General features: G+C 47.1%; 1 protein-coding gene across 1 annotated transcript; it reads right to left on the bottom strand.

Moving 5' to 3' along the window:
- Positions 1-26,486: 26,486 nt before the first annotated feature.
- LOC142312790 (uncharacterized) lies at positions 26,487-87,330 on the bottom strand. The gene is made up of 8 exons (XM_075351779.1): positions 87,214-87,330; positions 87,095-87,158; positions 84,709-84,787; positions 81,016-81,082; positions 57,444-57,592; positions 43,656-44,410; positions 26,796-26,879; positions 26,487-26,665 (listed from the first exon to the last, which is right to left on the bottom strand). The coding sequence occupies exons 1-8, from the start codon at positions 87,328-87,330 to the stop codon at positions 26,487-26,489; spliced, it is 1,494 nt and encodes a 497-aa protein (XP_075207894.1).
- Between the last annotated feature and the right edge of the window lie 43,662 nt (positions 87,331-130,992).

Raw genomic sequence — 130,992 nt, 5'->3', positions numbered from 1 at the left:
ATATAACCAAACGGTCAACGATCATTTAAAGGGAATCTGTCAGCAGATATTTGCCCTCTAATCTGAGAACAGCATAACATAGGGGCAGAGATCCTGATTCCAGCGATGTATCACTTACTTGACTGCTTAGTGTAGTTTTGATAATCTGCTGCTGATTAATCAGTGATTTTATCATTACAGGACTACTTGGCCTGTTGCCAGGTAGTCCAGCATATTCAAGAGCTTTTATCTGCAGCAGAGAAAACATTGATTTTATCAAAATGACAGCAAACAGTTCAGTAAGTGACACATCGCTGGAATCAGGGTCTCTGTCTCTACATTATGCTGCTCTCACATGAGGGAGCAAATCCTGGTGACAGATTCCCTTTAAAGGAGGTGATTGTCCAGTATAAATGCTCCCTTAGATCCAGGTACCTTATTGGTGACTTGTTCTCAGATTGTAATGGTCTCATAGTATCATCATAGTATCATAGTTTTTAAGGTTGAAGGGAGACTCTAAGTCCATCTAGTTCAACCCGTAGCCTAACATGTTGATCCAGAGGAAGGCAAAAAAAACCCCAATGTGGCAAACAAGTTCCAATGGGGAAAAAATGTCCTTCCTGACTCCACATCCGGCAATCAGACTAGTTCCCTGGATCAATACCCTGTCATAAAATCTAATATACATAACTGGTAATATTAAATTTTTCAAGAAAGGCATCCAGGCTCTGCTTAAATGTTAGTAGTGAATCACTCATTACAACATCATGCGGCAGAGAGTTCCATAGTCTCACTGCTCGTACAGTAAAGAATCCTCGTCTGTGATTATGATTAAACCTTCTTTCCTCAAGACGTAGCGGATGCCCCCGTGTTCCAGTCGCAGGCCTAGGTGTAAAAAGATCTTTGGAAAGGTCTCTGTACTGTCCCCTCATATATTTATACATTGTGATTAGATCCCCCCTAAGCCTTCGTTTTTCCAAACTAAATAACCCCAAGTTTAATAACCTGTCTTGGTATTGCAGCCCACCCATTCCTCTAATAATCTTGGTGGCTCTTCTCTGCACCCTCTCCAGTTCAGCTATGTCCTTCTTATATATCGGTGACCAGAATTGTACACAGTATTCTAAGTGCGGTCGCACTAGTGACTTGTACAGAGGTAGAAGTATATTTTTTTCATGAACACTTATACCTCTTTTAATACATCCCATTATTTTATTAGCCCTGGCAGCAGTTGCCTGACACTGTCCACTAAAGTGAAGTTTACCATCCACCCATACACCCAAGTCTTTTTCTGTGTCTGTTTTACCCAGTGTTCTACAATTAAGTACATAATCATAAATGTTATTTCCTCTACCCAAGTGCATGACCTTACATTTATCTACATTAAACTTCAATTGCCACTTCTCAGCCCAATCCTCCAATTTACATAAATCTCCCTGTAATATAAAATTATCCTCCTCTGTATTGATTACCCTGCAGAGTTTAGTATCATCTGCAAATATTGAAATTCTACTCCGCATGCCCCCAACACGGTCATTTATAAATATGTTGAAAAGAAGCGGGCCCAATACTGACCCCTGTGGTACCCCACTATGAACTGAGACCCAGTCCGAGTACGTACCATTAATAACCACCCTTTGTTTCCTATCACTGAGCCAGTTTTTAACCCAGTTACACATATTTTCCCCTATCCCCATTATTCTCATTTTATGTACCAACCTTTTGTGTGGCACCGTATCAAAAGCTTTTGAAAAGTCCATATACACAACATCCACTGCATTTCCCTGGTCCAGACTTGAACTTACCTCTTCATAGAAGCTGATCAAATTAGTTTGACAGGATCGATCCCTCATAAACCCATGTTGATACTCTGTCATAAGGTTATTTTTCTTGAGATACTCCAGTATAGCATCTCTCAAGAAACCCTCAAGGATTTTACCAACCGTAGAGGTTAAACTTACCGGCCTATAATTTCCCGGCTCAGTTTTTGTCCCCTTTTTGAATATTGGCACCATATTTGCTATGCGCCAGTCCTGCGGTAGTGACCCTGTTATTAAGGAATCTGTGAAGATTAAAAATAATGGTCTATCTATCACAGAACTCAATTCCTGTAGTACTCTGGGGTGTATGCCATCCGGGCCCGGAGATTTGTCAACCTTAGTGATTTCGAGGCGGCGGCGTACTTCCTGCTGGGTTAAGCAGGTAATATTCAAGGGTGAATTTATGGTATCACTGGTCATGACATCTGCCATGGCATTTTCTTGTATAAAAACCGTAGAAAAAAAGTCATTCAGCAGGTTGGCTTTACCCTCATCCCCTTCCACCATTTCACCAAGACTATTTTTAAGGGGGCCAACACTATCGCTTTTCAGTTTTTTACTGTTTATGTAGTTAAAGAATATTTTAGGATTATTTTTACTTTCTCTCGCAATGAGTCTCTCTGTCTCAAACTTAGCTAACTTAATTTGCTTTTTACATATTTTATTTCATTTTCTATAATTATATAATGCCTCATCACTACCTACCCTCTTTAATTCTTTTAAGGCTTTATGTTTTTCTTTTATTGCTTCCCTTACAGCTCTATTTAGCCATAGGGGTTTCCTCCTATTTCTAGCATGTTTGTTCCCATAGGGTATATTTTCTGCACAAGCCCTATTCAGGATGCTCATAAAAGTCTCCCATTTGCTTTGTGTACTTTTATTACTTAGTACATAATCCCAGTTTATTGCACTAAGATCATCTCTCAACCGTTTAAAATTTGCTTTCCTGAAGTTTAGTGTCCTTGTAGCCCCTCTACTAGACATCTTACTAAAGAATACATGAAAACTTATTATTTTGTGATCACTATTCCCCAAGTAACCCCCAACTTGTATATTTGATATGCGGTCTGGCCTATTGGTTAGTACAAGGTCTAGTAGTGCTCCCCCTCTTGTGGGGTCCTGTACCATTTGTGAAAGGTAATTATCTTTCATTGTTATCAAAAATCTATTTCCTTTGCTGGAACTGCAAGTTTCTGTTCCCCAATTTATATCAGGATAGTTAAAGTCCCCCATAATAATTACCTCTCCGAGACTCGCTGCTTTATCAATTTGCTTTATGAGGAGATTCTCTACCTCTTCCATAATATTCGGCGTCTTATAACACACCCCTATCAGTATTTTATTATTCATTCTCCCCCCCCTTATCTCCACCCATAGGGACTCTACATTCTCAGTACCCTCACATATGTTGTCACGCAGGATGGGTTTTAAGGATGATTTTACATATAGACACACACCTCCCCCTCGCTTATTTGTACGGTCATTCCTGAATAGGCTATAACCCTGTAAATTAACAGCCCAGTCATAGCTCTCATCCAGCCATGTCTCTGATATCCCCACTATATCATAATTTTCTTCCAACAATATTAATTCTAATTCCTCCACCTTATTTGTGAGGCTTCGGGCATTAGTGTACATGCACGTTACATATGACTCTGTACCTGTATTCCTGCTTACTGTATTAACTGTCCTAACCCTTCCCCCCGTACCACCCCCAATTTCATTACTTGTGCCCTGGTCACTATCTGCACTACATTCCCCTTCTATAAAGTGAATACCCTCGCCCCCCATTCCTAGTTTAAACACTCCTCCAACCTTCTAGCCATTTTCTGCCCCAGCAGAGCTGCACCTTCCCCATTAAGATGCAGCCCATCCCTAGCATAGAATCTGTAGCCAACTGAAAAGTCAGCCCAATTCTCCAGGAACCCAAAACCCTCTTTCCTACACCAATTCCTGAGCCACCTGTTATCCTCCCTGATCTCTCTTTGCCTCTCTGGTGTGGCTCGTGGCACAGGTAGTATTTCCGAAAATACCACCTTTGAGGTCCATGCTTTAAGCTTACAACCTAATTCCCTGAAATCATCTTTAAGGACCTTCCACCTACCTCAAACTTTGTCATTTGTGCCAATGTGTACAATGACCGCTCATCCCATTCTTCATCTGGTCCAGATGCCATGATGACCTTGGACTTCCACAACTCGTCTCCCCAGACTTCCTTCTTCTCTGGTTTTCCACATGATATCTTAACACGATGCCATAAAAAATTAGTGTCATTATTACAGCTAAATAAAAATATCCATACATACTGTGCACTAAATAACCTGTATACTGTGCACTAAATAACCCTTATACTGTGCACTAAATAACCCGTATACTGTGCACTAAATAACCCTTATACTGTGCACTAAATAACCCTTATACTGTGCACTAAATAACCCTTATACTGTGCACTAAATAACCCGTATACTGTGCACTAAATAACCCGTATACTGTGCACTAAATAACCCGTATACTGTGCACTAAATAACCCGTATACTGTGCACTAAATAACCCTTATACTGTGCACTAAATAACCCGTATACTGTGCACTAAATAACCTATATACTGTGCACTAAATAACCCTTATACTGTGCACTAAATAATCCTTATACTGTGCACTAAATAACCTGTATACTGTACACTAAATAACCCTTATACTGTGCACTAAATAACCCTTATACTGTGCACTAAATAACCCTTATACTGTGCACTAAATAACCTGTATACTGTGCACTAAATAACCCGTATACTGTGCACCTGAAAAAAATAATTCCCCCACTATGTCCGACAAAAAAGTAAGTTACCCCGCATTGTCCCCCTTATGATACATGGCCTCCACACTGTCCCACTCATATACTATGACCACTGCACCATTCCTCCACCATGAATTATGCCCCCCACACTGTCTTTCCTTATGAAAAATATTCGTAAAACCATTCCATCTCATTAACCCCTTCACCCTCGGGCGATTTTCAATTTTTGTTTTTTGCGCCCTTCTTTGAAGAGCCGTAACTTTTTTATTTTTCCGTCAATTTTCCCATAAAAGGGCTTATTTTTTGCGGGACATGTTGTACTTTTAAATGAAACCTTACATTTTATCATATAGTGTGCTGGAAAATGGCAAAAAAATTCCAAGTGCGGAACAATTTTAAAAGAAAGTGTGATTGCACGATATATTTAGGATATTTTATTCACCATGTTCACTATATGGTAAAACTAATGTGTGGGTGTGATGCCTCAGTTCGGTGCGAGTTTGTTGACACCAAACATGTATAGGTTTACTTTTATCTAAGGGGTTAAAAAAATCAGACGTTTGACCAAAAAAAGTTGCACATTTTTTGCGCCATTTTCCAAACACCGTAGCGTTCTCATTTTTCAGGATCTATGGCTGTGATGATTTAATTTTTGCGTCTTGTGTTGATGTTTTTAATCATACCATTTTTGGACAGATGCTATATTTTTATCATCAATTAAATAGGCTGGCAGCACTCACCGAAAAAACGTTGCTTTTATTCATGCTTCATTCGTGCATACAAAAGGCAGGCAAAAGGGGGGAGGGAGCACTCTTGACAACGGCACCGTTTCGCCCCACTAGGGGTGCTTCCACGGGTCCATCACACACACTACACCCCCATATGTCACACATCCTGCTCCCCATACAGCCTGCACCCCCCATATCACACACACTACACCCCCATGTCACACACCCTGCTCCCCATACAGCCTGCACCCCCCATATCACACACACTACACCCCCATATGTCACACACCCTGACCCACATACAGCCTGCACCTCCACACACACTACACCTCCATATCTCACACACCCTGCTCCACATACAGCCTGCACCCCCCATATCACACACACTGCACCCCCATGTCACAAACCCTGCTCCCCACACAGCCTGCAACCCCATATCACACACACACTGCCCCACATACAGCCTGCACCCCCCATATCACACACACCCCATATGTCACACACCCTGCTCCCCATACAGCCTACACCCCCCATATCACACACAGTACACCCCCATATCTCACACACCCTGCCCCACATACAGCCTGCACCTCCCATATCACACACACTACACCCCCATATGTCACACACCCTGCCCCACATATCTCACCCTGCCTGTACTCTAACTTACCCCTCTCAAAAACTCTGCACCCCTTCACATCCTTTTGTCACAGTCTGCGGCCCTCATATGCCACTCACCCTGCAGTCCCCCCCCATGTCCCCTCTTTTCTCATTACCAGTCATGTGTCCCAATCTCCTTCAGGAATCGATATCTTCTGACTCTTTCTGCGGCAAACCTGTGTCTCCTCCCACACAGTCACATGAGCACATGACATCATCGCAGGTCCTGGAAGGATGGCTTCCGTCTTCTGTGCAGGAGCACTTCTGCTCTGCCGCAGCTCAGAAACTCCTGGTGGGCCTCTCCAGATCAGGGGCCCCTCTGCCCCCTGCTGACACCGGGCCCTCATGACTGTAAAATAGTGAGTTTATGGAGATTTGATTCATAGACTGGATTACATGCATTCATATAATGTATGTATATTTCGCCCATGCCTTTAAGGATGCCTGTGAGTTGGAAAATGCTAACCAAGGTTTTTGACATGGTAGAACCAAAGTCATCTGCTAGTTGTTCATCAAAGTTGTCAAAGAAGAGCTATATTCTGTTTGGAATGTTGGGCTAAGAACTGAAATAGCTATGAGGGACTTCTTTCTGTTACACTGAGGTCAAAGTTCAGCGAGCCTCAAAGGAATTATAAATAAGTTGAAGTAGGTTTTGTTACAAGACTCTACTGCGCAGGTACACTTATTTCACGGGTAAAACGTACCACGTGACATGACATAATGTTGAACTAAAATAAGGATAGTTACTTTTTGTATACCATGTAAAGAAATAAGGACAATCAGGAGGAGGGGTTTGGGTTATAAAAGAAGCCCACACTTCAAAGGAAGGCAGAAGGAGGGAGGAGAAAGACGGACTCACCAACCCGACCAGACCATCTACAGACAGAGAGAGACGGCTTACACACTACAGCGATGTAAGATAAATGAACTATTATTTTTTCTCTCTGCTTATCTGTCTATCCATCTATTAACTCAAGCCAAGACAGTTATTTTTCTCTAATGACTGTAACCTTCCAACTCTTAATCTGAATAAATCCATATGTTTTTGCACCAATTCTCGCTCCAATCATTATATACTGGCTTTGCAGTTGTCGCCTTAAACCCAGTTTTTAACAATGACTCACAAGCCGGTCCCCGGCGGTCGCGTGGTCGGCCACTGAAGAGCGCATCTCCTCTCTTACAGAGAGGAGCCGACTCTGCAGAGCGGCTGCCGGGCCCCAATAACCCTGTGGGCCCGGTCGCAGTGGCGACCTCTGCGACCGCGGTCGTTACGCCCCTGGGGACCAGGATGGGACATTGCAGAAGTTGTGGAACTAATTGTCTGAGCTTGCATTATTTCATATGAGAAATTTTGCTTTGCTAGACGAGTAAGTTGGTTTACAAGCACACTCCCAGAACGAATTGTTCTCGTAAATCAAGGTTCCACTGTACTGTGAAGAGATTTGTGTCTCATTCAGAGCACATATGTGTTTGTGCTGATAAAGGCAGAATGAGGTAGGTTTCTGCTGGGCAAGTTCATCGGATTAAGAGGGCAGCTGCTAAAAAGCCATTACAACCCAGCAAACAGATATTTGAAGCTGCTTATGTGGCGCCCCTGACCTGGTCAGGCACCACTAAGTACTGCACCCATGCTGGGGGCAGTACAATACAGGTAATCCAGAAGGCTGACCGAGGTGTGACTACACAGGCGCATAGTAATCAGGTCTCACACATGTACCTTTGGGAGGACTCCTGAGAACTTCCAGGAGGGGGCGTGGACTCCATGTCCACTCAAGGGGTGTGGTGGAGAGCCTGGTTGCTAGTTTGCGTAGGCAAGAACAGGAGAGGAGGAGCAGTGAGTCAGTTTAGTGTGGAGCTCAGGGAGAGCAGACAGAGGGCCCTGGAGCTGCTGCAATCTAACAGCGTACGCGCAGTGACTACTGACGGGGGAGATCGGTCACCTGGTAGTGCCGCCCGAAATCCACCCATGGCTAGAGAGAGCAACGGAGTGGCAAAGTAAGGGGGCTGCCAGGGAGGTACCAGGCCCGCACGGGTAACAGGTCCCAGTGCAGAGATAGATTCACCTTTCTTCTGCAAAACCTGCCTGAGGGGGCACTTCAAACCCCCAAGACAACACCACAGAGTCCGCAGCCACGTAGCAAAGAGAGGGCCCATAGTTCACAAGAGGCAAGCAGCCGGAGTGACCTGGTCCAGGCTACAAGCAAACGGGCCGAAACGAGGGCAGCAGCAACTTCCCTGGGTGACCCCCTTAGTGACTGCAAGTCGGGGTCATCACAAACAACAGAAGGGCTAGAGAAGGGCACTTCAAACCCCCAAGACAACACCACAGAGTCCGCAGCCACGTAGCAAAGAGAGGGCCCATAGTTCACAAGAGGCAAGCAGCCGGAGTGACCTGGTCCAGGCTACAAGCAAACGGGCCGAAACGAGGGGAGCAGCAACTTCCCTGGGTGACCCCCTTAGTGACTGCAAGTCGGGATCATCACAAACAACAGAAGGGCTAGAGAAGTAGCCATCCTCACAAGTCAGCCTGAGGGACACCTGGTTCCAGCCTGGTTCATCCCAGCTACGCCCGGGTTACTCACCCTGCCACCTAATGTGAGTAAAATCCCTGAAAGACTGTTTGGACTGTGCCTGAGTCCTTCTGCGCCTTGTGGTTCCACACACCTACACAGGGTCCTGGGGCTTACCTCACTCTCGGGAGGCCACTACAACTGACTGCACCCACCATCAGCCCCAGGCACCCCTTAATCTGCAGTGGCGGTCCCCACTGACCGCAATACCGAGAGTGGCGTCACGACAATCCTAAGATGACATCTTACCTGTGACCAGACTGTTCCATCCACGTGGAGTCCCTGAAGGTAATGCACCGACACAACAGCACCTGTGGGGCTTCACACGTATGCCCCTGTAGTCCCCCGGACCTCAAGGTGTAGTGTCCTTCAAAGGCTTGCTGTGGTGCATAAACCTACTATTCGGCCACCCCTAACCAGTGCTCACAAGCAGAAGCGGTTGTGTGACGCCCTGGGCAAGCCAGGGGTCACAGGTCATAACACCACCACACCCTACACGCAAGTTAGGAACAACTAGGCTACCAAAATCCTTGTTGCCTTCCTCCAGGGGCTGATGTTCACACCAGGGGGTGGGCCAGGCGGTTGGCTCCACCCACCGAGGAGTTCACAGCCCTGGAGGCGGGAAAACCAGGCAGTTAAGTGTAGGAAGTGAAAGTAGAAGGAAGTAGTAGTGGAGCTAACGAGAAAAGCTGAAGTGACAGAAAAGTGAGAGTAGTAAAGCCTGAAGTTGGTCCGGGTGTGTGCCCCGGACTGAGAGACAGCAAGGTCAGCAGACGGCGGTGACTGTCCGCAGGGGTGACTGCTCGGAGGTTGCTGGAAGGACCGCGGACGGGTGGTGACCCGGCGGTCTGGAGCAGTATACGAAGAACAGTCAGCACCAGGGCAGGGGCCTTTCGGATCCCGGCAAGGCTAGGAGTCGCCGTGAATTTGCCAAATCCGTTAGTGAAGGGGACGATTGTCTCCCAACAACCAAGTCCCGATTGAAGGCAACAGTCCAACCGTTACAGAGAGACACCGCCACCGCCAGGGCACCAGTTTCTCAGGGCCAGCGCCTGCGGGCAAAGTAGGGCTCCTCCGGCCCAGGCCCATATCCAAGTCGGGGAGCGGGTTACCGGTGGGAACCCATCGCAACCATCATCATCTTGGGTGCAGGAAAAGGGACCGTCACCGTCAACAACTGGGGAAAGGCAAGTGCAGCCGTCCGTGGGAACCGTCTTTCCAGCCGTGTGTTTTACCGAGAACTGTGTTATCGTCTCAGGCTGAGTGAGTACCACAGTGCCGCAAGGCACAGTGCTGCCCCCGCGTCCCTGCACCCCACCAAGCCCTGCATCACCCACCTCATCACTGGGCCCCGGGAGCACCACAACCCCTACCCACGGAGGGCACATCAACAACTGGCTGCTCCATACCATCACTCCCGGGCTCCCCATACCGAGCAGCGGTGGTGTTAACAAATCACCACAACCGTGGGTGGCGTCACGGACAATAAACAATCCCCACACCCAAAAACCCCCTTTCACTCACGGGCGAGGAGCGCCGCTCGAGTCCCCGGGATCCGGCCCATCGCTCGAGCCACCGAGCAACAGCAGCAGGCCGCAGCAGCCGCAGAGGCAGCCGGACCCGAGCAGTGGGAGAGCGCGGCGTCCCCTCCTCCGCCCGCGACAACTTGGCGTCACAAACAGGATCTTACTGCTCTGCCGTTGGGTAGAGGTGCGCCTTGTGACCACCGGAGGTATCCGGCTGAAAAATTTCAGAAGTCGCCATCTTTGGCGCGAAAAGTTCCCGCTCGAGCGTCTTCTCGAGTAGCAGAGGCGTGAAGGCCAAAACCCCGCCCCAATAGAGGAGGGGCCGGAAAGAAGCTAAGGGGGATGGAAACAAGATGTCTGCGCCCGACGGAGCCGCTGGAGGAGCGGTGGTCGCAGCCGCAGTGGCACCCGCGGATGGGAATCGGCCTGCCCAGGTCCCGGCCGCACTGGCGGCAGGTGCCGCGGCCCCCGCGCTCGCTCAGGTGATGCCGTTCTCCTTGCCGTATGCGCTTGGAGCTACCTGGCTACCGCAGTATGACGGGAAACCTGATGCTTTACAGGTCTTCCGGAAAAAGCTTAACCCGTTGCTAGAGCTGTACCCCCTGACCGATAAGCAACGTGCGGCGGTAGTGCTGGGCCAGTTAACCAGTGCGGCTGAGCAGGAGGCGGAGACCTGGGCCGAGGGGGACCGGCTCTCTGTAGCCACCATCTTTGAGAAGCTACAGACTGCCTTTGAGACCCGGACTGAAGCTGAGCTGAGGATGCAGTTTTACCAGTGCCGGCAATGGGCTGTGGATAGCATTTGGGACTATGCTTTACGTCTGCAAACCGCCCTCCGCACGCTAAAGCGGGTGAATCCTATCAATGAGGCGGACAGCAACAAGATGTTAGTAGAGCAATTTGTGCAGGGGATGAGATCCCCCGAGGATCGCAAACAACACCGGCTGTGGGCCCTAGAACACCCTGATGTGGACTTTGCTGTGTTAAAGGAACGGGCCATTAAAGCACTACAGCCCCCAGCTTCAGAAGTTCTGGAGCCAGCCCCGTGGCCCATTGAGACGGCCCCCGTTGTGGTGGCCCCTGCCCTACCAACCTCTCCAACACCTGCAGCCCCAAGCAGCACGATGGAGGAACTGGCAGCCCAGGTCCGTCGCATGGACGGAGACCTCGCCAAGATTCTTGCTGCACTCCAACCTTTGACCAGATCTCAGCCTTCAGCACAGATACAGCTTGCCGACAGCCCTGAGGATGTCCCCTGGATGCAGCGGAGAAGTAATAGCAATCCGCGGAGCAGACCTCCAACCTGCTACAAGTGCCGTAAGCCTGGGCATTACTTCCGACAGTGCCCGTTAAACGAGCAACCCCTGGGGCCCCGGGCCAATCCTCAGGAGTAGAACCCCGTGGCCCCCCGGACTGGCGGGACCGGTATATCGGGGCCCGGCCCATCATCCCCGTGGCTGTGGACGGCATACCGGTGATGGCTCTCTTGGACACTGGATCACAGGTAACCACCATACCATACACCTTGTACCAGCGGTATTGGGGAATAGACGAGCTGGCACTCCCAGATACGAGTATAACGCTAATTGCTGCCAATGGACTCCCATTGACCCAAGTGGGGTATAAGCAGGTGGCTATGACAGTAGGGCAAGCTGAACTGCAACACCAGGGTATGATTGTGATCATGAATGAACCCAGTGATCATAACCCGAAGATAGTGCTAGGAACCAATGTGATGGAGCACTGTATGGGTGATCTGTTGGCCCTACTGCAACAGCTGGCCGCCACGGCGGCGGGGAGCTGACAGAGAGCTGTGCAGCGTGAGATCCGAGCCTTGATGTACCTCCAGCATGTAAACTCAACAGGAGGAGAGATTGGTGGAGTGAGAGTGATGGATGTTGCTCCGTTGATTGTGCCCCCTAGGAGTGAGATGATGATTTGGTGTAGGGCAGCAGTAGGGCCTCAGGGGCGTGACTACCCTGCCATGATGGAGCCCATACCCTCCGAGCACTGGCCCACTGTAATGGCCGCCCGAGGGGTGGTAGACGTGAAGAAGGGGAGAGTGCCCGTGAGGGTGCTGAACTGTGGGGAGGAAGAAGTCAGGCTTCCCCGGTATGCCACCATTGCCAAGCTGCTCACCCTGGATCCCCACACCCTCCACGAAGCCAGTCCCTCAGTCTCCCCACCTACTACCAGCACTTCCCCGCCTCAAGGGGAGGTAAATGAGTGGCACCAACAGCTACACGTGGGCACTGATGATACCCCTACACATCACAAAGCAGGGGTATACAGGGTGGTGCGGGAGTATGAACAGGTTTTCAGCAAACATTCACTAGACTTTGGGCAGATCAAAGGGGTCCAACACCATATCCCCACCGGTGAACACCCCCCTATTAAAGAGAGGTACAGGCCTATTCCCCCTGCACATTACCAGTGTGCCAAAGATATGTTGAGGAATATGAAGGAGGTAGGGGTTATTCGGGACAGCTGTAGTCCCTGGGCCGCTCCGTTGGTACTGGTCAAGAAGAAGGATGGTACCATGCAGATGTGTGTGGACTACCGGAAGATTAATCAGATAACCCATAAAGATGCCTACCCACTGCCCCGTATTGAAGAGTCTTTGGCCGCACTGAGAACTGCAAATTACTTCTCTACCCTTTACCTCACCAGTGGGTACTGGCAAGTGGCCGTGGCCCCGGAAGACCGGGAGAAAACCGCCTTCACCACCCCGATGGGGCTCTGTGAATTCAATAGTATGCCGTTCGGGCTGTGCAATGTCCCAGGAACCTTCCAACGGCTGATGGAGTGCTGTCTGGGACACCTAAACTTCGAGACCGTCCTATTGTACTTGGATGATGTGATTGTTTACTCCCAGACGTATGAAGCCCATCTGGAGCACCTGGCCGAGGTGTTCGCGTCCCTTGCCAAATATGGGATGAAATTGAAGCCCTCTAAGTGTCACCTGCTGAAACCCAGAGTACAGTACCTGGGGCACGTGGTAAGTGCAGAAGGTGTTGCCCCCGACCCTGAAGGCCCTGTCACACACAGAGGCAGATCTGTGGCAGATCTGTGGTTGCAGTGAAATTGTGGACAATCAGTGCCAGGTTTGTGGCTGTGTACAAATGGAACAATATGTCCATGATTTCACTGCAACCACAGATCTGCCAAAGATTGATCTCTGTGTGTGACAGGGCCTTAAGAAGATCACTGCCATCCAGGGCTGGCCGAGACCAACCACAGTGAGGGAAGTAAGGCAGTTTCTGGGTCTGGTGGGGTACTACCGGCGCTTTATCAAAGGGTATAAGAAGATGGCTGCCCCCATGCAAGATCTCCTCGTGGGACAGACCAAAAGGTGGTAGACCCATCGGAGCGCCACTGGTGTGGGAAGAAAAGCATGAGGAATCCTTCTGCCAGCTGAAAGCGGCCTTGACCGGAGAAGAGGTCCTAGCGTATCCCGACTATGGCTGCCCGTTCATCCTCTACACAGACGCCAGCAATGTGGGACTAGGAGCAGTCCTTTCCCAGGTCCAGGATGGGAAGTAGAAAGTGATTGCTTATGCTAGCCGGAAGCTTCGGCCAACTGAAAGGAACCCTGAGAACTACAGCTCCTTCAAGCTTGAGCTCCTGGCATTGGTATGGGCTATCACAGAGCGGTTCCGCCACTACTTGGCTGCAGCAAAATTCACCGCTTTCACGGACAACAATCCGTTGACTCACCTGGACACGGCCAAGTTGGGCGCGTTGGAGCAGCGGTGGGTGGCCCGGCTAGCCAACTATGACTTCACCATCAAGTACCGAGCTGGTCGTGTCAACATTAATGCTGATGCACTCTCCCGAATGCCCCATTTGTCACAAGAAGGGTGCGAGGATGAGGACCTCGAGGAGATCGAGTTGCCTGCATTTCACCAGCCACCAACTGAGAAGGTACAGGTACACCAACAACGGGTGGACCTGGACCCACGGCCCAGACAAGAGTGGCAGGAAGCTCAAAACCAGGCGCCGGCTGTCCGCCTCGTCAAGACCCTGGTGGAACAAGGTGCTGTTGGAATGGACCCTGCTGCCCCAGCTGAAGCCCAGCGCTTGTGGAAGGAACGGAAATGGCTGTATCTACATCAAGGGAAGCTGTACCATGAGCTGATCAACCCGAAGACTCATGAGAAAATCTGCCAGTTGGTTATTCCCCAAGCTGATGTGGCTACTGTTTTGCGGGTATACCATGATGGTGCCGGACACTTCGGGTGGAAGAAGCTGGAGATGCTGTTGAGAGAGCGGTTCTACTGGAGTGGGATGCGGGAGTCGGTAGAAGCCTGGTGCCGAGAGTGTGATCCTTGAACGCTGAGGAGGAAGGACGAGACCAGCCAGAGGGCGCCCCTACACCCAATCATCACACATCAGCCGCTGGAACTGGTCACCCTAGACCATGTCAAGCTCATCCCCAGCCGAAGTGGGTACGCCTATGCGTTGACCATCGTAGACCACTATTCAAGATTCATGGTGGTTGTCCCCGTCAAGGACCTAACTGGTCGAACTGCCGCTCGAGCGTTCCAGGCTTATTTCTGCCGACCGCATGGATATCCAGAAAAGGTGCTTACTGACCAAGGCCCGGCTTTTGAAGCGGAGGTGTTCCACGAGTTCTGCCAGTTGTACGGCTGTAAGAAGATCCGGACCACCCCTTACCATGCCCAGACCAACGGCATGTGTGAGAAGATGAACCACTTGGTCCTGGGACTCCTCAAGACGTTACCGCTGGAAATGCGGAACCTGTGGCCAGAAAAGCTACCCGACTTGGTCGATATGTACAACAATATCCCGTCCAGCTCAACAAAGTGCACCCCAGCATATCTGATGAGGGCTCGCCCCGGCCGCCTGCCGGTGGACCTGGAAATGGGGTTGGAGGCCCCAGAAGCACTCCCTTCGACAGCTGAATGGGAAACTCGGCGGAGAGCACAATACCGGCAGATTCAAGAATATGTCGAGAAGAACTTAAGTCGGAGTCGGGAACTGCAGGAGCAGCGCTTTAATCAAAAGGCGTCTGCTGGCCCTTTTCAGCCCGGAGATGTCGTACTGAAGCGGAAGAGGAGATCCCACAAGCTGGATGATCAATGGGAACAGAACCCGTACGTCATACAGCCCACAGGATGGGAAGATGAGAAGGCCTACCAAATCAGCCGTGACCAAGGTGGCACTTTGGCCACAGTTTCCCGGGACCATCTGAAAAGGTGCCCACCAGCCTTAAGAGCGGCGGCAGAAGTAACGGTTCCCCTACCAGCGGAGAAGGCGAAAGAGGTGATCCACACTGCGATGGGAGACTTCCCAGCAGACTGGCCTACACAGAACGGCGCGGTGATTCTTCCAGTGATACTGTTCCCACAACCTGTGGATGAAGAAGTGGTGGAAGCGGTCAACGTGAGCCAGAACCAGTGCCAGTGCCCAGGGATGAACCTGTGCCCAGCTCCCCTATGCCTCCGCCTGCCCCACACGATAGCCGGGAGGAGGAACCGATTGTTCCCTCTGCCCCACTGCCTAGCCCCACTGACACCGGACCCCGGAGGTCCACCCGTCCCAACCTTGGTAGGCCCCCACTTAGGTACAGGGAAACCGTTCTTTAAAGGGGGAGGGGAAAGAAAACAGGTGTGTTAAGTGTGTTTGTTTGACAAAGTTTTGAAAGTTTGGAAAATGATAAGAGAAATTGATTACCGAAGCTTCACCTGATTAACCGTGATTGAGAAAACCGGCCGTTGCCGGCACCGTTGTCCCCGTGGGGACAGTTTAAAAAGCTTTGCATGGAGAACTTTCCATGGACAAGCCCGTGAACTTGCAGGGCAACCACAGACGTTAGTGGCTTGTAAATAAGTTGTTTTACAGTTACCGTTTCCGCAGTTACCGCCTCCGGAGAGGCAGGTTGGAGGGAGGGCCCACAGCAGAGCAGGCTGGGGCCCAGCCACCACAGGAACCGGTGGCTTCCCTCTGGAGGGGAAGGACAGATCCCGCTCGGGTAACTTGTGCTGGACTGGGGTCAAGGGGTGCTGCCTGGGCTTTAGGGGCAGCATCAGGGCCTGGTTACTTGGGTGGGAGAGAGCGGAGACTGTAACCGTAAACCGTTTGCAACGTTTAAGTACCGAACCTCCCGATGTGGGATGATGTTATAAGTTGTGAATATGTTACCGCTTTACCTTTTTATATATTTTTCAGAAAATAAAACCGGTGTTGGACGGGCAACCCGCGGACGGTCTGCATTTTGCTAAGGGGGAATGTGACACCCTGGGCAAGCCAGGGGTCACAGGTCATAACACCACCACACCCTACACCCCAGTTAGGAACAACTAGGCTACCAAAATCCTTGTTGCCTTCCTCCAGGGGCTGATGTTCACACCAGGGGGTGGGCCAGGCGGTTGGCTCCGCCCACCGAGAGTTCACAGCCCTGGAGGCGGGAAAACCAGGCAGTTAAGTGGAGGAAGTGAAAGTAGAAGGAAGTAGTAGTGGAGCTAACGAGAAAAGCTGAAGTGACAGAAAAGTGAGAGTAGTAAAGCCTGAAGTTGGTCCGGGTGTGTGCCCCGGACTGAGAGACAGCAAGGTCAGCAGACGGCGGTGACTGTCCGCAGGGGTGACTGCTCGGAGGTTGCTAAAAGGACCGCGGACGGGTGGTGACCCGGCGGTCTGGAGCAGTATACGAAGAACAGTCAGCACCAGGGCAGGGGCCTTTCGGATCCCGGCAAGGCTAGGAGTCGCCGTGAATTTGCCAAATCCGTTAGTGAAGGGGACGATTGTCTCCCAACAACCAAGTCCCGATTGAAGGCAACAGTCCAACCGTTACAGAGAGACACCGCCACCGCCAGGGCACCAGTTTCTCAGGGCCAGTGCCTGCGGGCAAAGTAGGGCTCCTCCGGCCCATATCCAAGTCGGGGAGCGGGTTACCGGTGGGAACCCATCGCAACCGTCATCATCTTGGGTGCAGGAAAAGGGACCGTCACCGTCAACAACTGGGGAAAAGCAAGTGCAGCCGTCCGTGGGAACCGTCTTTCCAGCCGTGTGTTTTACCGAGAACTGTGTTATCGTCTCAGGCTGAGTGAGTACCACAGTGCCGCAAGGCACAGCGCTGCCCCCGCGTCCCTGCAACCCACCAAGCCCTGCATCACCCACCTCATCACTGGGCCCCGGGAGCACCACAACCCCTACCCACGGAGGGCACATCAACAACTGGCTTCTCCATACCATCACTCCCGGGCTCCCCATACCGAGCAGCGGTGGTGTTAACAAATCACCACAACCGTGGGTGGCGTCACGGACAATAAACAATCCCCACACCCAAAACCCCCCTTTCACTCACGGGCGAGGAGCGCCGCTCGAGTCCCCGGGATCCGGCCCATCGCTCGAGCCACCGAGCAACAGCAGCAGGCCGCAGCAGCCGCAGCCGGACCCGAGCAGTGGGAGAGCGCGGCGTCCCCTCCTCCGCCCGCGACAGTTGCAGTGGGCCCAGACATACATGAAGACTAATTTTCAAACAGTCTTGTTTACTGATGAGTGTTGAGCAACCCTGGATGGTCCAGATGGATGGAGTAGTGGATGGTTGGTGGATGACCACCACAAGGCTGCGACATCAGCAAGGAGGTGGTGGAGTCATGTTTTGGGCCGGAGTCATGGGGACACATCTGGTAGGCCCCGTTAGGGTTCCTGAAGGTGTGAAAATGACCTCTGCAAAGTATATAGAGTTTTTGACTGACAACTTTCTTCCATGGTACAAAAAGCAGAAATGTGCCTTCAGGAGCAAAATCATCTTCATGCATGACAATGTACCATCTCTTGCTGCAAGCAATACCTCTATGTCATTGGCTGCTATGGGCATAAAAGGAGATAAACTCATGGTGTGGCCACCATCTTCCCCTGACCTCAACCCTACAGAGAACCTTTGGTGTATCATCAAACAAAAGATCTATAAGGGTGGAAGGCAGTTCACATCCAAACAGCAGCTCTGGGAGGCTAGTCTGACATCATGCAAAAAAAATTCAAGCAGAAACTCTCCAAACACTCACAAGTTCAATGGATGCAAGAATTGTGAAGGTGATATCAAAGAAGGGTTCCTATGTTAACATGTAACTTGGCCTGTTAGGATGTTTTGGATTTAAATAGATTTGTATTTCAGTGAATGTGACCTCTTAATGCTGCAAATTCCACAAATCAGCATTTTCAGTTCTTTAAAACATATAAAATGTTTAGAAACTCTACTGTGCCTAATAATTTGGAACAATTCATTGAGGTTTTTTTTATTTTGAAGATTATATTATCACTGGGAGGTTTTTTCAATAAAATCCAATGTATAGTCTAACGGGTGATGACTTTTATTAGACTGACTGTCATTTGCACCGACCATTTACGAAAATTACCATGTATTATTATTTTTTATTATTATTTTAGTGCCATTTATTCCATGGCGCTTTAGGCTATGTGCACATGTTGCATTTTTTTTTTTGTGACCACAAAGATGCAACGTTTTTGGCTGCAAAACATGCACAAAAATGCACCCGCGGCAAAACTGCAGTGGTAAAAACGCATGCGTTTTTGCATGTTTTGATAAATTTTTTGCTGTGTTTTTCTTCCTGCGTTTTTTCCAATGCATGGGTGAAAAAATGCAGAGAAAAGGCAGAAAGAATTGACATGCTGCATATTTGTGGTCATAACATAAACACACCTAAAACAAAACTGCACCGTGCAGACTGTAAAAATGAAACTTCATAGACTTTGCTGGGGAAGCAAAGTCATTTTTAGACCAAAAACCATACCTCCCAACCGTCCCGGATACAGCGGGACTGTACCGGATTTCAGCGGGTGTCCCGGTGTCACGATCGTGAGGCTTTTTGTCCCGCCCGTGGCTCCGCCCACCCGCTCTCTCCCCATCTGACTTTCTCCCCCTCCTAATGCACATGAGCAGAGCAGAGCCGAGTGCTGCTTCACTGCTCTGGCTCTGTGTTGCTGCTGTTATGGGTGGGCGGCAGCAGCAGTACTCTGGCTGCTGGCACTTTAAATCTGCAGCTCAGCATGCACTCACTGCTCACTGCTGGCTGTTTGTGTAGGGAAGTGCATCTGTGGGCGGAGCTACCGAGCAACATGCTGAGCTCTGTCCACAGATAAAGAGACTGCAGGAAGAGGAGCTGAACACCAAGGAACGCTGTATGTGACCCCCCACCTACCCAACCCTCTCCTCACCAACCCAACCCTCTCCTCACCAGAGCTACATGCCTCCAGTCACCCCCCTCACCACATCTGTATGGCCGCCTCACCAAATTTGTATACCCCCCCACCAGATCTATGCACCCCAGCACACCCCAGCTCTGTATGCCTCCAGCCCCCTCCCACCAGATATGTATCCCAGCCCCCCCCTCACCAGATATGCATGCCCCAGCAGCCCTCTCCTCACCAGGGCTATATGCCTCCAGCAACCCCCCCCCCTCACCAGATCTGTGTGCCCCCCAGCCTCAACACCAGATTTGTATGCCCCCAGCCCCCACACCAGATTTGTATGCCCCCAGCCCCTCATCGGAGCTGTAAGTGCCCCCAGAGGTGTATAAGCCCCAACACCAGAGCTATATGCCCCTTAGTAATATCTATGCTACCAGTAATTTGTATGCCCCACAGTAAAGTGTATTTCCCCCAGTAATGTGTATACCCCTTAGTAACGTGTATGCCCCTCAGTGAAAAACACAGACGTTCTTCACTGATGTGTTAAACACGCATATGTTCCTTCATACTCCGTGATTCACGGCACACAGTGGTTGTCCATGTGCAATCCATCATACGTGATCCGTACTCCGTGATTGCACATGGACATATACTCACCTGCCCCCGCTCTCCGTGGTGCTGAAGAGTCCCGCGATTCAGCATCCAGCCACCGCTCTCTCACCTCTGCAGCTGCTTCCGGGTCGGCTCTGGCTGCATAAATGAATATGCATGCCATAATGAACCAGCCAGGAAGAAGCAGAGAGCAGCTGCCGAACTCAGCATCGCTGGAGAAGGTGAGTTGAAAAAGATTTTTATTTTAAATGTCCATGTTTTTCTGGTACGTGTTTCACGGATCACACCATAGTGTGGTCCGTGGGACATCAGTGATGCCAGAAAAAAACCAGACATGTTTCTGTGCGGCAATCACGGATACGCACGTACGCCGCACGGAGACACGGTCAGTGAAAAATCACTGATGTGTGTGCAGACCCATTGATTATAATGGGTCTGCATAGGTCAGTGATTCTGGTACGTATAAAAAGTAGCACATACATACCAGAATCACTGACATCTGAAATAGGCCTAATATGTATGTCCCCTCAAGTACTGTCTATGCCCCCAGCCCCTCCTGTGCTGTATATACTGTAGCCCCCAGCCCCTCCTGTGCTGTATATACTGTAGCCCCCAGCCCCTCCTGTGCTGTATATACTGTAGCCCCCAGCCCCTCCTGTGCTGTATATAATGTAGCCCCCAGCCCCTCCTGTGCTGTATATACTGTAGCCCACAGCCCCTCCTGTGCTGTATATACTGTAGCCCCCAGCCCTTCCTGTGCTGTATATACTGTATATATACAGTGTGTGTGTGTGTGTGTGTATATATATATATATATTTTTAAAAAAGAAGGAGCCAGCACAATTTCTATACTGTATTAATAAATGGAAATTTTTAGCAAAACATTGCAATATTTTGAGCCACCCCGCCAACGTCATGGCAAATTCCATTGGGCAGTCCTACACTAAATACTATATTTTATTTGGGGTGCCATACGGCCTCACACCTTCAATGCAGAACTGCCTGAGGCAGCACTTACCTGGTGCTTTTCATTCCTGTACCTGTGACTGAGTCACAGCTGTGGGCAGGACAGGCCCAGGCAAGTGCTGCTAAGATTAAATAGCCTGTGGACAGGAACAGTAGCTGTGTGTGAACAGTCACCAATGGCTAAACCAATATACAGATAGAACAACCAAAATAGGGTGCACGGCCTGGTGGAGGCTAACCACCTGCCAAAAAAATTTTTTGGCACCCCAAATAAAATATAGTATTTAGTGTAGGACTGCCCCATGGAATTTGCCGTGACGTTGGCGGGGTGGCTCAAAATATTGCAATGTTTTGCTAAAAATTTCCATTTATTAATACAGTATAGAAATTGTGCTGGCTCCTTCTTTTTTAAAAAAAATTTTGGCAGGTGATTAGCCTCCACCAGGCCGTGCACCCTATTTTGGTTGTTCTATCTGTATATTGGTTCACTCCTTCACTTCCCTAGCTTAACTCTAACTGTTCTGCCTGGTTTTCCCGCCTCCAGGGCTGTGAACTCCTCGGTGGGCGGAGCCAACCGCCTGGCCCACCCCCTGGTGTGGACATCAGCCTCTGGAGGAAGGCAACAAGGATTTTTGGTGTAGCTTCGGTGTACCTATCCGGGGTGTAGGGTGTGGTGGTGTCATGACCTGTGACCCCTGGCTTGCCCAGGGCGTCACATTCCCCCTTAGCAAAATGCAGACCGTCCGCGGGCTGCCCGTCCAACACCGGTTTTATTTTTCTGTAAAAAGGTAAAAAGAAGCAATACAAGCAGAATAGCATCATCCCACAACGGGAGGCACTTTTCTTAAACGTTACGGTAACATTTCAACGGTTGCTGCTGCCGCTCTCTCCCACCCAAGTAACCTGGCCCTGATGCTGCCCCTAAGAAATAGGCAGCACCCCTTGACCCCAGTCCTGAACCAAGTCACCCGAGCGGGATCTGTCCTTCCCCTCCAGAGGATAGCCACCGGTTACGGTGGTGGCTGGGCCCCAGCCTGCTCCACTGCGGGCCCTCCCTCCAACCTGCCTCTCCGGAAGCGGTAACGGTTAGCTGCAACAAACATTTTTTTTTTATTTACAAGCCACTAACGTTTGTGGTTGCCCTGCAAGTTCTCGGGCCTCTTCATAGAGAGTTCCCTATGCAACGTTTTTGAAGAGTCCCCACTGGGACAACAATGCCGGCAACGGCCGGTTCCAATCACGGTTGACAATCAGCTGAGGCTTCGGTTGATTACTTTCATTTTATCTCAAAACTTTCAAAACTTTTAAACACACACAGTTGGTCCCAACGGGGACGGTGCAATGGTGCTCCGCTGCCATCACTCAGAGTCCTTGACATCACCTGAGGGAGGGGGCTCGGCGCTCACACGGGACTCCTGGCTGCCCCTTAACTTGGCATCCAGCGCGAACCACCCCCTCTCCCCACAGTGCCGGGTGTACTGAACTATGTCGCCCGGCATCAGGTTACGACCGGGGTGCTCCTCTGGCAGGTGAGCATTCACATCCCGCCGGGCTATAAACACTTCGGCCTCCAGGCCCGGTTCATAAATAAATCCATAGCCCCGGCGGACATCAAACCGCCTCACCTGCCCTTCATACAGCGGGCCCCGGACCCGGAAGGTAGCTTGTCTCAGGCTCTCCTTCTCCCGGATCGTGCGGGCCACCATCTCTGCCTTCTTTCTTTCTCTCTCACCGATTTCCAGGCCCAGCGGTACCGGCTCCCTGTCCCAATACGGTGCTGCTGCGAGCTCCGGCGCACGGATCAGGCCCCGCGGGACCTGCTGGACACTGCCCACTGTTGGTGATCTGGGCGGCAGGCCCCGCAGTATCTTGGCCTTGGGCGCCGCCTTGCAGCGGCAACCCGGCGCAACCTCGGCCGAGGTGTGGGGGATGGGCACAGGGGCTTTCTGCTGCTGGGCCTCCGGCACAGAGCGGGCTGTCGGCTCCGGCTCGGGGGACTTCTCGGGGGACGCCTCCGGCTCGGTTTCGGGGCTTTCCATGGCAGCACCTCCGATCGGCTACGGGCTCCGGCTACAGGTCGGCCCGCCGGGGCGGGCATGCTGGGTATCGCTACCGGTTGCGGTGGCAGCGGGCCTAGTGGCGGGGTCACGGCTTCCGAGACGGGTAGCGAGGGAGGCAGCAGGGTGAGAGGGTTTAGACCGGGTCCCGCAGCTGCGATGACCGGCCCTTCAAGAGCATCGGGGTGTGGGTCACTCACCCTCCCTTCCTCAGCTTCCTCCTCGCGTCTCCGCACGCCCGCTATAACCTCCGCCATGTCGGTCTCCCACTCCTCCATGAGGAGCTGCATCTTGACCTGCAGCCTCTGGTAGAGCTGTGCGGTCCGGATCTCCACCCACGCCGCGGTTCCAGGCGCGGGGGCTACGGTGCTACGGGACGGCATCCACATGTTGCTGGCGGCTTATCCCAGGAACGAGATGGCTGCAGAGTCCTGGCGTCCCTGCTTTATAGCCGCGGCTACATGCACTCAGTCGCCATTTTGTCCCCCTTAGCCTCTTTTCGGCCCCTCCTCTATCGGGGCGGAGTTTTGACCTTCGCGCCTCCGCTACTCGAGAAGACACTCGAGCGGGAACTCTTCGCGCCAAAGATGGCGACTTCTGAAATTTTCCGTCCGGACACCTCCGGCGGTCACAAGGCGCACCTCTACCCAACGGCAGAGCGGTAAGATCCTGTTCGTGACGCCAGGTTGTCGCGGGCGGAGGAGGGGGCGCTGCGCTTTCCCACTGCTCGGGTCCGGCTGCCGCTGCTGCTGCGGCCTGCTGCTGCTCGGTGGCTCGAGCGATGGGCCGGATCCCGGGGACTCGAGCGGCGCTCCTCGCCCGTGAGTGAAAGGGGATTGGTTTTTGGGATTGTTTATTGTCCGGGACGCCACCCACGGTTGTGGTGATTGTATGGACACCACCGCTGCTCTGTATGGGGATCCCGGGAGCGGTGACAGGGAGCAGCAAAGTTGTTGGTTCTCCCCTCCGTGGGTAGGGGGTGGTCGTCCCGGGGCCCAGTGATGAGTTGGGGGATGAGGGATGGCGGGGCCGGTGCAGGGCTTGGTGGGGTGCAGGGACGCGGGGGCAGCGCTGTGCCTCACGGCACTGTGGTACTCACTAAGCCTGAGACGGGGACACAGTTCTCGGTAAAACACACGGCTGGAAAGACGGTTCCCACGGACGGCTGCTGTTGCTTTTCCCCAGTAGTTGACGGTGACGGTCCCTTTTCCTGCACCTAAGTCTATGTTGGTAGCGATGGGTTCCCACCGGTAACCCGCTCCCCGGCTTGGATATGTGCCGGAGGAGCCCCTCTTTGCCCGCAGGCGCTGGCCCTGAGAAACTGGTGCCTTGGCGGTGGCGGTGTCTCTCTCTAACGGTTGGACTGTTGCCTTCAATCGGGACTTAGTTGTTGGGAGACCCAGGAGCTCCCCTTCACTGACGGATTTGGCAAATTCACGGCGACTCCTAGCCTTGCCGGGATCCGAAAGGCCCCTGCCAATGGTGCTGGCTTCTCTTCGTATACCGCTCCGGTACCGCCGGGCCACCACCCGTCCACGGTCCTTTCGGCAACCTCCGATCAGTCTCTCCTGCAGACGGTCACTGCCGTCTGCTAACATTGCTGTTCTCAGTCCGGGGCACACACCCGGACCAACTTCAGGCTTTCTCAACTGTCACTTTCTCTTCCACTTTAACTCCTCTCACTTGCTCCTCTACCACTTCACTTCAACTCCTCAACTCTGACTTCATCTCTTCACTCCTTCACTTCCCTAGCTTAACTCTAACTGTTCTGCCTGGTTTTCCCGCCTCCAGGGCTGTGAACTCCTCGGTGGGCGGAGCCAACCGCCTGGCCCACCCCCTGGTGTGGACATCAGCCCCTGGAGGAAGGCAACAAGGATTTTTGGTATACACAAAAACAAATTGAATAACTAGGTACATAATAACCATATAGCATATAGCATGGAGGTTCACCATTAACAACAGAACAACCTACAAAGAAGCTCCATAATCATCATCCATACAATCCTATTTAGATTGAATGCCAAACAATGTTTTCTTTATAGAAATCTATAGAAAATTTATTTAAATGCAATTTTATAAAAAGTTTTTCCAGGGACATAAGAAAGTGCAACACATAGTACAGAAATGTGTTTAAAAACATATACAAAGCCAGTCAGGGAGGTGTGTCAGTACAGACCAAGCTGAAAAATATGCATGACATAGCCCATGGAGACAGCATAACTAAAGTGCATTAGTATGTCAATTAACATAATACAGTCAACAGCACACTGAAGTACATTGAATAACAATTAAGCGAGATGTTGTATCAAAAATGTGCACTGTATATTCAGAGACCCATGCAGGATGTGAGGATCACCATACATAGCTACCATGCATTAGTACATCAATTCCATATAATGCAGTCAAAAGCACACTGGGGTACATTGAATAGCAAACATGTGAAATGTCATATCATATACATGCATAGAGGGCCATGCAAGGTGTAAGGAGCACCATGCATGCTGTCCTAATGAGCATGGAACAAAACTCAAATAGTTATGATAACAGGACTGTCCTGTGAGTTATGTGCCATTGCTCAAATATGTGCAATGCAAAGAAAAAACCCGTCCTTTCAGCAAGAAAGATAGCAAAGTTCCAAAGTATATAAAGGTACTATGACCCACCAGGGACGCTGCTGTGTTCAAGCCTGACACACCCCCCTGCACCTCAACGCGTTTCGCTTATCGCTTCATCGGGAGGTGCAGAGGTGACATCCAGGGCTGCTTATATCTGAAATGACCGGGTCTTACCATCCTATGGTGGCGCGCCCCGGAGATCCGATGCCCATCCTCCACTGTGTCCGGCGTTCAGGAAGCGGGAGTGCGCATTCCATTCCTACAGGGCAATTTCTGCGCGCCCGACGGGTGTGCTCTGATAATGTCTTATTTGAGCAACAATCTGAGGATGTAAAAAGAAGGTTTAGGGCACGGCATTATAGAGAAAAGTCTATACAGGAGGGATATACCAGAGCGAGGGATACTCCACGTGATGCCTTACTAAAAACCCATCCTAAAAAGAATGATGACATCTTTCGTTTCATCACTCCCTATCATGGACAATGGAGGGAGATGTTCTCCATTGTCAAGAAATACTGGTCAGTGCTTCTCACTGATAATGACTTGTCCCTCATACTTACCTCTGGACCTGCAGTGACTCCAAAAAGATCCAAAACACTAAAAGATCAAGTTGTGAAAAGCCTCTATATTCCAGCAGTTAGAAACACCTTTGGGGCAAATAGGGGTCCCAGATGGGGGTCACGCTCCTGTGGGGACTGTGGGGCTTGCCCACAGATGGATCGAACGGGTGAATTTTGGGATTCTTCTAGAGAGAATACCTATAGAATTGTACACTCCATAAACTGTCGATCCACCGGGATTATCTATTGGGCAATATGTCCCTGCGGCCTCATTTATGTGGGCCTGACTACCAGAGAGTTCCGGATACGTGTCTTGGAACACATTCGTGATATTAAGAGTGCGGCTAAGGCCACAAAACCGGAGGAAATTTTGCTTCTAAAGAATATCCCTAAACATTTTAGGGAACGTCATGATTGCAATTGGCGGTTACTCAGATTCAGAGGTATTGATAAAGTTTATCTTGGTCCAAGAGGGTGTGACCTTAGGAATGCTATATTTAAGAAAGAGGCTAAATGGATCATAACTCTTGATACAGTAAAACCGCGGGGGCTGAATGATATGATCAGCTATAAGCCCTTTCTGATTTGAACATTTTGGCTCACGGTCTGCAAATGTGTAGTGGAGGTATTGGTTTGTGTTTGCGTACCAATTGCCGTTTTATGTTTTGACATTCTTTTCTCTTCTTTATCCCCTTTTTTTTATTTTTCCCATTCCCCCTTTATTATTAATTCATACCTTTTAGAGATGGCTGCTTGTACCTGCATATACTGGAGCTACTAGAACAAGAAGATATATCTGGACCGTTTGCATCATCAAGATCTGGAATAATTGCATCTTAAAAGACTTTATGGATATTACTTCATGGATATCGTCTAACTTTTCATATATTTATCTTTGCAATTATTTCCTATGCTCGGTTCTTATTTGCCCTGTTGTTTGCCCTCATGTAATATGGCGGCTATAGACTTCATCCTGTGCGTGCACGGGGCTCTGATCACTCCTCCTCTCTGTGTCTGGTGATCTAATGGGTGTCGGGTTGTGCGCATGCGCACTCCCGCTTCCTGAACGCCGGACACAGTGGAGGATGGGCATCGGATCTCCGGGGCGCGCTACCATAGGATGGTAAGACCCGGTCATTTCAGATATAAGCAGCCCTGGATGTCACCTCTGCACCTCCCGATGAAGCGATAAGCGAAACGCGTTGAGGTGCAGGGGGTGTGTCTGGCTTGAACACAGCAGCGTCCCTGGTGGGTCATAGTACCTTTATATACTTTGGAACTTTGCTATCTTTCTTGCTGAAAGGACGGGTTTTTTCTTTGCATTGCACATATTTGAGCAATGGCACATAACTCACAGGACAGTCCTGTTATCATAACTATTTGAGTTTTGTTCCATGCTCATTAGGACAGCATGCATGGTGCTCCTTACACCTTGCATGGCCCTCTATGCATGTATATGATATGACATTTCACATGTTTGCTATTCAATGTACCCCAGTGTGCTTTTGACTGCATTATATGGAATTGATGTACTAATGCATGGTAGCTATGTATGGTGATCCTCACATCCTGCATGGGTCTCTGAATATACAGTGCACATTTTTGATACAACATCTCGCTTAATTGTTATTCAATGTACTTCAGTGTGCTGTTGACTGTATTATGTTAATTGACATACTAATGCACTTTAGTTATGCTGTCTCCATGGGCTATGTCATGCATATTTTTCAGCTTGGTCTTTACTGACACACCTCCCTGACTGGCTTTGTATATGTTTTTAAACACATTTCTGTACTATGTGTTGCACTTTCTTATGTCCCTGGAAAAACTTTTTATAAAATTGCATTTAAATAAATTTTCTATAGATTTCTATAAAGAAAACATTGTTTGGCATTCAATCTAAATAGGATTGTATGGATGATGATTATGGAGCTTCTTTGTAGGTTGAACAAGGATTTTTGGTGTAGCTTCGGTGTACCTATCCGGGGTGTAGGGTGTGGTGGTGTCATGTCATGACCTGTGACGCCCAGGGCGTCACACATACTTTGTCCCTCTGTTGGGAGGTATGCAAAAACACACCCGAAAAACGTGCAAAAACGCAGCAAAAAAACAAAACGCAACGTGCGCACATAACCATACATGTGAAAAGTGGTATGCATAATAAAAACAAGTGCAATTGTCATGAACAATACTAGGCACACACTGGTACAGGAGGAGAGGACCCTGCCTGTGAGGGCTCACAGTCTACAGGGCAGTGGCGGACATGTAGCATGTAGCAGGTGCAGCTGCACTGGGGCCCAGAGGGGAGAGGGGCCCCTCATAATTAAAGGAGGGCCATGCGCTTTAATAAATATTGTATATTTCCAGGGTCCGACTGACTCACCAGGAAGGTAGTGAATTTAGATGGGCCCACAAGAACCAGTAAGATGTCCTACCTATGAAAAGCTCCCCTGCAGCTCTGCAAACACTCCGCCCTTCCCCTGACTGAGGCAGAACGCGGGGGAGAACATGCACTCACTTCTCAGGAATATGGAGGCTGCAGCCAATGAGGAAGTGAGGGGACAGCAGGAAGATGGAGGCTGCACAGCTCCACATCCACAACAGAAAGATGGAGGCCACACAGCTCCACATCCACAGAAGGAGAGGAAGTGCAGGAAAAACTTTACGGGGTCATCAGCAACTTATGAAGAAACAGAGAGGTGAGTATATACTTGTTCTATCTGTTTGTACCTGTATATATGATGTGTGTGCAATGTGCATATAGTATATGTATCACTCTCTGTGCATAAATAGTATGTGTGTTTGTGGATATATTGGATTGGTGCTTATGTATAAATAGAATATGTGCCCCATGTATATATAGTATATGTGCCTGTTGTAGGATGGTGACCGGCTACTCTGATACTTGTAGTGACACAAAATTGATTAAAGGGAATCTGTCACCACTTTTTTGGCGTATAAGCTGTGGCTATCACCACCGAGCTCTTATATACAGCATTCTAACATGCTGTATATAAGAGCCCAGGCCGCTGTGAGAACATAAACACTTTATAATACTTACCTAACGGTCGCGCGGTGGGCCATATGGGCGTCTCCGGTGCCGGAACAGCCTCTTTTGGCCATCTTTGTTCTCCTTCTCTAGCCGCGGTGCATGATGCGTCCTACGTCATACACACTCAACGGCATTCAGGTCCTGAGCAGGGCAGATAAAAATAAGTATTGTAGTGCACATGCGCAGGACCGGCGAGTGTGTTTGACGTAGACTCGTCATGTACACAGGCTTCAGAAAGAGGACGAAGATGGCTGAAAGAGGAGGCGCCGGCATCGGAGACGCCCATATGGCCAACCGCGCGATACCGTTAGGTAAGTATTATAAAGTGTTTTTTATGTTCTCACTGCGGCCTGGGCTCTTATATACAGCATGTTAGAATGCTGTATATAAGAGCCCGGTGGTGGTGGCCGTAGCTTATACGCCAAAAAAGCGGTGACAGGTTCCCTTTAAATGCATTACCGAGCAGGTTTGAATGTTGCCGGAGATGGGAGTGTCCACATACCTCCACCTGTGGGTGGGGCTCATAGCATATCATGTGAGTGTTTGTTTGATAACATGGTCTGACAGAGAGACACAGTGTCAGGCCAGGGCCACACGGGGATCTACTGCAATCCTCGCATGACACTCAGCTCACACTGGCAGCACAGCGGGAGCCGAGTGTTACTGCGACTGAGATCCGATCATACGGGGCGGCACTCAGGAGGGGAGGGCAGGTGCTGAGGTGGGGAGGGAGGGATTTATCTCTCTCTCCTTCGTTGCCGGCTATTGCCATTCTTGCCATGCACTCGCGGTATAACAATGTACTGAGAGTGCAGTGTGATTTTTCTCTCGCCCTATAGATTTGAATTGGTGCGAGAGTAAAAAGGAATGCATTACAGTTGCAGCATGCTGAGATTGTTTTCTCGGTCCGATTTGGGCTGAGAAAAAAATCGCTCATGGGTGCTGACACACAGGCTAATACTGGTCCGAGTGGAATGCGATGTTTTATCGCCTTCCACTCGCACTGATTTTCATGCCGTGTGTTTTAGGCCGCAGGGAGGATATGGCCCCTGGAGGGGGGCTGTGTGTGCACTGACTGGAGTCAGTGCGTGGGTGCGCCCAGTGGTGCAAGCTGACAGCCTATGACTGGAGAGTCAGGCCCATACGCACCCCTGGTAATGTCAGGCAGAGGTATGTTGTGTTAGCTAGTGCCCAGCCGGGCCAGTCTTTATTGTTCTGTCATATGATGTAACATGAGAACATGGAGTACAAAAGCACACAAAAAATAAATGAGAAATAGTGAAAAATTGCAAAACTTTATTAGTATAAAACAAACAATGGAAATGGATCCAAACTAGAGTGAGGATGGAAGAAGAAGAGGAAAAAGGCCTGTTCCTGCCAAAATAACAGGTAAACTTCCAAGGTGGAAAATTAAACAAGTGTTACATAGTAAATAATCACACCAGGAGAAGTAAGTGTAGCGAAAAAAAATCTGAGGTCATGTTGACAAATGCCCTGAAAACAATGAGATCACAATACAATGTGAGTCACAGAACAATTTTTGATGCATGTAAACAAAGTTATATGTCGAAGCCACAGAAGAGGGGAGACCTAACGTACGTTTCACATATGGCAAATATTACAGCTTCATCAGAGGAGGCAGAAGATCAGACTTTTTTTCGCTACACTTCTCCTGGTGGTGTGATTATTTACTATGTAGCATTTGTTTCATTTTCCACCTTGGAAGTTTACTTGCTATTTTGTCAGAAACAGGCCTCTTTCCTCCTCTTCCATCCTCACATTATTTTGGATCCATTTCCGTTGTTTGTTTTTATCTGTTTTTTTTTTTATATAAAGTTTTGCAATCTTTCATTATTTCTCATTTCCTTTTTTTTTTTTTTTTTTTGGTGTGTGTGATTTTTGTACTACATGTTCTCTTGTATTGATCAGTTTCTGGAGTTTTCCTTGCTTCTTTATGTCCTTACTTATTGTCTTGGTTATATGACCTAAACCTTTATGAGCCATGTTTGTATGGAATTTTGTTTTGCATATGATGTAACGTGTTTGCAATATGATGTGTTATGTGGGATATGGGAGGCTGGAAATAAAATCCTTATGTTCCCTGTATATGGACTGTTTGGGGTCTGTGCTATTGCCATACTGCACTATAACGCCCAGGGCGTCACAACTTAGTGGAGAATTTGGTGCAACAAATGGGATGGTTGCTAGGGGCAATGGCATGATACATATAGACCTGGATGGATGCTGGAGATTCCAGTGTACAGTTTTCTGTGGGTCAGTGGGTCCACGAAGATCCCTCATTTGCAATAAGGAGCATTCCCTGTGGATCGATGAAAATTTTTCCGTTTGCTCAAGAAGCTTTGCGTATGGATCAGTGGGTCCACAAAGACGCATGGAAGCGTGAGAGCGGTTCTCTGGGAGTCACCGGGCTCATGAAGATTTCTCGGCCCTGAAGGCTTGGGGTGTGGACTGTTGGTGTCCAGGACTACAGACTATGCCACAAGTGCATACCTCCCAACTTTTGAAGAATGGAAAGAGGGACAAAGTCTGCAAATTTTGACCACGCCACTGGCCACACCCATTTGGCAGTAAGGGTCATTCAGCAGATACCACGGACATTCATAGTCATAGCAGCCAGAATTTTCTTATATTTATGTCATCTATATGACATTGCTTATTTGTGCCTATAAAGCCATGTTCACACGTTACATAAATTGTGTCTTTTTGTTTCTGCTGCTGTCTGCACCAAACTACACAATCCATTTTTGCTGCATTTTTTCTGGCTTTTCTCCATTATTTAATGTGTTTTTAATTCAGATTTGAATCTGCGTTTTTAAGTGTTTTTATTGTACAGAGAAGCTTTTTCCCGCACTTTTTTTCAGCTGAACCTCCAGAGAAAAAAAATCCCAAAACCGCAGAGTTCAGTGACGTCTTCTCATGGATTCACATTCACTTTGCTTGTATAATTAAACACAGCAGAATATATGTGCAAAAAAAAACAGCAAAAAAAAATGCAGCATTTAGGCTATGTTCGCACGTTGCGTTTTTTCCCGCGTTTCTGCAGCGTTTTTGGCTGCAGCGTTTTTGTGCCAAAACGCATGCGTTTTTGTTTTCCAGCAAAGTCTATGGGAAAAGCTGAAATCCTGTCTGCACTTTGCTTTTTTTTCTGCAGCGTTTAATTTGCATATTTGTGGTCAAAAACCATGCAGAAAAAGAAGCAGCATGTCAGTTGTTTTTGCCATTTCTGCAGCGTTTCCTTAACATTGGAGTCAATGAGAAATGGCAAAACGCAACCAAAACCACAATTCCTGCGTTTTTCATGCTTTTTACCTGCTTTTTCCCAGCGTTTTTGCCTCCAAAAACGCATGCTTTTCTGGTCAAAAATGAAAGGGTTCTAATGTTCCTTTACACACACACAATAACCGAAAATTTAAATGCTAAAAAATAATAAACTTGACTTAGTTTTCTGTTATAATGTGCATAACCGCTATTATTTCATTATAATTGATATTTTCCATATAATTTTATTAAAAGTTAATTTTATACTTTTTTTCACTTTTTTCTTTCTTTTTGACTAATTCAACTTTATTTCTCAGTGTCTTGATCTCAAAAACGCATCTGCAGAAACGCAGGTGAAAACGCAGGTAAAAAGCGCTAAAAACGCACTAAAAACGCGGTAAAAACGCATGCGTTTTTAGCGCTAAAAAATGGTCAAAAGCCATTTGGTCAAAAACCAAGGGAAGGAAAACGTGCAGAATAAACTGCAGGTACACCGACGCAACGTGCGCACATAGCCTTACACTACATGTGAACATGGACTAATTGTCCAAGCAAAGTGGATAAGACGTCATGAAATCTCCGCCCCTGGTGCGTCTAAAGACATTGCTGAACTGTGCGGATTTGTTGGTTGTTTTTTTTCTTTATAAGCTTCAGGATTCACATCTGCACCAAACATGTATCAAATGAACAAAAAATACCGCAAACACACAATAATCAGAGGAGAATGTTATTGTGCTCGTGGTGCGGACACCTGCAGAAAAAACGCAGCCTTTACGCTACGTGTGAACACTACCTCAACAATACATTTTTATTACATTTTTTATGTGTTTTAATAAAGAAAAATGATAAATTGTGCCATTTTTTTTTACGCCATTTACCGATCCCCATCAATAATCTGATTGCTGTGTTGTTTGGGTCATTACGATTACAGGGACACCAAATATGTCCATGTTATTTGCTGATTTGTGATGTTTATTATTTTATAAAGTGCACTAAAATGACATTCTATTTTTTTTTTTATTATTTTTAGTAATTTTACTAGAAGAAAAGAAAAACACTTTTCCTCTCCCTCTAGAATACAGGACACAGAGATGCTGCGCTGTAAGTTGGAGCTCTGTGTCCTATGTAATCTGCTGTGTAATCAGAGGCTGCATTGTAGGTTCATTTATATAAAATCTTCCCTCTGACATCATGAATCCTAGTAGTTCAACAGCTAGAAAAACTAGGAGGGCTGCTGGACACATGTTTGAAAGTTGCTGATTTGAATCCAAGGTGGTGAAAATAAAGAAAACATTTTTATAAATAAATTTGTATTTTTTTTCTCATTTCTTTATAGTAGTTTTATGGGAACAAATAAATCTGACTTTCCTTCACCTACAAAGAGATGCAGTATTTATCTATCTATTATATATCTATCCCTGTGTCTATTATCTATCTGTTATCTATCTATCCATCCCTCTATCATGTATCTATTATATATATCCCTCTATTTTTTTCTATCTATCCCTCAATCTATCTACTGTATCCCTCTATATATTTATCCCTCTATCTATCTATTTGTCATCTTTGTAGCTGAATAATCTGCTTCTGGTTTCTCTACTGCAATACAGAGGTCAAGATTACCAAATCTTCCTATGTTTTTCATAACAGGCAGTAGCTCAGTGGGTAGAGCTGCGGCCTATGGGCAATGAGTTCACGAGTTGGAGTCCCGGTAAAGCAGAGCAGATAAGAGTTTAATTTAATTTATTCACTGCACTGAGGGGAGGAGTAGGGACATCAGTTGTGAGCTGTGGGACTGCGGGAGAGACCCCTTAAATCAGAACAGTCCTGCAGAATCCGGGACAGTTGGGAGGTATGCAAGTGTATGGGTGTCCGTGGTGATGCCTACATGTATCCTGTGACTCTTGTGAAAATAGATATTGCCTGGGATAAATGGTATAAAATGTGCAGGCTCCAGAACCCGAGTGGTGTGTATGGGGATATGTAGGATGGTGACCGGCTACTCTGATACTTGTAGTGCCACAAGATTAACTAAAGTGAGTTGATACACAGGGCACTTCTGATGTGGTGCACAAGTAGGGTCCAAAATCGTCTCAAGCAGATGTAGAAACTTGGCACTCAAGATAAATGTGAACAGTGGTTTTTATTGTGAAGAACTTGTAGGACAAGCACAAGCACAGACATTTTGGTCAAAAGACCTTCTTCATCACTGTGCGTGCAGAGGGTCCTCAAAGTATACAGTAGCTGCCTGGCAAGCGACATTGCTGGGTATTATGCACTGTCCACCGCTGTCTGTGGTGTGCACTGTGCTGCGAATGTAAGCTGAGTGTCATGCTACTGTAATCTTATCCTGCGATCGGATCACAGCTTCTCCATTGCCAGCTGATGCGATTATCGCACTGCAGTCCGGTGTCATCCGAGTGCTTTGTGATGTTGCACTCACACCCATAGACTTGTATGGCTGCGACTGAAAACTGATTGGATTCGACCCAAAGCATGCTGTGACTGTTTTCTCGGTCCAATTAGAACTAAGAAAATAATTTCTAATGGGAACGGCCCCATAAAGTATCATGGGTCCGAATGGATTGCGATTTTTGTGGGTGTTTTTTTTATCTCATTCCACTCGGACCATTTTACTCACCGTGTGTCCTAGCCCTAAAACCTCTCCATGCAGTGGGCAAAAGCTTCCATACTGCCCGTGTCATGTATGCTGCTGCGCTGCTTCCTCCCCCTATCTTTGTCTTTGTCCTATACCTGAGGTTTTCCAGTAAGCCAGGCATTATAATGGCTAACATACTGTTGGGTAGATAAACTCACCACTGTATGTGGGAATGATACCTCTCCATGATACCTCTCCAATCTGTTACAGATCAGACATATTCATTATTTTTGGATGGGGAAAAGCAGGGCAATTTGAATTTTTATCATTTTTAAAACTTTTTTTTTTTTTTTTATCCCTAGAGGTCTTCAAGCAATAATCACTGTTTATTTCCTAAATATATACTACAATACTTTTTTACATCTTGTGCTTGTGCGTCACAGGAGCATCAAGATGGCAGTGACAACAGCAAAGATGGTGAATAAAGAAAACACCAAAGAATAAGGCCTCAATTCATCCTTATCTTAGAACCATTTTTACCCTGGGGAAAAAAAGTACAGGTCCCGTACCCTACCTGTCTCATACTCACTTTCTGAGGTCTTCATTTGCTTTCACTGGTGCTCCCGTCTGTGTCAGACACGTTTTGACCTGCCGGCAGCTTCACTGTTTCATGGAGCACACTGGAAGTAACACAGGAATACAAATCTATGAGAGCCTCGTTCTGGCTCTCATAGAGATGCATTGTGAGCTTGTGATGTAACTTCTGACTTCTGGACAGTCAGAAGTTACGTTCACAAGAAGGCACTGTGCTTTAAAGAGTTACTAAACCTTGTTGTTAATTTTTCATATTCAGCAGGTACTTAAAGGGGTATTCCCATCTCCAATATACTAACCTAGTGTGTAGTAGGTGTAAAAATATTAGCAAATACCTCCAATGGAAATCTTCTGATTCACTATGTCTCGTCTTATGTGCATCGCTTTGCAAGGAAGATATCCATGTCTATGACCACGCATATAGTGACAGTTAAGGCCGCTTTACGCCCTGCGACATTGCTAGCGATCGCACCCGCCCCCGTCGTGCGTGCGTCACGGGCAAATCGCTGCCGGTGGCGAACAATATCGTTAGTACGTGTCACACGCACTTACCTTCCTAATGACGTCGCTGCGGCCAGCAGACAAACTCTTTTTTTTAAGGGGGCGGTAAGTGCGGCGTCACAGCGATGTCAATCAGCGGGCCACCAATAGAAGCGGAGGGGCGAAGAGCAGCCGCATTAACGTCACTCCCACCTCGTTGCCGGAGGACGCAGTAACGCTGTTGTTCGTCGTTCCCTGGGTGTCACACGTAGCGATGTGTGCTGCCTCAGGAATGACGAACAACCTGGGTCCAAAATGAGCAATGATATTTGGCAAAGGAACAACGTGTCAACAATCAACGTTTTTTTTGCCGTTTTTCGGATCGTTAGCGGTCACTCGTAGGTGTCACCCGCAACGACGTCGCTAACTAGGCCGGATGTGCGTCACGATTTCTGTGACCCCAGCGATATCTCGTTAGCGATGTCGTTGCATGTAACGGGGCCTTTAGTTGCTAGTGGTCGTAAATATGGATACCTAAGGCCTTGCACTGCCCTGTACATGATGTAAGCGACATAGTGAATCAGAAGATCTCTATTGGAGGTATTTGCTAATAGTATACATATTGGGATAGACAAATGGCAGACAAAATTGGCACATGTAGAAGTTAAAAGATTTACCATAAAGAGTGCCAGCTTTCTGGTCGCAGCATGATTTCTCTTCTGAAGACTCTAAAGGTGGTGTCACACACAGCGACGGCGACAACGACGTCGCTGCTAAGTCACCATTTTCTGTGACGTAGCAGCGACGTCCTGTCGCTGTTGCTGTTTGTGACATCCAGCAACAAACTGGCCCCTGCTGTGAGGTCGCCGCTCGTTGCTGAATGTCCTGCTTCATTTTTTTGCTCGTCCCTCTCCCGCTGTGAAGCACACATCGCTGTGTGTGACAGCGAGAGAGCGACGAACTGAAGCGAGTAGGGAGCACGGAGACGGCTTCTGGCAGCCTGCGGTAAGCTGTAACCAAGGTAAATATCGGGTAACCAAAGGAAGCCCTTTCCTTGGTTACCCGATATTTACATTAGTTACTAGCACCGCCGCTCTCACTCTGCCAGTGCTGGCTCCCTGCTCCCTGCACACGTAGCTGGAGTACACATCGGGTAAATAAGCAAAGGTTTGCTTATTAACCCGATGTGTACTCTAGCTAGGAGTGCAGGGAGCCAGCGCTAAGCGGTGTGCGCTGGTAACCAAGGTAAATATCAGGTAATGGTTACCCAATATTTACCTTAGTTACCAAGCGCAGCATCGCTTCCACGCGTCGCTGCTGGCTGGGGGCTGGTCGCTGGTGAGATCTGCCTGTTTGACAGCTCACCAGCGACCATGTAACGACGCAGCAGCGATCCTGATAAGGTCAGGTCGCCCGTCGTGATCACTGCTGCGTCGCTATGTGTGAAAGGGGCTTAACATCCTTGGATAAATTAAGATTGTGTACAGTAATATGAATTAAATCCTACAATTAAAATTGTACAAACTCAAAATCCATTCATGATGGTTAAAAAAAGTGTTTTGTTTTTATTTTTTGTTTGTTTTTTTACAATGTGAGCATGCTTTTCATTCATCATCAAATCTGACACATGTAGAGGTAAAAAATCCTGCTCGAAATGTTTGTGCCTGATTATGTTATTCGCCATAAATTAAGATTACGTACATTAATATGTAGTAAATCTTACAAGAAAAACTGTACAAACACAAACAGAAAAATACAGAAAACTTTATTCATTAACAGGTGAAATAAAAGACATTAAAAAATGGGAAACCATCAGTTGGCGCCACACTACAAAGGCTGGTGGCAGGAGGTAAGCTGTGCAGTAATTAAAGGGAACCTGTCACCAGGATTTTCCTCTTTAAGCTACGGCCACCACCAGTGAGCTCTTATTTACAGCATTCCAGAATACGAGTCCAGGCATATGTGTCCGCTCTGTATAACATATAAAAGAGCTTTAATTATACTCACCTGCGGGGCGGTCAGGTCCAATAAGCGTTGTTGGTCTTGGTCCGGAGCCTCCTCTCCTTGCGATCGCTGTCCTCCTTCGTAAAGATGTAGATGACGCATCCTATGTCATTCACAGAGAGGCCTCCATTGCAGTCTTCCGCATGTGGACTTTGATAAGCCCAGCTAAGGGCAGAGCAAACTACTGTAATGCACAGGCGCAGGGAAAGGGAAAATAACGCCTGCACATGCGCACTACAATACTTTGATCTTCCCTGAGCAGGGCAGATCAAAGTGCGCCTGCGCAGGAGAGCAATGGTAGTCTCTGTGTGGATGACGTAGGATGCGTCATCCACATGGAGCTGGGAAGGAGGACGGTGACTGCACGAGATAGATGAGGTGCTGGACCCGACAGCAGTGATGCCCATTGGACCCGAACCGAGCCACAGGTGAGTATAATAAAGGTCTTTTTTATATTATACAGATCGGCCTGGGCTATTATATACTGTATTCTAGAATGCGGTATATAAGAGCTCACTGGTGCTGGCCGCAGTTTATAGGGGAAAATCCTGGTGACAGGTTCCCTTTAAAGATTATATAAATAACTAGCTGTACTACCCTGCTTCGCCCGGGTTAATAACTGCTGTTAGCAAAATATAATGTATTAACATTCCCGGGATAGAATGTATAAATAGAATATATTAACGCCCGGGATAGTAACTGTCTCTCTGTTTCGCTCCCATTCTCTGTCTGTGTCCCCCTCTGTATATATCTTTCTGTCTTTCTCTCTATCTTTGTCTGTCTGTCTCTTTCCCTGTCTGTCTCTGACTGTCTGTCTCTTTCTCCGTCTGTCTATCTATCTCTTTCCTTGTCTGTCTATCTCTGTCACTTTCCCTGTCTGTCTCTTTCCCTCTCTTTCCCTGTCTGTCTGTTTCCCTGTGTCTGTCTCTGTCTCTTTGTCTGTGTCTGTCTCTTTACCTGTCTGTGCTTGTCTCTTAACCTGTCTCTCTCTTTCCCTCTCTTCCCCTGTCTGTCTCTTTCCCTGTCAGTCTGTCTCTTTGTCTGTGTCTGTCTCTTTGTGTCTGTCTCTTACTCTGTCTGTGTCTGCCTCCTTTCCTGGCTGCATTGTGACACACCAACATTCCATATAAGGGCATGGCTGCGCATTCTTCTGAAGTTCTGGCTGCACTGTGGCTGCCAGCTCCATTCGCTTTAATGGAGGCAGTTTATTTGGTGAATAACTGTAAAGAACAGGGTTAAAATTTCCCCTCAAAACATAGCCTATGACGCTCTCGGGGTTCAGAAGTGGGAGTTTGCAAAATTTTGTGGCTGTAGCTGCGACGGTGCGGATGCCAATCCCGGACACACACACACACACACACACACACACACACACACACACACTCAGCTTTATATATTAGATTAAAAAGATTTGTGTCCCTAAAAGTAGCAAAAAAAAAGTACAAAAGTAGCTAAAACTCACAGGCATATAAAAGTATAAAAGTTATATATCATGTGTCATAGTACTAAGGTAAGTACTGTATGTACCCAGGTAACGATAAAGTACAACACTGTTCACATCTAATATATAAAGCTGAGTGTGTGTGTGTGTATGTATGTATGTATGTATGTCCGCTAAAGGAATCCGAACCGTCGCATTTACAATCATGTAATTTTGCACAGACACTCCATGTGACTCAGGGAACGTCATAGACTATGTTTGGGTGGGAAAATTTAACCCCGCCCTTTACAGTTACTTTCCAAAAATCCTGCATCCATTAAACTGAATGGAGCTGGGAGCTACAGCAGTTAATAACAACTGTCAGTGGTTGCTATAGGAACAAAATAAACTGTTAGTATAAGAAGCATATGTGTGAGGCAATAAGATGTGGGTGGTGAGACAGAGAGAGAGAGAGACAGAAAAAGACAGACAGACATAGACAGACGGGGAAAGAGACAGCCCGGGCAAAGAGACAGCCGGGGAAAGAGACAGACACACACAGAGATAGAGAGAGACAGACAGATACAGAGATTGAGATAGACTCATACAAATACAGACAGAGAGATAGAAACAGACAGACAGAGACATAGACACAGACAGGCAAGGAAAGAGACAGACAGATAGTGACACAGACAGAGACTGGGAGAGAGAAAGAGAGATAGTTACTATCCCGGGCAACGCCCGGGTACTACAGCTAGTATTGTATATAACTAAGAATATATAGCTGTGTATAGTGAAAACTCACAGACGGTATAGAGAAGGGATCAAGGTAACATAGGAAAAGTAATTACCTCATGCAGAGCGTAGTGACAAACCCCTGATCAAAAGGTGAAATAAAGAATATTAAAAAGTGGGAGACCAGCAGGTGTCAATACACTACAAATAATGGTGGTCACCCTCAGAAGAAGGTGAGTATGTTGAAAGATATGCCGGGGTTTGGCACTATGCTCTGCAGGAGGTGATTACCTTTACTATGCTATCTTGATCCCTTTTGTATACCTTCTACCTGTGACTTTTCTCTATATACAGATATATATGCTTCATTATATGCACTATGTGAACTGTGTTTTACCTTACTATTACCCTCTACGGTACTTTTTTTTTACTGTGACATAGTTAGACATATACAAGATAATATATACTGTATCTGCACACCACTTTTGTGAACAGTATTTGACTTTATTGTTACTTGAATTTTTAATACTTCTGATGGTGAGAAAAAGACAGTTGCACTCTGCAGTGCTAGGATATGTGTAACAATGAATATGAGAATAAAGACATGCATTACAGCTATGAAAAACATGCAAAAATTGAGATATCAACAATAAGATGTCGCCTTGGCATTGGCTGTTGGGCTCACATAAAACTCGCCATTTTTATGGTGTGCTAAGTATCTAAATTTTTACATGTGTTTTTCCTAACAGTAATGCATGTCTATATTCCTATATTCATTGTTCCACAGGTTCCACATGCAGAGTGCAACTGTCTCTTTTGTTCCTTTGTTTAAAGCTCAGTATGCACCTGTTCACATTAGAAAGTTAGGAAGTGCCATCAGTCCTTTTCTTACTTCTGATGGTGACACCTGCTGCATATGTCGCGGGCGCGGAGGGCGCTGCGCTCACCACGCTCGGGTCCGGCGCTCCTGCTGCTCGGTGGCTCGAGCGGTGGGCCGGATCTGGGGACTCGAGCAGCGCTCCTCGCCTGCGAGTGAAAGGGGTGGTTTGGTTTGGGGATTTGGTCCGTGACGTCACCCACAGTTTGTGGTGAGGTTGGGGCACCACCGCTGCTGGTGACGGGGATCCCGGGAGCGATGGCAGGGAGCAGCTGGGATGTTGTTTCCCCCTCCGTGGGTAGGGGGTTGGTTGTCCCGGGGCCCGGTGAGGTGAGGCACGGTTGGTGAGGTGCAGGGTCGCGGGGGCAGCGCGGTGCCGGATGGCACGGTGGTACTCACTCAGCCAAGAATGGATGCAGAGTCTCTGGTAAAACAAACGGCTGGATGGACGGGTTCCGCAGCCGGCTGCTGTGATTTCTCCCGGACGGTTGGTGGTGGCTGCCTTTCCCTGCACCTTTTGTGTAACTTCGGTCCGATGGCTTTCCACCGGTAACCCGCTCTACAGCGTGGATATATGCCGGAGGAGCCCTTTTGCCCACAGGCTCTGGCCCTGGGAACTCTAGCTGTGGCGGTAGCTGTATTTCCCTTTCGCTGTTTGGACGGTTGCCTTCAATCGGGTCTTGGCTGTTTGGAAACCCCTGGGGTTCCGGTCACTAACGGATTTGACCTGTTTAACACGGCGACTCCAAGCCTGGTCGGGGTCCGCAGGCCCTGCCGATCTGTGCTGGCTTCACTTCGCTCCCCAGTTCGGTACCGGCGGGCCACCGCCCGTCCCCGGTCCTACGGTTCCGCGTTGATCTACCTCTCCTGCAGACGGCCACCACCATCTGCCAACCTTGCTCTTGGTGCCCGGGCCACGTACCCGGACACGGTCAGTCTGCTCCTTTACTACCACTTTACTCCTCACTCTTTTGGCTATGTGCGCACTTTCCGTTGTCCTACATGCAGTTGTAAACGCACGTTTTAGCCTTAATTGATTTAGCCAAAGTTGCCTTTTTCAGAAATTTAACGCAGAAAACGCATGCGTATTTACTGCGTTTTAGATGCGTTTTTAGCGCTTTTTCCATGCGTTTCGACATGCGTTTTCACAGATGCGTTTTGAACATCAAAACACTGCTAAATAAAGATTAAATAATCAAACAGAATGAAAAAAGAGAAAAAAAAGGGACAAATCTATATTAATGGGAAAAATAATGGAAAAAGATATATTTAATAAAATTATAGCGTTAATATACATTTTATCGGTAAAATAGCAATAAATGCATATTATTCTTAAATTTAATTGTCGGATTATGTGTGTGTGTAAAGGGACATATCAAATAATTATTTTGATGTTCAAAAAGCATGCGTTTTGGTAGTCCAAAACGCATGTTTTCTGCAATGAAAAAGCAGGTAAAACGCAGGAATTTTGATATTTCTTGCTTTTTGCTACTTCTCATTGACTTCAATGTTAACAAAACGCACCACAAATGGCAAAAACAATTGACAGGGTCCTTTTCTGAACGCATGGTTTTTGACCAAACTTATGCAAATTTTGAGATGCGTTTGGAAACGCAAAGTGCGGACAAGAAATCATGAATTCTCATTTTCTTTAATGGAAAACCAAAACGCATGCATTTGGGCACAAAAAACGCTGCAGTTCAAAACTGATCCTAAACGCACCTGAAACGCAGGTGAAAATTGAAAGTGCGCACATAGCCTTTGACCTCCCTTACTGAACTGCCTTCCTTTCCCGCCTCCAGGACTGTGAACTCCTCAGTGGGTGGGGCCAACCACCTGGCTCCACCCCACCTGGTGTGGACATCAGCCCCTGGAGGGAGGCAACAAGGATTTGGTGTCTGGCTGATGTGCCTATCTCGGGGTGTGGGGTGTGTTGTTGCAGTACCTGTGACGACCTGGCTAGTCCAGGGCGCCACACATATAGCTGGCTGCATATATTCATTATTTCCCACTATATGAACTTTATTCTACTGGGGTCCAGTCATTGTACTTTTTTTAATTGACACTTAAATATTTCTGCTGATTATTTATAATTTTTAATTATTGCATAACTTGCCTCCTGCCACCAGCGTTTCCAGTGTGGCGCCACCTGCTGGTCTCCCACTTTTTAATGTTTATTTCACCTGTTGTTCAATAGTTTTCTTCATTTTTCTAGATTTGTGTTTGTACAGTTTTTCTTGTAGGATTTAAATGATTTTTTTGTACAGTTGTACTCCAGTATACTAAAAAATCGAGTTACAGTAATTTTTGTTTTTGCTCCGTTGAACACGAAGATGCATCATTTAAAAGAATTTTGTAACTTTTTGCACTGAAAAGGTGTAAAAGCATTAATAAGGCAAGAAAAAACAGCATCTTTGATTTTGCTCAATAGTCATCAATCTGTGTGCATAATAAAAAAATGTAGTGAAAAAATGGCAAAAAACACAAGACAAAAAATAAAAGTCACTTTAAAAATATTTTTGCCCTTAGCTCTGATCCCTGAGAACAAATTCGGACCTTCCTCATTTTCAGGGCTTTCAGCTTTAAACATCCCAGTTTTTTTGGATTTCGTCTTATTTTCTTGATTGGTACTCCTTGTTGTCTTGTTCTTATTAACAAAGCTAGTTTTCACTGTTGTCAGCCCCTCATTTCGTTTCCAAGTCTCCTGTGTTAACAGCTTTTTATGGTGTACGAGGCTAATGCTTTCTGTAACCTCCTTCTTATTCCTTGAGCTATTAATCTCTATTATCAGCTTACTGTTTCTGGAACTATTGTCCTGTATTGTCTGTTTGTCATTTCTTGAGCTAGTCATGCCATCTTTATGTTCTGAAGCTTGATAGTCCCTTGTGCAGCCCACACCAGGTGTGCCATAGTCTTCCATGTCCCCAACAGTCCTGGTCTTCTGCTGGTGATACTGGTGTAGATCATTACTGGGAGGGTTTGTTTTTTCATCTTCCATTTCTTCGGTTGTCCTTTCATTTTCCTTCCATCTCTTAAGTGTGTAATTTCGGAGCTTCTCCCCTGGCCTACAGATAAGCAATTCCTGGGATTTGTTATTCTCCCAGGCGAAGTGCACTAGCTTTCTGCGCTGCTGCTTGTCCTTCACAGCGAACATGAAATAGTCCAGGACACTTCTTTTTACGTTGGGTAGCTGGTTATTACACAAGGTCTCCTCCAAGAAAAACTGGACCAGAGGGGCCTGGAAATGATCGTATCCCATCTCCCCCAAACACTTCAGGATCCGGGTGATCCGCAGGTTGTTGTGGCTGCGACTGTAAAAGAAAATAAGAGGTTAAAATATTATACCGTAGTTTTATCTGTGTTACTTGGTTTTCTGGGGCCCCTGAATGCTAAGAGTATCTCATTATATAGTAGAGGGGTGATGTTTCTGCATATCTGGTCATCCCGTGAGAGTTGGGTGATAAGCCATAAAGCTAAGGTTGTGTTCACAATTCCCTTCACAGTAAGAAATACAAGTGCATCTCAATAAATTAGAATATCATCAAAAAGTTACATTTATTTCAGTAATTGAATACAAAAGGATACGCATATATTATATAGAGTCATTACAGAATGATCCATTCCAAAGGTTTATTTCTGTTAATGTTGATCATTATGGCTTACAGCCAATGAAAACCCAAAAGTCATTATCTCAGAAAATTAGAATATTAGATAAGACCAACTGAAAAAATGGTTAAACTCAGAAATGTGGGTCTACTGAAAAGTCTGTACAGTAAATGCCTCAATATTTGGTTGATAACAGAGAGCACAAGAGAGTGGTGTTTTAATGCCGCGCCAATAGATCACTTCAGATGATGTTCAGACCAGTGTTACTTTATTGTTTTCCAGGTCAACGCGTTTCTGGGAGAATTGAGATTGGATGTTATCTGTTTCTTTGGTGGTCCTGATGAAGGGGGCAGATGCCCCAGAAACGCGTTGACCTGGAAAACAATAAAGTAACACTGGTCTGAACATCATCTGAAGTGATCTATTGGCGCGGCATTAAAACACCACTCTCTTGTGCTCTCTGTTATCTACCGTTTTGGTGGCTGCAGCCTTGGATTGTGTGATACATGCGATTACAGTAGTTGTGGCTTCTCACAACTACATCTGGTGAGTAGTTTCACTCCCCCACCCCCACCCCTCACATATTGGGGTAAGACCCTATGCGCTTGTTTTTCCACAGCTTTTTCTCCGTGTCAATATTTGGTTGAGGCTCCTTTTGCATGAATTACTGCATCAATGTGGCGTGGCATGGAGCGATCAGCCTGTGGCACTGCTGAGGTGTTATGGGTGCCCAGGTTGATTTGATAGCAGCCTTCAGCTCATCTGCATTGTTGGGTCTGGTGTCTCTCATCTTCCTCTTGACAATACCGCATAGATTCTCTATGGGCTTTAGGTCAGGCGAGTTTGCTGGCCAATCAAGCACAGTGATACTGTGGTTATTAAACCAGGTATTGGTACTTTTGGCAGTGTGGACAGGTGCCAAGTCCTGCTGGAAAATGAAATTTCCATCTCTAAAAAGCTTGTCAGCAAAGGGAGGCATGAAGTGCTCTAAAATGTCCTAGTAAGCGGCTGAGGTGACTTTGGTCTTGATAAAACACAGTGGACCTACACCAGCAGATGACATGGCTCCCCAAACCATCACTGATTGTGGAAACTTCACACTAGACCTCAAGCAGCTTGGTTTGTGGCCTCTCCACTCTTCCTCCAGACTCTGGGACCGCGATTTCCAAATGAAATGCAAAATTTACTTTCATCTGGAAATAACACCTTGGACCACTGAGCAACAGTCCAGTTCTTTTTTTTCTCCTTGGCCCAGGTAAGACGCTTCTGGCATTGTCAATTTGTCATGAGTGGCTTGACAAAATGAATGTGACAGTTGTAGCCCATGTTTAGGATATGTCTGTGTGTGGTGGCTCTTGAAGCACTGACTCTAGCAGCAGTCCTCTCCTTGTGAATCTCCCCCAAACTTTTGAATGGCCTTTTCTTAACAATCCTATCAAGGCTGCGGATATCCCAGTTGCTTGTGCACCTTTTTATACCAAACTTTTTCCTTCCACTCAACTTTCCAATAATATGCTAGCATACAGCACTCTTTGAACAGCCGACTTCTTTAGCAATGACCTTTTGTGGCTTACCCCCCTTGTACAGAAGGCATTCATTGACACACTCCACATCTGTCAAGTCAGCAGTCTTCCCCATGATTGTGTAGCCTACTGAACCAGACTAAGGGACCATTTTAAACGCTTAGGAAGCTTTTGCAGGTGTTTTGTGTAATTATTCTAATTTTCTGAGATAACAACTTTTGGGTTTTCATTTGCTGTAAGCCATAATCATCAACGTTAACAGAAATAAACACTTGAAATAGATCACTGTTTGTAATGACTCAATATATATGTGTTTCCCTTTTTTGTATTGAATTAGTGAAATTTAACTTTTTGGTATTCTAATTTATTGAGATGTAGTATATAAGGCAGACATAGCATGCTTCGGACAATTGGCCACATGTGTTATGCAGATGGCGTCTGCTTCTAACTGGCGGCTCAGGCTGCTAATTACTGCTGCTGTGTGACTAATTAAATGCCACTTTCAATTTCTGACAGTGTTGTGTTCCTAGTAGGGTTACCAATTGGGCAGCCATCGTCTTCCTGCGATGTGCCAACAGCATACTTGTAGAGATGAGCGGACCCAGATGTCCGGATTCGGTAGGATTAGTTAAGTTTGTTTTGGGACCCAGACTTGACCTGAACTTATTCTCAATCCCCATATTAGTCAATAGGTGTGTAAAATGTCGATCAGGGGTTAATATTCTTGACCAGACATGGATCCCTGTGGTGTGTTAACTTGTGTTTGTTGAGTCATTGTGATCCCCAAAGGACTGTGGAGTCGGTAAGCCACAGTTGCGACTCCGACTCCTGGATTTTATCAGGCTCCGGCTCCGACTCCGGCTCCGACTCCTTCATAAATGGCCAATTCATAACAACAAATTTACTGTTGTAAAATATTAACATCGTGCTTATTCAGTTTCTCACCATCATATAAGTAATCAGACCACTTAGAGCAAAAACTACATTTATAATAATACAATTAGAATATAGCAAATAACTTTTCTAAACTTTTCTAAACTGTAAGTAAATATGCAATAAACACTTTTATGCAGTTAATAAGAATAAATCTATAAATTTGTCCTCAGAAAAAGTATTGCCTCTGTCAGATCCTCCTTCATGGATGCCCTCAAATCTGATCTAATTATTTTGAGAGCAGAGAACAACCTCTCTACAGTAACTTGTGTTGGTGGCAAAGCAGTAACCACTCGGGCAACATCTCTGACAATGTCAGGATACAGGGGAATCGCTTGTTGCACTGTTATTTTTGATGAACGGTCACATTTCTCAATTTCTTTTAGTGCACATGAAAAATTCTGCTGAAATGTACTGGCTGTGTTCCTTGATGGGGATGACTCTTCTATGCGGGAACGCTTTGCACGGTCCTTGTGATCCAAATATTTTTCGAAATTAAATTCTTCATCAGTTGATGATGAGGGTGAAGATGTGGCAGGACGACCAAATTCTTCTTGTTCCTCCTGACTGTTCTGCAACCCTTTCATCCTTACTTCTATTTCAAACAGAGCTTCTTTTCCTTTACTTAGCTGTTGATCATCTAGAAGAATCCGATGCATAGGCTCTACATAAACAGCTGCCAAAAGAATCTTATTTTGTAATAGTAGCTCCTCTCTCCGTTTCATTGATGAAGCAATGCCACTTGCAATTAACCCTCCTCCAAGCGAAACATCAGGTTCTTCCACTCCTTTAAGAAAATACCTGGAGTTAAGTCCTCTGCTTGTAATTTTTTAGTCACTGTAAATGGGTGGTCAAGCAATTTTTCCAGCTCAGTCACCTGATTCCACTGACTTTCATTTAGCGTCAGTTGAGGGTTAGCCATGTCTACAAGAAAGGTTTTCAGTTCAACCAAGCGCTGAATCATTAAGTAAGTACTGCCCCATCGTGTAGCTTGATCAATAATTGCCCCTTTTCCAGCACGTCTCTTCAAAATTGAGTCAACTTTAGGGGTTCTGGCAACAGTAGCCAATTTTCTCACCTTGCCAATCAGTGCAGCAGCATGTCCTTCTTGCAGACTGTCTCTTATAGCCAGCTGTAGCGTATGCACAACACAGCGCATGTGATGAATGAAAGAACATATTGACACAGTTTCAACAAGATCATAACAAGATCATAAACTATCATGTTGCTGTTCATCTGAAGCAGGGCCGGCGTCAGCACGCGGCATACCCGGGCAAATGCCGGGGCCCTGGAGAGCTGGGGGGGGCCACTCGGCCTTGTCAGTTCTGCTGCCCCCGAGCCGAGTTCCGGGGACCGCAGTCCTTGGCACTGGAAACTGTGGCTGCCGGCCCTTTAAGGCTCGCAGACCACAGTGTTCACTGTGTTCTCCTGCATTGAGCATCTGTGGGCGGAGCTACCGGCCGGCGTCCTGCTCGGTCGCACAGATGAAGGAGTCACAGTGCCAGCCTCCGACCCCCAGCACATCGCTTCCCTCCAGCGCTGTGTGGGCCCGATCTGCACCGTGACCTGATCGGTATGTGGGACATCACTCCCTCCCCGCCCCTCCCTGTCCCCCCGTGCATGTGTGGGCCCCGCAGAGCCGCATGTGTGGGCCCCGCAGAGCCGCGTGTGTGGGCCCTGCAGAGTCGCTTGTGTGAGCCCCGCAGAACCGCGTGTGTGGGCCCCGCAGAGCCGCGTGTGTGGGCCCCGCAGAGCCGCGTGTGTGGGCCCCGCAGAGCCGCGTGTGTGGGCCCCGCAGAGCCGCGTGTGTGGGCCCCGCAGAGCCGCGTGTGTGGGCCCCGCAGAGCCGCGTGTGTGGGCCCCGCAGAGCCGCTTGTGTGGGCCCCGCAGAGCCGCGTGTGTGGGCCCCGCAGAGCCGCTTGTGTGGGCCCCGCAGAGCCGCTTGTGTGGGCCCCGCAGAGCCGCGTGTGTGCGCCCCGCAGAGCCGCGTGTGTGGGCCCCGCAGAGCCGCGTGTGTGGGCCCCGCAGAGCCGCGTGTGTGCGCCCCGCAGAGCCGCGTGTGTGGGCCCCGCAGAGCCGCGTGTGTGGGCCCCGCAGAGCCGCGTGTGTGGGCCCCGCAGAGTCGCTTGTGTGGGCCCCGCAGAGCCGCTTGTGTGGGCCCTGCAGAGCCGCGTGTGTGGGCCCCGCAGAGCCGCGTGTGTGGGCCCTGCAGAGTCGCTTGTGTGGGCCCCGCAGAGCCGCGTGTGTAGGCCCCGCAGAGCCGCATGTGTGGGCCCCGCAGAGCAAGGTGTGTGTTTGTATGTATGTATATATGCAGCAGAGCAGTATGCGTGTCTGTATGTATGTATGTATATATGCAGCAGAGCAGTATGCGTGTCTGTATGTATGTATGTATATATGCAGCAGTGCAGTATGCGTGTCTGTATGTATGTATGTATGTATGCAGCAGAGCAGTATGCGTGTCTGTATGTATGTATGTATGTATGCAGCAGAGCAGTATGCGTGTCTGTATGTATGTATATATGCAGCAGAGCAGTATGCGTGTCTGTATGTATGTATGTATATATGCAGCAGAGCAGTATGCGTGTCTGTATGTATGTATATATGCAGCAGAGCAGTATGCGTGTCTGTATGTATGTATGTATATATGCAGCAGAGCAGTATGCGTGTCATGTATGTATGTATATATATATGCAGCAGAGCAGTATGCGTGTCTGTATGTGTGTATATATGCAGCAGAGCAGTATGCGTGTCTGTATGTGTGTATATATGCAGCAGAGCAGTATGCGTGTCTGTATGTATGTATATATGCAGCAGAGCAGTATGCGTGTCTGTATGTATGTATGTATATATGCAGCAGAGCAGTATGCGTGTATGTATGTATGTATATATGCAGCAGAGCAGTATGCGTGTCTGTATGTATGTATATATGCAGCAGAGCAGTATGCGTGTCTGTATGTATGTATGTATATATGTAGCAGAGTAGTATGCGTGTCTGTATGTATGTATGTATATATGCAGCAGAGCAATATGCGTGTCTGTCTGTATGTATGCATGTATGTATGCAGCAGAGCAGTATGCGTGTCTGTATGCATGCAGAGCAGTATGCGTGTCTGTATGTATGTATGTATGCAGAAGAGCAGTATGCGTCTGTCTGTATGTATGCATGCAGAGCAGTATGCGTGTCTGTCTGTATGTATGTATGTATGCAGAAGAGCAGTATGCGTGTCTGTCTGTATGTATGTATGCATGTATGTATGCAGCAGAGCAGTATACGTCTGTCTGTATCTATGTATGCATGCAGAGCAGTATGTGTCTGTCTGTCTATATGTATGTATGCAGCAGAGCAGTATATGTGTGTCTGTCTGTATGTATGTATGCAGCAGAGCAGTGTGTGTGTGTGTCTGTATGTATGTATGTATATATGTAGCAGAGTAGTATGCGTGTCTGTATGTATGTATATATGTATGCAGCAGAGCAATATGCGTGTCTGTCTGTATGTATGCATGTATGTATGCAGCAGAGCAGTATGCGTGTCTGTATGCATGCAGAGCAGTATGCGTGTCTGTCTGTATGTATGTATGCAGAAGAGCAGTATGCGTCTGTCTGTATGTATGCATGCAGAGCAGTATGCGTGTCTGTCTGTATGTATGTATGTATGCAGAAGAGCAGTATGCGTGTCTGTCTGTATGTATGTATGTATGCATGCAGAGCAGTATGTGTCTGTCTGTCTATATGTATGTATGCAGCAGAGCAGTATATGTGTGTCTGTCTGTATGTATGTATGCAGCAGAGCAGTGTGTGTGTGTGTCTGTATGTATGTATGCATGCAGCAGAGCAGTATGTGTGTGTCTATATGTATGTATGTAGCAGAGCAGTGTGTGTGTGTCTGTCTATATGTATGTATGCATGCAGTGCAGTATGTGTGTGTCTGTATGTATGTATGTAGCAGAGCAGTGTGTGTGTGTCTGTCTATATGTATGTATGCATGCAGTGCAGTATGTGTGTGTCTGTATGTATGTATGTATGCAGCATAGCAGTGTGTGTCTCTGTATGTATGCATGTATGATGTGTATCTATGTATGTCAGTGTATAAGACTGTATAGATTTGTCTGTTTATATGTATTTTACATACAGTACCTGCCCTTACAGTGCCTGCCTGTTGGCCGCTTTGGGTCTGTACAGTGCCTGCCCTTACAGTGCCTGCCCGTTGGCCGCTTTGGGTCTGTACAGTGCCTGCCCTTACAGTGCCTGCCCGCTGGCCGCTTTGGGTTTGTACAGTGCCTGCCCGTACAGTGCCTGCCCGTTGGCCGCTTTGGGTCTGTACAGTGCCTGCCCGTACAGTGCCTGCCCGTTGGCCGCTTTGGGTCTGTACAGTGCCTGCCCGTTCAGTGCCTGCCCGTTGGCCGCTTTGGGTCTGTACAGTGCCTGCCCGTACATGTGTATGTGTATGTATTTTTGTGAGTTTGTCTTTAAATATGTATATGTGCGTGTATGTATCTGTGTATGTGTGTGTGTCTGCGTGTTTATGGGGCCCACTGGGACTCTTCCGCCCGGGGCCCACAAAAACCTGGAGCCGGCCCTGATCTGAAGCAACTTCAGTTTGCTCCTCAGTTACAATACTGTGTTCCTCTATTTCAAACATTTCTGTGTCTGTGGACCCAGAATGTTCTTCTAGCTGCTGGTCACCATCATTACTCTCATTCATTAGCTTAATAGTACTTATCATATTTGAAGCATTGTCAGTTACGACAGAAAGAACTTGCTCTTTTTTAAGTTCATAGTCTTGCAGAACCTTTTCCACCAAGACCTGGAGAAACTCACTGATGTGATGAGCTTTGGTGTCTTTTACTGCCAATGTCTTGGGAACTATCTCATTTTTGTCACAAACAAATCAGACATTGATGGCAAAATAGTTCACTCTGTGACGTGTGCAGGCATCCATTTTAACACCTTCAGCCCCGGGGCACTTTCCGTTTTTGCGTTTTTGTTTTTTCTCCCCTTCTTCCAAGAGCTGTAACTTTTTTATTTTTCCGTCAATCTTGCCATACGAGGGCTTGTTTTTTGCGGGACAAGTTTTACTTTTAAATGAAACCATACCAAATTGCAAAAAAAGTGTGATGGCACAATAGTTTTTGGGATATCTTATTCACGGTGTTCACTATATGGTAAAACTGATGTGTGGGTATGATGCCTGAGGTCGGTGCAAGTTTGTAGACACCAAACATGTATAGGTTTACTTGTATCTAAGGGGTTAAAAAAAATCACAAGTTTGTCCAATAAAAGTGGCGCACGTTTTGCGCCATTTTCCGAAACACGTAGCGTTCTTATTTTTTGGGATCTATGGCTCAGTGACAGCTTATTTTTTGCGTCTCGAGCTGACGTTTCTAATGGTACCATTTTTGCGCAGATGCTACGTTTTGATCGCCTGTTATTGCATTTTGCGTAAAACTTGCGGCGACCAAAAAACGTAATTTTGGCGTTTGGAAATTTTTTGCCACTACGCTGTTTACCAATCAGATTAATTGATTTTATATTTTGATAGATCGGGCATTTCTGAACACGGCGATACCAAATATGTGTATACTTATTTATTTTTTAACCCTTTAATTTTCAATGGGTGGAAAGAGGGGTGATTTGAACTTTTAGGTGTTTTTTTTTTTACTTTTTTTTTTAATTTTACTAGTTCACCTAGGGGGCTATAGCGATCAGCAATCCGATTGCTATTATTTATCTGCTGATCACAGCTATACAGCTGTAAACAGCAGATACAGTCACTTTCTTTTTCCCTCTGCTCTCGGCCGAGGGAAAACGAAAGTGAAACATCATAGCTGCAGGCGTCATCACATGACCCTGTGCTACGATGGCAACCACCGATAGTCACGTGATCACGCACGTGACTTCCGGTGGGGACGGCGGTAAGTAAAAAAACATGGCCGCTCACATTTAGATCTTGCTGCCAGACTTTGGCAGCAAGATTTAAGGGGTTAATGGCCGCGGGTGGAAACGATTCCACCCGCGGCTAGCAGGCACACATCAGCTGTTGAAAACAGCTGATATGTGTGCCGACCGCTGCCTGCCCGCGACAGGGGGCGGGGCTTAACTGGACACGCTCCATGAAGGATATATCCGTCCATGGTCGTGAAGGGGTTAAGAAGCAGAAAGCGTCCCTTGAGAGTTTTTTTAAGTTCTTCCTTTTGTTTAAAAGCTTCTTCGATTACTAATTTTCTAATACTCTCTCTCTCTCCAGAGAAACACCAAGCTTGCGGGCTATTTCCCCATTCAGACACACAAAAGCTGGTTGTGAAAATAATGAAATAGGCACACTACCCTTTACAACAAGCTCTATGATCTGTTTTTTAAATGTATCTACTGTTATTGTCACAGTAACTTTGTCACTGACAAAATATCTTGCAACTGATGGCTGCAAAGTTCTCTGCTCCTTTGTTTGGCTGGAAGAGCTGGGCACTGGTTCATTGGTTTGGATGCAGTCTTTCTCATCCACTGCTTTCAGTACTTCTGGATGAAAGCGCTGTAAGGCTATGTGTCCACGGTAGAATGTACCTGCGGATTTTTCTGCCTGAAAATCCGCGACTTTCGCGGCAAATCCGCACCCGCGGATTTGCCGCGGATTTTGATGCGGATTTTTTTTTTTTTTTCCCCATTCAAAACCAAAAATCCGCACCAAATCTGCACCAAACAATTGACATGCTGCAGATTTTTCCGGATCAAAATCCGCGGCAAATCCGCAGCGGAAAAAGCCGCAGCATGGACACAGCATTTCCAAAATGCCATTGAAATGGCTTGGAAGTGCCGCTGCTGCAGATTTTCCGGAAATCCGCGGCAAATCCGCGGCAAAATCCGCGCAAAATCCGCAGCGTGGGCACATAGCCTTAATGTCTCTTTAGATTAGAAGCTCTGGTGATCTACCCACGGGGAAGGCATTCGAGCTTTCAGTTGGGATGAGCCTTGGTTCATGTGGTCTTTCTAAAGGCAGTCGGGCCAGCGGACGAGAGCACCCACTGACCCCAGTCTCTCCACAATAGGGACCTGAACTAATGAGCTTGACTCGAGTGACAAGTAAAATGGAAGTAAATGATTGGGGGTTTAGTTCTCCGCCCACATACAGGCAGCTATAAACAGCATTTCCTGGGAAGGATGGGTAGGGTTTTGGGGCTGTTTTTTTTTTTTTATACACAGCATCCGAAAGTGGTGTTGTTACCCCCAGTGAGAGCTATTCAGAGACTGCAAGCGGCTTTCACTGGTCCGAGCACCAAGCGTACCCGAGCACCCCAATACTCGATCAAGCAGTTAGCACTTGAACAGCACCCGAACTTGGACACTGACTTTTTTTTTTTTTTTTTTTAAAAAGACTGTGTTTGGATTTGAGGTCTAGGCACTCGGTGTTCGGTACGAACCCCAAACTTTACAAGTTGGGTTCGCTCATCTCTACATACCTTTCAACTTTTGAAAAACAGAAAGAAGCGACAAATTTTGAACACACTCCAAGCCACACCTGTATACCAGCTTTTTTGGGGGTTTTTTTCTACCATGGCAATAGGAGATGTCAGAAGGGCAGTGGTAGTGAGGGACATTCAGCAGACATCTGAGACTGCAGGGCGTAGACCCAAATCCGGGACTGTGTGCTGTACATAGTAGGCCAGCAAGACAAAACAATCACTGATCTCAGGGAGACCAGCCAGAGAAAACACTGCTTGCAGCCAGCGAAGGCGCTCAACACAGTGAAGTCTTAGGTGCATTGCCCCCTGGGAAGTATGCAAATCAAAAAGGTCCGTGGGGCCTCTGTTAGAAGTCTCGACACAAAATAGCTAGATATCCCCCCGGGAAGGACCTAGCCAAGGAGTGGCTCTTTTTAGGAGACCACCATAACCACCATATTAAGTGGCCCTTTTAGTCAATATCCAACTCTTTTCAAGTTTAAAGATATGACTAGGGTAATACCAAGGCCAGGTATCCATCCACAGACAGCTGTTTCGGGGTATTGACCCTCATCAGTGTGGAGTAGGATTCTAGCTAGGTGGGAGCAATGCCTAGTACACCAGCAAGACAAAACAATCACTGATCTCGGGGAGACCAGCCAGAGAAAACACTGCCGGCAGCCAGTTTACAATTTTTTTTTGGTTTTTTGTTTTTTTTCTTACCCTGGCAATAGGAGATGACAGAAGGGTGGTGGTAGTGAAGGACATTCAGCAGACATCTGAGACTGCAGGGCATAGACCCAAATCCGGGACTGTCTGCTGTACATAGTAGGGTTGGGAATAGAGAAGAGCGGATCAATTCTCGGAACTTCAACCCAGCGTCCAGGTCACTGGTGCCCGGCGGCTGGATGGGAAGCCTCAAGTCTCTAAGTATCTGAATTTTGATTCTCCAGGACTGGTGAAATGTCATCTATGCGTCCTGCTCATCTCTAGTTTGTACCTGTGGATTTATTTTTTGTTCATTCATGGTTGTAGCAGCCAAAACATTCTCATCTTGATGTACCTCTAGAAAAAAAAAAAATCACCAAAACCACAGAGTTCAGCAGTTTTTAGATGTACGGTAGCTGAAGTTTTGATTAAATCATAGCCGCTTTGCTTGCACAATTAAACACAACAGAATTTCTGCACAAAAAACAGCATAAAAAAGCAGCATTTACACTACATGTGAACATAGCCTAATTGCCCAACCAAAGTGAATGTGATTTCATGAAAACTCCACCCTCAGTGCGTCTAAAGACGATGCTAACTGTCCAGTTTTAATGCTTTTTTTTTTCTTTTCTCTAGAGGCTTCCATGTGCATAATCAAAGCTTTTCTGTAGTAATGAAAAAAAGCATTAAAATTCGGCTTCACATTTGCACCATAAACGCATCAAACAAGAAAGAACACACATTAGAAAAAGCAACAAAGACACAATAACCAGATAATATTGATATGTGATGCGGACACCTGCAGAAAAAAGTGCAAAAAACTCAGCATTTAAATCTACATCTGAATGTAGTGCCCCTGAAGCCATCAGGGAGCTACAAGGTACTGCATCCCTACCAGGATACAGGGCCTACCCCCTAGGGACCCAGAAGACCAGTGCTGGTAACAACCAAACACTCCAGATATTCCTTGTTTTTCCCCAATATCCCCTATAGAATGGTACCAGGCTAGGGTCGGACCAATGGATGGCCGCCTAGAGGTGGAGCCAATCCAGTCCACTAGCCGACCAGGTGGGAGGGGCAAACAGTGGACAGACAGTGTGCGAGACAAGTAGTGTGTCGGTGACAGTGAAAGAGAGAGGAAGCAAGCAGACGCGCTGACAGGAGTGAAACAGTGACCTGTGGGCCCAGGCGGTTAGTTGCCAGTGGAGTACGGTGGAGTACTGTCAGAACTACGCCCCAACGGGGTACAGAATCCTAGGTCAGGAAAACGCTCCAGGCAGACCTGATAAAATCTGCACAGTGAGAGGACCATCAAGGACCTCACTGACCTTTAAGTTCGGGACACAGTAGCTACAGGAGAACCGGGGACAGGACCAGAGACTCCAACCCCACAGGGTTCACGCTACCGTCATATGGACTGCTGTAGAAGACAACCAGGAGGGGACCCCCAGCTGCTCCAAGCCACGGGGACCCACCAACCAAAGGCAGGTGCAGGGGAAAGAAGCCACCAGGTCACTAAACTGGCATTGGGACTAAGGGGACCTACGGTTGAGACCAGCCGGCCTTAGGTGACCAGTTATCAGCTTACTGTGAGTAAAGGAACCAGTTACACTGCATCCCCTTGTGTGGCCTACCTTCTTTCAACACCCGTCTACCTCACCTATCCTCTGGGGCCTGGCCCTGCTTGCGGAGGGCCTAACATCCAGGCTACCTCTAACACCAGCCCCAGTAGTGAAAACAGTGCAGCGGCGGCTCCATCTACATAGTCGCAAAACTGGAAGTGGCGTCACGATATAAACTTTATTCAACAATCCCCTGTAAATATTCCCTTTTTCAGAAAGCACCCAGGGCATGGAACCGGTCAACAGCCACCAAAGTGACATTCCACAGTTATACACCGCCCGGGACCGCGTATCCCATAACCCTGGGCAACACATGAACAGGGCTTCAGCATTCCATTTTTATGGATTTAATAGAGAAAAATAATCAACAAATATGGTCGCATTGCAGTATATACAGGAGTAGTGTCGCCACATGTCTGGGAAAGCTGAGTGACAGCCATGTTATTACATGTATCTTTCTTGTCATTCAGTTGTCTGGAAAAGCTGGATGACACTTGCTTGAATCTCACTCACCGGTTTAGATTGTGATATCTCTCCTTCCAGTTCTCGGCCCGGGATACCTCTCCGGTATTCTCATCCAGCAGAAGAATGCCATAAAACCCGAGCATGAGCTTGTAAGACTCGAGGAGTCTCCACCTGACATCTTCATCTGCCTTCATCCTCTAGATATTATATATACCGTCAATATATTATATACAGCAGTCCATACATAATATACATGATCCACACATTATACACCTGGTCTGAACAATCCAAACACAGCCTAGAACATAGAGATGTGACACATTAGTGATAGGGACTTTCTGTACTAAAAGTACCCCTTGGTGTTATATGGCGTTTGCACGTTTTGATCAAAAAAATGTTATCTAAGAACCTCATGTTTTTAGTGTGTGTAGTAGTAGTGGAGTTCATGTACTCATTAATCCCAGTGTGCTGACACACTGTACAATATGTATATATAATTGTATATTGGTCACAGCATACCTGTACACCTGAATATTAATTTGATACTAAAGGCCCTTTTTATTTATAAACATAGTCCATACATTATATAAAAGGCCAATCAATATATTATAAACCCACTCTATAGATTACATATACAGACCATACACTATATGCAAGGCCTATATATTATAAAGATATCCCATACATTATAAATACACCTGTAAATTGGAAACAACCTATACGTTTTGTAAATGTGTACAGTTTTACACAGTTAGTACATTACATACAGGCCAAAATATTAACACTATAAATAGGACAGCAAATTATATAAAAGCTCCGCGTATCATATACACATGTGGACAAAATTGTTGCTACCCCTCTGTTAAAGTAACAAAAACACCAAACTGGTCACTGAAATCACTTGAAACCGAGAAAAGTAATTTTCAATCTAAATTTACTGAATCCCAACAATGAGAATCCGACATTTTGGTTTGAATTTTCGTTCAACAGACAACATGCATTTTTCTTGCAGATTTTAATGAAAGGGAACCAATCATCAAGATTTTTGTATATAGGCTAAAGCCAGTGCTATACTGGCACTATCAGGCTGATTCTCTACATACAGTGCCTACAAGTAGTATTCAACCCCCTGCAGATTTAGCAGGTTTACACATTCGGAATTAACTTGGCATTGTGACATTTGGACTGTAGATCAGCCTGGAAGTGTGAAATGCACTGCAGCAAAAAAGAATGTTATTTCTTTTTTTTTTTTTTTTTTTTTTAAATTGTGAAAAGTTTATTCAGAGGGTCATTTATAAATTCAACCCCTCAAACCACAAGAATTCTGTTTGGTTCCCCTAAAGTATTAAGAAGTATTTCAGGCACAAAGAACAATGAGCTTCACATGTTTGGATTAATTATCTCTTTTTCCAGCCTTTTTTGACTAATTAAGACCCTCCCCAAACTTGAGAACAGCACTCATACTTGGTCAACATGGGAAAGACAAAGGAGCATTCCAAGGCCATCAGAGACAAGATCGTGGAGGGTCACAAGGCTGGCAAGGGGTACAAAACCCTTTCCAAGGAGTTGGGCCTACCTGTCTCCACTGTTGGGAGCATCATCCGGAAGTGGATGGCTTATGGAACTACTGTTAGCCTTCCACGGCCTGGACAGCCTTTGAAAGTTTCCACCCGTGCCAAGGCCAGGCTTGTCCGAAGAGTCAAGGCTAACCCAAGGACAACAAGGAAGGAGCTCCGGGAAGATCTCATGGCAGTGGGGACATTGGTTTCAGTCAATACCATAAGTAACGTACTCCACCGCAATGGTCTCCGTTCCAGACGAGCCCGTAAGGTACCTTTACTTTCAAAGCGTCATGTCAAGGCTCGTCTACAGTTTGCTCATGATCACTTGGAGGACTCTGAGACAGACTGGTTCAAGGTTCTCTGGACTGATGAGACCAAGATCGAGATCTTTGGTGCCAACCACACACGTGACGTTTGGAGACTGGATGGCACTGCATACGACCCCAAGAATACCATCCCTACAGTCAAGCATGGTGGTGGCAGCATCATGCTGTGGGGCTGTTTCTCAGCCAAGGGGCCTGGCCATCTGGTCCGCATCCATGGGAAGATGGATAGCACGGCCTACCTGGAGATTTTGGCCAAGAACCTCTGCTCCTCCCTCAAGGATCTTAAGATGGGTCGTCATTTCATCTTCCAACAAGACAACGACCCAAAGCACACAGCCAAGAAAACCAAGGCCTGGTTCAAGAGGGAAAAAATCAAGGTGTTGCAGTGGCCTAGTCAGTCTCCTGACCTTAACCCAATTGAAAACTTGATGGAAGGAGCTCAAGATTAAAGTCCACATGAGACACCCGAAGAACCTAGATAACTTGGAGAAGATCTGCATGGAGACGTGGGCCAAGATAACTCCAGAGACCTGTGCCGGCCTGATCAGGTCTTATAAAAGACGATTATTAGCTGTAATTGCAAACAAGGGTTATTTTACAAAATATTAAACCTAGGGGTTGAATAATAATTGACCCACACTTTTATGTTGAAAATTTATTAAAATTTAACTGAGCAACATAACTTGTTGGTTTGTAAGATTTATGCATCTGTTAATAAATCCTGCTCTTGTTTGAAGTTTGCAGGCTCTAACCTATTTGCATCTTATCAAACCTGCTAAATCTGCAGGGGGTTGAAGACTACTTGTAGGCACTGTACCTTATCTACACACCAGGCCGCCGGGTTCTTCTGCAGCTAATGGCTACGATCAGCTGTTCTCCACTCCTGTTGTGACCGCGCTCGCTCCCGTGGTCACAACGAGAGCTGAAGAAGCGAGGGCACATGCGCCGCCCTCTCAGCCGCAAGACTAGAATAACAGGGCCTTCACAAAGATGGTGCCTGAGTTAAGCGCTATGCGCAGGCGCCAAATCCGACGCCATCTTAGTGACGAAACATGAAAAAGATGAATAGTACATTAGCATAGAGAACAGAGGGAGGAACATCAGACAGGTGGGCGAGAATCCATATGAATACCCACCCAGATATTATCTGTTCTGTTGCAGTTTGCCACTCAAAAAGCTGACAAATCTTTAAACTTCACTTTCTTGGATTTAAAATCCGAGCTGACCACAGACTAAGCCTGATAGTGCCAATATATCACTGGCTTTAGCTTATATACAAAAATCCTGATGATTGGTTCCCTTTAATACTGTAAGGAAAAACACATTCCAGCAAAGTATATGAGTATTCTGACTTGCTGTGCACATGTTGCATATTTTTACCTTGCAGATTTTGGTGCAGAAAAAATATGCAACATGTCAATTCTTCCTGCATTTTTTTTTTTCCTGCGGATTTAATCCACTGCAGTGCTCGCGCTCGATCACTGTAGTGGATTATCTGTCACTGCTGCACTCACAGGATGCATGCATACAGGATGGTGTGTGAGGCGATCTGTAGCTCAGTAAACCAGGGTTGTCATGGTGACGACCCAGGGTTGCCATGACAGCAATCATGTCCCTGTGATCGCATTACAAGGACCCAATTGCCAGGGAGAGGTAATCGATCCTTGTCCCTGCCTCCTGAATGCTGCGATTGCATTGCATTCAGGGGGTTAAACTGCCAGGAGCAGCGCGGTCACTGCTCCGGGCAGTGAGAGCCAAGTCCCAGCTGTAAAATCAACTGAAAACTTGGCAGTGATCACTAGGGTACAGCGCTTGAACCCGCGCAATCGCCATTACCTAGAAACTCAGGAAAAAACGCAAGAAAATTGCATAAAAAGCCTACGATAAAATGATAAAGTGTGGCTTTTTTTGGCTGTTTTTTTTCCTGCCAAAACAGACAGTTTTGTGTGCAGAAAATCTGCACACAAATCTGCTATGTGGGCACATACCCTAATTTAATAATTTGCTGCACAACCTTTTGAGGCAATAAACGCAAACTAACAGTTTCTGTAACTCTTGTGCACACATTAAGTATTTGTTGAGGGCTTTTTTTTACCTCAGTATGTGTAATGCCATGTGCACACATTGAGTATTTGGTGAGTTTTTACCTCAGTATTTGTAGACAAAACCAGGAGTGGAACAATTAGAGGAAAAGTGTAATAGAAACACGTCACCACTTCTGTATTTATCACCCACTCCTGGTTTTAGCTTACAAATACTGAACATGGCCTGAGAGCAGAGTCACACTTGCATATGACTCGCACGAGTGCAAAGAGAAACTCTTGCATTGCACTCGGCCCCATTTATGATAATGCTGCAGATCAGATCTGCAAGTTTTTGCTCAGCCCTAAACGGATGGAGCATGCTGTGATTGTCTGCGAGAGCCGTGTCACTTGCACCCATACAAGTCTATGGGTGCGAGAGAATCATCGGACTGCACTCAGATGACATCCAGGTGCAATGCAATATACGCACAGGCTGAAAATGGAGGAGATCAGGGGATTAATCCCTCCCTCTCCTCCGCAGCTTTGATCCGATATCAGGAATGGACCACAGTTGCATGACACTCGGCTCACGCTCGCAGCAGAGCCTGAGCCGAGGGTCATTAGTATATCACACCCGATGCTCTCGCTTTAGAAGCGATATGCAAGTGTGACTCTACCCTTAATGAGGCTTCTACACTGTCACCTTGTGAGAAAACTGCTCCTTGTGTCTCAGATGTGAAGACGCCTTCTCCAGACTGCAGGTTTCAGCTCCTTCCACAAACGTTCAGTAGTATTTAGATCAGGACTCATAGAGACTACTGCAGAATAGTCCAATGCTTTGCTCTTAGCCATTCTTGCATGTTTATAGCTCTCTATTTTGAGTCTATATCCTGTCGGGAGACCAATGACCTGCGGCTCAGACCAAGCTTTCTGACACTGGGCAGCACACTTGGCTCCAGAGTGGCTCGATTGTCTTGAGATTTCATTTTACCCTGCACAGATTCAACCTGTGCCAGATACAGCAAAGCCCCAAAACATAACTGAGCCCAGGGATGCCAACCATGCAGAAACTTCTGGATAGTCAGTAAATATAGGGAATTTTTTTTACACTGAAACCTTTAAAGAATATTGTCTGTAATTATTATAATCTTACAGCTCACAGTGAATGCAATTGATGCCTTCATATAAGAATAATTCGATACCAACATGTATCACGTATAATTTAATCGATTTTATTATGGGTTTTTTTGTGCTCATAAAAATGTTGGCTGTTCGTGATTTTTTTTTGATAAGCTGTCTATAAAAAATGCAATATCAAGTTGGCAACCCTGACTGACTCTCCTCCATGTATCACAGTAAGGACAATGTTTTCTTTGCTTCATTTTTGAACATTCTGTGAACATAGAGCTGATGTGACTTGCCAAAAAGCTCCAGTATTCTCATCTGTCCAAAGGACATTATCCAAGAGCCTTTGTGGCTTGTTAACATGCAATTTAACAAAGACCAGTCTTACTTTTTTATGATCTGCTTCTAGCAGTGGTTTCTTTCTCGGTAGTCTTCCATTAAGCCCACTTTGTCAAAGACAGCGATGGATGGAGAACTGTCTGTCACTGATGTACCTTGATCTTGGAGTTCACCTCTAATCTTGCTCAAAGTTGTTCTGGGCTCTTTGGTTACCATTCGTATTATCAATTTACCTCTTGCGGCCACTCCCGGGAAGGTTGGCTAAAGTGCTATAGACAAACTTCTGAACAATATGTGCAACTGCATGAACAGAAACATCAAGCTGCTTGGAGATGGTCTTATAGACTTTCCTTTTAACATGTTTATCTATAATTTTCTTTCAAATCTCCTGAGACAACCATCTCCTTAGCGTTCTTTAGTCCATGTAGAGTGTACTACACACCATCATGCCAAACAGCACAGTGACTACTTTTCACCATTTAAGTAGACAGACTGACTGATTAAAAGTTTGTAGACACCTTTTGATGCTTACTACAGGTCTCGCCTTAGTTTCACATGTCACTATGGTCAAAATATTTCAATCTATTCTACAGGCATCATCTTTTTCATTCATTCCATTTTCATTTCTTATTTTTTTTTTCAATTCAACCACAATACAGCCCCTACCTCTCCACCCTCATCTCTGTCTATCACCCTGCCTGTTCCCAACACTCTGCAAACAATTTTTGACTAAAGGCCGCTTTACATGCAGCAACATCGCTAAAGCGATGTCGTTGGGGTCACGGAATTCGTGACGCACATCCGGCCGCGTTAGCGATGTCGTTGCGTGTGACACCTACGTGCGATCAAAAAAGGACGCAAAATAGTTCAAAATTGTTAATCATTGACATGCTCCCCTATTCCCAAATATCGTTACAGCTGCAGGTACGATGTTCTTCGTCGTTCCTGCGGCAGCACACATCGCTATGTGTAACACCGCAGGAACCTCACCTTACCTGCGGCCGCCGGCAATAAGGAAGGAAGGAGGTGGGTGGGATGTTCATCCTGCTCATCTCCGCCCCTCCGCTTCAGTTGGGTGGCTGCTTAATGACGTCGCTGTGACGCTGAACAAACCGCCCCCTTAGAAAGGAGGCGGTTCGCCGGTCACAGCGACGTCGCTAGGCAGGTAAGTAGTGTGACGGGTCCGAGCGATTTTGTGCGCCATGGGCAGTGATGTGCCCGTGACGCACAAACGATGGGGGCGGGTACGCACGCTAGCGATCTCGCTAGCGAGATCGCAGCGTGTAAAGCGGCCTTAACATCCACACTAATCTAAACCTCCTACTCCCGGCTCCAATACTTCTCCCGAGCTGCACCAATCCTCTGGAATACTCTACCCGAAGAAACTAGGAAGATCCACAACTTGCACAGCTTCAGACACTCCTAAGGGCTCATGCGCACGTACCTGCTGAATATTCTGCAGCGATTTGACAGCACATGTACGCTTCAAATCTCTGCAGAAACACTGCATAATGAATGTAGTGTTTTTGTAGAAAAAAGCCAATTTAATGCGCTATGGATGCTGCTTCCACCATAGACAGAGTGGGAGCTGCATCCAGAACGCACAAATAATTGACATGCTGCTTTTATGAATGCACGGATTTGGGTCAAAATTTTAGCACCCAAATCGCTGCGTTCAAGAAAGCAACGTGCGCACGTGTCATGCACAACCTTCATAGATTGTGCAGGAGACGTAGGACGCATGCATTTATGCTGCAGTGCTATACGCCGCGTAAATGCATGTAATTACGCAACGTGCGCACGAGCCCTTAAAAAGACATCTTCTTAGGATGGCCTATCACCCTCCATAATCAAAGTCAATTCATATATAGCCCCTACTCTATTTCTCAGAACATTAATTCTACCTCAAAATCCACTGTACCAAAAGCATTAGGAAGATTGGCTGATGTCTGGTTTATGCAGCCTTTTGTCTATGCCACCTGTTTTTTGGAAATAAGCACTTTAAACTTGTTTAACCACCATCTCACTCCATTGTAGATTTTAACTAGAGTTGAGCCAGTACCTAACTATTCGTACTTGCTATACTCATAGTATCATAGTACCATAGTTTTTTAAGGTTGAAGGGAGACTCTAAAGGCCGCTTTACACACTGCGATATCGGTCCCGATATCGCTAGTGTGGGTACCCGCCCCCATCTGTTGTGCGACACGGGCAAATCGCTGCCCGTGCCACACATCGCCCAGACCCGTCACACATACTTACCTGCCCGGCGACGTCGCTGTGACCGGCGAACCGCCTCCTTTCTAAGGGGGCGGTCCGTGCAGCGTCACAGTGACGTCACTGAGCGGCCGGCCAATAGAAGCGGAGGGGCCGCCCACCTCCTTCCTTCCGCATAGCGGCCAGGAGGCAGGTAAGGTGAGGTTCCTCGTTCCTGCGGTGTCACACGGAACGATGTGTGCTGCCGCAGCAACGACGAACAACTTCGTTACTGCTGCAGTAACGATAATTGAGAATGGACCCCCATGTCACCGATGAGCGATTTTGCACGTTTTTGCGACGATGCAAAATCGCTCATCGGTGTCACACGCAACAATATCGCTAATGCGGCCGGATGTGCGTCACAAATTCCGTGACCCCAATGACTCCGCATTAGCGATATCGTAGCGTGTAAAGCCCCCTTTAGTCAATCTAGTTCAACCCGTAGCCTAACATGTTGATCCAGAGGAAGGCAAAAAAAACAAAAACAATGTGGCAAACAAGCTCCAATGGGGAAAAAAATTCCTTCCTGACTCCACATATGGCAATCAGACTAGTTCCCTGGATCAACACCCTGTCATAAAATCTAATATACATAACTGGTAATATTACATTTTTCAAGAAAGGCGTCCAGGCTCTGCTTAAATGTTAGTAGTGAATCACTCATTACAACATCATGCGGAAGAGAGTTCTATAGTCTCACTGCTCGTACAGTAAAGAATCCTCGTCTGTGATTATGATTAAACCTTCTTTCCTCAAGACGTAGCGGATGCCCCCGTGTTCCAGTCGCAGGCCTAGGTGTAAAAAGATCTTTGGAAAGGTCTCTGTGCTGTCCCCTCATATATTTATACATTGTGATTAGATCCCCCCTAAGCCTTCGTTTTTCCAAACTAAATAACCCCAAGTTTAATAACCTGTCTTGGTATTGCAGCCCACCCATTCCTCTAATAATCTTGGTCGCTCTTCTCTGCACCCTCTCCAGTTCAGCTATGTCCTTCTTATATATCGGTGACCAGAATTGTACACAGTATTCTAAGTGCGGTCGCACTAGTGACTTGTACAGAGGTAGAACTATATTTTTTTCATGAACACTTATACCTCTTTTAATACATCCCATTATTTTATTAGCCCTGGCAGCAGCTGCCTGACACTGGCCACTAAAGTGAAGTTTACCATCCACCCATACACCCAAGTCTTTTTCTGTGTCTGTTTTACCCAGTGTTCTACAATTAAGTACATAATCATAAATGTTATTTCCTCTACCCAAGTGCATGACTTTACATTTATCTACATTAACCCCATTACGACCGCGTTACGTTTTAAAACGGCACTAAAAAAGGGTACTTATTCCTTTCTGCCGTTTTAAAACGGCGGTCGGAAAAAAGGGTCTAGCGCCCCCCAGAGTCAGAAAATTTCCGGGGTCTCAGCTGCCGGGGGTAGCTGAGACCCTGGAGATCATGATTCGGGCCGGTTTTTCCGGTCCCCGCTCACCTGATGACCGGTATACACCGTATACCGATCATCAAGTTATAGTAAATGACCGCGCCGGTAAAAAATCATTTATCTCCCATCTGGCATGATCAAACATGCCAGATGGGAGATAAATCTTTTTCCCGGTTCCCTCCGGTCCCCTCGGTATCCCCAAAGTGCCCCCCCGACCCCCAACCCCCTCCCGAAAATCCAAGATGGCCGCGCGCATCGGAGAGCACAGCAGCGCGCCGGCCGCATTTACAGTGTTCCTATGGTTTCTGTCGTATGTGCCATAACACATACGACAGAAACCTGCTCCCTAGGCCCTGCCGGGTCCCCCCCTACCCCCCCCATGGTGTCCCCCGGTGTCCCCCGGTGTCATACATACCGGAGCGCTGATCCCCCGCGGCCCCCTCCTCCGGCTCCTTCCCTGCAGACTCCGGTCACATGTGCCGAGCAGATAACAGCTTCCTGTGTTCAGGACGCTGGCTGCTGCTGCTGCTCAGCACTGTGCAGCTGTGACCCGGGGAGGGTGGGTGCAGATTCTTTGCACCCACTCTCCTCAAATGGAGGGTCTGCCCTCCTAGAAAATGGGGGATACGTTCCCTGAACGTGTCCCCCATATTCTAGAAGGTCCAGAGTCGACGTGGGACGTCCAAATGGATTATAGTGGATTTTTTTTTTCTTTTCAATAAATTGGTCAATCAGGGAATGTTTTGGGGAGTGTTTTTTCAAATAAATTTTTTTTTGTTGTCAATTTTTTTTCTTATTACTGTCAATTAGTTATGTCGGGTATCTGATAGACGCCGTGACATAACTAATTGCTGGGCTTGATGCCAGGTGACATTACACACCTGGTATCAACCCCATTCATTACCCCGTTAGCCAACGCACCAGGGCGCGGGATGAGCTGGGGCGAAGCGCCAGAATTGGCGCATCTAATGGATGTGCCACTTCTGGGGCGGCTGCGGCCTGCTATTTTTAGGCTGGGAAGAGTCCAATAACCATGGCTCTTCCCATCCTGAAAATACCAGACCCCAGCTGTCAGCTTCACCTTGGCTGGTGATCTATTTTGGGGGGACCCCACGTTTGTTTGTTTTTTTTAATTATTTATTTATAAATAATTAAAAAAAAAAAAACAGCTTGGGGAGCCCTCCAAATTGATCACCAGACAAGATGAAGCTGTCAGCTGTGGCTTGCAGGCTACAGCTGTCTGCTTTACCCTAGCTGGCTATCAAAAATAGGGGGGACCCCACGTCATTTATTTTAATTATTTTTTTTTTTTTTGGGCTAAATACAAGGCTAGGCATCCTTTAGTGTCACATGAAAGGCACTAAAGGGCGCCAGCTTAGAATATGCAGGGGGGTGGGACGTTATATATGTTTGACATCTATCCATTCATCCACTGTAGCATTTTACGCTGTGTGCCCACAATCAGGGTTTGCAGCGTTTTGGGCGCAGAGTGTTTTCCCTGCGTCCATAACGCTGCGTTGTGCAGTAGAAGCACAGTGGCAGGATTTTTAGAAATCCCGTGCCCACTGTGTTTCTTTTCTCCGCAGCATAAACCGACCTGTGGCGCAGCTTCCCGAGCCTCAGCATGTCAATTTATGCTGCGGAGATGAGTGTTCTTTGCAGGTAGAATAGAACTAAAGTCCACAGCAGCCTGAACCCAAATCGTGGGCATGGGCAGCTGCGTTCTCCCGTGGACAACACTCACATTTCTGCAGGAGACTGACACTGGGTACTAGACGCCGTGTCGCTGGATCATGGCCACATAGCCTAAAGGCTACTTTACACGCTGCGATATCGGTCCCGATATCGCTAGTGTGGGTACCCGCCCCCATCTGTTGTGCGACACGGGCAAATCGCTGCCCGTGCCGCACAACATCGCGCAGACGCATCACACATACTTACCTGCCCGGCGACGTCGCTGTGACCGGCGAACCGCCTCCTTTCTAAGGGGGCGGTCCGTGTGGCGTCACAGTGACGTCACTGAGCGGCCGCCCAATAGAAGCGGAGGGGCGGAGATGAGTGGCCGGAACATCCCGCCCACCTCCTTCCTTCCTCATAGCGGCCGGGAGGCAGGTAAGGAAAGGTTCCTCGTTCCTGCGGCGTCACACGGAGCGATGTGTGCTGCCGCAGGAGCGACGAACTACATCGTTACTGCTGCAGTAACGATAATCGAGAATGGACCCCCATGTCACTACAGCAACATTTTTGTGAAGTACCTGTGGATTCAAAATGCTTACTATACTCCTGAATAAAATCCTTGAGGGGTCCAGTTTCCAAAATGAGGTCACTTGTGGGGGGTTTCTGATGTCTAGGTACCCAAGGGGCCCTGCTAATGTGACATGGTGCGCACAATTTATTTCAACTTTTCCAAAATTCAAATGGTGCTCCTTCCATTCCAAGCCCTCCCATTTATCCAAACAAAGGTTTTTGGCCACATGTGGGGTATCCCTGCGCTCACAAGAAATTAGATAACAACCTGTGGGGTACACGTTTTGTTGTTGCCTCTTGAAAAAGTAAAAAATGTGTCGCTAAATCAACATTTTTGTGAAAAAAATGAAAATTTCAATATGGCAACCTAAGCTTATCAAATTCTGTGAAGTATTCGTGGATTCAAAATGCTCAATATACACCTAGATTAAAGCCTTGAGGGGTCTTATTTCCAGAATGGGGTCACTTGTGGGGGACCTCCACTGCTTAGGCACCTCAGGGGCTCTCCTAATGCAACATGGCGTCCGCTATTGATTCCAGCCAATTTTGCAGTCAAACTGCACTCCTTCTCTTCCGAGCCCTGCCGTGTGCCCAAACAGTTGATTTCCACCACATACAAGATATCAACAAACTCAGGAGAAATTGCGCAATAAATTTCATGGTGATTTATTTCCTGTTACCCTTGTGAAAAAAAAAGCTACCTGGTTGAAGTAACAATTTTGTGGTAACATTTTATTTTTTTATTTTCATGGCTCAACGTTATAAACTTCTGTAAAGCACCTGGAGGTTCAGGGTACTCACCAAACATCTAGATAAATTCCTTGAGGGGCCTAGTTTCCAATATGGGGTCACTTGTGGTGTTTTTTTTGCTGTTTACGTACCTTAGGGGTCCTCCAAATGCGACATGGTGCCTGCAATCTTTTTCAGCCAAATTTCCTTTCCAAAATTCAAATATTGCTCCTTCCGTTCCAAGCCCTCCCATTTCTCCAAACAAAGGTTTCAGACCACAAGTGAGGTATCACCGCGCTCATAAAAAAGTGGGTAACAAACGTTGGGGTAAAATTTTTGGAATTACCTCTTGAAAAAGTGAAAAAATTGATGCTAAAGCAACATTTTTGAGAAAAAAATGAAAATTTTCAATGTGACAACGTAACGTTATCAAAATCTGTGAAGTACTTGTGGATCCAAAATGCTCACTATACCCCTAGATAGAAGCCTTAAGGGGTCTAGTTTCCAAAATGGTGTCACTTGTGAGGGGTTTCTGCTGTTTAGGTACCTTAGCGGACATGTAAATGCAACATGGTGCCCGCAATCTATTTCAGCCAAATTTGCTTTCCAAAATTCAAATATTGCTCCTTCTGTTCCGAGCCCTCCCATTTGTCCAAACAAAGGTTTCTGACCACATGTGGGGTATTGGCGCGTTCATAAGAAAGTGGGTAACAAGTTTTGGGGTTCATTTTGTTGTGTTATTTCTTCTAAAAGTGAATAAATTTGGGGTACAGCAACATTTTAGGTAAAATTTTATTTTTTGCTTTTTTCATTCCACTTTGCTTTAGTTCCTGTGAAGCACCTGAAGGGTTAATAAACTTCTTGGATATGGTTTTGAGTACTTTGAGGGGTGCTGTTTTGAGAATGGTGTCACTTTTAGGTATTTTCTGTCACTTAGGCCTCTCAAAGTCACTTCAAATGTGATATGGTCCCTAAAAAAATGGTTTTGTGAATTTTGTTGAAAAAATGGGAAATTGCAGATGAACTTTGACCCCTTCTAACTTCCTAACCCCAAAACATTTTGTTTCAGAAATTGCGCTAATGTAAAGTAGACATGTGGGAAATGTTATTTATTAACTGTTTTGTGTGACATAACTCTCTGGGTTAAGGGCATAAAAATTAAAAGTTTGAAAATTGCAAAATTTTCAAAATTTTCATCAAATTTCCGATTTTTTCACAAATAAAAGCAAAAAATATCGTTCTAAATTTATAACTATCATGAAGTACAATATGTCACGAAAAAACAATGTCAGAATCACCGGGATCCGTTGAAGCGTTCCAGAGTTATGACCTCATAAAGTGACACTGGTCAGAATTGCAAAAAATGGCCTGGGCATTAAGGACAAAACTGGCTTCGTCCTTAAGGGGTTAAACTTCAATTGCCACTTCTCAGCCCAATCCTCCAATTTACATAAATCTCCCTGTAATATAAAATTATCCTCCTCTGTATTGATTACCCTGCAGAGTATTCATAACGAGTACTGTCTAATACTCGTGTATTCATTCTGAATAGCGTTTGCAATGCAAGTCAATGGGGAATACTCGCAATGTAATGAGTAACCCGAATGCCGTACTATTCGTGCGAGTTGCAGTAGTGCAGAATTCGGGTTACTTGTTACATTGCGAGTTTTTCCCCATTGACTTGCATTGCACATGCTATTCGGAATGAATACACGAGTATTAGACAGTACTCGTTATGAGTATAGCACACATGAATAGTTAGGTACTCGCTCAACTCTAATGTTAAGCTCTTACGACCAGGGGTGTCTTTATTCTTTCTTTAATTATTGTATCTTCTATAACTGTTACCTATGTTTGTTTGTATATGAACTTCTGAATTGTAAAGCGCTGCGGAAGATGTTGGCGCTATAGAAATAAAGATTATTATTATTATATTAATTCAAAAGCAATGTCCGATTTCCATAAGTTGATATTCCATCAATTGAAATTTAAATTACTTTTGTCAATTTCAAGTTATTTCACAATCCATTGTGGTTTTTCTTATTTTAACAAAAGGGTACAAACTATTTTGTCCATGCATGTAGATACTTTCTACAATATAAAAAGTGCCTTGTACATAATATACATACAGTGGGGGGAAAAAAGTATTTAGTCAGCCACCAATTGTGCAAGTTCTCCTACTTAAAAAGATGAGAGGCCTGTAATTGAAATCATAGGTAGACTCCTACTAAGAGAAACAAATGAGAAAACAGATCCCGAAAATCACCTTGTCTGATTTTGCAGTTCTGACAGTGTGTCCATTCCTTGTGCAGACCATCTTGCCTTTGGGGATACCCTGCGGCACTTACAGATCTGGCAGTGTGTCATCTGTATGCGCCGCAGAGCATCTCCAGGTTTGTGAGATGCTCTGCACAGAGAATCGTGATAGTGAGCTTTTACATGCAAAGGTCTTGGTCATTTTAAACACGGTATCTGGCAACATAGCTCTCTATACCTAATCTGGTATAGAGGCAACCTACAAGACTTACAGGGTCCATAGTTTCCAGACCTAACTCTAGGTCCTCCTCAACTCGCAGAGATGTTTTGAGATCTGCACAATTTTGTTGACAAGGAACAGATCCTACAAAGGGCTTGGTTGGCCGGACCAGTAAACCTGGACATGGCTGAGGTGAAGTTATTACCAGATGTCTCAAATAGAGTTGAGCGAGTTTCAAAATATTTGTAATCGCTATACTCGTAACGAGTACTGTGTAATACTCGCTGGGAAATGCGAGTAATTTTCTGCTGGAGTCCAGCAGAAACTTACTTGCATATCTCATTAACTTGCATTGTACTCGCTATTCGGGAACAAATACGCGAGTATTACACAGTACTCGTTACGAGCATCGCGAATACGAATATTTCGAAACTCGCTCAACTCTAGTCTCAAGCCATTCTCTATCTATGCATTGCTTCTGGTTAAAATAAAGGAGTCTAATTTCTCTTATAGGTGGGGACAACCTTTCCAGCTTATGGTATGTAAAGGAGGACTACTCCTTTTTTCTGAACATGAGGATTTTTCTGGCCTGTTCGATTTCCTGGGATCAATTCACGTGTCTGCTCCTGATTGACTTAGAGTCCCAGAGGGAAAGAGGACGAAGATCATACATCTCTTCTGTTAAGACTGCTTCACCTACTTTGCTGAATTTGCCTCTGAACGCTCCAAATCCTTCAATGGAAACCTTACTTGATTTATTTTTTATAGTTTTTCCAATCTGGTTCTGCTATGGCTTCTTTCACAAGTGGATCGGCCCGAGTTCTATCCTGTCATAACTCTCTAAATGTGAACTCACAGGCGCCTATGAATTCAATTCAGTTAAAGGGGTGGTTCACCCATTTTTTTTATTTTGTCTATGGATGTAACTTACCATTTTGGGAGTCTTCTTAATTGGTCTCTATTTCCAGTTCTGGCACTGAGCGGCGCTATCCTGCACACTCAGTGCCTGTCACATGACCCCTGGAGCTGTGGCCGCCAGCATCCTCTGATGTCCCGACCAAGTTCCGGGCTCTCAAACTTGACGCTTACGTCAGAGGAGGCTGGCACCACTCACACTGATTGACTGGGCTGTGGGCGGTGACTACCGCACGTCACAGCCCAGCATCGAGGGGAGGATCCAGAGAGCTTTAGTGTGGAGCGGTGAATGCAGAGCGGCGCCGCTTACCATCGGTCAGTTGTGGGAGGTGCGGGCTCCAGTGTGGAGTACAGGGGGGGTTTCCTCAGCTGAAATCCCCCCTGCCACGCAAGTGAATGATCACACTATCCACCCGCCCGCTGTGCTCAGCTGTCAGGAGAGCCTGCGGTATCGGCAGTGTGATCATATACTCCCACCAGCAGCACAGGTCCCAGAGTGGAGACAGTGACATGCTCTGCTCTTACACATAGTGTGCTATATGTCACTATCTTGCTCCACTCTGGGACTTGTTGTGCAGGTGACCAAATAATAAAAGCTCTATTACCATGATTAGGCAGTGCACACAGGAAGGAGGGGAGGGAACTGTTGTGGTGGAGATCTGAGGGGAGGGAACAGTCAGAATGGGTTGGGAGATAGATTGCTAGTTACTGCAAAGGATTATGGAAGTTGTAGTAACTGAACCCAGGAAGTCAAGAGAGCGATTAACCCCATCAGAGCTGGAGCCAGAAATGAGGATGTTCTGCTAGAGCACAATAAAAGGTAATATTCGTAAAATAACATGATAGCTGTGTGGAGAGGCACATATTAGCAAGATTTATGAGGAAAAAAAAATCAGTTTTGGTAACTGGACAACTTCTTTAACCCCATAGCGACGGCCTAACGTCTCAAGACGTCGGAAAAACAGGGTACTTATTCTGTTCCGACGTCTTGAGACGTCAGGCCGGAAAAAGCTTGTAGCGCCCCCCAGTGACGAAAAATCTCGGGGGTTTCAGCTACCGGAGGTAGCTGAGACCCCCAAGATTATGAATCGGGGTGTTTTTTTTGGACCCCGTTAATGCGATCGCCGGTATACACCGTATACCGGCGACAACATTAAAAAAAAAAAAATGGCCGGTAAAATTGATTTATTTCTCATCTGACGTGATCAAACATGTCAGATGAGAAATAAATATAATCCTCTAGTGCCCCCAAAGCCCCCGGGACCGGAGAGTCCCCCCACCACCCCTACCCCCCCTCCGGAAAATCCAAGATGGCGCCGACGCGCGCTGAAAACTGCCGCCGCCGCCGGCTCTGTATTCATTTCCCTCCGATCTGAAATGATCAAACATTTCAGATCGGAGGGAAATGTCCTCCCCCTGACCCCTCCTCCGGTACACCGGAGATCTCTGGTCCCCGGAGCCCCCTCCGGTTCTCCAGAGCCGCCTCCCCCCTCCCCCCTCCGGAGCGTGGAAAATGGCGGCCGCATTCATCCTACTCTTTCTGCCGCATGTGACACGTCACATGCGGCAGAAAGTTGTCCCCAGGTCCCCCCGTCACCCTCCGTCACCCCACCCCCAGCCCCCGGTCATACGTTACCTGTCTGCTGGTGCTCCGGCCCCGCGATCACGCCGCCTCCTTCTCTTGAATGCTGGCGGCGCATGCGCAGACAGCGGCTGTCAGCTGGATCCCTGCAAGCAGGGATCCTGCTGACGTCGCTGATGCACAGGCTCCACTGTGGACCGGGGGAGGGTGAGTGCAGTGATCTGCAGCCACACTCCTCACATGGAGAGGCTGCTGTTCCAGAAAATGGGGGGTACGTTCTGTGAGCGTGCCCCTCATATTCTGGAATGAGGTTACTGCAGGTCACTCTGCCCTAGGTTGGACCGGGGCAGTGTGAGTGCAGTATTCTCAGATTACTGCACCCACACTGCTCATGGAGAGCTTGCTCTTCCAGAAAATGGGGGATACGTTCCCTGAACGTGCCCCCCATATTCTAGAAGATCCAGAGACGGCGTAGGACCTCAAAAATGGATTACAGCGACCGAAATTTATTTATTTACAATAAATTGGTAAAAGAGGAATGTTTCGGGGAGTTTTTTTTCAAATAAATTTTTTTTTTGTCTTTATTTTTTTCTATTTCTTGACTGGGTTAGTGATGTCGGGTATCTGTTCAGATGCCGTGACATCACTAACCCCAGGGCTTGATGCCAGGTGACATTACAGCTGGTATCAACCCCATATATTACCCCGTCTGCCACCGCACCAGGGCGCGGGATGAGCTGGAGCAAAGCGCCAGGATTGGCGCATCTAATGGATGCGCCACTTCTGGGGCGGCTGCGGCCTGCTATTTTTAGGCTGGGAAGAGTCCAATAACCATGGCTCTTCCCACCCTGAGAATACCAGACCCCAGCTGTCTGCTTCACCTTGGCTGGTGATCTAATTTGGGGGGACCCCACGTTTTTTTTTTTTTTTTAAAAAACGCCTGGGGAGCCCTCCAAATTGATCACCAGCCAAGGTGAAGCTGTCAGCTGTGGTTTGCAGGCTACAGCTGTCTGCTTTACCCTAGCTGGCTATCAAAAATAGGGGGGACCCCACGTCGTTTATTTTAATTAATTTTTTGGGGGGCTAAATACAAGGCTAGGCACCCTTTAGTGCCACATGAAAGGCACTAAAGGGCGCCAGCTTAGAATATGCAGGGGGTGGGACGTTATATTTGTTTGACATCTATCCATTCATCCATTGTAGCATTTTAGGCTGTGCGCCCACAATCGGGATTTGCAGCGTTTTGGGCGCAGAGTGTTTTCCCTGCGTCCATAACGCTGCATTGTGCAGTAGAAGCACAGTGGAAGGATTTTTAGAAATCCCATGCCCAATGTGCTTGCCCAATGTACTTCTCTTCTCCGCAGCATAAACCGACCTGTGGCGCAGCTTCCCGAGCCTCAGCATGTCAATTTATGCTGCGGAGATGAGTGTTCTCTGCAGGTAGCATAGAGCTCCACAGCGGCCTGAACCAAAATCGTGGGCATGGGCAGCTGCGTTCTCCCGTGGACAACACTCACATCTCTGCAGGAGGCTGACACTGTGTACTAGACGCCGTGTCGCTGGATCATGGCCACATAGCCTAAAAGTGAGACATTTGTTGCTACAGCAACATTTTTGTGAAGTACCTGTGGATTCAAAATGCTACTATACTCCTGAATAAAATCCAGTTTCCAAAATGGAGTCACTTGTGGGGGGTTTCGAATGTATAGGTACCCAAGGGGCCCTGCAAATGTGACATGGTGCCCGCAATTTATCTCAACTTTTCCAGAATTCAAATGGTGCTCCTTCCATTCCAAGCCCTCCCATTTATCCAAACAGAGGTTTTTGGCCACATGTGGGGTATCCCTGTGCTCATAAGACATTGGATAACAACCTGTTGGGTCCACGGTTTGTTGTTGTCTCTTGAAAAAGTGAGAAATTTGATGCTGAAGCAACATTTTTGTGAAAAAAATGAAAATTTTCAATATGGCAACCTAAGCTTATCAAAATCTGTGAAGTATTCGTGGATTCAAACTGCTCACTATACACCTAGATAAAAGCCTTGAGGTGTCTTGTTTCCAGAATGGAGTCACTTGTGGGGGACAGCCACTGTTTAGGCACCTCAGGGGCTCTCCAAATGCAACCTGGCGTCCGCTATTGATTCCAGCCAATTTTGCAGTCAAATGGCACTCCTTCCCTTCCGAGCCCTGCTGTGCACCCAAACAGTTGATTTCCACCACATATAAGGTATCGCCAAACTCAGGAGAAATTGCACAATAAATGTTATGCTGAATATTTTCCTTTTACTCTTGTAAAAAAAAAAGCTACCTGGTTGAAATAACAATTTTGTGGTAAAATTTTATTTTTTTTTTTCATGGCTCAACGTTATAAAATTCTGTGAAGCACCTGGGGGTTCAGGGTACTCACCAAACATCTAGATAAATTCCTTGAGGGGCCTAGTTTCCAAAATGGGGTCACTTGTGCGGGGTTTCTGCTGTTTAGGTACCTTAGGGGTCCTCCAAATGTGACATGGTGCCCGCAATCTTTTTCAGCCAAATTTCCTTTCCAAAATTCAAATATTGCCCCTTTCGTTCCAAGCCCTCCCATTTGTCCAAACAAAGGTTTCAGACCACATGTGAGGTATCACCGCGCTCATAAAAAAGTGGTTAACAAACCTTGAGGTCAAATTTTTGGAATTACCTCTTGAAAAAGTGAGAAAATTGATGCTAAAGCAACATTTTTGAGAAAATTATTAAAATTTTCAATATGACAACGTAACATTAACAAAATCTGTGAAGTACCTGTGGATCTAAAATGCTCACTATACCCCTAGATAGAATCCTTGAGGGGTCTAGTTTCCAAAATGGTGTCACTTGTGAGGGATTTCTTCTGTTTAGGTACCTTAGCGGACCTGTAAATGCAACATGGTGCCCGCAATCTATTTCAGCCAAATTTGCTTTCCAAAATTCAAATATTGCTCCTTCTGTTCCGAGCCCTCCCATTTGTCCAAACAGAGGTTTCTGATCACATGTGGGGTATTGACGCGTTCATAAGAAAGTGGGGAACAAGTTTTGGGGTCCATTTTGTTGTGTTATTTCTTCTAAAAGTGAATAAATTTGGGGTACAGCAACATTTTTAGGTAAAATTTAATTTTTGCTTTTTTTTCATTCCACATTGCTTTTGTTCATGTGAAGCACCTGAAGGGTTAATAAACTTCTTGAACGTGGTTTTGAGTACTTTGGGGGTGCAGTTTTTAGAATGGTGTCACTTTTGGGTATTTTCTATCATCTAGGCCTCTCAAAGTCACTTCAAATGTGATGTGGTCCCTAAAAAAATGGTTTTGTAAATTTTGATGTAAAAATGAGAAATCGCTGATAAACTTTGAACCCCTCTAACTTCCTAACAAAAAAAAATTTTGTTTCCAAAATTGGTCTGATGTAAAGTAGATAAGTGGGAAATGTTATTTATTAACTATTTTGTGTCACAGAAATCTCTGGTTTAACGGTATAAAAATTCAAAAGTTGAAAATTGCAAAATTTTCAAAATTTTTGCCAATATTCAATTTTTTTCATAAATAAACGCAAAAAATATTGTCCTAAATTTGGTACTAACACGAAGTCCAATATGTGACGAAAAAACAATCTCAGAATCACCGGGATCCGTTGAAGCGTTCTAGAGTTATAACCTCATAAAGTGACACTGGTCAGAATTGCAAAATTTGGTCTGGTCATTAAGGTGAAAATTAGCTCCGTCACTAAGGGGTTAACCACTGGTGGTGTTCTACTGCCACTTACTGGTGTTTCTTGCAAATGCAATCACTATCTGATACTGTAGTCATATCACATTGGATATACAGTACCTTCCCAAAAATATCAGAGTTCAACCCGGTCATTGAATGATCACACTTATATCGATATTAAATCACAATGACCACTGATGCATATTTGTAGACTGTGCCTGATGGCTAACTAAAAAATCTTTCCTAACCTTGCCATCCAAAGAGAAAAAAATCCTCTGACACATTGAGAAAACTGGCAAGGAATTTAGAGAGAAGTGCTCAGTCACCTCATACAGCAGAGAAATTAATAAAACATACAAAACCCCATAATAGGTATTTTGTGAGGAGGGCCTGAACCCCCATATTCAGCAGAGGTCGCCACCATTCTGTGCTGCTGCAATCTGTGCCCAGTATGCCCTATCTCTTACTGGACTGTGGTGTGGAAGAGGCTCAACGGGGTCCTGAACCTACAGGTCAACACTTGGTGGGACATTTGCCATATGGGGGTTTGGAGGTCCACAACAAGGGTGTGGCGCCCCTGAGGCTTCCGTATCCACAGGAACATTGCACCCCAGCCAGAGGTGTGATGTCCCAAAATTAAAGTAAACTAATTTCCGTAATAGGTGCAGAACATCTGCAGCATGAAAAACTCATCAAACACTCATGGTGGAATGTAGCGTAAAACTATGAAAAGTCTTCTGTAAATAGCAGGAAGTTATAAGTCTACAGTAGACTTGTCCCAGAGGCCAAAGTGTAAACTACAAGATTAGTCGATTTGCAAGATTAGTCAATTTGTTGTTTTTTTTCCCCCAGCATTGAAGTGGCGCTTTAAATGTAAGTCCCCTTCACCCTCTCATATACTCACTTTCCGGCAGCTTCACCTTTTACCGACACTGTTCTGGTCACTCGGCGCTAGCTGTAAGTCAGGAATTATATCATAACGAAGCCAGAACAAGGCTCTCATAGACTTGTATTGAGTTGTGACCAATATCGCCGGAGCCCGACCAGAGTAGTGGTGAGAAATGGTAAATCTGCTGGAGGGTGACTATATTGCAGGGGTCAGGGGACTAAGGGGTACTTTACACGCTGCGATATCACCAGCATTTGCTGGCGATGTCGAGCGCGATTGCACCCGCCCCCGTCGTACGGCCGATATGTGAAGATCGCTGCCGTAGCGAATATTAGCGCTACGACAGCGTCACACGCACATACCTGCTCTGCGACGTCGCTGTGACAGGCGAACCGCCTCCTTTCTAAGGGGGCAGTTCGTTCAGCGTCACAGCGATGTCACAGCAGCGTCACTGAACCGCCGCCCAATAGAAAAGGAGGGGAGGAGATGAGCGGTCGGAACATGCCGCCCACCTGTTTCTCTTCAGTTAACCATGGTTATCTCTAAAGAAACACGTGCAGCCATCATTGTTCTGCACAAAAATGGCCTAACAGGGAAGAGTATCGCAGCTACAAAGATTGCACCTCAGTCAACAATCACATCATCAAGAACTTCAAGGAGAGAGCTTCCATTGTTGCCAAAAAGGCTCCAGGGCGTCCAAGAAGGACCAGCAAACGCCAGGACCGTATCTTAAAACTGTTTCAGCTGCGGGATCGGACTACCAGCAGTGCCGAGCTAGCTCAGCAATGGCAGCAGGCTGGTGTGAGTGCTTCTGCACGCACTGTGAGGCGGAGACTGCTTGAGCAAGGCCTGGTTTCAAGGAGGGCAGCAAAGAAGCCACTTCTCTCCAGAAAAAACATCAGGGACCGATTGATATTCTGCAAAAGGTACAGGGAGTGTACTGCTGAGGACTGGGGTAAAGTCATTTTCTCAGATGAATCCCCTTTTCGATTGTTTGGGACATCTGGAAAACAGCTTATTAGGAGAAGAAGAGGTGAGCGCTACCACCAGTCTTGTCTCATGCCAACTGTTAAGCATCCTGAAGCGATTCATGTGTGGGGTTGCTTCTCAGCCAAGGGAATCGGCTCACTCACAGTCTTGCCTAAAAACACAGCCATGAATAAAGAATGGTACCAGAATGTCCTCCAAGAGCAACTTCTCCCAACTGTCCAAGAGCAGTTTGGCGCCCAACAATGCCTTTTCCAGCATGATGGAGCACCTTGCCATAAAGCAAAGGTGATCGCTAAATGGCTCATGGAACAAAACATAGAGATTTTGGGGCCATGGCCTGGAAACTCCCCAGATCTTAATCCCATTGAGAACTTGTGGGCAATCATCAAGAGACGGGTGGACAAACAAAAACCAACAAATTCTGGCAAAATGCAAGCATTGCTTATGCAAGAATGGACAGCTATCAGTCAGAATTTGCTCCAGAAGTTGATTGAGAGCATGAGGGAGAATTGCAGAGGTCCTGAAGAAGAAGGGTCAACACTGCAAATATTGACTTCCTGCATTAACTCATTCTAACTGTCAATATAACCTTTTGGTACTCATAATATGATTGCAATTATATTTCTGTATGTGATGTAAACATCAGACAACCACAATTAAAAACCAGAGGGCAACAGATCATGTGAAAATATCATTTTGGTTTCATTCTCAAAACTTTTGGCCATGACTGTAAAGTACCCCTTACTTTAACGCATTATTGCAGCAGTGAAATAAAGAAAAATCGCTGGAGGGGTGTCTTAATATAGACCATTATATGCAAGGGAGAAAAAAAGCATTTTTAATACATAGAACACAAAAATCTGATTTAAAGAAGCCCGTTCCCAATTACACATTCCCTTTAAATACACACTCTGTACATTATATACACTGCCCATATGTTATATACACCCTATACATTATATGGTGTCTGGCAGTGATTGACTTTACATCGTGCTTTACCGTAATCTCTGCCGGGGTCAGCGGTCTGGCGTACGGGTTCACACCGGGCTCTCGCAGCGGAAATAACCTGTAACAATATTCTGGATTATAGTGTATGAAGATAGAAACTGATGGCTCCCATCCAGGATTATCACTGGATAGAAACGTCCAAAAGAGAGGATCCAGCAGCACTTCTAAAAGGGTAGACTTTACTCCATCAGTTAAAAAAAATGACAAAAATTGGAAACAGACAATGCAGAGATCCCCCTTTATGTTGGTTTACGCGTTTCAAGGCTGAATGCCTGACTAACGTGAAAATATATGGCGTTCCCTTGATTTAAGACTCGGCAGAGAGGCAGGGGCGGACATATCATTGGTGCAGCCGCACAGGTGCCCATGAGGTAAGGGGGTCCCATTTCTACCTCCAAAGTCGGGGGAGCTGTAAGTGGGCAGTTTTGATGAGTTATTGGACTGCAAAGGGCCCATTTACTCTTTTTGCACCGGGCTCCTTTTCCATCTGTGTAGAGTCACACACCCCATTACATGATCCCAAAGAAAAATACCTAAACAAAATGAAATATAACCACCAAATGACTTAATTCAAAGACACATTTCACACATTAATAAATCCTTCCGTTAAAGGGAACCTGTTACGAGATTTGGGGCCTATAAGCTGCGGCCACCACCACTGAGCTCTTATATACAGCAATGCATTTTAACATGCTGTATATAAGAGCCCAGGCCACTGTGTAGAACGTAAACACTTTATAATACTCACCTAGAAGATGACTTCAGTGCAGACCAGTTGTATAGGTGTCTCCGTTCTCTGGGACCGTTGCCTCCTCTTTCGGCCATCTTTGCTCTCCTTCTTCTGAAGCCGGCGTGCATGTGTGCCGCCCCTGCAGCGGTTGAACCGCTTGGATGCGGGGTGTTGCTGTGGCTCGAGGGTCTCCGGACCCGGGGGCTCGCAGCCACTTCAAATACAAAGGGCGTATTTACAGGGGATAAGAGTTCGTGATGCCACCCGTGGTTCGCGGTAAGGGGAGTACCGCCACTGTTGATGGGAGTACCCAGGGGAGATGGAGTGGGGCAGCCAAATGACGTTCCCTCCACGGATAGTGGAGGCTCCGGGACTCTGGATGGTGAAAGTGGTGTATGGGAGCGTGGTGCAGGTTGGAAGCAGGGGAGGACAGTGTACTCACTCAGGCAGTGTTGGTAGTGATGCGACCGCAAAGCAGACACAAAGGTAAACCAAGTCTCTGGGTGCCGCTGCCACTTCAGGGGAGCTCGTCCGGGAGTCCGCTCCCTTTCGTATTGCTGATGATCTGTACCTTGCCTCCATGCACTGTATTTTAGTGTTCTTTTTGACCCCTATGCTTGAAGCTGTCGGGGTCCCACTCCCCACTGTTAAGTAGTGAAGCTGTGCTCTCGATGGCTGACACTTGGAATTTCAGTGGGCCGCATAAGCTGGAAAGCCCTATCCCCCTCTTTGTTTTGATGCCTTCGATCTCTGAGCTCTTGGGGAAAGTTCATAAAGAGACTATCCACCACAGGGTAATTATCAGGTTGCGTGAAGCTACTCCCTGATCTAGAGTCCTAGTACCCCGCCGTGCTCGGTACCGGTTCAGTTACTAGGTACTCCAGTGCCGACCGTTCCCCCAAAACTAAGCCTGGCACCTTTCACCAATACCCTGCGACCGAGTCTCCAACTCCTTCGGTCCCAGACCACCGTTCGCGACCTAGACAAAAGTCCCCAGGGAGCTCCAACTCCCAGCTCCTCACTCTTTGGGAGCTACTACTACACTGACTAAGCTTTACTCTCCACTTCCTCTCACTGACTTCCTCCCTCCCACCAGTCTGCCTGCCCCTTAGGCGGATGGCCCTGTTCCAGCTAGACCGCCCACTGGTGTGCCTGACAGGGTGTGGTGTGAGGTGTGACTAGGATTTGCATGCTGATGGAGCAATACCAAAAGTTAGAATCCCACAACTCTGGGGGGTTGAGTCCTGCACCAGACAAGAAAGGGGTGCAGTACCCTGTGATGCCCTGACTAGTCCAGGGGCGTCTCACATGATTCGTCCTACGTCATGCACACAGGCCGGTATTGAGGTCCTGCGCAGGCGTGCTACAATACTTTGATCTGCCCTGCACAGGACCTCAGCACCAGCGAGTGTGTATGACCTAGGACACGTCATGCACACCGGCTTCAGAAGAAGGAGAACAAAGATGGCCGAAAGAGGAGGCACTGGTCCCGGAGAACGGAGACACCTATCCGACCGGTCTGCACCGGAGTGATCTTCTAGGTGAGTATTATAAAGTGTTTTTACGTTCTACAGAGCGGCCTGGGCTCTTATATACAGCATGTTAGAATGCTGTATATAAAAGCCCACTGGTGGTGGCTGCAGCTTATAGGCCCCAAATCTGGTGACAGGTTCCTTTTAATACAATATTAGATTAGGACGTTTGTTCAGACCTTTCGGATAAGAGGTGTCCAGCAGTAAAATTCAATAAGCATCATGTATTGAGGAGGGTTCATCTGATCTCCACCTCTTAATGATAAATTAACCCTTTCTTTCCTCCCAAAACTCAAAACCACTAAAATTTACTCCATAGTCCTGCAAAAAATATGGTGATACAATGACCGGATTGGCAGCTTCTCTATTGTGAGAATCCCTTAGATGTTCATTAATCTTCTGTTTCAACTTCCTTGTGGTGCAGCCAACAGATTTCATATGGCACGAGTTACAACAACTTGTGATTTTTGTGACCATGTGATGGCAGGAGGGGTTCGTCTCTGGTTTTACTCAAGGGAACACCATATGTTTTCAAGTTGTGATTAAGAGGCATTCAGCCTCAAAACGCGTAAACCAACATCATGGTGGATCTCTGCTTTGACTGTTTACAGTCTTTGTAATATTTTTTAACTGATGGAGGAAAGCCTGCCCTTTTAGGAGTACTGGATCCTCTTTTCTTTACGTATCTAAGTTGTTGGAACGTTTGATGCCGGGCACACGGGGGACAGGCGAGCTGGATATTTCTTGTGTTTCTCTATACTATCACCACGGGATAGTTAGCCCTCCGACAACAAGACTGTGCTACTGCCTACAGTAATAGGAATACAAACCGTCAGCTGGGACAAGTATTGGGGATTTAACTTCTGGGTGTAAGGTCTTGTTCACACACTGCGTTTTTACCCGCGTTTGTTTTGCGTTTTTGCTGCAGAAATCTTTTGAGAAAATCGTTGTAACATTTCTGAAGACATTCCCCAGCAAAACCTATGGAAAAAAAATAGCTGTTCGCACAACTGCGTTTTCTTCTCAAGAAAATTCTTTCTGTAGAATTTCTTGAGAAAAAGAATGTGCATGTCACTTCTTTCTGCAGGTACCTGCGTTTTTTGCCATAGATAATGGTAAAAAAATCGCCGAGACTAACTTTAAGGAAAAAAGCACCAAAAATGCACCAAAAACACGTAAAAAACGCATGCGTTATTGGTGCGTTTTTTTAATGCAAGTGCGCTAATCTTTTAGACTCTCGAGAAATTTCTTGAGAAAAATCCTTTTTCCAGTGTGAACAGAGCCTAAACAATGATCCCATTCATTGACAGTAAACAGGTCTTAAAAATGATGGAAAATTAAAATTCAAAATCTATTAGTTGCAGAAACATATGTAGCAATATGGACACTGGAAGTAATACCATCCCCTACCCTTAGACTCACCACTGGATGTAGGAGTGATTGGCTTCAAGTTCTTGATAATCGTTCCACCAAAACTGATGAATAGTCTCTATTGTTACCCCTGATTTTTGGAAGAGAATCTATCAGTCAGTGTGATACCATAAATGTATTTATTACTAACCATTAATGATAAGTGAGCACTAAAATGCTTCAGTGCTCAGTACTCAATTCGAGCAGGTTGGACGCTCGTGTACAAAATGTAATGGAAGTCAATGAGGAACGCAAGCATTTTTAGGGAAGCCCCTAACAGGAGGGCAGGGGACGCAATCTCTCTCTCTTATCACTATTAAAGGGGTGGTTTACCCATATTTTTTATTTTCTAGATCGATATGTTGAGAAACAATGTTTCTCTCAAATACCTCATGTTGGCAATAGTGCCTGTGAGAGGCGCTATTGCGGACCGCTGTTCCCCATGGCCTGAACCCCGGATCCGTGACCTCGGGGATCCAGTGATGTCACGTTAAGTTCTAGTTGACCTCACATCACCGCAGATGGCCGCAGTCTTCCTGAGCTCACTGGGCTGTGGGCGGTGTTTCACCGCTTGTCACAGTCCAGCATGTCTCCTGCTTGCAGCGCTCTGCTGTGAGAGAGGAGGGAGCTAATGGGTTGTACTGAGCGGTGATGAGCCGTGAAACACCGCCCACAGCCAATCACTCACGGACACTGCGGCCAGCAGCTGTGATATCAGGTTAACAGGAACTTGACGTGACATCACCGGATCCCTGAGGTCACGGACCCCAGGGGTCAGGCATGGGGAACAGAGGTCCGCAATAGCGCCACTCACAGGCACTATTGCCAACATAAATGTGGCGCCCTGGACAAGCCAGGTCGTCACAGGTACTACACCAACACACCCCACACTCCCGGTCAGGCACACCAAAGTCAGACAAAAACCCTTGTTGCCTTCCTCCAGGGGCTGATGTCCACACCAGGGGGTGGGCCAGGCGGTTGGTCCCGCCCACCGAGGAGTTCACAGTCCTGGAGGCGAGAAAAAGAGTCAGTGAGAGTTGGAGAGTGAAGTGGAAAAGGAGCAGACAGAAAGTGGTCCGGGTGTGTGGCCTGGACAGAATAGCAAGGTTGGCAGACGGTGGTGACCGTCTGCAGGAGTGGCCTATTGGAGCTAGCCGTAAGGACCGTGGACGGGCGGTGGCCCGGCGGTACCGGACCAGTACGCAAAGAGAAGCCAGCACCATCCGGCAGGGGCTTACGGACCCCGACAAGGCTAGGAGTCGCTGTGAATTTGTCAAATCCGTTAGCGAAGGGAACCTCCTGGGTTTCCCAGCAGCAAAGTCCCGACAGAAGGCAACAGTCCAACCGAGAGAGGGAAACACAGTCACCGCCAAGGCTAAAGTTCCCAGGGCCAGAGCCTGCGGGTAAAAGGGGCTCCTTCAGCATCCTTCAAGCTGGGGAGCGGGTTACCGGTGGGAACCCATCGGAACCGTACACACTACACAGGTGCAGGGAAAGGCAGTCACCATCAACCTGCCGGGAGAAGAAACACCGCAGTCGTCTGTGAGACCCGTCCATCCAGCCGTTTGTTTTACCGGAGACTTTGTGTACATCATTGGCTGAGTGAGTACCACCGTGCCGTGCGGCACAGCGCTGCCCCCGCGACCCTGCACCTGGCCAGGCCCCGTAACCCGCCTGCAATCCATCCCTACCCCATCACCGGGCCTCGGGACAACCAACCCCCTACCCACGGAGGGGAGAATTAACATCCAGGCTGCTCTCTGTCATCGCTCCCGGGATCCCTGTCCAGAGCAGCGGTGGTGTCACCAATCTCACCACAATCGTGGGTGGCGTCACGGACAATATCAAATCCCCACAATCAAATCCCCTTTTCACTCACGGGCGAGGAACGCCGCTCGAGTCCCCGGGATCCGGCCCACCGCTCGAGCCACCACTGAGCAGCAGCAGCAGCAGCCGGACCCGAGCAGTGGGAGAGCGCAGCGTCCCCTCCTCCGCCCGCGACATAAGGTATTTGAGAGAAACATTATTTCTCAATATAATATCGATCTAGAAAATAACCATCTGAAAATAAGTTTAAACAAACAGAGATGCACTGTAAAGCATGGTGGAAAGGGAACAGCCAATGCCACCAGATAGTGGATTCCGACTTACTAGGGACCATAAGTAACAATAGAATAAAGATAGACCAGATACTTTTTGATTATTGTGTTTCTGGGAAAGCTGTGCGACCACCAACATTTGGGCTTGTCACTCAGCTTTCCCAGTGTCCTGAATGGCAAATCTGCTTCAGTATACAATAATACAGAGAAGGAGTAGGAGATATATCACTATGTACATGTTGTTGTTGAGGAGTCTGGGAAAGTATGAGAAAATAGATAAGACCACAGATTTTACTGACCGTGAGGCTGAAACTCTATCTGGTTCTGGTAGAACCGCAGGTTTGGCATGTCTTCTGGAGAATCCTATGGAGAAACTGTGTAAGTCGGATGCAGGGACAGAATCATTAGAGGCACGCACCGATCTGACTGGAATTGGTGATAAAATAACTGGTTCCAGGCAATATAAATGTATACAATCAGGATCATACGTCATTGCTGCTATCTTTAGGATTTTGCCTCTAGTTTGTGTTGCCATATTGCAAGACCCAGAACTTTTTTATATTTCAGTCAGTGGCGCTGTGCGACGGCTTGTTGGATTTTGTGCAGAGCTGTACATTTTATTAATACATTTTTGGGGTACATACAAAGTTTTGCTCGCTTCATATTGATTTTTATGTGGCAGGTGAAGCAACTGAAAAACTGCAATTTTAGAGTTTTGATTTTTTTTTTTCCTTTATGACATTTCCCTTTTGAAAATTAATCTTTAATGAACAAAATATCATTTTTTAATGGTGGAAAAAAATGGGTGATTGATACTTTTATTTATTTTAAATTTATTTTTTTACTTTACTTTTTATTTTTTAGTCCTCATAGAGGGACTTGATCCTATGATCACGTGTTATGACAACAATATGGCAACAACAGGGGTCCCAGCTACCACAGCCATCCACCCTGGGAACACACATGAACAGATAGATTCCCAGATACAGCTGCATTTAAGGGGTTGACGACAGTGAACGGTGTCGGATCCAATTGCTATTCTTAGGCGTCATTCACACATTGAGTGTTTGGTGAATTTTTTTACCTCAGTATTTGTAAGACAAAACCAGGAGTGGAACAACTAGGAAAAGTATAATAAAAACCACTTCTGTATTTATTACCTACTCCTGAGTGTAGCTAAAAATACTGAGGTAAAAACTCACAAAAAACTGAATGTGTGAACATGGCCTTAGAGGCAGAGACCAGCCTGTGACCCAGCAGGCTTCTGCCTTGTTTGGTGCAGGTTCAGGTCCTGACTAGGGATTAGCAGATCCGTACTGCGTAGTTTCAAAGGTACTCTGGTGCTGGGCCCATGATTCTGGGTGTTTGATCCGGATCCGGCACTCGAGAAATAAAAAAATAAATAATACAGTAATAATACTAATAAAAAAAAATATGACTGAATCAAGAGCTTCATACTTACCGAGGCTCCGTCATGGCGGCAAACTGCTTCAAGGTAGTGCATTCACTTCCGGCGCCACTCATTATATCATCGGATATGCACTGCTTTCCTCACCCACCGGCTGCCCTTCCATCTGTGGTTAGTTGCAGTCAGACGTTCCCCCAGCCTGTGTGACAGCGTCTGACTGCAACCACTCATAGGCACAGTCTGTGGGTCAGTATCAAGGTCTAAAAATAAATAAAATAATTGGTGTAGAGTCCCCCCATATTATGATACCTAACATAGATAAAGCCCATGGCTACAGGCTGCAGCCTCAGCCGTGCAATTATCTTGGCTGTGTATCAAAATAAGAGGAACCGCATGCAGCTTTTTTTTTATTTTTTAATTTAAATAAATAATTTAAAACAACGGCATGCGGTCCCTCCCAATTTTGATACAGCCATGATAAAGCCCGACAGCTGGTACTGGCATTCTCAGGCTGAGGAGGTCAATACTTATTGTACCACCCCTAGCCTAAAAATGGCAACCTGTAGCCACCCACGATTGTCGCATCCATTAGATGCGACAAGCTCGGAGCTTTACCCTGCTCTTCCTGATTGCCCTGATGTGGTGGCAATCGGAGTAATGAGGGGTTAATAACAGCCCACAGTTGCTACTAAGCCCTAGATTAGTGATGGCAGCATCTATGAGACCCCCCCATTACTAATCTGTAAGTGAAAGTAAAGAAACACAAACACAGAAAAAATCCTTTATTTGGAGTGAAATAGAAAAAAAACACCCTCTTTCACCACTTTATTAACCCCAAAATACCCCTGCAGGTGCGGCATAATCCACATGAGGTCCCACGACGATTCAGCCCTGCTATATCCAAGTCACAGCAAGCGGCCATAGAGCATGACTGCCTGCTGTGACTGAAGACAGAGACTGAGCCACGTGATCAGCGGTGACGTCACTCAGGTTATTTGCAGTCACAGCTGAAAGTTCCCACAGTCCTCCACCTGGGACAGCAAGTAACCTGACCTAAGGTGATCTCAGTAAAGACAGTGAACTCACCTGCATCTCCTTGCAGAAAACACATCACATTTTTTTGCCAAGAGATGCAGATTCAGTGCTAAAATTTTAACACTATATTCATGCACCCAATTTACACCTGGAAAAAAACTGCCTCAATACCACGGCAAAAAAAAACAACCAAAAAAAATGTTGTTTTTTTTCTGCTAGGAGGTGCAAATTTGGTGCTGAAATCTGGCACAGACCATTTCAGCACCAAATCTGCACTTCCTGGCAGAAAACCGTGGCAAATCACCTGAGTGATGTCACCACTGATCGTGTGGAGCAGTCAGTCTGTCTGCAGTCACAGCGGGCATTCATGCTCTATAGCCGCTCGCTGTGAATGAGATGTAGCAGAGCCAGGATCGTTGTGGGACCTTGTGTGGATTATGTTGGACCTGCAGGGGTGTTTTGGAGTTAATAAAGTGGTGAAATAGGGTGTTTTTTGTATTTTATTCCAAATAAAGGATTTTTTTGGTGTTTGGTTTATTTACTTTCACTTACAGATTAATGATGGGGGTGTCTCATAGACGTTGCGATTACTAAAATAGGGCTTAGTGGCAGCTGTGGGATGTTATTAACCCCTCATTACCCCAATCGCCACCACATCAGGGCAATCGGGAAGAGCTGGGTAAAGCACCGAGCTTGTCGCATCTAATAAATGTGACAACCTCGGGCATCTACAGGTTGCTATTTTTAGGCTGTGGGGCAGCCTAATATCCATAGGCCTCCCCAGTCTGAGAATACCAGCGCCAGGTGTCGGCCTTTATCGTGGCATGGTATCAAAACTGGGGGGACCGCACATCGTTTATTAAAATAATAATTAAAAAAAAGCCGCATGCAGTTCCTCTTATTTTGCAACACAGCAAAGATAAATGCAGGCTTGGGGCTGCAGCCTGTAGCCATGGTTTTATCTGTGCTGGGTATCATAATATGAGGGGTCTGTACGCCAATTGTTTTATTTATTTTTAGACCTCGATACTGACCCACAGACCGTGCCTATGAGTGGTTGCAGGCAGACGTTGTCACACAGCATGGGGTAGCGTACCTGACTGCAACCAATCACAGACACCAGGACAGCCAGGGGCAGGGAAAGCAGTGCATATGCGAGGAGATAATGCGCAGTACCGGAAGTGAATGCGCGACCTGGAAACAGCTTGACGCCATGACACACAGCCTCGGTGAATACACCGCGCATGCTCCTACCCCCCCTATCCATTCCACCACCATTTTTAATCGCCGGATTCTGGACTCCATAGACTTATATGGGAAGTGGTTTCCGGATTGGAGATGGATTTAAAAAAAAAAATTAACAGGGACCCGCTGGTCCAGGTTATCTGTGAGTCCACCCATCTCTAGTCCTTACCCATCTCCACACAAACCCCAACCTGTTCCTTTACATATACATCTGTCATGGAGTGTTAAGGGGTTAATTATCTTGCAATAGGGCCAATAATAGCCAGCAAAGTGAGATTAGCTACTCCTGGGGGTAGTCATATCCATGACTGTAGATCTGCATGTCCGTTGCTGTTCTGCTCCCAAAGTTGCTCTGAACAGAAAAATATATATTATGCCAAATGTAACATGTGAGCTGTCAAGTCTTTAAAGGGAATCTGTCACCACTTTGACCTTTTTAAACTGTTAATATTTGCATGCAGGTTATAGAATGCTGACAATAGTCATACTTATTATGATCCGGAACCATGGAAGACCACAACAAATCATTGGCAAAAGGTGACAAGAGCATTGGCAACTAATCTGGCCGCCATCCCCTTACTAACCATCACAACTAGAAGTAGCCGAGGGGTGAACTAACATCCTGTGCACCGCGAACCCAGCCGGAGAACTAACTATCCTAAAGGTAGGAAAGATGAATAACTCTCTGCCTCAGAAAATAGACAAGAATAGCTAGCCCCCCACATTCAAAGACTGCGGTGATATAGGAAAAACACAATACACAGGTAGATGACAGGATTAGCAAAAGGTGAGGCCCCCGCTGATTAAAATAGGAAAGGACAGGAAAGGGACTGATGGTGGCCAGAGAAAAACCCTGCAAAATACCAACTTCCTGATAGTACAAAAAGGCCCTCAGATCGCACGATCTGAACTCCGTCCTATACCAGGTGCCCTTGTCATACCAATGAACAGAAAACAAGAATCATAACAAAGTCAACAAGCCACAAACACATGGACCCAAAGGAGCTATTCCCCACACAGAACTGCAGGGAGTTCCTCAACAATCCACTGAGGGGGGAAATCCCTGCAAGCAAATAAACTGAAACCAACCACAGCAAATGACAAACCCAGATGAACAAAAGAACCAGACAATAAATAAAGAGCAAGCACTTATCTGGGGAAGATGTGGTGTAGAGCAGGATTAAGCAGGCTGGAGATACAAAGAACAACTGACATCCGGCAACAGCCTACAATCAGACCAGGATTTAAATAAGCAGAGAGTTAGCAAAGGAAACACCCACTGCACAACACACCTGGTCCAAGTCCAAACCACTCCTGGCCACCAGAGGGAGCCTCCCAGCAGCCAAAACATAACTAACATTCACAACACATACTATTATGGCTCATATCAGATGCCTTGTTGTGGATAAATAATCATTTTATGTAAATGAGCTCTTTTAAGTAAAAAAGGTGTTATCAGTGTGAGACAAGTAAATGGCACAGAAAAGGAGAAATTAAATTTTTCTTCTTTCAAACACATTTTTTGCAGCTCCCTGAGCTCTGCGTCATTGCAACAAGGTTGCAACACTTCACGTAAAAAGAAAGGAGATCCGGATCCTCTGAATAAAATATAAATTCTTTATTTAATGCATTTAAAATCCATGTTGGACAGGATACAATTCAAACATGTTTCAGGTAAACGCCCTTGTTTACTGAATCTACTTCTACATGGTGAGACAAACATTGAAAACCACATAGAATGGCCCACATTGAAAACCAATTAATGATAAATTCGTTACACATGATTATCTACAAAGAAAATTTACTGCGTTCAAAATCTCCTTTAGGTAACAAAATACATTTGTAAAAACCATGGAAATATATTTTAAATATTATTTAAATATTAAATATTTTAAATAATATAAGAACGAAAACAACCAATATAAATCAAATATTATATGACATTAAACAAAAATGTTTCTGGACATTTTTTAATACAGCTCTGGCAAAAATTATGAGAGCACTGCAAAATTGTCAGTTTTTCTGATTTTTCTCTTTATAGGTATATTTTAGAGTGAAATGTAAATTGTTCTTTTATTCTATAAACTACTCACAACGTCTCCGAATTTCCAAGCAATACATTTTGTATTTATTTTCTAAAAATGAGAAATGGTCAAAATAACAAAACAATGCATTGCTTTCAAACCTCAAATAATGCAAAGAAAACAAGTTGATAATCATTTAGAAACAACAATACTAATAATGTTTTAACTCAGGAAGAGTTCAGAAATCAATATTGTGTGGAATAACCATGATTTTTAATCACAGCTTTCATGCGTCTTGGGCCTCTTGGCATGCTTTCCACCAGTCTTTCACACTGCTTTTGAGTGACCTTATGCCACTCCTGGTGCAAAAATTTAAGCAGTTCTACTTTGTAAGATAGCTTGTGACTATCTATCTTCTTCTTGGTTACATTCCAGAGGTTTTCAATGGGGTTCAGGTCTGGAGATTGGGCTGGCCATGACAGGGTTTTGATGTGGTGGTCCTTCATCCACACATTGATTGACCTAGCTGTGTGGCATGGCGCATTGTCCTGCTGGGAAAAAACAGTCCTAAGAGTTGGGGAACATTACCTGAGCAGAAGGAAGCAACTGTTTTTACAGGATAACCTTGTATGCAGTTTGATTCATACATCCTACGCAAAGTTTAATCTGCCCAATTCCAGCCTTGCTGAAGTATCCCCAGATCATCACCGATCCTCCACCAAATTTCACAGTGGGTGCAAGACACTGTGGCTTGTACACCTCTCCAGGTCTCCGTGTAACCATTAGACGACCAGGTGTTGGTCAAAGCTGAAAATTAGACTCATTAGAGAAAATTACCTTACTCAAGAATTTGGGCAGAGTAAACTTTGCATAGGACGTATGAATCAAGCCACATACATGGTTATCCTGGAAAAACAGTAAAGGCTGCTTTACACGTTACAATTTATTGTGCGATCATATTTGCGATCGCACCCGCCCCCATCGTTTGTGCGGCACAGGCAATTTGTTGCCCATGTCGCACAATCCTGTAACCCCCCGTCACACGTACTTACCTTCCAAACGACCTCGCTGTGGGCGGCGAACATCCACTTCCTGAAGGGGGAGGGACGTTCGGCGTCACAGCGACGTCACACAGTGGCTGGCCAATAGAAGCGGAGGGGCGGAGATGACCGGGACGTAAACATCCCGCCCACCTCCTTCCTTCCGCATTGCCGGCGGGACGCAGGTAAGCTGTGTTCATCGTTCCCGGGGTGTCACACGGAGTGATGTGTGCTGCCTCGGGAACAATGAACAACTGGACACTCGATTTTTAGAAAATGAACGACGTGTCAGCGATGAACAAGAAGGTGAGTATTTCTGCTCGTTCATAGCTGTTACATGCTATGATATAACTAACGATGCCGGATGTGCATCACTTACGACGTGACCCCGCCGACATCTCGTTAGATATATCGTAACGTGTAAAGCCCGCTTTACTTCCTTCTGCTCAGGCAATGTTCCCCAACTCTGAGGACTGGTTAGGCTGGATTCACACAATCGTATGGCATTCGATGCGAGTACATTGGATGCAATATGCTAATGACCCTTGGCTCCTGCTGTGCTGCCAGCGTGAGCTGAGTATTATGCAACTATGATCCAATCCTGCGATCAGATGACAGCTGCAGAGGAGAGGGATGGATTAATCTCCCCATCTACTCCATAGTCAGCTGATGCGATTATATCATTCGAGTGCAGTCCGATGTTTCACTCGCACCCATAGACGTGTATGGGTGCGAGTGACACGGCTCTCGCTGACAATCACACCATGCTGCGACTTTTCACTCATCCAGAATCTGGATGAGAAAAAAGCTTATAAGAATAGCTACTGGAAAATTATTAGTTATATGTATCAATTACAATCAGCAATGTTTCAAAGCAGTATATCAACACTGCAAAAAATAGTCATAAAATTTAACTTTTACTTCAATCACTAAAATGTGGTCAGAATCACAATTACAGGACAAACAACCAACATGAATTAAAATAATTTTTGCCCTTCCTTATTTCTGGGATATATAATGGCCCAAATTAACACACCGCAAGTAGAAATTGGATTTGTCTCACCAACTTTTTCTTTTCAGTGAAGTTTATAGGGTCCATTCATTAGTAGAACCCCAAAACAATGGATCTGAAGTATCTCCCGACACGTTTCAATCAACTCTGCAGGGGAGTATTAAATGCATCCTAGGTCCCATAAAGACATGGACCTTGCATTCATATAATATGCATTTTATAACTTTGTTCAATAAAATTGCGGTGATTCCAATACAGGTACTAATTATAGAGAGCCTGTGACCTCTACAAGCGTGCACATGGTACGGACGCCTGTGCTTCTCGCAGGGCCGTATTTACCATTAGGCACCCGTGGTCCCGTGCCTAGGGCGGCAGGATGCAGGGGGCGGCACCTTCTAGCAGTAAAAAAAAAAATAAATTTTTTTTTTACACATTCATTAAATCCGCTGTATTTTTGGAGGGGGGAGGGGGAGAGGCGCACCTTTTATTTATTTGTATCCGCGTCAATTAAGACGCGAATGCAGACAAACCGGCACAGAGAGCTGATTGACCCCGGAACTGCCGGCGCCTGCACTTCCGGGGTCACAGGCGCGCCAATCAGCTCCTTCCTCTGTGCTGCGTCCAATGCTGTGTGGATTTCCCATGCAGAGCTCAGAGCAGGACGCCGCAGAGGACGCCGCGATGGAAGCCGCTGTCAGAAGAGGATACTCACGTGAGCCAGGAAGATGACGGCGGGCCCTGGAGCAGGTAAGTGCTCGCAGAGCTGAAGATTCATAAGGAGCGTGGGGGTGTCTCTAATGCAGACTGGAGATCTGCGTATGGGGTGGGAGGAGAGAAGCTGATACTGAGGGAGGCTGGGAGGAGAGAGTATGATGCTGGGGGAGGCTGGGAGGGGGGAGGCTGATGTTGCGGAATGCTGGGATGGGGGGAGGCCTACACTGGGGGAGGCTGGGAGGAGGGAGGCTGATGCTGAGGGAGGCTGATGCTGGGGGAGGCTGGGAGGAGAGAGGCTGATGCTGGGGGAGGCTGGGAGGAGAGAGGCTGATGCTGTGGGAGGCTGATGCTGGGGGAGGCTGGGAGGAGGGAGGCTGATGCTGAGGGAGGCTGATGCTGGGGGAGGCTGGGAGGAGAGAGGGGGAGGCTGGGAGGAGAGAGGCTGATGCTGGGGGAGGCTGATGCTGGGAGAGTTTGGGAGGAGAGAGGCTGATGCTGGGGGAGGCTGGGAGGAGAGAGGCTGGTGCTGGGGGAGGCTGATGCTGGGGGAGGCTGGGAGGAGGGAGGCTGATTCTGGGGGAGGCTGGGAGGAGGAAGGCTGATGCTGGGAGAAGAGAGGCTGATGCTGGGGGCAGAGAGGCTGATGCTGGGGGAAGCTGGGGAAGAGAGGCTGATGCTGGGGGAGAGAGGCTGATGCTGGGGGAAGCTGGGGGAGAGAGGCTGATGCTGGGGGAAGCTGGGGGAGAGAGGCTGATGCTGGGGGAAGCTGGGGGAGAGAGGCTGAAGCTGGGGGAGGCTGGGGGGAGAGAGGCTGAAGCTGGGGGACGCTGGGGGGAGAGAGGTTGATGCTGGGGGGGCTGGGGGGAGAGAGGCTGATGCTGGGGGAGGCTGATACTGGGAGAAGCTGTGAGGGGAAGGCTGGGAGGGGGGAAGCTGATGCTGGGGGAGGCTGGGAGGGTGGAGGCTGATGCTGGGGGGGCTGATGCTGGGGGAGGCTGGGAGGAGTGAGGCTGATGCTGGGGGAGGCTGGGAGAAGAGAGGCTGATGCTGGGGGAGGCTGGGAGAAGAGAGTCTGATGCTGGGGGAGGCTGGGAGGAGAGAGGCTGATGCTGGGGGAGACTGGGAGGAGAGAGGCTGATGCTGGGGGAGGCTGGGAGGAGAGAGGCTGATGCTGGGGGAGGCTGATGCTGGGGGAGGCTGGGAGGAGGGAGGCTGATGCTGAGGGAGGCTGATGCTGGAGGAGGCTGGGAGGAGAGAGGCTGATGCTGAGGGAGGCTGATGCTGGGGGAGGCTGGGAGGAGAGAGAGGGAGGCTGGGAGGAGAGAGGCTGATGCTGGGGGAAGCTGATGCTGGGAGAGTTTGGGAGGAGAGAGGCTGATGCTGGGGGAGGCTGGGAGGAGAGAGGCTGGTGCTGGGGGAGGCTGATGCTGGGGGAGGCTGGGAGGAGGGAGGCTGATGCTGGGGGAGGCTGGGAGGAGGGAGGCTGATGCTGGGAGAAGAGAGGCTGATGCTGGGGGCAGAGAGGCTGATGCTGGGGGAAGCTGGGGGAGAGAGGCTGATGCTGGGGGAAGCTGGGGGAGAGAGGCTGAAGCTGGGGGAGGCTGGGGGGAGAGAGGCTGAAGCTGGGGGACGCTGGGGGGAGAGAGGTTGATGCTGGGGGGGCTGGGGGGAGAGAGGCTGATGCTGGGGGAGGCTGATACTCGGAGAAGCTGTGAGGGGGGAGGCTGGGAGGGGGGAGGCTGATGCTGGGGGAGGCTGGGAGGGTGGAGGCTGATGCTGGGGGGGCTGATGCTGGGGGAGGCTGGGAGGAGTGAGGCTGATGCTGGGGGAGGCTGGGAGAAGAGAGGCTGCTGCTGGGGGAGGCTGGGAGGAGAGAGGCTGATGCTGGGGGAGGCTGGGAGGAGAGAGGCTGATGCTGGGGGAGGCTGGGAGGAGAGAGGCTGATGCTGGAGGAGGCTGGGAGGAGAGAGGCTGATGCTGGGGGAGGCTGATGCTGGGGGAGGCTGGGAGGAGGGAGGCTGATGCTGAGGGAGGCTGATGCTGGGGGAGGCTGGGAGGAGAGAGGCTGATGCTGAGGGAGGCTGATGCTGGGGGAGGCTGGGAGGAGAGAGGGGGAGGCTGGGAGGAGAGAGGCTGATGCTGGGGGAGGCTGATGCTGGGAGAGTTTGGGAGGAGAGAGACTGATGCTGGGGGAGGCTGGGAGGAGAGAGGCTGGTGCTGGGGGAGGCTGATGCTGGGGGAGGCTGGGAGAAGGGAGGCTGATGCGGGGGGAGGCTGGGAGGAGGGAGGCTGATGCTGAGGGAGGCTGGGAGAAGAGAGGCTGATGCTGGGGGCAGAGAGACTGATGCTGGGGGCAGAGAGGCTGATGCTGGGGGCAGAGAGGCTGATGCTGGGGGAAGCTGGGGGAGAGAGGCTGATGCTGGGGGAAGCTGGGGGAGAGAGGCTGATGCTGGGAAAAGCTGGGGGAGAGAGGCTGATGCTGGGGGAAGCTGGGGGAGAGAGGCTGATGCTGGGGGAGAGAGGCTGAAGCTGGGGGAGGCTGGGGGGAGAGAGGTTGATGCTGGGGGGGCTGGGGGAGAGAGGCTGATGCTGGGGGAGGCTGATACTGGGAGAGGCTGTGAGAGGGGAGGCTGATGCTGGGGGAGGCTGGGAGGAGAGAGGCTGGTGCTGGGGGAGGCTGATGCTGGGGGAGGCTGGAAGGAGAGAGGCTGGTGCTGGGGGAGGCTGATGCTGGGGGAGGCTGGGAGGAGGGAGGCTGATGCTGGGGGAGGCTGGGAGGAGGGAGGCTGATGCTGAGGGAGGCTGGGGGCAGAGAGGCTGATGCTGGGGGCAGAGAGGCTGATGCTGGGGGAAGCTGGGGGAGAGAGGTTGATGCTGGGGGGGCTGGGGGGAGAGAGGCTGATGCTGGGGGAGAGGCTGCTGGTGAAGGCGGGGGAGAGCGGCTGCTGCTGGGGGAATGGGAGAGTGGGGCCAATCCTAGAGACAGAGGACAAGGGTTGAGGGATAGTGCAATGACAAAATCGATGGCGGGGGAGTGTAAGGACTCAGAATGAGAGGGGGGCAGCATTGGGAGCTCATTATGGAGAAGGAAGAGTTCTACCCAGTGCAAGAAGGAGAATTACGTCAGTAAATTTCCAGGTGCTTTATTCTGCTTGGCTTCCAATAAAAACGGTCATATAAACATAGGAACAGTTAAGACATAGTCCTCCATGGATAATGACACAACAGCAACGCGTTTCGGCTACTGGAGTGTAGCCTTTGTCAAGTGGCTTGACAAAGGCTACACTCCAGTAGCCGAAACGCGTCGCTGTTGTGTCAACTTGACAAAGGCTACACTTCAGTAGCCGAAACGCGTCGCTGTTGTGTCACTTGACAAAGGCTACACTCCAGTAGCCGAAACGCGTCGCTGTTGTGTCATTATCCATGGAGGACTATGTCTTAACTGTTCATATGTTTATATGACCGTTTTTATTGGAAACCAAGCAGAATAAAGCACCTGGAAATTTACTGACGTAATTCTCCTTCTTGCGCTGGGCAGAACTCTTCCCTCTTCATTATACACAGGTAACAGCACCTGCAGCCCGAGCAGCAGAAGGAAATCTGAGCACATGGAATGGGTGAGCTGAAAGTTTCTCTTTTTGTCATTATGGAGAAGGGGCAGCATGTGTGGGCTCAGTATGGAGTGGAGCAATGTAGGGGAGTCAATATCAAGAGTGGGGTAGTGTGTGTGTGTGTGTGTGTGTGTGTGTGTGTGTGTGTGTGTCTCAGCATAAGCGCTAGTGTGGTGGTCTTAGTATGATGAGTGGGGCAGCATGGAGATGTCATTATGAAAAAGAGGAAGGCAGCATTAGGAGCTCATGGAGAGGGGCAGCATGCATGGGACATTGTGAGGAGGGAACTGCATGCATGGGAAACTGTGAGGAGGGAGCAGCATGCATGGGACATTGTGAGGAGGGGGCAGCATGCATGGGACATTGTGAGGACGGGGAAGCATGCATGGGACATTGTGAGGAGGGGGAAGCATGCATGGGACATTGTGAGGAGGGGGCAGCATGCATGGGACATTGTGAGGAGGGGGCAGCACGCATGGGACATTGTGAGGAGGGGGCAGCACGCATGGGACATTGTGAGGAGGGGGCAGCATGCATGGGACATTGTGAGGAGGGGGCAGCATGCATGGGAAACTGTGAGGAGGGAGCAGCATGCATGGGACATTGTGAGGGGGGACAGCATGCATGGGACATTGTGAGGAGGGAGCAGCACGCATGGGACATTGTGAGGAGGGGGCAGCATGCATGGGACATTGTGAGGAGGGGGCAGCATGCATGGGAAACTGTGAGGAGGGAGCAGCATGCATGGGACATTGTGAGGGGGGATAGCATGCATGGGACATTGTGAGGAGGGAGCAGCATGCTTGGGACACTGTGAGGAGGGGGCAGCATGCATGGGACATTGTGAGGAGGGGGCAGCATGCATGGGACATTGTGAGGAGGGAGCAGCATGCATGGGACACTGTGAGGAGGGGGCAGCATGCATGGGACATTGTGAGGAGGGAACAGCATGCATTGGAAACTGTGAGGAGGGAGCAGCATGCATGGGACATTGTGAGGAGGGGGCAGCATGCATGGGACATTGTGAGGACGGGGAAGCATGCATGGGACATTGTGAAGAGGGGGAAGCATGCATGGGACATTGTGAGGAGGGGGCAGCATGCATGGGACATTGTGAGGAGGGGGTCGCACGCATGGGACATTGTGAGGAGGGGGCAGCACGCATGGGACATTGTGAGGAGGGGGCAGCATGCATGGGACATTGTGAGGAGGGGGCAGCATGCATGGGAAACTGTGAGGAGGGGGCAGCATGTATGGGACATTGTGAGGGGGGACAGCATGCATGGGACATTGTGAGGAGGGAGCAGCATGCTTGGGACACTGTGAGGAGGGGGCAGCATGCATGGGACATTGTGAGGAGGGGGCAGCATGCATGGGACATTGTGAGGAGGGAGCAGCATGCATGGGGCACTGTGAGGAGGGGGCAGCATGCATGGGACATTGTGAGGAGGGGGCAGCATGCATGGGACATTGTGAGGAGGGAACAGCATGCATTGGAAACTGAGGAGGGAGCAGCATGCATGGGACATTGTGAGGAGGGGGCAGCATGCATGGGACATTGTGAGGACGGGGAAGCATGCATGGGACATTGTGAAGAGGGGGAAGCATGCATGGGACATTGTGAGGAGGGGGCAGCATGCATGGGACATTGTGAGGAGGGGGCCGCACGCATGGGACATTGTGAGGAGGGGGCAGCACGCATGGGACATTGTGAGGAGGGGGCAGCATGCATGGGACATTGTGAGGAGGGGGCAGCATGCATGGGAAACTGTGAGGAGGGAGCAGCATGTATGGGACATTGTGAGGGGGGACAGCATGCATGGGACATTGTGAGGAGGGAGCAGCATGCTTGGGACACTGTGAGGAGGGGGCAGCATGCATGGGACATTGTGAGGAGGGGGCAGCATGCATGGGACATTGTGAGGAGGGAGCAGCATGCATGGGGAACTGTGAGGAGGGGGCAGCATGCATGGGACATTGTGAGGAGGGGGCAGCATGCATGGGACATTGTGAGGAGGGAGCAGCATGCATGGGACACTGTGAGGAGGGGGCAGCATGCATGGGACATTGGGAGGTGGGGGCAGAATGCATGGAACATTGTGAGGAGGGGGCAGCATGCATGGGACATTGTGAGGAGGGGGCAACATGCATGGGACACTGTGAGGAGGGGGCAGCATGCATGGGACATTGTGAGGAGGGGGCAGCATGCATGGGACACTGTGAGGAAGGGGCAGCATGCATGGGACATTGGGAGGAGGGGGCAGCATGCATGGGACATTGTGAGGAGGGGGCAGCATGCATGGGACATTGTGAGGAGGGGGCAGCATGCATGGGACATTGTGAGGAGGGGGCAGCAAGCATGGGACATTGTGAGGAGGGAGCAGCATGCATGGGGCACTGTGAGGAGGGGGCAGCATGCATGGGACATTGTGAGGAGGGGGCAGCATGCATGGGACATTGTGAGGAGGGAGCAGCATGCATGGGACACTGTGAGGAGGGGGCAGCATGCATGGGACATTGGGAGGTGGGGGCAGAATGCATGGAACATTGTGAGGAGGGGGCAGCATGCATGGGACATTGTGAGGAGGGGGCAACATGCATGGGACACTGTGAGGAGGGGGCAGCATGCATGGGACATTGTGAGGAGGGGGCAGCATGCATGGGACACTGTGAGGAAGGGGCAGCATGCATGGGACATTGGGAGGAGGGGGCAGCATGCATGGGACATTGTGAGGAGGGGGCAGCATGCATGGGACATTGTGAGGAGGGGGCAGCATGCATGGGACATTGTGAGGAGGGGACAGCAAGCATGGGACATTGTGAGGAGGGGGCAGCATGCATGGGACATTGTGAGGAGGGGGCAACATGATGTGAGGTCAATGTGCAGATCATATTTCATAATTGAGGAAGGTGTGGTGGATATAATTTATAAGGGAGGACAGTGTGTAGTTTATTAGGGGCAGTGTGACAGTCACAGTATATAAGTGGGGACGGTGTGGTGGGAATATTTTATACTCATGCTATGTTTTGATGTGAAGGGAAAAAGGTGATCCAGCTCAACTGGGGCAAAGTCCGGCATGCAAGGATAACACTCTGGCAGTGCAAGGGTCCAATAGAAGAAAGAAAAATCCAAGCCTTGACAAAGAACGCAGGCAGCGTTCGAAACGCGTAGCCTCACGCCGCATATGGGCTCCCTATTTTTGTCATCACATTAATTTTTACGTCCTTTAATAAAATTTTGCATCAGTTTTACTACTACTCCGGAAGCTGGATTTTTCTTTCTTCTATGTTTTGATGTGCCCGTGGTGATCCCCATTGGGGGGGGGGGTTAGTGCCCTTCGTTTCTCATTGATACTTTTTCAAGTGTTTTACAGAGTAGATCTGCCTTAAACAGATGTCGTGTGCGAAAACTCAGTGTTACGTTGTCACTAAGGGGCGCGACCACTTAAAGTGCCTAGGGCAGCACGAAGGCAAAATACAGCCCTGCTTCTCGCCCTATTCATATAGGATATGGGCGAGATAGGGCGAGAAGCACAGGCGTCCGTACCATGTGCACACTTGTAGAGGTCACAGGCTCTCTATAATTAGTACCTGTATTGGAATCACCGCAATTTTATTGAACAAAGTTATAAAATGCATATTATAAGAATGCAAGGTCCATGTCTTTATGGGACCTAGGATGCATTTAATACTCCCCTAAAGAGTTGATTGAAACGCGTCGGGAGATACTTCAGATCCATTGTTTTGGGGTTCTTTTTTTTTTTTAAATCAGGTTCATTTTTATTTAACAGCAAAATTATACAACACAAAATAATTCCCTCCATAGAAATATCACAGAAAGGAAAAAAACCTTTAGTCAATAAGAAAAACCACACAAATAACATAATAAACAATGCACCCGCAGTCCACGTCTCATTTCAATATGGGTCTCAAAGTGCATATTATTTCCCAATATATTCTCCATAGTATAGCTTACCCAGCATCATTATGACATTATATATATATACACATATACATACACGCACGCACACACATATACATGCACACACATATACATGCACACACATATACATGCACACACATACATGCACACACATTCCAGCAGTACGCATATCACCCTATTTGAGGAAATTTGTTAACCGGTCAGAAGGAGAAGGACCTGGTCGCTCGCACTGTCCTGCAGTAACGCCGAGGAGGGAAGGCCTGGGGTATCCAACCATGCCCCCCAGATCTTATAGAACTTTTTCAATGCATTTCTTTTAAGGTATACTCCTCTCTCCAGTCGAAGTATAGCGTTTACTCTTTCCCTAAAATCGCCGATGACCGGAGGCGCTGGGTCCAACCAGTGGTAGGCCAACAGTTTCCTAGCCTGGTACAAGAGATACTCTATGTAACAGGAATAGCTGTGACAGTCGTTGGCCTTCAGATACAGCAAGGCTTGGAGTCTGAGACAGGACCTCACCCCACTGTTCCTCTGTCATAGGGCCTAGGTCCCTCTCCCACTTCTCTCTAGCCTGCAAAGGGAATTTGTCGAGGTGTCTAGATAACATCGCTGTATACAACCTAGAAATAATACCATAGGAGCGATCAGATGTCAACAAATCAGTAAGAGTGTGATTCCGCTCTATCCTAATGTCCATACGACGTGTCTGTGTCTCATAGGCATGACGGAGCTGCAGGTATTGGTAAAAGGAACTGTGCGGTATCCCAAACTCAGCTTGAAGCTGGTCAAATCTTTTAAGTATATGATTCTGAAGAATCTGAGACACCTGATGCACCCCCCTGCTCACCCACATTCTCCAACCCGGGAGTCTCTGCAGCTCCGCCAGTCCACGATTATGCCATAAGGGCCAGTACTCAGTCATTCCTGATATTCCCAGCAACTGCTTCCCTCTATCCCACACCTTGTACATCAATGATAATGTTGGATATAATGTTCCTCCTCTGGGTGAGTATCCTGCGTCCAAAAACGCCACTGGGATCCCCATTCTGCAAGGCCCCTCACCAATTTTCCCCCAGCGTCATATGCCTCATCTTTTCCCCACCCCCTGAAGTGCTGCATCTGTGCCGCAACATAATAAACCCACGGGTTGGGGACTGCCAGACCCCCATCCTCCTTCCCTCTCTGCAGGGTCTCAAGGCGGATTCTAGCCTGCTGCTTTTTCCACAAGAGTTCCCGAAACAAAGTGCTGATTTTACGGAAAAATTTCCAGTGGATCCATATTGGGGCGTTGTGGAGAAGATACAGAAGTTTGGGCATCAGTACCATTTTTAGTAGATTAGCACGGCCAATAAGGGACAGTGGGAGTCGACACCAGGCATCTATCTTGTTCCTAAACTGAGCCAACACTGGTTCCAGATTTTGAGAGTAGTAATCACGCGGTCGGGCACTAACCACAATCCCCAGGTATTTAAATGTATCCACCGTCGGAATTGGCAGCCCCAGAGTACTAAAATTAGATGGGAGTGGATCTATAGGGAGCAGGGCCGATTTCTTCCAGTTTATTAGGAGTCCCGAGCGCCTACCAAATTCTTTAATAATATTCATTGCTGGGCCCACCGATGTCCCCACCTCCCTGAGATACAGCAACAAATCGTCCGCATAGAGGGAAACCTTATGCTCCAGACCGCCTATCTCAAACCCCTTTACGCCAGCGGATGCACGAAGCATAGCCGCCAATGGTTCGATTGCCGCTGCAAATAGTAATGGAGAGAGAGGACAGCCCTGTCTCGTGCCCCTGGCCAAATTAAAAGACGAGGAGGTACAACGATTAACTCGAATCCTGGCCCTCGGAGAGGCATATAACAATTTGACCCAGCCAATAAATCTGGAGCCAAGACCCAATTTCTCCAAAACTACCCATAGGAAATTCCATTCAATACTGTCAAAGGCTTTGGCTGCATCTAATGACAGGACTGCTCTCTCCTTGTTTCTCCCCTCAGAACTTAGCTGTATTCCCAGGAATAAACGTCGCAAATTAATGGAAGTAGATTTATTGGGGATGAATCCAGTCTGATCCTCGTGGATCACTGACGTGATCACCCGGGACAATCTGTTAGCTAGAATTTTAGCGATTAATTTAATATCTAATGTAAGCAGCGAGATTGGGCGATAGGAGTCAGGCGCGGTCGGATCTTTCCCGGGTTTTAAAATCAGAACAATAATAGCCTCCCTCATGGATGCAGGGAGGGATCCCTTCTCCTCAGCATCTCTGAACACATCCAAGAGTCTTGGCAGCAGCAGATGGGTATATAATTTGTAGAATTCACCCGGGAGTCCGTCCGTCGGAGTCAACACAGTACACATAGGTGCAGGGAAAGACAGCCACCATCACCTGTCCAGGGAGAGACACTGCAGCCGGCTGCGGGACCCGTCCATCCAGCCGTTTGGTTTACCGGAGACTTTGTGACTTTCTGTCTGAGTGAGTACCACTGTGCCATCCGGCACCGCGCCGCGCTGTCCCTGCAACCCTGCACCTCACTAACCCTGCCTCGCCGTTACACCACCGGGCCCCGGGACCACCAACCCCTACCCACGGAGGGGTAAAACAACATCCCTGCTGCTCCCTACCATCGCTCCCGTGATCCACGTTACCAGCAGCGGTGGTGCCTATCTTCACCACAACCCGTGGGTGGCATCACGGACTAAATCCCCAAACAAACCCCCTTTCACTCACGGGCGAGGAGCGCCGCTCGAGTCCCTGGCTCCGGCCCACCGCTCGAGCCACCGAGCAGCAGCGCCAGACCCGAGCGTTGGCGAGCGCAGCGCCCCGCCGCCCGCGACAGTTACGAGTGTCTGCAGCTCTCAGACGGGGGAGAGAGAGAGGAGAGGGATGGGGAGAGAGAGAGAGGGAGGGGGAGAGAGACAGAGAGGGAGAGGGAGAGAGACAGAGAGGGATGGGGAGGGAGGGAGGGGGAGAGAGACAGAGGAGGGAGGGGGAGAGAGGGACTGATCACCCGAGGCTGGTTTCTGTGCATGCTCAGTAGAGCAGGCAGGATCCAGTCTATCAGCATGCCAGCGTTCACATGCGTTTGTGTGCTGTTTAGTCAGGATCCAGCAATTTGCAGTATTTGGACGCAGCTCAAAAACGCTACAAGTAGCGTTTTTGAAACATGTTAAAAAACTGCAAGTCGCTGGATCCTGACTATAACGCACGCAAACGCATGTGAACGCATGTTGACGCAAGTCCATTGCAAATGCTTGAAATGAAAACGCATTTGCACTGGATCCGTTTTTGCGTTAAACAAACGTTCAGGACGAATGTTAAAAAAACGTAGTGTGAAAGCAGCCTAACCTGCGTCAAAATACTGCATGTCACTGGATCCTGACTGTACCGCACTCAACCACATGTGAACGGTGGTATGCTGATAGAAAGGATCCTGTTTCCTCCACTGAGCATGCCCAGAAACCAGCCTGGCGTGATGAAAGTCTCTCTCTCTCTCTTTCTCTCTCCTCTATTGTCTCTCGTCTCTCTCCTCTCTCGTCAGTGCCGCAGCCAATACCAGCTTTATGAACAGTGGCTGAGATTTACAGGTGTACCTGGGGATGGTGAGTCAACGGTAGGGTTTTTTTTAAAAACCATGCTGCAGTGGGGAATAGTAAGCTCCATAGCAGGAGCAAAGGACTGTGAGGGGTTAAACCAATGGAAAGTTGCTAAATGACCACGAGGTAAATATATGGATTTACAGGAGTTGTGATTGGTCAGGGATGAAAGGGAGGGGTAATAAGGGGTTTATAAAATAGTGCAGTACAGTCTCCCTCCCTCTTAGACCGCACTCATATCAGCAGTATTTTGCCACAGGGCCGGATCCGATACAAATGCGTTTCAGCTCCATTCATTTCCTATGGAATCGTGGCAACATGCGGTCACATCCAGTTGCATGCATTGCACGCAACCACATGTGACCACATCCCGCCGCGACTCCATTGGAGGTAAATTGAGCTGAAATGCATTTGTACTGGATCCAGCCCTGCAGCAAAATACCACTGAAGTGAGTGGCGCCTTACCCCTTGGATCGTGGATCAACACTCACCCTCCCTCCCCCTGTTTTGGTATTTGGTCTCGAGGTATGTTGCAGCCACAGCTGGCGGGTTGTTTGGACCCTGAGAGAATCACTTGCTCATTGCCTTGGGGGCAGTGACCAGCCATGGGGAATTAAGCTGTGGTTGGTGGCGGTCAGGGCCCAAAATGGTGATATAAAAGGTTTGGAAATATCGATTACCAATAATAAAGCTGTGGCCATTTGCCTGCCCAACATCGGTCTGTGGTGTGATTTATTCTGTTATGGTTGGTTAAAGTTAAAGGTCATCAAAATGCTTACGTGGTAAGGAAGGTCAAAGCAGTCCCAATATTTCTTCAAAGAAGGAGACCCCTTTTATGGAAGCCATATTAGTTTTACCCTGCTATCTTAGGCCTTGTAATGACAAATCAGCCTACTTATCCAACAATATAAGCAGAGGGGTTAAAGTTGTAACAATCAAGTCTATACATATTAACCACTCAGGAGTCAGGGAAAGCTGGGTGACAACAATAAAGAAAACTTAGACTCGTAAATGGCAAATCTGTCTACTAGTGTATGAACACGAGATGAGGGAGTGGAGTTAAATAATTAATACACAGACATGTTAGTTTTTCAGGAGCCAGGGAAAGCTGGATGACAGCTCTTTAATAGCTACATGCCCATTTTTTGCTGATGCACACTTTTTCTAAAAGCAGATTTAGCGGATACAGCGATGTATGTGGAGCTTTCAGGCTATGTGTCCACGGGACTATGTATTTGCGGATTTTTCTACATCAAAATCCGCAGCTTTCCCGCAAAATCCGCACCTTTTCATAGGTGCGGATTTACCGCGGATTTACCGCGGATTTTGATGCAGATTTTTTTTTTCCAACTTTATAGCCAAAATCCGGACGAAAATCCGCAACAATAATTGACATGTTGCAGATTTTTCCGGACGAAAATCCGCATGATTTCCGCTGCGGAAAAATCCGCAGCGTGGACACAGCATTTCCCAAATGCCATAGAAATGGCTGGGGAGTAGCTGTGCTGCAGATTTTCGGGAAATCCGCGGCTTTTCCGCGAGAAATCCGCGGCAAAATCCGCGCATTTTCCGCAGCGTGAGCACATAGCCTTAATGTTGTAGCTTGATGATATCTACAAGCTAGAATGAGCACCAGACCCACCCGGCCTTCCTTTATTTCAAATCTGTTTTATTGATGAAACTGTTGTCAACATACAAACATATCATTTGTGCAATTACAATACATAAACATCATTTTCTCAATGCCGGGATAACATCCAGAAATTGTTACATTACTAAATTTCTTGGAATTCTTCAAATGATCTTTGTGCTATTACCATACAACCACTTATAAATTATAGGTCAGAATTCCCACTTCTTTTGACTTCCCGTATCCTAATATACTCATTCTCCTTGTGTGTCTATTGTCTTATGAATTATTGATAAATCTTTTCATATAAAAAATGAAACTAGAAAAATGCAGATTAATGTTCAGAAATGAAAGAAAGAAGAGGAAAGATACAAGCATAAAGAAGAGGAAATTAGAGAGAAGGGTGGAGAGGGGGGAAAGCAAGAAAAGCAAAGAAAAAAGGGGGGGGGGAGGAATGAGACTCCCCACCGTTTCTCAGTTCAAAAAGCTCGCCAAACTCTCCACAAACTCTGGGGACTCCATGAACATAATCCATGGTCTCCAAACTGTAGTAAATTTTTCTGTGTTCCCATTTAGTTCTGCTGTCAGCTCCTCCATTCTCTGGAGGTTTGTCATTTCCTCCAACCAATCCAGCACCGTAGGGCATCTAGTCTGTTTCCAAAATCGTGGGATAATCATACGGGCAGCCGCCAGGCAAAATCGCAACATGTCCCTTTTTTGTGTTTTAATAGCTCCTGGGAGCATAGAAAGAAGAGCAACCTGGGGGGATTTTTCTACTTCACCTCCGCTCATCTTTTTGTACAGGTAGAACACTGAGTCCCAAAAGGGTTGCAGCTTAGTACAGCTCCACCATATGTGTAGCATTGTACCTGTGTCTGTGCCACACCTCCAGCACACATCAGACACAGAGGGAAATATAGCATGTAATTTAGTCGGGTAATGGTACCACCTTGTGAGAATTTTATAACTTTTCTCTTGAGCGGCGCACGCCAAGGAAAGCTTGTGGGTCCACAGGTACGCTCTGCTCCAATCGTCCTCTGGAATATCCTCTCCCAGTTCCTCTCCCCACCTACAGACAAAGTGAGGTTTATCCACCCTATTTCTCTGGTTCAGCATTTTATAAATGAGTGAGATGCCATGTCCAGGTGATGAGCCCTGTAAAAATATTTTCTCAAAAGGAGTAGGGGGTGTCCTCATCCTTCTCTCCCTGTCCTGGTACGAGAGGAAAGATTTCAACTGCATATATTCCATCCAGGAAATCTCTTTCCCTGTGGCCTGCATGGAAATATAAGTTGGTAGGGTGTGTCCCTGGAGCACGTGACAAAAACGAGTATCATCCGCCCGAGTAAATCCCCCGAATCTATGGGAGTGGAGTCCTGGGGGGAACTTCTTATTACCGAATACGGGGGTAAGTGGGCCCTGCTCCTGAGAGAGAGATCCCTTTTTTATCTCTCCATCCCACATCCCCATCGCTGTCCGCGTGAACTCCATTCCTTTCGCTATCTGGATCCTACTTTCTTTCTCTAACCATGGAAGTAAATGTAAGGGAGTTCCCAGCACATCCTGTTCAATCACCACCCATTGTTTCGAATTACCATGAAAATGCCAGTCCAGTAATCTCGTTAGGATAGCTGCCTTGTAATATAATTGAAAATTTGGGAGCCCCGCCCCCCCGTCACTTTTGTGTCTGGTCAGAGTTTTAATTCCTGTTCGGGGTCTCCTGTTCCCCCAGACAAACCCAGACAAGGCTGTCCGGATCTTGGAGAAGTAACTTAGCGGTAGCTGTATGGGTATTGTCTGAAACAGGAACAGGAACCTCGGTAACACATCCATTTTTATCGCGTTTATACGCCCAAACCACGTCAATCTCTTTTTGTCATATTTCTTTAAGTCCCTGATTGTCCTTTCTAATAAGGGGAAAAAATTGTGATGTACAATTTTTGCTGGATCCCTAGGTACCATAACTCCCAGATATTTTAAAACTGACGGTTGCCACTTAAAAGGGAAGTTTTGTGATATTCTCGCAAGGTCTTCTGCCGATAAAGTCACGTTCATGGCCTCTGATTTGGAAAAATTTACTTTGAAGTTGCTTAAGTTGCCAAACTCTTCGAACTCCTTGAGCAAGGACGGGAAGGATATGTGTGGTTGGGAAATGAACATGAGAAGGTCATCCGCGAATAGAGCCAGCTTACGGTTCTCCCCACCCGCCTCTATCCCGTGGATGCTTGTGTTGTTTCTCAGGGCGACCGCAAGGTGCTCCATGACTATGACGTATAAGAGGGGCGACAGTGGACATCCCTGTCTCGTTCCATTGTGGACCAGAAAGGATGATGATAGAAACCCATTTGTCCTCACTTTTGCTGAGGGTCTCGTATACAGGGACGCAATTCTGCCCAAAAATTTCTGACCCAAACCCACCTGTCTCAAGGCTGCCATCATAAAGCTCCAACTGACCCGGTCGAAGGCCTTCTCCGCGTCCACTGAAAGTAAACACATGGGGAGAGACTGAGCCCTCGACCGAGCCATCAGGAGGAACAATTTGTTGGTGTTGTCCCGTGCCTCCCGGCCTTTTACAAATCCCACCTGGTCCGTATGTATTATCCCAGGCAGGGACAGGGCAAGTCTGTTGGCAAGTGCTTTAGAGAAAAATTTCAAATCTAAATTAATCAGTGAGATGGGTCTGTAATTTGTAACCAGCAAGTGGTCCTTTCCCGGTTTGGGGATAACACATATGTGTGCTTCAAGAGACTGCGCTACCCACTGGGAGTTTTCAGATATGGAGTTAAATACTTTGGTCATGAACGGGGATAACTGAGTCTGAAAAATTTTATAGAACTTGGGGGTAAACCCGTCCGGACCTGGGCTTTTGCCTGAGGGAGAATCCCTGATAATAGATGCCACTTCTGTCTCTGTAAAGTCTGCTTCTAGGTTTTCGACCTCAGTATTGGGTATAGTCGGCAGGGCTGTTTTAAGTATGTAATCATTTATTTTAGTCTCCAAAGCTTCTTGTGGCATATCCCCAAATTTGCCCCTTATGTTGTAAAGGTCACTATAATATTTTTGAAACTGGTCCGCTATGTGGATTGGGTTCTGAGTCAAAAGGCCGTCCGATTTTTTGATCTTAGGGATGCGACTGGGGTCCCCCCTCGGATGTAATAACCTAGCTAGTGGTCTGCCACATTTGTCCGCATATTCATACATAAATCTTTTTAGTCTATTCCTGTGGCGCTCGTATTGTCGGTCCAGAATGGATTTAAGTTCCTCTCTGTTTTTAACTAGCTCTGTCAGTGTCACCGGGGATAATGTCTGCTTATGGATCTTCTCTAGGTCTGAAATATTCTGAAGTAGAGACAGAATAGTTTGGGTTCTCTCCCTCTTAATCCTAGCCCCATGTTTGATCAGAATCCCTCTCAACACACACTTTAGTGTCTCCCATTGAACAGGTAGGGTAGTAGTGTCTCCTGAGTGTATCTCCAAGAATTCATCTATTGTGTTCTGCAGGTCTTTCAAGCATCCCTGGTCCCTCAGCAGACTATCATTCAACCGCCAAGACCATGGCCTCCCAGGCCCATCCGGCATAGTGAGGCTCAAAAATATGGGGGCATGATCTGACCAAGAGATACTGCCTATAGAGGCCTGTATCTGCCATGTCAGGGCCTTCTGACTTACAAGGAATAGGTCTATGCGGCTGTACGAAGAGTGAGCCGGGGAAAAATATGTGTAGTCACGGTCTACTGGGTGTAGTGTTCTCCATGCATCCACTAATCTGAGTTCCTGTATACAACGTTTAACCTTCGTTAGTTTCCTTATTGAGAGAAAGTTATGTCCCGACGTTGTGTCTACCTTAGGGTCCAAAGTGAAGTTTAAATCACCGCCTACGATCACAGTCCCTTCTGCGAATTCATCCAGTGATGACAGGAGAGAGGAGCAGGTCGTCGCCGGATCTCTATTCGGTAGATACCAATTGACAATGGTAAAGATGGATGAGTTAACATTAATTTTCAGGAATATAAATCTTCCCTCCGTGTCCACCCGTGTATCTAGAACTGTGTGCACTAGGGACTTATGGATGCCTATGGACACTCCCTTGGATTTTGACTCTGGGTTGGAACTGTGGACCCAGTTAGTGTAATATCTGTCTCTAAAGATGGGGAGGTGGCCCGTTTTAAAATGTGTTTCTTGGATCAATAGTATATGGACTCTTTTTTTGTGCATGTCAAAAAATATCTGGGAGCGTTTTTGCGGGACATTAAGTCCCCTCACATTTAGTGAACCCCAATTAATCTGCGTCATTCCAATGCGGAGGAACGGTGGGGACTCTAGGGATAGGTTCGGGGATTAGGGAGAGAGAGATGTGCAGGCAAGTAGGATAGGAAGAACAGGGAAAGAGAAGAGGAAATAAAAGAGAAGAGGTAAGAAGGTCGAGAATACAAAAGAAACTACCAACAAAGCAGTAGAAACCAAAGGCAAGGAGGTCAGAGTGCCTCCCACCTGCAAGGTCACAACAAGACCCTAACGTCGGGTCTAAAAAGACTAAAAGTAACTGTATAGGTATGAGAATACCAAACTGTCTAACCTAGGGATGGTGAGACTACGCCACTCCGGCCTTCCTTTATAACCACAGCTGAGTGGGTCAGAGGCAGTAGAACCAGTTTTATGCTTTTTTTTTTTTTTTACAGCCTATCTGTATTTGTACATAGGACTGCAGGTAAATATACTATAGTGTAATGTGTTACCTGTGGTCTTACATAGGACTGCGCGTAAATCTGCTACAATGTAATAAAACAGTATTCACTGTAAGCTAATAGTCATCTCTGCAACATCTGCACAAAGTTAATACTTACCCCAGTTCTAGGACAATCAGGGATCAATGGTCGTTCAAGAGTAAATAAGAAAGTGATTGATATTAATCCTGCACCCTTATTGCGACAAGCACAAATGTCAGCCTTCAGTTTCACTTCTATTTCTGAGAAATCCTTATTCTCCACCTATTACTGACAGCACTGCCTACACATGATATAGGAGGGACGTGCAGTGTGTGATTGCTGCTCCTTACACTGTAACTGACCACGGCAGTAATGTATACAAGCAGGGACAGGGATAAAAACTGATCAAAAAAATCAAAGAACCCAAGAAAACTATTTTTGGCATCTGTAAAAGAACAAAGACAAAGAGTGCAATGATGTTTGTATACAAATCAGCGTAAATTGGAGACCAGCTGCTAAATGTATATAAGATCAGTAAATGCTCACATACGAGGGGCGATCCAAAAGTAATGATAATCAATAATAAACACAATGATTATATTAAAAAAAATATATATTTTTCTACATAGTCTTCTAACAAGTCTATACATTTAGTCCATCTCTTTTCTAAACTTAGAATTCCCTTCGAAAAAAAATTCTCGATCTTGACCCTCAAAAAAATCCCCAACAGCGGTTATCACATCACTATTGTCGTCAAATTTCTTGCCCCGGAGGTGTTCCTTGAAGCGAGGCAAGAGAAAGAAGTCACTGGGGGCTAGATCTGGCGAATGGGGGGGGGGTTCAAAGATCCGCTTCTTGAATGGTTGCCATGGCAACTGCAGCTTTGTGAGCCGGCACGTTATCTTGGTGAAACAGCACTCCAGCCCACAGTTTGCCGCACCTTTTCTCCTTGATAGCCTCCCGCAATCTTCTTATTTGTTCTGCGTAGTAGGAGCCCGTAATAGTGGCTCCCTTCTCCAAATAGTCCACCATAATAATTCCTTCAGCGTCCCAAAAAACGGATGCCATAACCTTCCCAGCTGAGCTTGACACTTTGAATTTCTTCGGCGTCGGTTCGTCGGCTCGTTTCCATGTCATCGATTGTTGCTTAGTTTTGGGATCAAAGTGGTGGATCCAGGTCTCGTCCATGGTCAAAAAACGTGTCAAAAAATTCTCCTTGTCTGGTTGGAACTTTTCGAGATTTGCTATTGAAATGTCAACTCGTTTCTTGTTTTGCTCGTTGGTTAACATTTTTAGGACCCAACGCGTGGAGACCTTTCTCATATGCAATTCTTTTGCAAGGATTCTTTGAATACTGCCATATGAGATCCCTGTGACCTCAGCTACATGCCTGATAGTCACTCTTCGATCTGCCAATACAACTTCTTCAACTTTTTTCACATTTTCTTCATTGAGGGACGTGGATGGACGTCCTTCATGATGTTCATCTTCCGTCGATGTTCTTCCCAGCTTAAGTTCCTTGGCCCAGGGTGCAACTGTGGAATATGGAGGAGATGAGTCCCCCAATGTTTACACCAAGTCGATGTGTATGTCTTTGGTAGTCATTTTTTTCAAGCAGAGGTATTTGATGACAGCTCTGAGCTCGTTTTTTTCCAATTTGATGTTCACTCCTCGGCAGTTCATATTCAAATGAATGAAGCTCTCGGGAATCGTGGCCTATTTAAGTGATTTTTTTTCCTGGACTAGTGGGTAGTGGGTACCTAAGAGAGAAGAAAACATTTTATTTTAATTTCTGTGTGCAATAGAAATAACCAATTATCATTACTTTTGGATCGACCCTCGTATATTACTCACAAAGAGTTAGTATTTGGGTTTTGGGTGAAATTTAAGGATGATCCTAAAATTCACTCTTTGACCTTGTCTAATCTTTTGGATGCACATGTCCAACTGTTCAATGTTTCAATATTTTTTGCACAATTTGCTGTTCTCTAACAAGGAGCATCATAGTAAAATTCACAACAGGTATTTGATCCATGAATCGCCCATTACATTTTGGGGTTCAATTAGAATTAGTATGAACAATCCTTATCATGCTGGTAACATTTTAACATCATGAGACCAAGATGAAACCTAACAATTAATCAGCAGTATCTCGCCATTGTGAAGCTTCAAGCAGCATGTTCTCAGACAGAAGTGGCCACTGAGCTTAGAGTGTCACAGAGTATCATCATCAGGTTGCAACATAGATACAGAGAGACTGAAAGAGTCACAGAAAGGCAGGGAAGTGGTTGGCCTTTGGCCATATCACACACTGAGGACCGCTTCATTGTGAACAATGCCCTCCAGAAACGGATGATGAATGCCACACAACTCCAGGCACATTTAAGAGAGCTCATAGGCATCCAAGTGTCACATCAAACTATTTGAAACCATTTACATCAGCGTGGTCTGCATGATAGACAACCTGCAAGCGTACCTGACCACACCACCAGACACAGGCATCATCTACATTGGATGAGGGTCCAGTTGGCCTCAGTGCTGTTTATTGATGAACGTCAATTCACAATATTGGCCGACAATGATATCCGACACTTCAAGAAGAGCGCTATGCATCATCAACTGTTTTCACCAGACGAGCCTTTGGTGGTGGTGGTGTTACAGTGTGAGCAGGTGTGTCTAGTTGGTAAAGAACTGTCCTACACTATGTGCATGGTACAGTGAAAAGCCCCTACTACTTGAATAACATCATTAATCCAGTCATTGCGCCTCTGCATGAACAGCGCAGGCCTAATTTCATCTTCATGGACGGCAAAGCTCCAGCTCATCCAGGTTACATCATTAGAGAATGTCTGCTGGATACTGAGATAGCTCAAATGGAGTGGCCGGCACTGTCCCCAGATCTGAATCCCATAGAAAACCTATTTAATCAGCTGAGTTCCCGTGTACAGGGTCGTAACTCTTTACCACAGAACCTCCCTGACTGGAGGGCCGCCCTTCACTTGTGAACAACATGAGACATTGTTGTAAAGCTGTAATTGATGCCCAAGGCCAGATAATAATAATATAATATTTATTCACTTATATAGTGCCATTAATTCCACAGCTCTTTACATATATCATTATCACCATCACCATTGGGGCTCACAATCTAAACTCCCTATCATTATGTCTTTTATAGTGTGGGAGGAATCCGGAGTACCCAGAGGAAACCCACGCAAACATGGTGAGAACATACAAACTGCTTCCGCATGTTGTCCTTGGTGGGATTTGAACCTAGGACCCCAGTGCTGCAAGACTGCCTCAGTTGATAAGTTACTGAGACACTGACATCTTTTGGGGGTATACATACCGCTGTTTTTGGCTTTTATTTCAATAAATTGTATGTGATAATGAAATCCTCATTGTATGCTTCTGCTTAAATGTCCTACTTAGTGATAAAATATTGTAGCATGACCATTTTACATAAAGTTCACCTGAAAGCCAAATATCTAAATATCTTTTTGTAAGTAGTGCAAATGCTAGGAAAAATTGAGTATGAATTAATGTGAAACAGGTATACCAGATTAATCCGTATATTAATACCAACACTTATACTGGCTACATAATGTGTGTGTATGTATATGTATATATATATATATATATATATCTAGATATATATATGTATATAGATATATAGATATATATATATATATATATATATATAGATATATATATATACACATAAAAGCGTTATTACCAACTGGAAAATATATATAGGGGTATCATTAAATTTTAAGTCGCTCTTTGTTAAGGAATTTCCATCTGAATTATTCATTTGCCAATAATGGAGTTGCTAAACATTTGGGATCCACTGCAGGTATTTATAGCTGCTTGGCACAGCGTGATCACAGTCTCCTCTGCTGAAGGAAACACTGATTTCTGAAACACGTAAGGCGGTGCAGCCTCTATCAGCCTCCTTACCTTGACTGTGTGACGTCACACACTGTCTGCAGCTCAGTGCCTTGCTTCCATCACCAAGGACGCCACCGGCCGGGGCCCCCTGGTTGCTGCATCCTCTTTGTGCATGCTGAATGCTTGATCCAGTTCACTCTATGATCTCTGTTGTGAATGTCATCCGAGGGGGTAATGGTTTGGAGCTCCCTCTGGTGGTCAGGACTGGGGGTGAAGCTGACTGCATCAACAGCTGTAGGAGTTAATTGGGAGTTTGGGAAGCCCAATTTCAGATCAGCCCAGGAGAGAAGAGAAGAGCAGTGTCTGCTGGCTGTGGCCAGTTATAGATGTTGCTCCTCTGTCTCTGAATTGGCTTGGCGTTGTCCTTCCATTTGTTCTGTGCCTGTCCTATTCTAGATAAGTTGCAAGTTATTTTGCTTTATTGCCTGATCCACACCTAAGGGTGTTTGTTTTTCTTTTTGTTTTTCTTAAAGTCTGTTTTCTTGCAGGAGAGGAACTGTCTTTCTGTTTTGATGAGCATGGGGGTTCCCCCTCTGCAGGTCTCACTGCAAGAAATGGGAGATTCTCCCTGTTCTATTTGATTATTTGCACTTTTGTATTTCTTGTGTTTTTTTTGGTATTTTTTTTCTCTCATTATTTACAGGAGTACCTGATATAGTGGGGAAGAGTCCGTGTGGTCTCAGTATTTTTCTTTTCAGGAGATTGGTATTTTTCCTGTTCTATCTAGGAAGTCGGGCCTCGCCTTTGCTAATCTATATTTCCTATCTGTGTATTGTGTTTTCTTACATCACCGTTGGCTTTATATGTTGGGGGCTTGCTATTCCTTTGGGGACTTATCTGAGGCAAGATAGGTTTACATTTCTATCTGTGAGGTATAGTAAGTTTCTCCGGCTGTGATGTGGCGTCTAGGTGTGTTTATGAACGCTCTAAGGCTACTTCTAGTGTGGTCTGACAGGGGATTGCGGTCAGCTCAGATTCTAACTACTCTTGTGTTTTTTCTGCTGATGGGATTTTTGTGATCATCCACGGTGATCAGATCATAACAGATCTCACTTCCTTTGAATGTCCCACTATCTTTTGGAAATGACAGTTTCTGCTCATGCTCACGATTCCAATACCAGACATTATTACTATTTTATACAGGGGTGTGTGTGCCTCTCTTTCCTTTTTTCCAATTGGTTAATACACAATATATGCAGACAGTATAATCGTTGCTATCTATATATATAATTGCCTTATTCTGTCTGTCTGTCTGTCATGCTCCAAAATTGTGTCACGGTGACATTGTGTCACCGTGACATGTCCTTACGGTGACACAAAGCTGATTGGCCGCTGGGTTCGCCATGGCCCCGCCCCCCCACACGGATTGGCCTCTCGCCCCGGCTGCGCCCCCACACGGATTGGCCATCCGCTCGCCCAGGCTCTGCCCCCCCCCCACAGATTGGAATCTCGCCCCGGCACCCTGCAGGCATTGGCAACTCGCCCACGCCACGCCCCGCCCCCCTCACGCAATAGACGTTAGCTCTCGCCCCCCCCCCCCCCGCATTGCCCGAACTGACACGGTCACGGAGCCACCAATTCCCAGGTGAGTACTGTACTCCCCCCCCCCTTTCCACCCTCACCAACGGGAGCCCACATCAGCGTACGCCGCCGCCGTATGCTGGTGTGGGCTCCCGTGCGAGCGGGGGACGTGTTGCGCTGGTAACCATGCTTGCATAGTTACCAGTAAATCAAGGTCCTGCAGCGGCGGGACTTCCACACGCACAAACATAACAGCACACACACACGCATACACACACACATCAGATCGCACTCACTCTCACAAACACCTCACACACACCTCACACACACCTCACACACACCTCACACACACCTCACACACACCTCACACACACATCGCATCCACACACTCACAGCATCCGGCGATATCGCTTGCTTCTCGGCCTCGATACTGTGCTGTGAGCTTCCAGGACCTGCCGGAGGATCACATGGCCAGAAGCATGTGGTATCTCCGGATGTTGTGACTGTGAGCGCGTATGTGCGATATCGTCAGTGTCTGTGTGTGTGAGTGTATGCGATCGGGTGTGTGTGAGTGTATGCGATCGGGTGTGTGTGAGTGTATGCGATCGGGTGTGTGTGAGTGTATGCGATCGGGTGTGTGTGAGTGGATGCGATCGGGTGTGTGTGAGTGGATGCGATCGGGTGTGTGAGTGTCGGCAGAGGAGCACGGCGTGCTGGAGGAGGCTGGGAGCAGAGAGGCTGATCATGGGGAAGGCTGGGAGGGGGAGGCTGATGCTGGGGGAGGCTGGGAGGAAGGAGGCTGGGAGGAGAGAGGCTGATCCTGGGGAAGGCTGGGAAGGGGAGGCTGATGCTGAGGGAGGCTGGAAGGAGAGAGGCTGATGCTGGGGGAGGCTGAAAGGAGAGAGGCTGAGGCTGGGAGGAGAGAGGCTGATGCTGGGGAAGGCTGATGCTGAGGGAGGCTTGGAGGAGAAAGCTGATGCTGGGGAAGGCTGGGAGGACGGAGGCTGGGAGGAGAGAGGCTGATCCTGGGGAAGGCTGGGAGAGGGAGGCTGATGCTGGGGGAGGCTGGAAGGAGAGAGGCTGATGCTGGGGGAGGCTGGAAGAAGAGAGGCTGATGCTGGGGGAGGCTGATGCTGGGGGAGGCTGGGAGGAGAGAGGCTGATGCTGGGGAAGGCTGGGAGGAGAGAGGCTGATGCTGGGGACAGAGAGGAGAGAGGCTGATGCTGGGATGAGAGAGGCTGATGCTGGGATGAGAGAGGCTGATGCTGGGAGGAGAGAGGCTGATGCTGGGGGAGGCTGGGACGAGGGAGGCTGATGCTGGTGGAGGCTGATGCTTGGGGAGGCTGATGCTGGGGGAGGCTGGAAGGAGAGAGGCTGATGCTGGTGGAGGCTGATGCTTGGGGAGGCTGATGCTGGGGGAGACTGGGAGGGGAAGGCTGATGCTGAGGAAGGCTGGGAGGGGGAGGCTGGGAGGAAGGAGGCTGGGAGGAGAGAGGCTGATCCTGGGGAAGGCTGGGAATGGGAGGCTGATGCTGAGGGAGGCTGGAAGGAGAGAGGCTGATGCTGGGGGAGGCTGGAAGGAGAGAGGCTGATGCTGGTGGAGGCTGATGCTTGGGGAGGCTGATGCTGGGGGAGACTGGGAGCGGAAGGCTGATGCTGAGGGAGGCTGGGAGGGGGAGGCTGGGAGGAAGGAGGCTGGGAGGAGAGAGGCTGATGCTGAGGGAGGCTGGAAGGAGAGAGGCTGATGCTGGGGGAGGCTGGAAGGAGAGAGGCTGAGGCTGGGAGGAGAGAGGCTGATGCTGGGGAAGGCTGATGCTGAGGGAGGCTGGGAGGGGAAAGCTGATGCTGGGGAAGGCTGGGAGGACGGAGGCTGGGAGGAGAGAGGCTGATCCTGGGGAAGGCTGGGAGAGGGAGGCTGATGCTGGAGGAGGCTGGAAGGAGAGAGGCTGATGCTGGCGGAGGCTGATGCTGGGGGAGGCTGGAAGGAGAGAGTCTGATGCTGGTGGAGGCTGATGCTTGGGGAGGCTGGGAGAGGGAGGCTGATGCTGAGGGAGGCTGGGAGGAGGGAGGCTGGGAGAGGTAAGCTGAGAGAAAAGAGGCTGATGCTGGGGGAGGCTGATGCTGGGGGAGGCTGGGAGAGGGAGGCTGATGCTGGGGGAGGGTGGGAGGAGGGAGGCTGGGAGGAGAGAGGCTGATGCTGGGGAAGGCTGGGAGGAGAGAGGCTGATGCTGGGGACAGAGAGGAGAGGCTGATGCTGGGAGGAGAGAGGCTGATGCTGGGAGGAGAGAGGCTGATGCTGGGAGGAGAGAGGCTGATGCTGGGAGGAGAGAGGCTGATGCTGGGGGCAGAGAAGCTGATGCTGGGGGCAGAGAGGCTGATGCTGGTGCAGCATGGGGGATGGAGCACGATGGGGGTGTGCGCAGCATCGGGGATGGAGCATGATGGGGGGTGCGCAGCATCGGGGATGGAGCACGATGGGGAGTTCACAGCATGGGGGATGGAGCACGTTTGGGAGTGCGCAGCATGGCGGGTGGAGCACGTTTGGGAGTGCGCAGCATGGGAGATGGAGCACGATGGGGGGTGCGCAGCATAGGGGATGGAGCACGATGGGGAGTGCGCTGCATGGGGGATGGAGCACGATGGGGAGTGCGGAGTATGGCGGATGGAGCACGTTTGGGAGTGCGCAGCATGGCGGATGGAGCACGTTTGGGAGTGCGCAGCATGGCGGATGGAGCACGTTTGGGAGTGCGCAGCATGGGAGATGGAGCACGATGGGGGGTGCGCAGCATAGGGGATGGAGCACGATGGGGAGTGCGCTGCATGGGGGATGGAGCACGATGGGGAGTGCGCTGCATGGGGGATGGAGCACGTTTGGGAGTGCGCACCTCCCCCCAACACACACACACACACACACACACGCGCACTGCACAACACACTACACACCACACACCACACACACACACACACTGGGAACCACAAACAACTGCCCTACACAGACACCCACACACACAGACAACGCTGCACACACACAACACCCAACACACAAACACTGCGGCACACACAAATATACGCACATACCGCACAACACACACATTGCACAAAACATACCTCCCCCCAAAACACACCACACACACACAAACCGCGCAACACACACACAACGCTACAGACACACAGCGCTCCACAAACAACGCAACACACGCAACACACATACAACACCGCTCTCACCCCCCGTCACACCCAGACAACACCCAGAACATGTACAGCCCCTACACAAACACTTGGTAACTACACACAACAACATCTATATATATATATATATATATATATATATATATATATATAACAAAATTCATACATGAACTACACAATACGTAAATTCTAGAATACCCGATGCGTAGAATCGGGCCACCTTCTAGTTTATAAATATATTAACTTGGTATACATGTTTCCCATTACATCATACCCAATTTTTCCTAACATATATGTATAGATTTACTGATATTACCGTGTTTCCCCTGATAATAAGACATTCTCTTATGTTATTTTTTGCACCGCTAAATGCGCTAGGGCTTATTTTTGAGGTTGGCTTATTTTTAGAGAAACATGGGTTAGGGGTAGGTTTACTTACAGAAGAAGGCAAACACGCCACAGGATAATCGCACTTACCAGACCCTGGACATTTGTGTCAGTCCCAGGTCCTCCTGTGGTCCACAGCGGGCACTCCCAGCAGGTCCTTGTGTGTTCCAAAGGGGTCATTGTTGCGTTTTACCACAGGTCCTCGATGCGTTCCACTGCAGGTCCTCTTGGAAGCAGTACGGTATCACTGAATGTGTGCGTGAGCTTACTGCGATTGGATGTGTGTGATGTGTGATGTTACAGAGATCAGATGTGTGTGTGTATGTGAGAGTGGAGGGATCGTGTACCCAATGTGTGCATGAGCGTACCTGCCAGCAACGCTGATCAGTGTGGGGTAGTCCATCCACCATCGGCACTACTGTCACGCTTCCCGGTCCCCGTGCCCCGCTCTCCGGTCCCTGTGGTCCGCCCCCCGGTTCCCGGCAGCGTTCCCTGCTCACCACCCCGGTCCCGGCCTCTTCTTCCTCATCTGCGCCCCCCATGTGTCCTGCTTCCTCTGCACCGCTCCCTGGACTGGCTTCTGGCACACGGGCCTCGCGCATGCGCATTAGGGCGCGCGCGGTCATTGACCCTCTCTTAAAGGGCCAGCACCTAGAAACAGGAAATTGCATAGACAGGTACAGGGTATATTAGGATTCTCTTTCCTGGTGGGCGGGGCCTGTTCTACGTGTTTAGTAAGCTAGGAGTTCAGGTCCCCGTATTGCTGTGTCCAGTATTAACCCCTGTCTGTCTCGCAGAGCCTGTCCTGCCACGCCAGCCGGTCCTGACCACGTCTGTTCCAGTCCTACTGACGGTGACTTCGGCGGAACTTCCACCACCTCTGCAGCTCCGCCAGTCTCCAGTCCCTGGCTCCGTTTGGTGACCCGTCCCCTCGCTCAGCAGGTTCCGGATTCCATCTGACCCTTCAACCCAGCCTCGGACCCTGAGCCTCGTCACCCGGACTGCCTTCTGGAACTCAGTGTTCTCAGCGACAGCTACTTTCCCGCTTCCTACGGACTGTCTTGCTACCAGTAGTGCTTCGGCTGCCGTGCATCAAGACCCTCTGGCGGGGTGACCGGCCTGGCTGCCTCACCAAGGGAACCCGGTGTACTGTCCAGTGTTTCCACCCGGACGTAACAACTACGATGGTGTGATATTGTGGGTTGTGTATTATTTTGTGTAGGTTCATATTTTAGGCATGGTGCTCTGTCCATTCTATGTATTATTTGTCCTGTCTGCAGGTTAACCCCCTGCAGTGCTTCTGTCCCTAGGTGTGGGTGATGGGGCTTGGAATCCACCCAAACTCTCTGCTTACCTGGGGGATTATTGAGTCAGGCTGGGAATGACAAGAGACAAGCAGAAAAATTCATCCTCTGGGGAAGAAGCTGCGGCTACAGGCTGCTAAGAAACCCAGATTTCCCTAGAAAAAGACTGCTGGAGAATTGTGACTGATCCCTGGGACATTTATCCCATTACTGGACTACTTTACCCTCTGTGTGGTGGATTATTTGATGACCTTCTGACCTGCTTGGAATAAATATTCCTTGGATTGTTCAATCATCTTTCGATCTGTTGATTGTGTGATATGGGAGATGGGAGAAGGACCCCGTGACAGGCACCTCTCAGCTGTAGCTGTTCGGAGTCTGATGAGTGCGATTGCGGGCTCTGTCTTCTCTCATTTGGGGCTGTCTTCTCTCTTGGGTGTGTTGCCTTTTTTAATGAAATATCCTGCTGTATTCTTTCACCTTTTTAGCTGCATGGACACTTCATTATTGAACAGCAACTAGGGCTTATTTTCAAGGTGGGCTTATATTTAAGGCATACTGTGAAGAGGCCAAAAATTCCTGCTAGGGCTTATTTTTGAGGCAGGGCTTATTTTCGGAGGAAACACGGTATATACATTTAGCAGCTGGTCTCCAATTTGATCTCATTTGTATACAAACATCATTACACTATTTGTCATTATTCTTTCACCGATGTAAAACATTTTTTTTTTGGGTGATCTGATATTTTGATCAGTGTTTTATCCCTGTACTATTGTTTGTATACAATATATGTTTACACATGGGTTGCTTTTACCGCAGATGTGTAACTCGTGTATTCACTGACATAGTGTTGACAGGTGTGGAGTATACTGTCTGCCGCTTTCAATTCCTATACCTCCTCCCATACATTTATTCAGTGCAGAGGCGCAGGTATATTCCCCTACAATTTCTATCTACTTCTTACCTGTCTCATGTACGATAGCCACAAAATACATATACTTGCTCTTTAGAATGCTAACAGTGAATAAAGGAACACTGGTATTGCATTACTGCTATAGGAATATTTGAAAAAAAAAAAAAAAAGAAAGAGATACTTCGCTTATGTAGTGGCCAATGCATGTGAGCCCGATAACCAACAGCAAGGTGATCTCAATATACTGGGACCCTAACTTAAATGCCTCTATCTGGGTTAAAAACCTACATGTCTGGGCAGAAATGATCCAGCTATAAAGGAGGATGCACACAGCCTGGTTATAGGGCGGAGTGCTCAGTCGGAAAGGAATGCACTACAAATATATAAAAAAGATTGACCTGAACATCGAACAGGTGTGAACAGGTGCTATCTGAAAACACAATATAACTACAAAATACATACAAATTTTGTTGAAATATTCCTATAGCAGTAATGCAATACCAGAGTTCCATTATTCACTGTTAGCATTTTAGAGTGCACCTGTATATGTTTTGTAGTTATAATGTGTTTTCAGCTAGCACCTGTTCACACCTGTTGGATGTGCGGGTCAATCTTTTTGATATATCTGTAGGGCATTCTTTTCTGACTGAGCACTGTGCGCAATAACCCGGCTGTGTCCATCCTCTTTTATAACTGGCTTGTTTCTGCCCAGACATGTAGTTTTTTTAACCCAGATAGAGACATTTAAGTTAGGGTCCTGATATATTGAGATCACCTTGTGGTTGGTATCGGACTCACATGAATTGGCCAATACCTAAGCGAAGTATCTCATTTTTTTTCCCCAAATATTCCTACAGAAGTAATGCAATATCAGAGTTCCCTTATTCATTGTTATCATTCTAGAGTGCAGCTGTATGTATTTTGTAGTTATTTTGTATTTTCAGCTAGCACCTGTTTACACCTGTTGGATGTGCGGGCCAGTCTTTTTGATATATTCATGTACCCTAGCGACCTATTATTGTTTTTGGTATTTAATTACTCAGCTGTTTTTTGCGCCCGTGTGTATTTCCCACTCCTACCAATCAATGACCCTCTCACCATTATGGAACAATTATTATTATTATTCCTTTCCCAAGAAGCTGCAAAAACCCTAGTACATGCCCTTATTATCTCCCGCCTGGATTATTGCAACCTCCTGCTCTGTGGCCTCCCTTCTAACAGTCTCGCACCTCTACAATCTATTCTAAACTATGCTGCCTGGCTAATCCACCTGTCCCCCCGCTACTCCCCGACCTCTCCCCTCTGCCAATCTCTTCACTGGCTTCCCATTGCCCAACGACTCCAGTTCAAAACCCTAACCATGACCTACAAGGCCATCCACAACCTGTCTCCTCCCTACATCTGTGACCTAGTCTCCTGCTACTTACCTGCACGTAACCTTCGATCCTCACAAGATCTCCTTCTCTACTCCCCTCTCATCTCCTCTTCCCACCATCGCATCCAAGATTTCTCCCGTGCCTCCCCCATACTCTGGAATGCTCTGCCACAACACATCAGACTCTCACCTACTTTGACAAGATTCAAAAGGAACCTGAAGACCCACCTCTTCCGAAAAGCCTACAACCTGCCGTAACCCTCAGTCTGATACAGCGCCGCACAATCAGCTGTAACCTCACCTACTGTATCCTCACCTATCCCTTGTAGACTGTGAGCCCTCACGGGCAGGGACCTCTATCCTCCTGTACCAGTCTGTGCCTTGTATTGTTTATGATTATTGTACTTGTCCCTATTATGTATACCCTTTTCACATGTAAAGCGCCATGGAATTGATGGCGCTTTAATAATAAATAATAATAATAACGATCTCGGTGACTGTAGTCAACCAATACATACATGTTGTTTATTTATTGAAGATCAATAAAAAAACACCTTGGGGCAATGTGCAATATGGCAGAAACTTCTTGAAGAAATTGCAAAAACTCCTAGTTGGAAATGAAGGATTTATGGCAGCCAGCCTTCCTTAACCATTACCTAAAGTTTTGATGGTTTTCAAAAGTTTGGCAGGTTATTTTGGGAATAAAAATATTCAGCAGTAATGAAATGATATGTTTTTTGATTTTCCTAAAAAAAACAAAATGTTTTATTTATTGTTTTGAAAAGACGTAAGAATATATTAAGGGTTGATCAATCTATTAGGGAGTTGTTTGAGAAACGTAAACCCTATAAATATAATGAAGAGATGTTCACTATGTCTAATAATATTTTAAAACGTGTCAACGCTAAAGAAAGAGAACTCCTTTAAAAAGAAATAAAAATATAAATGAGATAATATTCCCTTTGATTTTCAGCCTTTTGGAGAAAATATTTTAGATTGCTCCCCTCTGTCATCACAATTCATCGCCCTTGATGAATACCACCGTCTCTTGGGAGAGGATGCAGTTGACATTGCTTTGTTGGAGTTTTCTGATTATGATAGTGGTGAGTAAATTGATACCTCTACACCGAATCTTTTGTCTCTCGCTACATATTATTGTGTCCAACAAGACAAATGAGGATAAACCCAAATTCGCCAATGACAACTTGCCTGATGAGACAACATCTGCTAAGACAAGTGAGACTTATGAGAACATGGTTGGTCCCAGGTCTCCAGTTATGGCGCCTGTTGATAACAGAAATAGACAACAACGAGCCTACCTCTATGGTTAGGAAAACTAACTGAATTAATGGTAATATGAATAGGGTTACTATTAATAACCGGAAGGGATTAAACCTTAGACTTAAGTATACTAAAAATAAGAGCAAAAATAAGCCATAGTAAAATAAGTATGGTTGGTCCTAATGCTACAAGCTCTATCTTTCGGGATTTTTTCAGTTACCGAAAAACTCCCAACAGAAAACGAAAGGAGGCAGTAGGAGTTGTGGACTCACAGGAAAAAAGTATACTTAGGCTACTTTCACACATCAGTTTTTTGGCATCAGGCACAATCCGTGCCTGATGCAACGGATCCGTCGCAGATTGTGTAAAAACTGATACGACGGATCCAGCAAAAAACAGATTTTTTTTTTTGTTCATTTTCATGCCAAGAGAGAGAGAGAGATCCCATCATCACCGCACACCGGTACTACCGCCCCCATTATCACCGCACATATGCAGGCACTACCACCCCATTCATCCCCGCACACACCGGCACTACCACCCCCTTTATCCCCGCACACACCCAGGCACTACCGCACACATTATCCCCGCACAAACCATGGAACTACTGCACCCATCATCCCCGCGCACACCCAGGCTCTACCGCCCCTATCACCGCACACACGCAGGCACTACCACCCCTATTATCACCGCACACACATCGGCATTACCTGAGTGACGTCCCCGCTGATAGCGCGACTCACTTCAGTTGCTGCATGGAGCTTACAGGAGCGGCTGTGTTCTACTGCCGCTGATATCAGCTTCCGATGTAGCAGAGCTGAAAGTGTCGTTGGACCTCGTGTGGATTACGTCGGACCTGGAGGGGTATTTGTGGGTTAATAAAGTGGTGAATGAGGGTGTTTTTTGTCTTTTATTTCAAATAAAGGGTTTTTCGGTGTTTGTGTTTATTTACTTTCACTATAGATTAATCATGGGGGGTGTCTCATAGACACCTGCCATGATTAACCTAGGACTTAGTGGCAGCTATGGGCTGCCATTAACTCCTTATTACCGCGATTGCCACTGCACCAGGGCAATTCGGGATGAACCGGGTAGAGTCCCGGGACTGTCGCATGTAATGGATGCGGCAATTCCGGGCGGCTGCTGGCTGATATTGTTAGGCTGGTGGGCTCCCCATAATGTGGAGCTCCCCATCCTGAGAATACCAGCCATCAGCTGTGTGGCTTTGCCTTGGCTATATCAAAATTGGGGGGGACCGCACGTTGTTTTTTTTTTAAATTATTTATCTATTTTACTACACTATATAGACCAGCCCACCGGCGACTGTGATTGGTTGCATTGAGACAGCTGTCACTCAGCGTGGGGGCGTGTCTGACTGCAACCAATCATAGGCGCCGGTGGGCTGGGGAAGCAGGGAATACGAGATGGAATAATGAGCGGACGGCATTTTCAAAAGCAGGAGAAGCCGCCAGAGCAGTGTGACAGCCGTGCAGAACTGTGCCTGTGATCGGTGAGTATAAAGGAGAGAGAGACCGACCATCAGAGAGAGAGACCGACGGACCGACCAACACATCGACAGAGAGAGGGAGACTATTTACACAACGTCTGGGCATGTCCCAAAAAAAAAAAACGGAAACTGGCGCCGGTTTCCGGCATATGACGGATGACGATGAATCCGGCGCCCATAGGCTTCCATTATAAAAAAAAGCCATATGGCACCGGATTCGGCGCGATCCGTTTTTTCGCCAGAGACAAAAAAATGTTCCTTTAAACGTTCCATCCAGCCGCAGGACAAGCAAATTTTGCAGGATGGAACTTGCCGGATGGAACGCAAGGCCATCTGGCACAATCCGGCGCTAATACAAGTCTATGGGGGAAAAAATGCATCCGCCGGCAACAGATGCCGGATCCGTTTTATCCGTTTTTTGCTGGATTGGGCCTGATGCCAAAAAACTGATGTGTGCAAGTAGCTTTAGATGCCCTAAATAATGATCGATCAACAAACGTATAATTTGTGCAAGAGGAGTCTCACCTCAGAAAAGGGGTCCTTATTATGTTAAGGTTTGAAATTTGCGCCCTCCACCAAATGTAATCAATGTGATGCTTATATCGGAATTAAACAATACAGTCTGAAATTAGCCTTAAAGAAATATTAAAAAAAAAAGTAAGTTAGGGTCTGATGATGCCAATGATAATCCGGCCACTAAGTCTCAATATATGCACCCTACACTCCAAATCACAATTTAATCCGATTAATGAAGACTCAGTGGCCTTGAAGAGTTTTGAAACCATGGTGACCAAAAGAATACGCCAACTTATTTGTTAAAAAAAAAAACCAGGACCCCTCAGTGCTAAGCTAACCACTCAGGAACATAAAGCTATTTCCTTGTAGGAAAATAAGCATATTACAATTCGCAGTTTGGACAAAGGCGGACATATAGTGGTTATGGTCACTGCTTCTTATGATATTGAATTGATGCGGCTGCCTAGCGATGCCCAAACATATAGAAAATTGAAATGGAATCTGTCACAATGTGACTTCTAAGGCCAGGTACGAGAGGACTCCTGGTAAGCGGCGAAACACAGAGGGAACACCAAGGTAGCAATAAAATGGAAGGCCCTGGTGCTAGGGAGAGGGGAGTGGGGTCACCTCCTAACACTCACTGGAGGCTGATCTCTGCCTTCCTAATCCATATTTGTTTTATATATACAATATTGTAGTGAGGTTTTATACATCGCAGCTATCACCAGATTCTCCTTCTTATACTTAAAGTTATGTAGCCAGTTTTTATTAGATTTGTAATCATCTTTCTTTAATAAATCATCAGTCTTTAATAAAATATTGATTTTTCAAAAAATATTTTTGTGTCAATACCCATCTCTATGGGGGGCTTTATATCCATTTGGGAATCGATCTGGGCAGGTTGTAAATAATTTGTAGTAAACAGGAAGATAAAGTTTTTTCTACCACCAGGAGCAAAACAGTAACAATGCACTGACAGGGCAAGAATTTGCATAACTAATCATATGCTAAATAGTTGCAAGTCAAAATTATGTATGAGATAGCCAGGATGATTGCCTATAAAAATGATAGTATCATGCTCAAAGATGTAGTGGATGGTGCGATATGGAGCCTGAATGTCAAAGACTCGCAGCATTGTTACACCTTTGCTTGTCTTTGCTTGTCTGTGTAACTAAAGGTGTATATAATATATATTTATAAATATATATATATATATATACACATATATATATATATATATATATATATATATATATGTAAGATAATATGTATATGTGTGTTTTAGTTTTATATGTTTAATATGTTTTAATCTAATCCAATTTAAACCCAGGACCATATGTCATTTGCTGTCACAATATATATCTATACATGAAATTCCAGTAACCTACATATAGTCTTATATAGAAATCTGTACAGATACCAATAAGGTACCAAATGAAGAACAATGTATCACCAAAGATTGCGATTGTTAATGCATATAGATACAGTACATGTATGTTCAAAATGTATTGTGGATAAGTCCAACGAAGATGCGTTGATCTTGTGTCAATGTTGTATAGGAGCCGTTGGAGTTGGCACATGCATAATATTTAGATTCAACAACATAGCCACCAACACAAGAGCAATAATTAAAAACACAGAAATAATAATAATAATAATAATAATAAAAAAATGTATACCCAGAAGCCTTCCCTCATTGCCAACTTTTTGGGACATTCATCAGAGAGACACTAAGGCCTAACTCATGTCTCTATTTTTTTTTCTTCTTACATAAAAAAACAACGGAGAATGGAGTACATGAAACACAGGTCAATGAGGCCTTATGATTTAATGTGCGAAACATCCATTCATCATTGTAGGATTGAATAATTTATTTTATAGTATAGCCCCCCAAAAAATAAATTGGAAAATACATTTTCCATTTGAATTACATCAATTCATGAAATGATATAAAATGTGGGGTCTAATATACAGATAGGCACCAGACAGACTTTTTGGATCAATGTATTGAATGTAATGATGTAAGGGAATTCTCTACCCGAGGTGCATTACTGGGGTTCATAATACCAATGTAATGGGTCCCTGAGTTCTTGAAGATGTTTCTTTATTTGGATTCACTTGTGGCGCCCTGTGCCTTGTCGCCACAAATAACATCATACAATTACATGTATGTTGTGTGAGACTGTGACCGGGGTTATCTATGACGGCCGGTATGTCTCGCCCCGGTTGTGCTCACTCCATGATAGAAAGTAAATCCACTCTAGGGTTAATGCTGTTTCCCTACA

This window comes from Anomaloglossus baeobatrachus, chromosome 5 (assembly GCF_048569485.1).
Source record: "Anomaloglossus baeobatrachus isolate aAnoBae1 chromosome 5, aAnoBae1.hap1, whole genome shotgun sequence".
In the NCBI taxonomy this organism is placed as follows: Eukaryota; Metazoa; Chordata; class Amphibia; order Anura; family Aromobatidae; genus Anomaloglossus; species Anomaloglossus baeobatrachus.
Note: the sequence above shows the minus strand (reverse complement) of the source record. Positions and strands in the feature narration are given on the sequence as shown.

Bases quoted from the DNA above. Each gene is read 5' to 3' on its own strand.
- LOC142312790 (XM_075351779.1), bottom strand. From the start codon at position 87,330: ATGGCAACACAAACTAGAGGCAAAATCCTAAAGATAGCAGCAATGACG. The intron at 87,159-87,213 runs GTGCGTGCCTCT...GTTTCTCCATAG, and splicing joins CACCAATTCCAGTCAGATCG to GATTCTCCAGAAGACATGCC. The intron at 57,593-81,015 runs GTAAAGCACGAT...TATAATATCTAG, and splicing joins TGACCCCGGCAGAGATTACG to AGGATGAAGGCAGATGAAGA.